This window comes from Sinohyriopsis cumingii, chromosome 14 (assembly GCF_028554795.1).
Source record: "Sinohyriopsis cumingii isolate HCF-2022 chromosome 14, ASM2855479v2, whole genome shotgun sequence".
Taxonomy (NCBI): domain Eukaryota; kingdom Metazoa; phylum Mollusca; class Bivalvia; order Unionida; family Unionidae; genus Sinohyriopsis; species Sinohyriopsis cumingii.
In genome coordinates this window covers 37,115,931-37,260,109 of record NC_142974.1, presented here as the reverse complement: position 1 = coordinate 37,260,109, position 144,179 = coordinate 37,115,931, and the positions used below count along the sequence as shown (strand labels likewise).

General features: G+C 34.8%; 2 protein-coding genes across 2 annotated transcripts; both read right to left on the bottom strand.

Moving 5' to 3' along the window:
• Window positions 1-31,618: 31,618 nt before the first annotated feature.
• LOC149783597 (uncharacterized) lies at window positions 31,619-58,817 on the bottom strand (the record flags this gene model as incomplete). The annotated part of the gene is made up of 9 exons (XM_089932870.1): window positions 31,619-31,720; window positions 34,206-34,266; window positions 36,097-36,245; window positions 38,318-38,544; window positions 41,601-41,897; window positions 46,537-46,737; window positions 50,543-50,653; window positions 53,022-53,328; window positions 58,404-58,817. Coding segments are annotated over 9 exons (1,869 nt in total), but the record flags the coding sequence as incomplete, so codon positions are not given.
• Window positions 58,818-86,414: 27,597 nt separating this feature from the next.
• On the bottom strand, window positions 86,415-132,036 carry LOC149783596 (uncharacterized). Its single transcript, XM_089931855.1, has 7 exons — window positions 131,470-132,036; window positions 128,262-128,571; window positions 125,371-125,481; window positions 118,227-118,418; window positions 114,505-114,783; window positions 106,942-107,168; window positions 86,415-99,473 (listed from the first exon to the last, which is right to left on the bottom strand). The coding sequence occupies exons 1-6, from the start codon at window positions 131,992-131,994 to the stop codon at window positions 106,945-106,947; spliced, it is 1,641 nt and encodes a 546-aa protein (XP_089787981.1). The 5' UTR covers window positions 131,995-132,036; the 3' UTR covers window positions 86,415-99,473; window positions 106,942-106,944.
• Between the last annotated feature and the right edge of the window lie 12,143 nt (window positions 132,037-144,179).

Below are 144,179 nucleotides of genomic sequence, written 5' to 3'. Positions count from 1 at the left end.
ATTTCGCATAATATTTGTCGAATAGTCTTCACCATATCTTAAATGGCCAGATGCGTAATGCAGATTTGAATGTTCATGCTCGAGGATTTGTGTCTCGGCCTCCTACGAAATATACGTCTTATTACAATGTGCTGCCGTCCTGAAAACACGTAACAAAAACTAGTGTTTAAAACGTTTGTAGATTCAGCAAAAGCCTTTGTAGTAGCATCCGAGTATTATATCATACATCAACGTAATCTGATCCGGCACCCACTTAGTTTGGCAAAAGGACTTCTGGCTTTATAGAAAATATGGTATTTAGTGCCATAGCCTTTTCCAATATTTTGTTCTTCCTTTATTTTCCCGATTCAAAATATATGAGTTGATTTTTATGGTGACAAAATAAAGAAGCACATTTGCTTTGGGGTTGTGGTCTTTGTGCTCATTTTATTATTTTTTTCTGCTATATCTTTTATTACACGAATTTGAACAAAGAATTTTGCAATATGTTTGAAGCTCGAGTTAATGAATCCATAGATATGCATCTCATTTATATATGATTTACATAGATTTTTGTACAAACAGCACATCTACCGGTACATTCGAATTAGGTCTACTTTAATTTTGTTCGCACGCACAGTAATGTCTATTCATTTACACAGTCCTCCCATCGTGTGAATATTACATGCCATTCATATTCAGCTCTATGTAGCAGACCAAGGTAAAAACAACTATTGCATAAAGACTCGTGTACATTTTAATATGTTGTTTTAATATGTTGAATCAATTGGAAATATTCTGTCAGTATGTTAGGAAAGGGATCCCACAGGTCCGAGGAAACTAAAGGAGTTTCCAGTCTTCAGGACAGTAAGGGACAAATCAGTAAAATTGTGCACCTTCAGTCCGTGAATATACAATATGGCTGAAAGCTCCAGGAAATGTTTGTATAAATCGATTACCTGTCCATCATTACCGGTGTATTCTTTTTTACAGTAATTCTGATTTGTGTTTCACCCAATTAATATATCGATTTTATTCGGGTTGGCTTGTAACACTACAACACTATCCTAAAATATCGAATGACACCTCGCGCGCGCCCATGTGTGTGTGTGTGTGTGTGTGTGTGTGTGGTCTTGAATGTTGCTACGAGATGACGGAAAACTATCCCCAACAAACACCTATAATATTCAGGAAGAAGAGGACGAACACAAATATTTTCGGTGAATAAGAGACCTCGGAAGCCTCTATCCCTTGTAATTAATCATATCAGCCATTAATACTAAACAAAGTTCAATGAGTTCGCAGTTTTTGATGTTATCAGTAACTGTCTTATTTTAGCAACGGAACTAAACACAGCTGAATGTATAATTGTAAGATAGATTCATTCACCATTCTTAACTAGGGTTCATTTCAGGTCATTTTTTAACAGGTTAGAACATTGTTTCTTGCAACTTTATACCAGACAAAGAATCAAAATAAATAATGTCAATTTAAAGTATATGAATGGTTAATAAATAAACAATATCAAAGACAAATACATGAAAAAGATGAAAACAAAGTATGCATAATCTGTATATCGTCTTGGATATTTTCTTAAAACAGTTTCAATGGCAGCAAGCAAACAAGCAAATGAGCACAAAACTTTATGTCAGAAATTATATCAAACCACCTCATACTTATAACATACATAGTGCGAAGAAAGTTGGATAGAGGTCAGAAAATGGCCCCTATTCTATATAATCAATTTCACCTGTTGACAGGTTTTCATTTCCCATATTAGGACTCATTCGTTTCGTAGTCTCTGCAGCATGACCTTTTTCTCACCCATACAACAGACAAATCTAGCTGTTTCGCCAACCTTACTTTTCTTATCTCAGTCAGGTTGTCTCAGTCAAATCGTCTCAGGCATAGTGTCCACGACCTAGGAACTACATTTAGTTACATGAAATCTTTGTTGCCTCATGCTGTGCCTGATGGTGTTGTTATAAATTCGAACAACACAACCACCACAGCAACATATACACAACAAAAATCAAATTCACTCATAAAGTAACCCAAGGTCTCTCCAAATTTTATAACACACCATACTGGTTGAGACACTGTACTTTATGGTTGTTATGTACAAGTTCCACGGCTCGTAGGTATTGTTTTGGGATGACTCTGCTCCAAAATAAGATTTTTCACTAGCATAAACACTGCCAAAGTTTCACATTATCAAATGAGTGTTCTGCTGACTATTATGGCAGATTTCTTACCTGGTCCATAATGTTATATTAGCCTTTTAAATCTATGAATGTGATAGTGTCCTTTTTAAAACAGATTTATTATGATCCAAAAATAGTTTTACTTTTAATTTAATTTTGGGTTCTTATTTATTTTTCTGAAAAATTATACCGCTATATAGTTTTATAGCATAAACTCCAGCCTGACTAATTTGTTTGAGAAAAGAAAAGACATTGGACTCTGCTTTTCAACATTCTGTACCTTAATTAGGCTTGGTATTCTGTGATTTGTACATTTAGTTTCAAAATACCGCTAAAAGAGGAATAAACCTGCATGCCATCTATTTTTTTGACCATCCAGAGATCCATATTCAACATCATTTTGGGGTTCAAAATTACTCGCAGGTATCTTTATTAACACTTTCTCATTTCATATAATCTGACAAAGTTCATAACTTTAAAAGTGACTGTCATCGTTACCATCATTTGCCGAAAAAACCGAAATCTGAAGATGAACTACATTGAGAATCAGCCGATTTGGTGTTCTAGGTAGACTGTAAACACGCACTTGTAAAATTTCCTTGATGCAAGGTTCAAACTACAGCAAAATGCTTGTACCGGGGCCCTACGTGCGAAATAAAATTTGATTGAGCCACCATTCATGTCAAGCCAAAAAAATATATGTACAACAAATATCCTACCAGTTAAATAGAAATTGTATCATCATACATACACAAATTTATATTTATATTTATATCGTGTGTGCTTATGTCTGACTGACCCGTAAACGGTTGAAGTTTGAGTGCGAGAAACGTGTATTGGGTGAAAGCGTATGTTGGGTGGAAAAACGATTGCGACCTAATGTTCACAGTCGATTTCTCTTTCTCTATTCTCCATCGGAATTGTTTTGTTTTGAAACTCACCCGCTAGCATTAAAGAAATAATGATCTCTGTCTCTAGTATGTAAGCCCCAAATGTTATAAACTGTAGCTTTCCATGTTAGGGGTCTAATTTTGCGTTAGTTTCGGTGAAATTAGGTTTATATTTTGTCTAATCTTGTCCTAAACAATTACATTGATAATTTGTTTTTTAATTAGCGTAAATATGCAGAATAAAAAGATTGTAAAAATATACGCTTCTCAAACGTTCAGTATCGAACATATGTTTCTAACAGCTACTCTATCCGTTAAAGTACAGTTAAGGAAGAGCAAAGATTGCGTCATCTCCATACCACTGTGTATTTCATAGTTTTGTGGATCAAGACAAGCTATAACGCCTGCTACTTCTTGTTTGTTGAAGAGTGCCGATTTTGTTTACAGAGTGGGACTCTAATGTATTAATTATTATATCTACCGACCATTTTGCATTTATCGTATTTGTACAAGTCCAAATATGAAGATGAAGTGCATAGAGTACACTGGACAACAAATTTTTACAAAAGTCATGTTACTGAAATAAAATTAGTCAATTCTTATCAATTTTTATGTGCTGAACACGAATATGACAGTCAAATTGCAAAATTGGCTCTAGTTTTTTTGTAATCTGCAAGAAATTAATGTTTACATAACGAAATGCATTCCAATAGTAAAAGGTCAACTGTAATAGCCTACCTATAAAAAATCAAGTCATTCACTACATCTTAGATTTCTTCGCCTGTCTCTTGTACGGGAGCATCTCTGAGGAGTGTCCAGCAGTAGTCAGCCAGCATTGTAGTGGACCATTTTCCCTGGTATCTTTGTTCCATTGTTGCGATATCTTGATGAAAACGTTCGCTGTGTTCATCACTAACAATACCACAGTTGCTAGGAAAGAAATCCAAATGGGAATGAAGGAAGTGAATCTTTAGAGACATATTGCAGCCAAGTTTCTTATACTTCATCAACATGTCTTCTACTAGTTCCTTATAGTTTTCTGCCCTAACATTTCCGAGGAAGTTTGTAGAAACTAGGCGAAAAGCATTCCATGCTTGTTTTGCGTCACCTTCCAACAAGTTGTTGAACCGGTCATCTTTGAAAAGCTCTCGAATCTGAGGACCCACAAAAACTCCCTCTTTAATCTTTGCTTCGCTGAGTCGAGGGAATTTTTCATGCAGGTATCGGAATGCTGGCAAAGTCCGGTCAATGGCTTTCACGAAGTTCTTCATCAAACCTAGTTTGATGTGAAGGGGTGGTAGCAAGATTTTCTGAGCCTCAGCCAGAGCTGGGTGTTGGATATTCTTCTCTCCAATGGCTACATTCTGCCTGTGAGTCCATTCCTTCCTCATGTAGTGCATTTCCCTTGCTCGGCTATCCCACTCGCATAAGAAACACATGTATTTTGTATATCCTTGCTGCAGTCCCATTAAAAGGGCAACTACCTTCAAATCACCACAGAGGTGCCAGCTGTACTTGTTATACTCAATGGAATTCAGTAGCTGCCTTAAGTTATCGTATGTCTCTTTCATGTGGACAGCATACGCTACTGGAATAGATGGAAGAATGTTTCCATTGTGCAAAAGCACAGCCTTGAGACTCAGTTTCGAAGAGTCCACAAATAGTCTCCATTCTTGTGGGTCATGAGTGATTTTTAAAGCATTCATGAGGCCCTCAATATCGGAACAGAATATCAGATTACTTTCCTTTCTGAAGAAAGGCTCCAATTGCTGGTGGCGCTTTCGATATGCAGTAATTGTGACATCTTCTTCTAGAAGATTCCATTGTTGGAGTCTTGATCCTAGCAATTCTGCCTTGTTCTTTGATAAGTCCAAATCACGAATCAGGTCATTTAGTTCTTCCTGTGTTATTCTGTGTGGGGTTGATGATGCACCACAGTGAAAATCTGGATCACTGCATGCTGATGGACCAGGAGAAGAACAGGTCGACTCACCTTTGTCTTCGTCAGATGAATCAAGAGAATATTCTGCTGGAGGTTCTGGAATAGGAAGTCCCTCACCATGTGGAACTGGTCTCAATGCAGATAGAATGTTTGGGTAGACTATTCTCGACTTCTTTCGCTTCGTTATTCCGCCGGAAAGAGGAGGAACCAAGCAGAAGTAACAGTCATTTAGGTGGTTGCTTGGCTCTCTCCACACCATTGGGACTGCAAACGGCATTGATGACCTTTTGCAATTCAACCACTGTGAAAGCTGTGTTGTACATGTAGCACAGCATATATGCGGAGCCCAAGGCTTGTCTTGGTCACCAACCTTGCATCCGAAGTAAAGATGATATGCCTTCTTCACTTGAGAATTGATACTTTTCTTCTGGTTGGCAAATGTCACTTCCCCACAAATATAGCAAAAATTGTCCGCGGTATTAACACACTTTCGAGGCATTACTGTTCTTTATTGTACGTAAATGGATAAAATAATAAGTTTTATGTAACAGTAGCTTGAACTGTCTCGCACAACGTCTAAAATATTTTAAATGCTGAACCTATCTGATTGGGCTTTATATAGTACACTGCTTACGTCAGCTTCAGCAGCCGCCTGGCATTAGTATAATAGGCCTACACATGTATAGTACACTGCTGACGTCAACTTACTTCAGCAGCCGCATGGCATTAGTATTGCATTGCATCAGAAAATGATGCAATCAACTGTGGATGATGTGAGCATGATGGTATTATGCAATGTTACATCATTATTCCGGATGTTGCTGCAGTCCTACTGGAGAAATTTACACAGTGAAACATAGAAAATGAGGTATATGAATATCTTCAAAACGAGAGCCAATACAAATTTTTCACGGTTATATTCGTGTTCGGCACACCAAAATACTACAGATTAGGGCCTTTTCAAGTCAGTAATGATTTCACTGTTGACCAGTGGTATCAGCCGATTTGGTGTTCTAGTTAGCCTGTATTTTAAACACGATCTGGTAAAATTTCCTTGATGAAAGGTTCTGGCTACGACAAAATGCGAGTTCCAGGGCCCTACGTGGGAAACAAATTTAATTCATGTCAAGCCAAAGATCCTAGATGTGTAAACAAATTACCTACCAGTGAAATTAAAATTGTATTGCTATACATACATATCTTACTGGCGACAACGAATATCATAGCAAATTGTTTATTGACATGTGTTCGTTGCCAGTGGAATCAAGATCAAACAAGGGCTTTTACAGCATAAAGTATATTAGCATAAATATGCAGAAATAAAAATAGTTTACAGATATATACGCTTTTCAAAGTTCAAACATCGAACATATATCTTGTTTGCATCTTCCCTATCTGGTAAAGTACAGTGAAGGTAGAGCAAAGATTGCGTTATCTTCATACCAATGTTTATTTCATATTTTTGTGAATCAAGGCAAGCTATAACGTCTGTTACTTTTCGTTCCTTGAAGAGTGTCGTTTTTGTTTACAGAGTGGTGCACTGATGAATTCATCATAATATCTACGGACCGTTTTGCATTTATCGTATTTGTTCAAATGCGGGTCACCCAACCAAGACAAAATCTGTTGAAAACTGCTGCCTGAGCAACGAGCAATAGAGTTTGTGCTTAATATGTATATATTCTTCATCTTCCAAATGTATGTTACTATTATAAAAGCGTCAGGAACAGGCACATATTACTCCTTACTCCCTATATATTTTGCGTTTACGATGTTGGTTGTGGCTACATATAGATTACTTGTATCATTTCTGTTATGGAAGAGGTGGACCCAGATGTATACAATTGATTAACACATGCAATGTGTACACAGTGTCCTTCATCACAAACAAATTTTGGGTAGCAAAACGCAGATTTCAGATAATTTCAGTACATTTAGTCAGTCTCTAATTGTTTCGAGCAGCAGTACGTACTGGCATAGGTATAAATGGGGAAAAACGCATGCAAAGGATAAATGTCAATAATTTAAACGATTGGCCATTCATACGAGATGCAGCAAATGAGACTTCATGGAATAAAAATAAAGATGTTTTTATCATTAGGATTATTTGGCACCTATTTCAAATGCTATATAAAACACTTTGACAAGGAAAATTATCGATTTGAATTTTTTCATACAGAATTATCCTGTTGATTCATTACTTTCCCCATTTCACTCACAAAGCATGTATATTCTCAAGCATATGCATGGTACAAAATCCAAAAGGAAGTTGTAACAACTTAAACACTCTTTAAAGCAGCATTTAACAAGGTCACGTGATATCCACGAACCTGAGACAGCAAACAGTACGCTAAAGTGGTCGCCAAGATCGAGTAAAGTGATACAATTATCAATAAAGTGCACTCAGCTTTATCCATTGGAAATAGACCACATGTTTGAATATAATCACATTATATTCTGATGCACATATCAACATTAATTGTTTATTATGCCCTCCTTTTGAATTAGATAAAAATATTGATACTAAATTGAGAACTAATATTTTTGTAATATTCACATTTAGTTCTTTTTATTTATTTATTGATCAAATTGTGGAAACAGTCATGTACGTGAGTTATACAATCTTTTCAATGGACGCATATAAATACTTACAAAAGTTTAACACAGATGTCGTTAAGTTATTTAAGTATGCATGCAGTATAAATTAAGAGAGTAAAGTTAAATAAAGACATACGGACAAGAGGGCAGATATACACAGCAAGTCCAATAGATCACAGTATTATCAAAACTACATATTTTTCTTCAGAACCGAACTTTTCGAATGCATGTATTGGCAGTTAAACTAAATATGCGTCAAACTTGATTTCTGATGAAATGTCTTCTGCACATTACGTGAGCCTGAATCTCGTTTACATTTTGCCGCCCATAGGTTAGTTGGGGCGAGCATTGCAATGGCGTATGGGTATTTCGTCTGTTTTTGTGTTGTTTTCTTTGTTGATCGGTTTGGTTTCAATTTTTCCTCCTTTCGTAATTGCTTAAGCGAAATAACTCCATCAATTATTAAGCTCATTCGATCGTACGTCCGTCCATAAACAAACCTGAAACCTCTACAGCGTCCTATATTTGTTGTTGTATTGATTACATTGTACAATTTGCGTCAGCATTAGGAAAGAAATAGAAAGCACACTGACCATTCATTTCCTACAGTTCAGTAACATGAAATAGACAATCAAATGACTAATGAAATTTCTTCGCATTTTTTGTTGCTTGATTGCACCCAAAGCAATGTAAAGCTTTAGAGAATCGTATATTTAGAGTAATTTTATGATTAATCAATTGTTACCACGTGTTACGAGTTATAGCCTATATTTTTGTCTAAAACAGGCATTCGAGCGGCGTGTTAGCAATCGGTTATTCTAATGAAACTTTACAAAAATGTGCGCTCAAGTTTCACCTTTACAAGATCGTAGATTCAGACATTGGCATATTTCATCTTTTAAATATTTTTGTCCCTCAAATTTCTTACAACCTAGCAAGTTGTAAACGCTGTAGTCTTTAACCATTCTTTGTTTTAAATTTAATGAACTTACCTGCCAAGCTACTTCTTAAAACAGTTCAAAATCACTTCGAGATTAGGATGCTGTTTTAAGTAATGGGTTACATAAAATACTCCGTCAGCAACGTTTTTTTTTTTTTTTTGATGATAACAATAAATATCGGGAAGATTCGTTTTAGGATGTCCGATCAGTGCGATTATCCGTACGTTCGTATCATTTTATTCAAAGATATGCCCTGCTTCGACCTAAAACATATCATTTAAATTTTGACTATTATAACTATTACACTTTTATTAATTCCAACCAAGTTGTTATGTGAAATTGCAATTGAGAAGCTCTTGGATACATTGCTAGATTAAATTGTATTTCGTCATATTTGAACGAGTTACTACATGTAAGTTTCTTAGCACACTCATATGATGCTAGCAGATTGCATTTCATCTAGGTAGTATCATTTAAATATATCGATAAAATACGGATTAATTACTAAATTAACGTTTAGAAGGAGATACCAATAAACTTATGCTGCTGAAAATTTCATTTCGACGGCAGTAAAAATAATGCAAGCATTCTCGCAAGTACTGAGTAAAATGTGAAATGTCAATGCATCCTAGTAGTTTGTAATTCGAATGTATGATTTTTATTTATGTATTTATTTTGTTTACTTTGTTGGGCTGTATCATTGTATCGTAATGGTATCGAACTTTGTTGTACTGTATTGTCTCATAAGTTATCAGGTTTTGTTTCCTCCAAGTCTTTTGCTTTTAGAAGACAAATTTTGCCGAGATACTTGTCTCCAATTATCACATGACCTGGACGGATCAACTGCTTATAACATCGAACCAAATCTTGAGTGTTTCATGTTTGCTTCCGTCTAAGTCGGTATCTTGAATCAAAGTAAAGTGTATGACATTGCATGCAAAACGGATGCTGGATATTTTAAGATAACGAAACTGTATGTCGCTTTTCACCGAATTTTAAGAGTAATTCTTACATGTCATGGGTCTCATAAGAAAGATAAGTCAAATATTAAATAATAACATCTTATCTCATTTGGTTTTCTTTTTGAGTGTCCTTTACCGCTTGCCAAACAAGAAGTCGATAGTTCGAAACGTGTGACATCCCAATCTTAAAAAAATAAACTTTTACTTCTTTTTTAATTTTTATCTTTAAATATGCCTTTGAACTCGCGAATATCAAGTTTTTAGAAATTTTAAAACATTTTTCTATTTGTATTATCAAAGTTTCCTAGGACGGGCAATTAAGCTAGTAAAGATATTACCGAAACTTACCATGACCCGTGGCAAGCGTTCTCTGATAAATGTCCCTTATACTTTCTAAGTCACACTTTTAAACCGATACACATCTTAAGGAAAGAGACAAAAAGGTCATTATATAAATAAAGAATCAAATAAAAATGTATACGTTATCTGCATAAGTTTAGTACAATTTATCAAACAGGAAGATATAAATAATATGTATAAACTTCTGTTAGGCCTTTTCATGTTGTATTTATTAAGTTCGTTCAGTTTAAGTATTCTTTACAAAACCCAACTTTAAGAGAACACTGACTATTTTTAAGTACAGGTCAGTCCTTCTACTCAGTTTCGAAAGCTGCTCGTGTACTATTTTGACAGTGAATTTTATTTGAGAGAAAAATAATAAAAAGGTGTGTATTTGTATTTCAAATCAATTCTATATATCACTTAAAACAGTGCTTCCCAAAATTATAAAATTTGTAAACTAGTATTGGAACATCTGTCTTATCGGCGTACCCCTTCTCCCAGTGCCGTAGTTTTTCTGTTTTAGCGCCAATTTTAGTGAGTTATTTCCTGCCACGTACCCCATGAAACCCTTTTGCGTACCGCAGGTGGTATGCGTACCACACTGTGGGAAACACTGCCTTGAAATATGCATTAATTTTGAGAACATAGGATGCATATTCACAGACAGTGGAAGAAAATACAATCTTAATACACGGTTCAATTTTAGCATAACAATATTTCATAAAAACGTGCAAATTTTAATTACCGTTAATATTATAAAATTTGTATGAAATTCTTTCTGTGAATCAGAGAGCAAGGCAACCTAAATAATGACAGCAAACATTACGGTGACACGGATTTTTTTCATCCTAATGCCACTGGCGAATTAATGACTACCCAGTGACAACGAACTGTCGCGTTAATGAAAGTTGCGTTGTAACACACATACGCACACGCATGCACATGCACACACAAACCTAAGCCTTTGAACAAGTCAAAACCAGGCTGAGTCATGTGAATTTATTGTGTTTTCCTTGCGCAACTGTTATCCATTCCTGTCTAGTTTTAAAGCCGGTATCGTGAAAATACCTAATGTTTGATTACTAACAATTTATACACATTTTATACATGAGAATCGAAATGCATAATCTATATCACTTGAGAGATAAGTACATTATAGTAAGGATACATGTAAAGGTATCGCGTGCAAGTAGTGTTGGTTTGCAAAAAGAGGGTCTACATGTGGTCAAATTACGACTAAACAAGTCTAAACCTCATTTCTTAAGTGCAGAGTAGACAACATTACTTATATCCAACCCCACGACAACTCCATGGAGTCGACGCTATTGTGTAAATTTGTCAGACAATGTTTCCGGACTTGTAACTGTCGTTCTGACCTCTTTGCCCTCTGAATGTATTCATTTACTACTAGGCAATGGCTTAGCCGGAGAAAAGGTTGCACTTAATCTACTTATAACTGACAAGACTTGCTTGGATCAAAAGGTTGATCCTATTGAAAATGAAATCCCTGATTTATATCCCGTTGTGCAATTACTAGAGCCATGTCAAACATACCTCTTGATAATGGCTTTTGACCAGGAAATTTCTCCTTTTCTGACACATTTATTAGTCAGGTTTATAATGAAGTCACTTGTGGACCTCTTTTCGATCAATAATAAGGTATTGATTACAGTGATCTTTTGTTACTACTCATTCTCTTTATTCGAATCAGGATGTCAAACAACACTCACTCATTGTCGAACAGCAACAAGATCCTTAGATCTCATGTTTGTTTCCGAGGACTATTAGAGGAACTGAAATCACGCAAGTAAGTGTTTGTTATTTTGTTACAAATATGATCATTATGACAAAACGGAGACCATTGAGGTACCCGCTGGTGACGAGTGGTCAGTGAGCTATAAAAGTGTTGTTCCTAAGTAGTATAAACAGGAAATTCTTTGTGTAACACATGCAATACCTTTGCTTGGTCATTTTGGGTTTATTAAGACTTATCACCAGATCATTTATCATTTCATGCGATTAAAAGTGATGTTTGTAAATGCTGTAGATATTGTCATACTTGACAAATCGTAGGAAACTCAGTCAAATGATACGTATGGCTTATCCACAACCTATTTCTGCCTTTGACAAACGATTTAGTATAACAATGGTAGATTGTGTTAGTCTCTTACCTAACACTAAGTTAAGCAATCAATACTTGTTGACCAGTATATGTGCGTCAACAAGATTGCCAGAGGCATTTACCTTGTGGAATATTAACACTAAAACCATATAAAAAGGCTTTCATAAAGGTTTCTATTCAATTTGCCGTACTCAAATCTGTTCAATCTGATCAAAAATCAAATTTTATGTAATGACTTTTCTAAAAGGTTATGCATGAATTAGGTATCCAACAATTTAAATATTCTGCCTATCACCCAGAAAACCAAGGAACTTTAGAAAAAAATTCATCAAATTTAGAAAGATATGATTTGGTCATTTTGCTTCCATACTTGGAAATATTGGGACGAAGGTGTTCATTTACAGTTGTTTCTTGGTAGCGAGCAATTCATGAATCATTAGAATTTAGCACTTTTGAACTAGTTTGGAACTACTGTCCGTGGGCCATTGATGTTAATTAAATCGAAACTTCTTTCAGCTGAAGAATCAGACATTAATATTCTCGTCTATGTTTCTTGGTTCAAATATACGTTTTTAAAGGCTTTTGGAGCAGCAAGAACTAATTGTTTTCTAGACTCAGTCACAAATTAAATTAGGTATGACCAAACAACAAGTGATATGAGAGTTCAGCCTGGTGATAGAGTTCTGGCTATCATGCCCATACCTCAGAATCCTCCTCGGGCTAGATAATATGGTTCTTATGCAGTTGAAAAGGAAGTAAGTGGCTTAAAGTATATAACTGACATTCATGGGAGGCGAAACCAAACACAACTTTGAAATTAAAGTACATTAAATGAAATATATTGATAGAGATAGTCCTGTTAAACATGCAGTCAATTTAATTGTACCTGCCCCACACATTGTGGATTTAATTGACGGAATGCAATCGGACTGTAGTGACTCTGGAGTAGTCAATCTTCAGAATTCAGAACCATTAATAAACTGAACCAAACAATTTCACATCCGTGGGAGGAAGACAAGAATGAACAAAAACAGCTATTACTTGAACATATGGAACTTATTTCCAGATGTTCCAAAACGAACAAATAAAATCTACCAAGACTTTGAATTTGTAGATTCCACAGCTGTAAAACAGAATTTGTACAAGAAGAACCCACTCAAGCAAACAGGAATGTTTGAAAAAAGTAATTCAGTATTTGCTGTAGAATGATTTCATAGAACCAAGAAATAGTGTTTGGAGTTCACCATCTATTATTGTGCCGAAACCCAAAAATACTTTCTGAATGTGCACAGACTTTAGAATTGTGAACAGATCAAAACAGACTAATCTCCATTGCCAAAAATCGATGAATGAATCGGCAAAATGAAAACGCAAAATATATCACCAAGTTTGACTTTTTGAAAGAATTCTGGCAAACTTCCCTCACGAAAAAGGCAAAGGAGTTTTCAGTATTCGTAACTCCAAAGTGAGAAAGTTTGGTATGTCAGATTCGCCTTATACTTTACAACGTTTAATAAACATTACATTAATCCTCGATAATTGTAACGCTTAACTCGATGGTGTCATCATCTACAACGACAACTGGCACCAGAGAAATTATTCCATAACTGAGAAGGAATGTTTGGCTTTAATATTGGCTTTGCAACACTTTGAAGTGTACGTTATTCCAGCTCCTTCTCCAATTATTGTACTGAGTGATCACATCCTCCTTAGTTTAATTGACATGAATAGAATAAAAGTCGGAGATTATAAAGGTAGAGTTTGATGTTGCAAGAATACAACATAGATATACGCCACGACAAGAGAAAAGACAATTTAATAGCAGATGAACATTCACGTGTATAGAAGTATTATATTGTTTCATCCATATTTTGTGTCATTCATACGATTTTATTTTATGTAACTTTTGTTACATGTATATTTGGCTAATAGTTAAAATAAACTTTATTGCATGAATATTCCTTATTCTTTATGGGAGAGGTAGGTGATATGTATATTTTATTTGTATTATGTATTGACTTTTTTTTAATAATTATATGTTATGTTTAGTTGTGTCTTGTACTTGGCCTTATCCAAAATCAAGTTCGTGTTGTACCTGACCAGTGACAGTGAATAAAGAGCATAGCTTATATTTCTCTGAGCATGGGATAAATATTAGGATCATTATCTTAATCTGAGTCAACGACATCGTTATCCCCACATAGATGGACCTGTTTTACGTTTATCACATTCTTTATTATGCTTTTATTCACAGTTCTTGTCATGTTTACAACTTTGAAAGTACAAGAATAGAAAAATCCATTAACTTGACAGTATTTTCAGAAAATTGTGACCCAGGTCAAGCAGAGGAGTATATAATCTTGTTTTCTTAAAGAATTGCTCATTTCGCCATAAATTCTGAGCAGAATCATTTGTATTGTTGTGTTCAGTTTTTTATTTGGGTGATGTTATTCATTTACATGCACATCAACACAGTGTTGGGTTTAATTTCGAATACCGCTGACATTTAGCTTATTCATCAGGATTTCTGGTAGGACTTTTGCACTGTTTTGGTACTTAATCCGCTATACTGCAAGTTCCTTTTAAATGTTCATTTAGCATTTCAGGGAAATATATTATTTGCTCAATTTTACAAAACTCGCTGCTTTCGCTTACTTAATTTAAGACCATGGTGTCGCAATAATGGTCAATATCACTTAAAAGGGGACTATTTCCAACAGCATTTAAAAATGTACAATTTGCACTAGTATTTAAAAGGGTAATATTTTAAATAGGATTTCAAATGGTATTATGTGCAAAAGCATTTAAAGGGGTACCATTTGCAATAGTGCTAACGGTTTAAAGTAATGTGTCAATGGTTCAAACATGTAATTAAAACTGTCATGATTACAAAAACTGAGACCTACCAAGACCTCAGAATGAAAAGAGACGGGTGACAGACAAAATGGCAGATGGCATGAGATAGATAGGTGCATGTGGAGAAATCGCAGCATTTTTTGCCGCAGCGTGAAACTAGACCTTTGCATTTTTATGTGGAAAAGGACTTCTAGGACAGACTGGCATTTAAGAAGAAAAATGGAACTTGTTATTTTGCACGGTAAGGAATAGATGATGTCTACAATCCATCTTAAGAATACAACTGCCACAAAATTTTGATGCAGAAAATAAAAACCATAAAATATAACAAGGCTTTATCTACTATGGACACGGTCGCTAGACACATAGCTGAAACATTAGTTACATCAGAAATGGATCGTGTCTTTTCTTTGAAAATATATGCAGAACTGTAATTAATAAATCCATATAACACTTTATTGCCAGCTATACCTGTATATGGGACCGAAACATACAGTGTTTAACTTTTTCGGCAATAAATAAGCTTTTCTTCTCCTTGTTTAACTCAAAAAATTGCCGATCTGCTTACTTGCATCAGCAGAACAAACGACCATCTCTGTTATTGTTGATAACTCAGTGTAGGATGATTGTGTAGTGTTCTATAAGACGTTTGTACTTGTATGGCATATTTTGCGAATCATCTGTTGTATGTAATACGTATTCAGCAAAACGTGACGTAGCATAATTCAAAACCACGCTTGTGAACCAATTTATAGTTGATGTTTCAAACTTAAAGAGTTCCAGCAATCCATTTGTTCCTGATATGAATCACGAGTTACACGAGATAACTTTACGAGTTCACAAACATTGACTTCTACTAAAACATTTATTATAATGCTATCAGGATATTTCCGACTCGGTACAATGAAAAGCTCTTAAAGGAAAATACATCCCGGCATTAGTTTCGTTTTATATTGACCCCGTAATAGGTTCACCATTGGGTTGGGGTCACCTTGCAATGTAACATAATCTAGAGACAATAAATGCAGTGTAGAAAGAATCAAATACGCACGTAATCATACATGTATGTCGTATGCAGTCTCTGGTTTTATGCACACTTTAGATGAACAAATACAAATATACAGCATCGAGGTGACATAGACTTGGTGATATTATAGTTTTTGTTTCTGTATACCATCAAATCAGACTCAGTTAAATATTGTTTTAATAGCTTTTAGCTTATAACACAAACACATTATACACTATAACGTGATGATATTGAACATACAATTGAATTATAACACATCTTAGTTCCTGCTTGAATAATAGTTACCTCTTTTTCAAAACTAATATAAATGCTTCTTTTATTTCTAATTTGATTGGAATATATTTTGCCAAATTATTGTAGTCTTTAAGAAAAACTTTTAATCCATCTAATCTATGCATATCCCCTTTCATTTTGCACATATAAATATAGTGTCTGGCTAGACGAAGACAAAAATAAAAAGTTTTTTTTTCACATCTTCCGTCTCTAATTCTTCCTCCTAATAAAACAGATTTTGCACTTGGCGCAATATGTTATGTTCATTTTATTCAGGAATCCAGTGGGACACATCATTATACAGCCTAATTATAACTTTACATTCCCAAAACACATTCAGTATTGTTTCTGGGTAATTTTTACTAATGGTACATTTATCAGTATCAGACACTTTTATTTTACACAGAAATATATTCATTGGTAAAATTGTATGAGTAGCACAAATATGAAAACATTGAGTTTCTTATCTTGTTATTGTAAATACTCTAGCATATAATGTTAGTCCTTATATCCATGTTCAAATTAAAATGTTCACTCCATTTTTTTTCACTATCTGTTTAACATTTTTTTCTAAAGTGATGTGTAATATTCTTTACATCCTTTATTGTTATAAGATATAATTTCTAAATAGATAGGGATAAATGGTCATACCGGTATCTCTATAACTAAATGTAACTTTTTACATGAGGACTTTGCACATTTAATTACACCTTGGAAGGCAAGCTATTTGGTGTTGAGACCATACTTAGCTCTAAAGCTATCAAAGTCAGCAACAGTTCCCTGATTAGTAAATATATTACTGATATAGATTACATTATGTTTAAATCATTTCCTATAGAAAATGGCTACCATGTTCACCATTATAAAGGCGGTCATCCATAAACTTGTTTATCGCTGTATCGTCTCCTGTTCAGCGTATATATGTCTCTATTAACAGTTCCCAATACAATAAAACAACACGCCATAATGTATTTTTGTCTGCTGGATTGTTCCATCATATTTCTCTCTCCTAAAAGAAGCATTTGTCAATTCATATCATCGCCGAGTCACTTTTAGTAGAAAAAAAAATTGAATCATGACCTCGCTTTTAGATTTACCAACTTTTGATTTCGGTATAAAGGTGAAAATTATTTCATTTAATTCCCTGATAAAATTGTAATGAATATCTGGTAACGAGATGAACAAATGATTAGGCTTTGGAATAGTTAAGGTTTTCAAAAATGTTATTTTACCAGGTGAGGGTGGCTTTTCCAAATTATTTAAACAATTTGTAATCATTTCTAATTTATTTTCAGAATTCATCTTTACTAACTTTATCCAAATCCAAGGAATATGTTTGCCAAATGATGCGAATTCAGACACCAACTGTGAACTTAACCTTTGATGAAGCGTTTCTGCGCTGTACATCTTTGCTCCTATCAGCTTTATGCAATACGCTTTTTTGTTTTGACTTCTTCAGCCTTGAATTGTTTTATGATGACATGCTTTGCTGTCAGGATGCATTTCCATCCTTTACTGTATTCGATAAATTATAGCTTGTCAACGATGTCTTCCAGCTTTTCAAGATTGCTTCTAGACTGTAAGGGTAGGTTGCCCAGTTAACATTTCATTCAATTTTGCGGTATTTTATTTTCTGTCACGATTAATTTGTTCCCACACCTGAATGATATTTGTGTAAATAATTATGCGTTTATTATCATAGTAAAGCCGTCTTCAAATTTTAAAAATCTTAGCCATTTAGAACAGCATACAACATCCAGAAAATACTTTGCATACTGTCTTCAGGCGTTAGGTCTCACTGGATTGTTTCGTATTTTAACACCTCCCTAATTTTTAAGGTAGAAGTCATGAACCTAATTATCATAAGCCTAGCATTATAAATTCACACAAAAGCTAAATCTGTAATGTGGTTTAAATATACGTTGAGTTAGGCTTGAAAATGGGTTGGCTTGTTTGGTGACTGCCTGTCACAGTTAGACTTGCACTGGAGATCAAATGCGTAACTTGGGCTGCAAATGAACAGCCGACTTGGCTTAGGTATTTACGTATGCCTGCTACAGAGGTAAATATCTAAAAATCAAGATGGTTGACGGGTGATGAAAAGTATGCTAATTTGTTATAGTACTAGTGAACTTTATTCATGCATAAGGCACATATTGATCCTTTTAGCAGCCTTTCACAGGACAATATCCAAAATAGCTCTTTACTGTCAAAAATGAATATAAAATTATGGGGTTGTTGGCAGTGTTGGTTCAGTATAAAAGACACCAGTTGTATCAGGATAGTTCTATGACTATTTGTAATAGAGGACAGAGAGGATGGATTAAAGCTATACCATCGCAGATGAATATGAAACCAAAGTTATTTCTTTTATTAGTGAATAGGACCATTCTACAAGATATAACCGTATGAAACCAGACAGTCCAGTTTTGCATACTCTTTATCTCGCATCCATTACACGAGAACATTTACGGATCAGCGGTGTTCTTTTAGAACAAAATACTGTCAAGTCCCTTGACCTCAGGAGAAATTAATTAGTCATGTTTGCGTATTTATATGCAAAACCTACCAACTGGATTAAAGCAGAGTCAGTTTTGTGTTGTTACTATCATGCATCTCACCAAAGATATCGTCCCTGGACTGCTTGCTAACTTTTGTGTATGTAAGATAAAAATAACTGGACAAATTGCATCTGCATGAGCTCATCAGACTAAAATATACGGCAAGAAGAGCGAACACAAAAACCGATAAATGATGCATTGTTGTCTCTTTGGTCACGTGTGCCATATGTTGAAGAAAGGAACTGCGCTACAGTATTAGAATCGTATTATACTTGTATTGCAAAGACACGAATACAATACATTTTAAAGGGACAATAGAATTTGAGGACATAACTGATCTTACGCAAATGAAACCCACAGGCAACACTATCTATATATAATAATTTGCCTGCAACGATTTTAAGAACTCCACGAAGAATAGAGGTAAAGTGCTTGACTGTTTTCTACTACGTTAATCCATATCGCGTGCAAATGCACAATTAAGGATATATAGAGTATAGACTCGTAATAATAATAATAATAATATATATATATATATATATATATATATATATATATATATATATATATATATATATATATATATATATATATATATGTATGTATGTATGTATGTATATCAAAAATAACATTGCTTTTGAAGTGTTGGTATAAAGCTATTTAATATAGCAATAATATTATCTAATTGTGATCCGCTGGCGCAATAAAACGCGTAGATAAACATTCACGCAACGGTGCTGTTGATTCTAGATCAATGACGAATTTCCACTCATTAATCAATATAGACGTTTAAAAATAACGATACAAAAGTATTATTATATTATTAACCCCGTTTTCTAAATGAATTTAATATGGTACACTACAACATTGCAATACTTTCTGATGTCCGTTTCACCATCCCTTCTCGTGCACGAGGGACTAAATACGCAGAAATCTGGAGTGAGAGAGAAGAAGAATTTGGGCTGGATGAAAACCTTGAAACTGGAATTACACAAACTACCCTACAAGAATATGGTTCATCGTAACAGTATGTATATAATTTTCTTTGGGATTTATCTACAGTGTTTATATAATCGACGATACGAAATTGCAATAACCTGTCGACAATAGATGGTAAATTCCTTGGTTATAAGGCACACATACTGTCATGTATTTAATGTTTTGTTGTTGTTGTTTTATTAAACATATTACAATGGTCTAAAAATCAACTATTATTAAGTAAATATGAAAATATCCAAAATAATGCTCCTCTCTCTCTCTCTCTCTCTCTCTCTCTTTCCGGACCATCGCAGCAAGATACAGGCGAAATTCCATGAAAAGTCGAGCGTGGAGGATTTTCGATTGTGTCATACGACGATGTCTGTGGACCTATGAATGATGGTAAAAGTTAAGTCAACCGACCAGAGAGACAGAGAGAGAGACAGACAGACAGACATACAAACACAGAGAGAGAGAATTTTATGGTCGGTAGTAATGTTAATTAAAGCAGAAGAATGACTTAAATCAACTCTAAATATATTAAATATTTTAATTACTTCTTGTTGGTTCGTTGTTTCGCTTTGTTTCTACGCCACTTATTTCCTTTCGCCGGCACGTGAATGGCTGATCCTTCAATATTTGTAATGCTCTACTTTCTTCTTGAAAACCATCTTTCATGTTTAAATCATAAATGTGTCTTAAACTGATTTAACCAATGTAAATCAAAATAGAAGCTCAAAAAAGAAAACAATCAACTTATCAATATGCAAAGGTGACTGTGAATAGCCACAAAAGGCGCAGAACTACATTTTGTTGTGGACATACTCGGCAGGAGTGTGAGGAGTTCATTCACTCGGTCAATACACACTTGCCTGTAGTCAATCTTAACTCCGTTCAAAAGGCAAATTTTTGTATTTGTATGTGGTACAAATAGAATATATGTATAGTTTTTAGGCTGTATCAATGATATACCACTCGTTTTATAAATATTTCATTAAAAGGAAACGAGGCTTGTCGAGTTTCCTTTTAATGAAAAAATGTATACATCTCGTGGTATATCATTCATACACACTATCATGATTTTGTACCAAGTCTTTTATTGAAACACAGTAGTATAATTCCAGGTTTGAATTCACTATAAATTCCAGTGAATGTCTCTGTCCAAGAAACGTATTTTTCATGAGCACTCTGTATTTCCACAGAAAAATTTACTGAATTAAATAATTTTGAATAAATAAATTCCAGCCCAAATGAACTTCTGGACACAACAATAACACAAACTGATTCTGCAAGATCTTAAAGCACGAATAACAGACTTTCAGAAAAACATCAGTTATAGGACAAACTAAATGCAAAACAAAACCTTAGACTAGTGTCAAAAGTTCATTATTCTAGAAAGAATTGAAAGTTTGTTACTATACAACACATAATGGACATCATGCAGTCCAAGTACAACTGCATAAAAAATACAGTGTCCTTGATTCAGCTTACCATAATGATTCTCACGCTAAGAGAAATGTTGTAAACCAAACTGTATCTTATTGTGGGCAAGGTAAGTCAATAGATACAATGTTTCATTGCTCACAGCATATAAGGAAATAAAAGAAAAACATTTAAAAAATAACAAGAAATGCAAATTATACATAACTATATATATATATATATATATATATATATATATATATATATATATATATATATATATATATCAGTTAATAGATATAGGGAGAGAAGGTGGGTCCATCTTGCAACAATGTAATTTAAAGTTGCTACAAGTCACCCACCTTCAAATCCATCTATCTACATAAACTGATAGTATTATTTTCACTTGTAATGAGCCGTGTGTTCATTGGATGATTTAATATAAGATCCTTCAGTGTATTTCAGACCACAGGTGCTCCACTTGAGCTTAATGTTGAAAAAAGCAATTACCTGAAGAGGAAAAATTCATACTAAGTGGCAAAATTACCTCAAATTATCCCCATGATCCATTTTAACATAGGTCTCTGTCTGTCTCTTTTACAGTAGCTGTATAAGGCTATTACATCATTTGCTACACATGGATATGCTCTTAGTACTTTGTTATGTAATGAAATCAAAATAACTGGTTCAGTTTTAGCACCTGCAGGAAAAGAAAAAAATTATATTTTCATGGATCCAATACATCTCTGCATTAATAATAATACAACTAAAGGGGACAACAATTCCAGGTGCACTTGTAGTTCAATGGATTAAGTTTGAATAGCTTTTTTCTTTTTAAAACATAGAAGACCAAACAAAAAACAGTCTTGGACACATTTAGTCCCAATTATATCTTAAATAAAGTTTCTATCATATAAGCTAGGAAAGAAAGGAAGGAAGGAAGGTGGAAGCAAAAAATGAACAGGTAAAAAAAATAAGGAATGAACGAAATGGTTACAGAATCACTGCATTTATGTATGGATATAAAGCTGAAGTAAATAGAAAACAAGAAATAAAGAGTTTAACAGAAACAACTTTATTGTCTATTTACATCTCAAAAATGATTTCAATATGTAAACAATGAAATGTCGACCAGGATTAACACTGGAAATGTCAAACTAAATGAGTATTTACGAAGAACATCTCAAAAACATCTCAAAAAAGATTTCAATATGTAAACAATGCAATGTCAACTAGGATTAAAAGTAGAATATAAAAATAATGAGTATTTATGACACAAGCTATGCCATACAACCAGTTTGTTTTCTTTCTTAATTACCCCATGTGAAGGGCATCAACCAAGTTTGGTAATTGTAGATGGAAAACTAAATGTACTCCAAATTACTAGCAGGTGTATAAAATTTACAGTTATAGAGTGTTTATCAGCAAATGTTATTCTCTTTTATTTTGTTGAAACAAAACTCTTACAGGTACAGCCACCAGTGATGATGTCGTTACATCAATAGCAGATGTTGCATCAACCTCCACAAGAACAACATCAGGGCTTGTAATGAATGAGAAATAACCAAGTAAAGATATTTATCTGGACTATCATGTGGAAATTTAATGGCAGCCTGAAAATAAAATTTTCAAATCCATTCATTAAATACAGAAACATTTCAATCATCATCCAGCACTCCAAGATTTCTGTATTCATTTTGTCTTCATCAGTGCACCTGCATTCCGTTTTTGTCTCATTTGTAAAATTAGCCATTCCAAGGTCTGTAGCTAGGTAGATTTCCAGTCTAATATCAATATATACCTGTGCACAGTAATTAAAACTTTATAGTATTATCCAAATACATATATATAAACATTACTGTCTAATCACGACATTTTAATTCTCATATGCTGCATTGATTTCTTGCCCATATTAAATTTAAAATATCTTTATATTAAAAATGAGATTCAAAGAACACGTAAACCTCTATAATGTAACTAATCAACAATTAGTTCAAATAAATGACTGTCTGAACTTTATTAGAAGTGTTTTAAAAAAACATAATATCAAAATGTTTACAGAAAGTCATATAATAATTTTATTTGTAGATGGTAAAAATTACGTCAGCACAGCTGAATTTCTTATAAATTATTTAAATAGTAGTTTAATGCAGATTAGAATATATATATATATATATATATATATTATATATATATATATATATATATATATATATATATATATATATATATATATATATATATGAATATTTGATGACAAAACATTTAAATAAAAATGACAAAATACTGCATATTCTCCTTGTTAATAAAAATAAAATTGACACATCATTTTAAGAATTTAAACCACTACATAACATGATTCCTTTAAACAATTTTTCTAAGTCAATAATTTTATATGCAGTACATCACATGATAAATTCTCAAGTTCAGATTGTCTGATTACACGCACATAATTAGCAGCAGCAGTTCAGGTGACAGAGCCTGGGCCATGTAATCCAAAGATCACAATTTGGATATTCATCTAGGCCAATCCAGGTCAGGTGACAGAGCATGGGCCATGTAATTCAAAGATCACAATTTGGATACTCATCCAGGCCAATCCAGGTCAGGTGACAGCATGGGCCATGTAATCCAAAGATCACAATTTGGATTCTCTTCCAGGCCAATCCAGGTCAGGTGACAGCCTGGGCCATGTAATCCAAAGATCACAATTTGGATACTCTTCCAGGCCAATCCAGGTCAGGTGACAGCCTGGGCCATGTAATCCAAAGATCACCATTTGGATATTCATCTAGGCCAATCCAGGTCAGGTGACAGAGCATAGGCCATGTAATCCAAAGATCACAATTAGGATACTCATCCAGGCCAATCCAGGTCAGGTGACAGAGCATGGGCCACATAATAAAAAGATCACAATTTGGATACTCATCCAGGCCAATCCAGGTCAGGTGACAGCATGGGCCATGTAATCCAAAGATCACAATTTGGATACTCTTCCAGACCAATCCAGGTCAGGTGACAGCCTGGGCCATGTAATCCAAAGATCACAATTAGGATACTCTTCCAGGCCAATCCAGGTCAGGTGACAGCCTGGGCCATGTAATCCAAAGATCACCATTTGGATATTCATCTAGGCCAATCCAGGTCAGGTGACAGAGCCTGGGCCATGTAATCCAAAGATCACAATTTGGATACTCATCTAGGCCAATCCAGGTCAGGTGACAGAGCATGGGCCATGTAATTCAAAGATCACAATTTGGATACTCATCCAAGCCAATCCAGGTCAGGTGACAGAGCATGGGCCACATAATAAAAAGATCACAATTTGGATACTCATCCAGGCCAATCCAGGTCAGGTGACAGCATGGGCCATGTAATCCAAAGATCACAATTTGGATACTCTTCCAGGCCAATCCAGGTCAGGTGACAGCCTGGGCCATGTAATCCAAAGATCACCATTTGGATATTCATCTAGGCCAATCCAGGTCAGGTGACAGAGCATGGGCCATGTAATCTAAAGATCACAATTTGGATACTCATCATCCAGGCCACTCCAGGTTAAGTGACAAAGCCTGGGCCATGTAATCCAAAGATCACCATTTGGATACTCATCTAGGCCAATCCAGGCGAGGTGACTGAGCCTGGGCCATGTAATCCAAAGATCACAATTTGGATACTCATCCAGGCCAATCCAGGCGAGGTGACTGAGCCTGGGCCATGTAATCCAAAGATCACAATTTGGATATTCATCCAGGCCAATCCAGGTCAGGTGACAAAGCCTGGGCCATGTAATCCAAAGATCACAATTTGGATACTCATCATCCAGGCCAATCCAGGTCAGGTGACACAGCCTGGGCCATGTAATCCAAAGATCACAATTTGGATACTCATCCAGGCCAATCCAGGTCAGGTGACTGAGCCTAGGCCATGTAATCCAAAGATCACAATTCATCCAGGACAACCCTTATAAGCTACCTGTGTGTCCTAGAGAAAAAAAGCACTTTGCTCATATTTCGTTAGAATGATAAAACCCGTAATGTATTCAAAGTTCCTTGGGAACTGTTCCCTTATATTGCCATCTGGTAGAGTACACCTTCAACTCAAGTGCTATATAGACCAAAAAAATATTTGATACCAAATTTAAATTATACTCTTAAAATTACCCCATAAACCAAACCTCAGTTGAAATGTGGAATTATAATTTATCTGCTAACTTGCTGCCATTCAGAAACAGGTTAGTTATGATTAACAGGTAATGTAGTGGTCAGATCTGTGAGACAAGGACCCATAAAATGTTCCAAGGGCACGTAAGGTTGAAAGAGCACTTGATGTACACCATCACAGATTAGGGTATAAATTAGGCTGATCTTAAGTCTTTGCATCATCCAAAAGAGCTGCTTTTATGATTAATTATATTAACAACTAATGCTTGTAGGCAAGCCATTTGAGAAATACTCTTTATGTGCTGATCATCTAATTGGTATTGATGCTTTTCATTTTGTATACATGACGTATAGAACAGTGTTCGCATTTTTTTTCTTCAATCAAATCTCGGGGCTTTGTTAATTATGCATGTGAACTCTGAAAGCAAATATCCACTGGATTTTTAAATTCTGGTCAGAGACAGTGCCAGCTACAATCAGGAAGTGCTTGCTTTCAAGTTGCCAGCTTCCCAATTAAAGATAACATTAGTAAGGACGACGATGAGGACAATATTCCGTTGGCAAGATAGTCTCATGAATTATGACTGGACACTGACCCCAAGTCCCTATATAATTTTGACAATGATGTTCCTGTTGAAGATAACTCTGAAGACTGGGAGACTGAATTTGTGGTTTTGTGAAACCTATTAGGCTGCTGATGATAGCGGTGAATATGATAATGACAATGAATGTTCTAAAACACCTGGCAGACATATGATATACCATTAAATTTCAGATCTTATAAAGAGATTACAAGACTTCATGATTGCTAAGGATGACAGTTATTTGACTATAACACAAGAAATGGAGTCATTAACACACGCTACATTTGCTAAAGAACACAGAAAAACATACAATTTTCCATACCTTCTTCAAGACAGACTCTTGAACTGTGAACAGTATGAATTATACAGAGTATTTAAACATGGTGGAATATCATTCATAATTCCAATGGACTTTTAGTAAAGTTAAAAAAGCACTGTATTTCATTCCTCAGAAATTTCATGTGATGAGGACTATTTTTCTATGCGGAGGGACTGTATTTCTTCATTTTCAGCAGCAACATACAATATTCAGCTATTTCTTAATTAAATGCATGTACAAGTATTTAAAAGAAATAATATTTTTAAAAAGCATGTTTTTTTTTGTGCACTTTTACATACAGATAGACATTGATCCTCTCATAAATGCATTTCTCTCTTTCGCTCTCTCTCTCTCTTTCTCATCACATAATTGCATAGAAAGAAACCTTTTATCATATTTGCTAAACCTCAGTAAACCAAAAAGATTGGGTCCCAAGGGTTTTTGGTTTTGTGGGGTTTCTTTGTATTATAAGAGAACACTTCTCTCAGAAAAAAAGACAATTATACCTCAATATAGGTGTCTTGAACTAATCCACATGACATGGGTCAACTCATAGTGCCATATGAGGAAAGAAGAAACTAAAATTATATTTAAAAAAAAAAAACAAAACAAATATGACCTGAAAAATGCTGCATGAAATTAATGCATGACATAAAATGTGATTAACATCAAAATACACAATATCCTATGCATACAAAATTTTTATCTTTATCACAGTATGGTTACCAATTTGAATTTAGTTTCATATTTTAAAAACATAACTACATATGTAAAACAAAACTCCAAATTCAACAAATATATTATAAACGGATAAATGATTCAGATGCATTGGGTCTTACAATATATATAAATACTACACAAATTTTAGAAATATAGTAGAAATGACCGAAGATTTGTAATAAGACAAATTGCAACATGAATGGCACAGTATATGCCCATGTTTATTAGTCCTCTATGCAGGCTCTAGTCTTACAGTGGAAATTACTTGCCAAATTGTCTCATTGACTCAGACCTTTGGACAATAAATGCAATCTTGAACCAAATTAAATGTACAGAAACCATTACTGTATTGGACTTACCTCTGACCTTTAGACACTAGAATATATTGGTTTCTCTATTAACTAAGTGCATGCCATCAACAAATTGTCAAAGAACTTACACTTTAACAAAAATTATTCTGCAAAACAAATTTTTCTTTGAACTACAATGACTCTGACTTAGACCTTTTAATATCAAAACATGCAATAGGCCTCTTCCATACCTTAAGTGTCAGCCCTCCTCAAACTTTAGTCATTTTTCTTCTCTCCATCACAGCATTTGTCATATTTTATCCCACAAATAAACTTCTTCCACACCCTACGTTCAAGCTACCCACAACATTTTGTCATTTATAAAAACATTATTGTACAGAATCCATTTCGCAATGATCTTGGCCTTTACTGTTTTGACCCCCAGATCAAAAGGCTTCTTCCTATCACCATGACCTTTGACCTTTTGACTCCAAAATCAATATTGCTTACCCTGATTACAAACCATCCACAAAGTCTAGTCAGTATAAATGGTAGAGAACTTAATTATGGTGCAGAAAACAAAAATGGCAGTATATGGATGGACTGACAGACAATCAAACATATAAACACTGTAGGATTTAATGACACATCAACACAATACTGGCTATATGATGCTGTTTACAAGTTTTTGAAAAATGTAAACAGGAAAAAATTACACAAAAAGTTATCAAAATTTAACCCTTCTAAATAAACATAAACTTGATGTACTACATGATAAAAGATGCAAGGTAAAGATGTTAAAATTCTGCAAAATGTATATACAATAAAAGACGGGTAAAACAATACATAACCCTTAAAATACAGGGTTTACATTTTTGTTATACAAACAGTATTCCCTTGAAAGTCAAAGATTTCATCTGACATTATATCATCATAAAGTGTGGATCAAAAACTTTTGTACCACTGAGTAAGGTAATACAGTCAATAAAAATATGTTCCACCAATAATGGACACTGGCCTATCCATCACCCTAATGACAATATGATAAGGCCATCAACAGGACAGAACACTTTTTCCACTCTGCTTTATCAGCCTATCTATTACCCTAATGACAATATGATAAGGCCATCAGGAGGACAGAATACGTTTTTCACACTGTTTTATCAGCCTATCCATTACCTTAATGACAATATGATAAGGCCATCAGGAGGACAGAATACGTTTTTCACACTGCTTTATCAGCCTATCCATTACGTTAATGACAATATGATAAGGCCATCAACAGGACAGAACACTTTTTCCACTCTGCTTTATCAGCCTATCTATTACCCTAATGACAATATGATAAGGCCATCAGGAGGACAGAATACGTTTTTCACACTGCTTTATCAGCCTATCCATTACCTTAATGACAATATGATAAGGCCATCAACAGGACAGAACACTTTTTCCACTCTGCTTTATCAGCCGATCTATTACCCTAATGACAATATGATAAGGCCATCAGGAGGACAGAATACGTTTTTCACACTGCTTTATCAGCCTATCCATTACCCTAATGACAATATGATAAGGCCATCAACAGGACAGAATACTTTTTCCACACTGTTTTATCAGCCTATCCATTATCCTAATATCAATGTTACTAGGGTATCAGCAGAACAGAATACCTTTCCAAGCATTATTAACAAAATCATGCTTCTATCAAATTTGGGATATTAACTGGCTGTAAAATTATCGGTTTTGCAACCCTTTCTACATACGTCAATACATGGCAACAACGGGAGGGTGATTTGATTCATCTTACCTGAATAAATGAAAAGCATGCAGGGTTCATAGCAACAGATGCCTTATTACTTTTCTTTTTTTCCCTTGGTCTTTGTCAAAAATTAAACTCTAATTAACAAAGTGGGTGAATTCATAAACTGGATTACAATCACATCTAGGAAGTTATCTACATGTTTTGCTATATAGTCCAAAAAAAGATAAATCTGATAATTTGAAAAGACTGTTACAAAATAAAGGCAAAATGCCACAACAGAAAGTTTCAGAAACAAAATCGGATGTCCTTTTTCCACTCGTGTTTGTAATAAACTATTTTATCTAGGACAAATTTTCCAAGTTTGAATATAAATTTTGTAAGATAACATGCTTAGCAATGAAAATAACAATGAATAGGTTTGGAGAACCAATATCTACAAATAGACACGTAAATTTAACAGTTGAACAACATAGTTATCAATCCAATTCATGATTTATATTAAAGGACAAAAAGATATTATCACACACACATATAATATATATATATATATATATATATATATATATATATATATATATATATATATATATATATAAAGAAATGCAATAATATCACATGTATAAATTAATTATATGTTCATAATACATAACATTAGATTACTGTACATGTCAGTACAAAAACTGAATGGTTACCATGAAGTAGATCTCTCTATGAAACACAGTTCAACCTTTTCTGAAAACAGGATTTATCCTTTTTAAAACTAATAACAAAGGACTTGAAGAATATAGTCCTTGAGATCTTCAACACTGTGCATTTGTTATTTTGTGTTTCACTGTAATATCAATCAACATATAATGAAGCAAACAGCTCATCAAATTTGGAATATTTGCTTTTTCACTGTGTGTCCTCCTACCACAGAGGTTAAATTAATGATCACTGTTATAATGTCACTGAAAAAGGTATTCATAATTTTCAGCATGCTCCAAGGAATATCAAGTTGTTCATAATATTCTTTTTCATAGGACACAACAAAAACTGCAAGTCCAAAACATAACATGACCAATTAAAGCAAGGTAAAGTAAGTTATGACATCTGGGAAATACCTTTATAGCCAAAGAATTTACAAAAAGCCATGCCTTCTCAGGGATATTATTGACCAAAAACTTATAAAATGAATGATGCTTTAAGATTGAATTTTTGTACCAGGCTGTCACAAACATGTGATACAACACTATAGATACAACTCTGCCAATGGTAGTATGGATGGACTGCAAAGCTTTGCTTTGTTAAATAGTGTAGTACTTTTTATGATGCCTCTTACGCGTCAAGTTACATCACTGCAGTAACAGATCTAAGAAACTAAGCTAAATCCAACTGTTACACAAATCAATGAAGCTTGAAAAATTGGCCACAGTGACTTTGCTTTGACTGAAGAGTGCAGTATATTTGATAAAGCATCTACAAACCAAGTCATATGACTCTGCAAGCAAAGAGATAAGAACCAGAGAAAATGAGTTGAAAATGATGGCTGACACAAAGTAACTGGTGGAAAATATAACTCACAGAGACCTAATTTTGACTGAAGATGGTAGTTCTCATATTAAAGCTTCATCCCATGTAACATGGCTCTGAAATCAACAGTGTCAAAAACTGAGCTACATGCAAACATAAATCAAGAAAAACGGAGCTTAAAGCAAGTACAAATATGAACATAACATGCAGGTTAGTGACCTAGTTTGCAAATCTGTGGCATCCATCATTAAACATCTGCATACCAAGTCATATGACTCTACAAGAAACAGTTTATGAGACAATGACCAGAACACAAACATTAACCAAGAGAAAGTGAGCTTAACATTTAGGTAGGCAGAAAAACACTGAAGATATTCACCATGACTAATCTTCACTGATGGATGTAATGCACATAATGAAACATTTATATGCCATTTCATGTGACTATAAGATATGGTTTGGAAAAAGAAAGAAATATCAACACCTAAATGCAAATGCTAATGTGAGCACTGACAGCATACAAATAGATAAGTCACAAAGATGGACAGATATCATCAATCCATTTGCCAAAGCTGTACTGAATTCTAATAAAAACCTGACCCCCTGAAATACAAAGGAATCTACATAAAGTGCTCTGGCTGTGGAAAGACTATTGTGTCACTTGACAACAAGTTTTGAAATACCATATATATATATATATATATATATATATATATATATATATATATATATATATATATATATGGGATAGAAATACATAAAAATCAATGACAAATTAAATATATTCACAGTGACTAATTTGCACTGATGGCTGTAATACTCTTGACAAAGCATTTACATACCATGTCAAATGACCCTACAAGATGTAGTGTGCTCAAAAATTAAAAATGACCTAAACAGCAATATCTAAAGGTGAACCCTAACCACAGTGCTGACATCATACAGAGACAGATGAACAGACATCAATAATACATAAGCCAAAACTTCTTTGCATTATGATCAAATACTGATACCCTGAAAAAGGAATCTACAAGTTCCATGACAGTAGAAAGACTACTGAGTCAATTGATAGGAGCTTATGTATAAATAACAGAACTAATAATTATTTCACATTGAATACAGTGTTTTCATAAAAAGATGTGAGAAAGCACTTGAATATTTCCTTTTGGTGTCATACTGACAAGTCTTCTAAACCTTCAATAAACATGGCCATAGTCAGCAAACTACTGATGCCCAAATTCTTCTGTAAACAATTGTAGAAAAACTCAGGGGCCTGAAATGGAAGAGAGAAATTATACAAGTTATTTGATAGCATTTTTTAATTAAAATATTTTCACTGTATAATAAATTTTGGTTTCCAATATTAATTCTGCTTTCAACTATCATTAGCATACATAGAGGCCAATCTATTCATATTTGCAAACTGATGACTGGGAAACGGCAATATTTCTCCTATGATAAGGCCTCAATGTCTACATTGTAAATTATTTTGTTTATGATAAGTGTTGAGTGCCTACACTGTAAACTATTTTTTTATGGTATGGCCTAGACACCTACACTGTAAACTATTTTTTTTATGATAAGGCCTGGACACCTACTATGTAAACTATTTTTTTCTATGATAAGGCCTGGACACCTACACTGTAAACTATTTTTTTTTATGATAAGACTTGGACACCTACACTGTGAACTATTTTTTTATGATAAGGCCTGGACGCCTACCCTGTAAACTATTTTTTCTATGATAAGACTTGGACACCTACTATGTAAACTTTTTTTTCTATGATAAGGCCTTGACACCAACACTGTAAACTATTTTTTCTATGATAAGGCCTAGACACCTACTCTGTAAACTATTTTCCTATGATAAGACTTGGACACCTACTATGTAAACTATTTGTTCTATGACAAGGCCTTGACACCTACACTGTAAACTATTTTTTCTATCATAAGGCCTGGATACCTACTCAATAAACTACTTTTTTATGATAAGACTTGGACATGTACTCTGTAAACTATTTTTTTTTATGATAAGACCCAAACACCTACTCTGTAAACTATTTTTTCTATGATAAGGCCTGGACACCTACTCTGTAAACTATATTTTCTATGATAAGGCCTGGACACCAACACAGTAAACTATTTTTTCTATGATAAGGCCTGGACACCTACTCTGTAAACTATTTTTTCTATCATAAGGCCTGGACACCTACTCTGTAAACTATTGTTTTTATGATAAGGCCTGGACACCTACTCTGCAAACTAATTTTTTTATGATAAGGCCTGGACACCTACACTGTAAACTTTTTTCTATTACAAGACTTGGACACCTACTCTGTAAACTATTTTTTCTATGATAAGGCCTGGACAACTAATATGTAAACTATTTTTTCTATGATAAGGCCTGGACACCTACACTGTAAACTATTTTTTCTATGATAAGGCCTAAACACCTACTCTGTAAACTATTTTTTCTATGATAAGACTTAGACACCTACTATGTAAACTATTTTTTCTATGATAAGGCCTTGACACCTATATTGTAAACTATTTTTTCTATGATAAGGCCTGGACACCTACTCTGTAAACTATTTATTCTATGATAAGGCCTGGACACCTACTCTGTAAACTATTGTTTTTATGATAAGGCCTGGACACCTACTCTGCAAACTAATTTTTCTATGATAAGGCCTGGACACCTACTCTGCAAACTAATTTTTTTATGATAGGGCCTGGACACCTGCACTGTAAACTGTTTTTTCTATGATAAGACTTGGACACCTGCTATGTAAACTATTTTTTCTATGATAAGGCCTTGACACCTACATTGTAAACTATTTTTTCTATGATAAGGCCTGGACACCTACTCTGTAAACTATTGTTTCTATGATAAGGCCTGGACACCTACTCTGTAAACTATTGTTTCTATGATAAGGCCTGGACACCTACTCTGTAAACTATTGTTTTTATGATAAGGCCTGGACACCTACTCTGCAAACTAATTTTTTATGATAAGGCCTGGACACCTACACTGTAAACTGTTTTTTCTATGATAAGACTTGGACACCTACTATGTAAACTATTTTTTCTATGATAAGACCTTGACATCTACATTGTAAACTATTTTTTCTATGATAAGGCCTGGACACCTACTCTGTAAAATATTATTTCTATGATACGTTTAAAGTGTCTTTGGAAATCCTTTAAGTTAGACTGGTCCTTCATGAACTCTACTAAATCCAGTATGAAATCCTTATCTGGATCAAACACAAACAAGCCAATATTTGAAATTGATTGCAACAATCATATTTTTGTAATCTTTGCTATTATTCTAAATGTGCATAATGTAAGAGTCATTTCAGCAAGGCTCACAGTCAAATTGTAAGGGGTTCAGGTCTTAATAGTAGGGCATGAGAATCTGAACTGAAATGGAATGGCTTTGCAATGTTGCATAAATATTTTATGGAATAAAAGTATCCAGAGCTAAACTTTTCATAAAGTAAATTTTCTACCTACTGTATACACTCATGTAAAAGTCAGATCCAACTGGTTACAGCACAGACCATGATCTTCCATGATATAATGAGCTGGCTGTCTTGGGTCGATGAAATTTGTTAGGAGTAATAGACCCTGATCTGGTGGTGCATTATGCAACAGCAGATCAGAGTCAATTTTGTTTACAAATGGACCTGACTTACACAAGAATTACATGGTAGTTTTTCAATGTTATTGAATTCACAATTGAGCGGTCTTCATACCTCTAATCTCATTGTGACCAAAAGTGCAAGCTCTCTACCTGTCAATTTCTCAAAGTTTTTTCTGAAATGAAAATGAATTATTGATTAATTTTCAGGCATAAATGCAATACAAAATTAATGCATTGTAATTTCTCATTACCACAATTATTCATTCAAAAGAAGATGCTGAATGGATCTAATCTTGATAATGGATCCAAGAGGGCTAATCTAGATAACATCGTCTTAAATGTAATATAGTGTCCCAGTAATCAGCATTAAGATTTGCCTTATTTGATGGAGGATCTGCATCATCTCTATGCATTTCAAATGGCATGATTCCGAAAAACTCTGCATATACATGTGTTCTGTAATTTTCATAATTATCTTTTTTGTATCAATGCATGATGTGACATTATTATTATCTATTCTGTGATTTTGACTTTCATAGAATTTTAATGATGCAAGTTAAAAGAAAATGTTTCTCTTTAAAATCGTGGCAAAAAATGTCTGAGAGCTTGCAATATGCAAGGCAGGATAAAATATCTCAAGGCAAATTTATCTGACCGGACCATGAATCATCAACAAATCCATGAACATAGCAAGGGTCTTATAGAGCTCCCCCTTTATATCGCTGATCTTGAAGGCCATAAAAGTGACCCACATTATAAGTGAGGAAGCCTAATAACACGGGATGTTTCAACATGATAAGGGAGTAATAGTTACCATGAAGACACCAAAATAGGGTATATAACCATGTAGAAAAACATCATACCATAAATTCACTATTTTTTGTGGGATACCAATTTTTATGGATATCGCTGTAGGTAGAAACCAAGAAATTAAAGATGGAGTAATGGAAAGAGCAATGGAAACAACAGAAGCTATTTCCCAAAGCATGAAATTAAGTACAAATTATATTTCATAAAACTGTTAAAACTGACACCCATAAAATTAAAAGAATTGAAAGTACTTTGTCATAGGCAAAATGTAAAACTTGAAAAATGAAATTAAATAAATCAAGCAAGAATAAAAGACAACTTGACTACTAATTGATAACCATACCTGAATTATCAGACCAACATCAGCAGTATACTGAGGGATTTAATAATGAGGCACATTTTACATGCATATACAATTTATTTACATTCAATTTGGAAGGTTATGTTTTTCAATTCATTAGCTGACGTGTAATGGAACCCATTGCCATATCCAACTTATAACAAGCTTGTGTTTTTGTATTGTATGTTTATTACAGTTTTTTAGCACACTAGTTGCCAGTATATTTGGTGAAACAAGAAACTAGAATAGCCTCACGATGAACAACCAGCCCACAGAAAGCCACTTGCAAGGTTTCTCACATATTTTTCTTGTCCAAACCAAGACTTGAATCCATGCCGACAGGTATCATGTCAGTGATATGTAAAGGCAAGTGCTCCAGACCACTCAGTCACTGGGGGCCCAAATCATTACAAAAGCAGCTGCATGTTAAGGGGATTTATAGTTAGAAACTATTGTACTAGCATGTAAATTTACTCATGTTAATAGGTTGCATTTTCCTGTCCATTTGATTGCATTTAACGGGATCCATGACCTAGCCTAAATAATGAGAGACATTAGTAAACTGTTGGGCTTTACACTTGAAGGGTGTGCAATTTACTTACTAGGTTGGAAGGTTGTATCTTTCAATCCATTTGTCGACATTTAATGAGATCTTTAACTGAACCTGAACTATGTGATGCACTAATATAATAATGGGTTTCAAAGTGAGGGACCATTGTACTTACTTTGGAAGGAAGTTTTTTAATTCACTTCTTGACATTTAATGGGATCTATAACCAGACCAAAATTGTAACAGTATACTGGTGGACTTTAAAGTGAGGGACCACTGTAGACGGGTCTACAATTCACTTACTTTGGAAGGCTGTGTTTTTCAATCCATTTGTTGACATCATTAGGAGTCCATTTCCGTACTACAGCCACAGGTGCAGGATGACCAGAGTAGACTGGTTTACTTGTTGTTACTGCTACAGGCACACCATCCACTGTGTCCATGGTCTCCTCCTGTGTATGCATGTATTTGATCACATGACTACTGTGTTATACAGCTTAACTTAACATTAGTTTTATATTAAATCATTACAAAAACAATACCCATGTACAAAGCATTGAATGTCAGTCATTTCACTACAATGTATTATGGTTTCAAGAAACAAAATCAGGTGGTCATTGTTTGTCATGTGATAAAATAATCTTAAATTAATTTTGTGCCAACTTCAAATTAAACAAATCCAAGAGTTTTTCAGTTAAAAGTAGAAATTATTCATCCCACATCATGAACTTCACTTGAAATTTTTGTGAAGAAGCAAAGATTTTCAAGATGACTGCCATTGAGACCATAATGGAGGTCAGATTAGCAACATTTGTATCTAGGTCCATCTAGTTATTTTAAGAAGTCTTAAAGAGAAATCCTTTCATTGATATGACCATCCATGTAGGAAAAGTACCAATAACAAGATCTTCAAAGTTTCCATTGCAGCAGTCATATTGGGCATCAGTTTGGCCAGTTTGCATTGAGGACTAACTAGACATCATAAGTACTTTAGTGAAAACCTCTTGTTCAAAAGACCAGGGAAAGTAGTAATAAAAATTTCAACATGGCTGCCATGGTGGCTATATTGGATTTCAGACTGGCACCATTTTCATTTAGGATGAACTAGATATCATAAGAAGTCTTTCTGAAAAACCCGTGTTGGTATGATGATCAAATAAGGAGAAGCAGCCATAACATTTTTTCAAGATGGTCATTGTTGTGGCCATATTGGTTGTCTGAGCATGACCATTTTTCATTTAGGACCAACTTGACCATGGGATAAATTTGTCTGTAAAGTTTGATGACAATCCTCCAAGTAGTTTAGGAGTAAGAGCAATAAAAGACTTATACTAATATATATACTGATGAAAGACCATTCCATCAGTGCTTCTAGTCTATGACCAGTAGAGTTAAAACTTTGCCAGAATTTTCTTAAAGTGGAGGAAGGTTTTACAAAGCTAAAAACAGAACTGATTTACAATGTAATCAAACGTGCTTATTACATGTAACGACGAGAGAGAGAGAGATTATGCACCATAACGTTTCATCCAAATCATCCTTAACTTACATTGGTAACTTCAAAATGCATTGATAACTACTTACAAAAGTTTGAAAAAACAATTTTATTCAGCTCTTGTTGTTGTAGGATTTAACGCCATTTTTCAGCACATGATAGGTTATACATGGTGGTCATTATTAAGCTCTTCATTTCAAGTAAGTATGTAAACTGCTACTTATCAAATCATATTCTATTTAACAAAAATCTGTGTTATAAATTGCATTATCAACCTGCTAGCAGTCTGATTGTCTTATGTTCTAACTATCCATTGTCAAATCTTGTCAAAATTTACATGTGTGAATTTAAATGACATTTAGACATTTAATAGACAGAAAGTCAGAGGAGTGAGCATTACAGGAATAACATTTGTAACAATGTTAGAATTAATAGGAACAGTTCAAGATAAACAGAATATAATAGAGATTAATATTTCAAATGAAGTAATAAAAAGGATACATTTTTAAAGCCATTAAAAAAAGGCCACATTATTATAATCAATGCAATTAGCAATGGATTTTACAGCCCTGACAAAAATGTGGTTTAGCCATTTAGGGCCAAAAGGTATGAACAAGAAAAATTCCAGTTAGATAAAGCTTTAATAAAGAATAGGCACATAAAACTGAAGGCTATTTATTGCATAGTAAATACAATCATACCTATTGATGATACCTATTTCACAGCTAAGTTTGCAAAACGAGAGGCATTTCTGTTTAACTAAAAAAGATGATTGATGATTCTTGCTGAATATAATATTGACTACAGGACATTTGCTGGATATTATATTGACTATAGGACTTTTGATGGACATAATATTGAATGCAGATATTTTGATGGACTGAATACTGACTGCAAGATTCGTGATGGATCCCATATACAGTGAGGGACTAGTATACTTTACTATATATATATATATATATATATATATATATATATATATATATATATATATATATATATATATATAGTTTTCAATTTTCTACTCACATATTGGCTTTTAATGGGTACAACTTTAGGTTCTACATCTTCATTTCCATAGCAGATAGATATCTCACGAATCAGCTCTTTAATCTTCGCTTCAAAAGGATATTTTCCACTGAACTCATAAAAAAGCTTTGCTCCAATAAGGAAGCCTAGCCATCCATCTGGTTGGTAACCTCTTTCCATCTTCAGAGGAACAATTTTCTTTCTCAGCTGAAATGCATACTCTGCTTCTGTAAAAAAAAGGGTGTCCTTTAGTGTAGCAGTTAATGCATCCATACAACGACACACTCGTTAATTCCCAATTCATAGATAACCAACTCCACCAAATGTTGCAGTATATACTAACAACTGAATTTACATTAAATGGAAGATTTTGCTTTAATAAAGTCTCATATTTATACAATAAGATTACAAACATTTAAGTACACCTTACTACACTGTGAAATCATGCCTAATCTTAGCTCTGTTGCTGGAGAATACATATAATTGATTTTACTATTCATAACATTACCACATCCAGTAATTTAGGGTGAGAGAGGTAATCAACAAGCTAACATATACAATCCTCTCTTGGAGTGGGGCCAAGTTAGAAGTTACACCTGCTGAGAGAAGTACAACTAGATGCATATAATTTCACTGGAATAGTACTACACTGAATTACACTTAACAACACCCTCAACCAGTATGAGTGAAATATAGTTAATACACAGTGTTTACTGTATTCCTAATGACAGGTCAAGCCATCTCTACTCTGGCAATTCATCAAATGAAGTACAATGGCGTCTATCCAACAAACATCTCACTTTGAGAACAGAGCTTTAAAATACTTGGTGAAACTGGGGCAGGGCATATATCACTTCCTTAGTGCAACATTAAGCTGTTCAAATCTGTTTTGTTCAATCCAAATAAGGACAATCTCTTATTACAATGCTGTCCATGGAAGATGTGAAGTACTATTTTATAGGGAGACCACCTTATAATGAAGTACATTATCAAACTAACTTTAGTATTGCATAATAAATTCAACCTATCACCATAGCTGTCTTTAATTAGGGAATGTGTTATAATGAATGGCACTGCAGTGAGGAATGCAGTATAGTTTAGTCTTTATTTTCCATCATCCATTTATCTGAATTTCATTGTCCACTCAGTTTATAAAGCTACTTTTAAGATCAATAATAAGTGTAAATCAGAATAGGCGAGGCAGGAGGCAGTTCTAGGATCAGTGGCATAGCAAATGCCCAAACAACCCTTGCAACTGTGGTGGGGGAGAGCAAGTGCCAGTCAAAACAAAATTCCCTAAAACAACTTTTCTTATTAGAGATCAAATTTTATTGTGGGGGGGCTGACCATAATTTCTTGATACACCACTGCCTAGGCCATTGCTTAAAAATCATTTAGTTTTCTTCAGTTATAGTGACTTAGACATTTGGCCTTTTGAAACCCCAATCATAGGCTTCTTCCTTATTACAACTGTATACCATCCACAGAGTTTGGCCCTGGTCTATTTTGTAAAACCAACATTTTATTGTGAAAATCATTTTTCTTATGTCACAGTGATCCTGACCTTTGATCTTTTGACCTCCAAAATTAATAGGCTTCTGCCTTTGTTAAAGTGTAGGTCATTCACATAGTTTGGTTCAGACAATGTTAATGTGGGGAAACCATTTCTAATCTTTATGTCACAGTGACCATCAACAAGTAATTTTTGAACCTAATTAGAGTTCTTCCTTAGCACAAAAGCAAGCCATCCATAAAGTCTGGTTACTGTAGATGATTGAGAACTTAAGTTATTCTGCAGAAGCCATTTTTCTTCTGTCAGTTATAGTGACCTTGACTACTGAATTTAATATTAATTGGGAATTAGCTGTGACCTATAACAAATAATGTAATTGAAATTTCAAAAATAAAAGCCACAATAAAACAGAATTATTCACCTTATCAGATATTATATGAGGTAACATATAAAAGGTATGTGTTTTTATAACAAGTAATCACTTGCATATGCCATGAAATTGATTACTTTCAGAGTAAATAGATAAAGTTAAGCTCTATTAATGAATATACCTGCTTATAACTCAGGTCCAACTGTGCACAAAGACCCCAGTATAACTCAGGTCCAACAATGCACACAGACCCCAATATAGCTCAGTTCCAACTGTGCACACAGACCCCAATATAGCTCAGGTCCACTGCACACAGACCCCAATATAGCTCAGGTCCAACTGTGCACCCAGACCCCAATATAAATCAGGTCCAACTGTGCACATAGACCCCAATATAGCTCACTTCCAACTGTGCGCACAGACCCCAATATAACACAGGTCCAACTGTGCACACAGACCCCAATATAACACAGGTCCAACTGTGTGCACAGACCCCAATATAGCACAGGTCCAACTGTGCACACAGACCCCAATATAACACAGGTCCAACTGTGCGCACAGACCCCAATATAACACAGGTCCAACTGTGCACACAGACCCCAATATAACACAGGTCCAACTGTGCACACAGACCCCAATATAGCACAGGTCCAACTGTGCACACAGACCCCAATATAACACAGGTCCAACTGTGCACACAGACCCCAATATAACACAGGTCCAACTGTGCGCACAGACCCCAATATAACACAGGTCCAACTGTGCGCACAGACCCCAATATAACACAGGTCCAACTGTGCACACAGACCCCAAATATAATTCACATCCAACTGTAAAAAATACAGACCCCAAAATAATGCAAACAAAATAGACATCAATATAATTTAGGTCCAACTGTAAACACAGATGCAATCTGTCTTTGCATAATTTGACAGCAGATGATGGTCTATGTAGCTTGTTGTACGTACTACTCCTAATGAACTGCATACACCCATATCTTCTGGTGCATAATTTGACGGTAGTTCTGGGTCTATGCAGTTTGCAGTTGGATCAGCAACTGCATATGAATATATTATTATATGAATCTAAGGACTGGACTGATCCAGGATTTTTCACCAGATCATTGGCAAGTCTAGGCCGTAAAATATGAAACCTCAATACAAACATCATTCAAATATTTGACAACATCTGAAGGACTTTCCTGATATGTACCATTTATACCCATATGCAAATCAGTAGAAGTATGTATGGTAGCCTTCTTTCTTGCCTATGACCTAAAACGAAAGCAAACAAAACCTCAAGACAGAAAGCTGGACTCACACTGTTTTGAGTTTAACTGTATATTAGCCAACATTAACAATGTAAAACTACTTCACTGTTTATTTTTTTATAAAGTTTACCTGCTCTACAGTTTGGACTGTCCTTGTATTTATGTGACATACATATAAGAATAACATATGCATGTTCTACAGCCTCAGCCATGGCCTGAAGTGTTGAGCCACCCATGTTGTCAATATCCATCCACACAGAAAAACCATGTTCTTTAAGAGAGTCTCTTATCTGTACCAACTCCTTCTGATGGCTCCAGTTGTAACTGATCATGATGTGGCCTTTCCCATCTTTTACAGGTGTTCCAGAGCTCTCACTTGATTTCTTGGCTGCAGTTTTGGGTCTGTTCTTTTGTTCAAAGGAGCTCACTAAATGGATACAATTTTTAGGATAGAAATCTTTAAAATGAGAAACATGATCATGGAACATGAATGTCCCACTGTATTTCGTGGAAACTGACGAAAAGTAAAGCTTAACTGGATGGATGGAAAGATGGAAGGATAGACAAATTTATGATAATCCACATTTTTGGTGAGATGCAACAACATCCCACAGGTGAAGCCGTTTTTGCTACTGAAACATTTTAAGAATCCCAATTTACAATATTGTCATGTTCAAAAGTAACAATTCTAACTTTGAAAATCTATCAATCAATCTGTATCATTGTTTCAGCATGGAGGTGAGCCTTTACTGGTGCCAATTGTGTCAACCTAGAAAAAATATAAATTGAAATTGTCCACATCTGATGTTTTACCCAATTAATGATGAAAATGTATAATTATTCTTTTAACATTTAACCTTTCTGTGAAGTTTGAGGATTTGTCCCCAACAGTCATATGAATTTTTTTAATCAGCTTATGAACTAAGGTTCGCAATAAGATTTATAACATTGAGTGTACCATGAATATCACATCACATAATTGCTCCATGAATTTAGTCGCTTTAACAGATAAATGAGACTTTTATACAGAAACCTTTTTTCTTCTTTCAATTTAAATTTACCTTAACAATTGTCTCTGTGACCAAGAAATCAATACATTTCTTCATCAGTACAAGCCATTCATGAAGTCTAGTTGATTTATGTCATGCAGAAGTAATATTATTGTGCAGAATTCTTTTTGTATGTTCCCAGTCAGTGATCTTGTTCTCTGGAATCCAAAATTAATTGAGTTCTTCCTAACAACAAATGCAAGCCATCCACAAAGTTCCATAAACAAAGATTATGAATAACTCAAGTTATTGTGATTAAATCAGTATTTTCTTTCTTTCAGTTACATTTAACTTTAATTTTTTATCTTTAAACACTGAAATCAATGTATTTGTCCTTACAAAACATGCAAACTATCCATAGAATGTAATAAGTGTAAATGGTGGAGAAGGTGAGTTACTTTGCAAAAACCATTTTCAACTTTCAGCCACAACGACCTTCATCTTCAAGCTTTTGAACCCAAAATCAAAAGGATTATTCCTTACACCTAGTGCAAGCTATTCACAACGCTTGGTAACTAATGATGATGCAGAACTCAAGTTACTTTGCATAAACCATTGTTATTCTTTCACTCACAGTGATCTTCATGTATAGGTTTGATTTATAGGTTCCTTTATTACTGCACTTGCAAACTACCTACAAAGTTATATAACTGTAGATGGCTGAGAACTTTAGTTAAAATATGGACACAAACTTGGCAGGCACTTAAAGTGAATCTAACAGACTCTAATGCTTATAATGACTTTATCCAGGTGGCATGAAGAGATGTGGTAATTGTTACCTTCCCAGACTGTACCAGGAAAAAGTAAATTAGTATTAAATTTAACCTAATTCGACATTCTGGCTTTATCCTAAAGTCCATCATATTCATAAGATGATAAACCCACCAAGCAATCACCCCATTTGTCGAAAATTTGAAACTGTATTTTCTATGGATAGTTTTACAAGACAATAAGTCTAGTACTATCTTTGGACAAATTTATTGGGATAACATTTTGGGCTTATGATGGCAGAAATACTAAGGATTGTCCACCTAGTCTTCACATGGGAAAATACTGTATGCAACCCCACCACCACCACAGTCTTATCATGGAAGAAATTCTGTTTGTTGGCAACTGGCCTTGTGATAGGACAAATGGTGTAGGCTGGTCCTTGCCTCTGGTATTATCATAAACAAATACTCCAGGCTGGCCCACTTGTCTTATTATGGGAGAAATACCCTAGTCTGACCCAATGGTCTCCAAATGGAAGAAATACAGAAGGTTGTCCCTGACCTTATCATGGGAGAAATAAAGTAAACTAGCCCCCTTACTTTACCATGAGTTGTATACCATAAACTCACTCCTTGGTTTTATGATTGGAAAATTATTTTAGGTTGATCCTTCGGTTTTTTATAGTAGAAATACTGTATGCTGATCCCCTGGTTTTACTGCTGGAGAAATATTATAAGCTAGCCCATCAGTTTTGCCAAAGCAGAATACTGTAGGCTCTCTGCTGGTCATCTGTGAGAAATACTACAGGTTGTAATCTTATTCTTTCATGCAAGAAACACTTTTAGCTGGCCCCTAGTATAATGCTGGAAGAAATAATGTTGGCTTTGTTTGAGGACCCTGGATATAGTTTTCATTTCATACACAGAAAGATTTATGATCATGCAACAATCATGAATGGTATTTCAAAATAATCCATAACAACTATAGCAAATTTTTTTTTGATGAATGCCAATAAGTATAAGTACTTTTGTCAGTTTTATCCTTTTGATCTAAAAATATGAACTTTAAATTTAATATAGAATCTGAGTTTGAGAAGATATTTATAATAAAACTGGTAATACGGTAATAAATTATTTGCACACTGAATGAAAAAATTTGGTTAATTAAAATAGCATTATTAAAAATTAGCCAATCATTTATTCTATAAATACTGTAAGCTGGCCCACTGTCTTATCATGGGAGAAATACCATATCATGGCCCAAGGTCTTATTAAGGGAAAATATTGAAGGCTGACCAAAAAAGACTTACTGATGGGAGAAATATTGTAGGCTGGCCTCTTTTGTTATGTCATGTGCAAAATACCTTTCACTGACATCCTGTCTAACTATGTGAGAAATACTGTACAATAGCACTCTGATCTTATTTTAAATACTGTAACAAGGCACACTTAAGTTATCATGGGAGAAATAATGTAGGCTGGCCCCCTGGTCTTATCACAAGAGAGATACAGTAGAATACCTTCAAGTGTTATCATAATGGGAGAGATACTATAGGCTGGAACCAAGTCCTATATCATAGGCTAGCCCCTAGGACTTGTCATGTCCCCTATTCTTATCACGAAAGAAATACTGTCTGCTGGCCCCATGGTCTTATCATATGAGAAATACCATATGCTGGTCCTATAATCTAATGATGCAAGAAATACTGGTCCCATGGTTATATCATGGGAGAAATAGTGATGGTTGGTCCCATTCTCAAATCATAGGAGAAATACCATTGGCTGGTGCCTTGGTCTTATTGTAGGTGAAATACTTAAGGCTTTGTTTAAGGATCCTGGATGCAGTTTTCAGTTCATCCACAAAAGAATCCATGATAATGCAAGACTGGTGCTTTATACAGAAGTTTTAACAACAATAAATAATTCGGTTTTGTATGAAGGCCACTGATTATTACTCTTTCTTCCTCTTTTTATCAAATAAATGTTGATTCTAAATTCCATACAGAATCTGACTTCAAAAAGTTATTTATAATACTACATGCATAAACTTATGTCAAATAATCAGTACCATTAAGAATTACCAATCAGCTAGTATTATTATTGGATTATATAGTTTGACCAGTTCAGTGTTTGCTGGTGATTACATCATTCTCCAGAAATTAATAATATGTAACCTGCAGATTGTATAAATATAATTATGTATCTAACATCATAGCCATAGATTACGGACTGAATCTGAATGAACACTGTATACATATGCATACAATGAATGTATATATACTGTATACTCATATACAAGTCAGGTGGAACTGTAAAGGACATTGATCTGCCTTCACATAATGCACTACCAGATCAAGGTATATGTTGACTGTTTTACTGATTAATTCTAAGATGCATAGAACCAGTTATTCATAATGAATCATGTAAAGTTACACTTTGATCAGACTTGTATCAGAGTGTTACACTTGGATCAGACTTGTACCACAGTGTTACACTTTGATCAGACTTGTATCAGAGTGTTACACTTGGATCAGACTTGTATCAGAGTGTTACACTTAGATCAGACTTGTATCAGAGTGTTACACTTGGATCAGACTTCTATCAGAGTGATACACTTGGATCAGACTTGTATCACAGTGTTACACTTGGATCAGACTTGTATCACAGTGTTACACTTGGATCAGACTTGTATCACAGTGTTACACTTGGATCAGACTTCTATCAGACTGTTACACTTGCATCATACTTGTATCAGAGTGTTACACTTGGATCAGACTTGTATCAGAGTGTTACACTTGGATCAGACTTGTATCAGAGTGTTACACGTGGATCAGACTTGTATCAAAGTATCTAAAAAATTCATGCACAGAATGATGAATGGGTCAATTTCAGTTTTCTTATTATAATATACTTAACAATGATTCATTTATATTAGTTTTATTTTTATAATGTGTTTAATAATGATTAATTTATGTTAGATTTTTATAACTGTAATATATTTAATGTATGTGGTTTCTTATTATTATAATATACTTAACACTGATCAATGTATGTAAGTTTTTTTTATTCAATATGATACTATACTTTACAATAATTAGTTTATGTCACTTTTTTGTAACATTCTTTGGTTTCCTTGTCTGTCCCTTTGCATTTGTCATGTCATCATAGCTTTCATTATATCACCAATTTAAAATGACTTTATGCCTGGGGTGGCTCAAAACTCAATACTATACAGTAAATGGACACATGTAATAATGCACAATGGCAAACCTATTAAATACTGAAAATATGAAACATATATATATACCTATGTGTTTATACTTGTCGTTCTTTTGAAGCTCCTCTCGAAGAATCCAAAATGTTCCATCAACAGCCTTTCTGACTTCCTTATCTGAGGATTTTCTTTTGAATTCCACCAGCAAGTCAATGATATTCAACTCTGGATCATCTAAAATCTTTCTGTGGTTTTCTTTTTCAAAAGCCAGAACCCAAATAGCTCCTACTGATTCTGTGTTGTAAAAGAAAATAACATTATCTATTTATGTATCTCTCTCTCTCTCTCTCTCTCTCTCTATCCTACATGAAATTTCACTATCATGCAAGTTTAACCAATTAATATACATGTATATGCATTATTACTTCATAAGGTGGTATCGCTAGAACATTGTATACTCTGACTCCCTCCAGGACAGCATTTTGAATGTGGGAGGTTGTGGGTTTGAACCATGGCCAAGTCATACAAAAAAACTTATAAAAATTATACTAACAGCTGCCTTGCTTGGAGCTCAGCATTAAGAGGTTAGTATTAGGGCTGGTCAGTCTGGTGTCAGAATAATGTGACTGAGTGAGACATCAGGCTACATTTCTGCGTCATGATGATTTAGTGCAAGACATCACTACAAACTAACCGTCACACTGCAGACATTGTAGAGATATGACTGAAAAATTGTTAAAGCCAAGTTAAAAATTGAAAACATACACACACACCCCAGGAGAGGATTATAATAAAGGAGTATTGTATATGTATTATTACTTCATTATAAGGTGATCTCACTATAAGGCTGCATGCTCCATACCTCCCATAGACAGACTTATAACAAGGGAGTAACACATCTGTATTATTACTTCATTATAAGGTGATCTCACTATAAGACTGCATGCTCCATACCTCCAATAGACAGACTTATAACACGGGAGTAACACATATGTAGTATGTACTTCATAATAAGGTGATCTCACTATAAGGGAGCTTGCTCCATACCTCCCATCGACAGACTTATAACAAGGGAGTAACACATATGTATTATGAACTTCATTATAAGGTGATCTCACTATAAGGCTGCATCATCTCCATATCTCCCAGAGACAGACTTATAACAACAGAGTAACACATATGTATTATGTACTTCATTATAAGGTGATCTCACTATAAGGCTGCATGCTCCATACCTCCCATAGACATACTTCTAACAAGGGAGTAACACATCTGTATTATTACTTCATTATAAGGTGATCTCACTATAAGACTGCATCATCTCCAGACCTCCCAGAGACAGACTTATAACAAGGGAGTAACACATATGTATTATGTACTTCATTATAAGGTGATCTCACTATAAGGCTGCATGCTCCATACCTCCCATAGACAGACTTTTAACAAGGGAGTAACACAAACGTATTATGTACTTCATGATAAGCTAGTCCTGTCATAAGGTGATATATGGTTTTAACCTTCATTTCCTTCTGATGAGAGTTGATATTAATAGAAACTTAGCCATATCTGCATTTATGGAAGTAGGACTGAAAATAATTTTACTGAACCACATTTCCATAAATAAGATCATGTCCGCATTTTCCTGAATTCATATGTGTCCATTAAATGAGATTTATAGCATATGACATGTATTAGACTGGTCACTTTAAAAAGACTAAGCAAGACTGGTCACGTGTAAAGATTGCCAATTCATGTGCGAGTTGGCAAAAGCTCCCTCAAACAGTGGTTATGCTGTACTCAGATTGCATATACTGAATGCTTTAATGTGTAAAATGTTTAACAATCACAAAATTTTGAAGTGTTGATAACATTTTACCACAGTATGATTCTGAAGGTTGTAAATAGGCAACCAGCTGACCATTTTCACTCACCAATAATAGTTGCAAATGCAACAAATTTAATTACAATTTGGGAGTGCTGTTTCCAATATATTTTCCTGCCCAAGTGACAATTTTCTTGCCCTGGGAATCAAATTAGTGAGTGTTTCAAAGACCTGATATCTATAATCAACATTTAAGTTTTAGTCATGGATTGTACATTGGCAAGGTGGTACTTCACAGAAAGGTAAATGGCTTATCCCCCATGTCTACAAAGATAAAGCAAAGTATAAGAATGTACCCATGTGTAGCAACCCAAAGTCAAAGTGCCTACCCCAATCACTAGACAGGGTCTATTCTAGTACTTTGAAATTTAAATAAGAAATAACCACCACCCCCACTAAAAAACAAAGTCATATGGACAATGTTCTCTTGCAATTACCAGGGCCCAGCAATGGGGAATGAATTGCCCACTGAACTTAGACACAAATATACAGTGATCTCATTTAAGAGTGCTCTTAAAACTCACTTATTTTGACTGCAAGAACAAACTTAAAGACCTAACAATGTTCCCTACCTTAAATATTTTCAGCATGTTTTTTTATGTTTTTTTAATTTCCTGGTGTTTGTTTTTTTTTGGTAATACTATCATTATATGTGTTGTTTTTTATGTTATAGTTGTTGTCTAATGTTGTAAAGTGCTTAGAGCTTCTAAAAATTAGGTGCTATCCAAAGTCCTCATTATTGTTATTATTATTATTATTGAAGAGCTCTTCCTTGTTATATTTTATGCTGTGACTGAAGAACCTCTTCATGTTATGTTTTATGGTGTTCCAATGAGCCACCCCTCCAACCCCTCCATGTTATGTTTCATGGTACAACCCTATGAAATAGATAGATTAGTGTCATGTATATCTACAGTTATGCTTTTATCTATGATAGTAGGTTGCAAATTAAGCTAATTATGATTTGTAAACAAATGCTCAGATGGCAAACTTTTGCCCAAGGTTTATGGGTTGTACTTTAAGAAAACGTTTGCAAACATGGTGACATAGCCTTTTGCCCTTAGTAAGTTATGGAAGCAAACTTCCTGGTCACCTTATTGTGTCTTAGGTTTTTACACTGCATTCTGATAAACAAAATTATTCATTCCTATTTTATCATCTGTCTTTGCAGAATCACCTTTTGATGTGTTCAGATCTGGTAATTTGAGAGGAATTATTGAGTCAAATTATTCAATGGAATTACAAAGTACTCATTGACATTTTTGAACTAGCACATTATATTTATGATTATTTTGAATGCATTCAAAAAGACTCTGGACTACATCACAGTGAAACTTCAAGACTCTCAGTACATCAGCACATTCAAGATAGAAATTCATTCAAAACACTCTATACTTGACTATTTAATTCACAATACTGTAAGTTCCTCTTAAATTTTCATCTAATAACTTATAGAATAAAGTATTTGTCACTTTTACCAAGCTTGATTGCTTTGCTCTTTCTATTACTTAGATAAAGTCCGTAAAGTCATAATATTAGAATCCTTAACATTTTATCGTCAAATACAAAATGTTATCAGATGCACAAAATGTATGATCTCCCTTTGAATGGTATCAACATCTTTAGGAAATATGGAGTTAACAAGGAGCTTTCTCAGTGTTTAAAAATGCACATCAACTAATATCAGTGTAAAAATAGGGGAAAAATTATTTTCTTAAGCAAACTGCCTGAATCCAGTTATGACAGTACTGTCAATATTTGTATACAGTTCTAATATAAATGCAAACATTGACCTCAATCTGCCACAGTGACTGCACAATGTGCTAGCAGATCAGGGTCTATGTTGCTTGTACACTACTGACAAATGACAAAATGTGAAGACCCAGATTGTTAGCACATTATGCAACAGCAAGCCTGCATCAATGCAGCCCAGGTTTCAACTTATATGACTGTGAGGATATAAGTATAGCAAAGTCCAAAATTTTTTTAAATGTCACTTAATTTTATATTTTATACATTTAATTTTAACTGTAATCAAGGATTAGCCAGTAAAAAATGATACCCTCTATCATATGGCTATAAAATGAACAAAATACCACCATAGTTTATGAATTTCCATTAACAGAATCACAATATACTGTCCTTCATGCTTGAAGGTACACCAACAATAAGGACATATTGTAACTGATAGCATCATTACAGATGAATGGATTTTACCTCTTTGCTCTTCCACATTTCCACTTTTGGCCAGTTCAACTAGGTGAGGCAGACAACCCTTCTGAACAAGAAGTTTCTTGTTTGCATCATTTCTGGCCAAGCAGCGCACAGCTGTACAAAAAAGAAATCCAAATAAATGTCAGCATTTTGTCTGACCTGCATCTATAAACATGTGGGGAGTAATTTTAATAAACTTTGTTAAACCGGAAAGATACTTTTTTTTAAATGTCTGCATTTTTTTCTTGAACACATCTGCAGTCACTGCATTGATCATTTAACTGGTCATATGACTAGTTATGAAGGCTTTGTCTGAAATGGACTATTAGGCACTGTACATGACATGGTGTTTGACCCTACTAACACCAGACTGGGGTGTCTACCTAAGGTGTGTCCATGGGCAAGGAACTTTAGTCCAACTGCTTCAGCACAATATAAATTTCATGTGCTGATGTGCTTTAAACAGTGAAATAAATTAAACAGGGTTTTGCAAATCATGTGCCTAGTGTCACTGTAGAGGCTACTATAATTACTGAACATTAATATTAAGATTCCAAGTAGCCCTGTGGGCAACTGCATGTCTGTAAATGATATAATGGCCTATTTCATATTTTTTATACATGACTTAAAAAATTATTTCACAATGGTACAAAATACATTTTAATTATTCATGGAAAAAATAAAGCCTTGAAGCACAGTTTACTATGTCTTCACTGGGCACCTAAACTGATCCTTTAAAGGAATCCTGTCACACAAGGTCTGATTTATGAGTGTCTGTGCATGTATCTGCTTATTGATGCTAATTATTAACTTTCATTATTAAAAATGTTCTCATCAAGATTATTAAAATGCTAATTGTTCAAAAGAATATTTAATGTAGGTAAATAAAAAATACAAATAGATGATTATGTCAATCTGAAGTCTCATGATTTAAAGTGTCTCAGTTAAATATACAACATTGCAGAATTTGGGTAAATGGCCACATTTGGTTTGTGAAACTCCTCAAAACTAGGACCTTAGTAAACCCAGAAATTCCACAAGATCAAAATTGACATGTTTCCTTCTTTAAGATCATCATGTATCTTTGGTAAATTGAAACCATTCTATTGCATATACCAAAACAAATTTTGATCCTAAATTTCAATTTTATCCTTAAACAAAACTCACTTCAAACATGGAAATGTATTTAGCTACTTAATTCCTGTCACATTCTAGACCAGACTGTTCAGTTAGCTATCGCTGTGGACCAATAAATCTGTCCCTGTAAAGATTTTATATTCTGATGGTCATTACATAAATACTGTTATGGAGACAGATTTATGTCTAGAAATACTGCAGTTGGCTTATTGTAGAAAATGTCCCTGGGGAATTTGATGTACAAACAATATTAAATAGTCTGCTGATATTAGGCTAATCTTATGTCTCTGCACCATATAAAAGCCAGTACCGGTAAATTATAAATAACTAATTGCTTGTTGATAAGCCATTTAAGAAAGATTGTGTTTATCTGCTAATTATCTAATTGTGATCGATACTATTTATTTGAATAAATGGCCTATGATGTGATTGTGTTGCAAAAACATTTACAACATAAACTGTTATGTTCATGCTTTTTTAAAAACAATGTACACAACAATCGATGAATTTCATAAATACTGGTATTTTCATGTCTGATTATGAAATAATCATTTATGGGCACAGGAATTTATGGTGATTGTAATCAAACTCCATTCTACATATTTCTTTCTCTTGCTCTCTTTCTATATGGACCCCCTGGCTCTCTCTCTCTCTCTCTCCCAGACAAATATATGTACATGTATGTGCATACACACACACACACAAATGCCTTATTTTGTGAAAATAACACAGATGGTTACAGCACAAAATGCTGGAAAAATCTCAATGTTACGAATAACTTTATCTGTCTAAATGTGTTTTTCTATTTGCTATCATATGCCACCTTTACACATGGTCATATTTGTTAGAAAGATTAACAAATGGTCCTCCAGAAATGGTTCTCTATTAAATTAACACTATCCAGATATCCACAAAGTGTGTACAGTAGTGTATCTAATAATAGCCAAGGCCTACAGTTGAATACAAGTCATATTCAGATTGAAAAATTCCATGCTGCAGCCTTTTCCTGGTAAATGAAATATTCAAACGTGTATTTTTCTAAGAACAAATGGCCACCGCTTGGGAAATTTAAGTGTCAACTTAGCCCTTGACAACTTACTGTTAAACTATAACTATCCACTAAGAAACAGTAAACTATAAAACTGACATCTTATAATAAACCCCAACCACAATAATAAGTACATGCCCTACTTTAAGAAATTTCAGCAAATTCTGATTTGTCAAGGCTTGATTTTTGTTTTATTCATGAGACCAACCCTGCTTTTCTCAAAATGTATCTGGGTGGCAACCTGGAATAATCACATGAGCAGTACGCTTTGAAGACAATAACTAAAATGCAACTTACTCATTGCACATTCTTGTGCCGACCACCCCAAATTCCTGTGATGAGGGTCTTTAACTGCCAATCCCAGTGTTTTCAACAAAAATTCTAAAACATCAGGCTTGTCCTGCAGAATCGCACTCTCTTTCTCATCAATGATGTTTGCTAGAGTTGACAATGCTGACAAACGGTAGATTTCTTTCTTTGCATCAAGAAAAGAACTGAAAACAGGCACAATTTCAAGACTGCGTAGGCGGGGAATGTTTTGGTCCACCATGGAAGTATTGTGATATATGGATAAACACCATTTCATGACATTCTCATCATCTGGCTGAAATATTGATGAATGGAATTACCCAAAGTATGGATACAATGCAGAGGTGAAATGATTAATTGTTAAATTGATATGTCAATAATGTTTTCCATATTGATACCCATATTAATACAAGAGGTGAAGAATCAATACAAAATTAGACTTACCCTCAATGGCGTAGCGAGGGGAGGGCAGATGGGGCATTCGCCCCGGGCGCCGGTGGCTGGGGGGCGCCAAAGGGGCGCCCAAAGCGGCCCAAAGTATCAACGATGGATTTGTTGGATTATATATTGAACCCATTAGTGAAACTGGAATGCACACTTATTTTAAGTAACACAATACAAACGATGCTGTTTTGGCCAACGTCTGCTATATAGCTGTTGACTGGATTACAGTCGTGCGGGCGGTCTACTGGTTAAACGATTTAATTGAACACATACCGCGTATCTAGTCCGTGGTATATAGGCCATCAAATACAGTCTGAAAAACAAAGATGGCAAGATGTCTTGAAATGAGTGCTTACTTGCATAATGTTCTTAGCATCTCAAAACTTGGCATTGCGCGGTCATGAGGAAAATCTAAATGATGACAAAGCATTAAATGTTGGGAACTTTCTAGCTCTGCTCAAAGTCATTGCACAGTACGATCCTCTTTTGGCAAGCCACCTACAACATGCCAGAGAAAATCCAAGATCTGTTTCATATCTATCACCGGAAATCCAAAATGAATTTATATGTCTTAGAGCTTCTACTCTCAGAAAAAAGTTACTGAGTGATATCAAAAGGAATAAATATTATGGAATTCTAATTGATTCAACACCTGATCTAGGACATCGGGAACAGTTGTCGGAGGTCATACGATTTGTTGATGTTGATTTTGTGACGAAGAAAGTAGTCATCAAAGAGTCATTCCTGGGTTATATTGAAATACATGCCAAAGATGCGGCCACCCTTGAAAAAGTCATGGTGGAACAACTTGAATCTGACAATTTACCTCTTGCTGATTGTAGATCTCAATGCTATGATAATGCATCTGTGATGAGTGGGCATATATCAGGCCTTCAACAAAGGATTTGTGCCAGAAATCCACGAGCATTGTTCGTCAATTGTGACAATCATAGTTTAAACTTGGCTGGAGTTCACTCAGCCAAACATGAACCTCTTGTCATTACATTTTTTGATACGATCGAGACCATTTATAATTTTTTCTCTGGTTCAACTCTTCGATGGGAACAATTAAAGAATGCAGTTTCTATCACAGTTAAACGTGAATGTGAAACTCGATGGAGTTCAAGATCAGAAGCTGTTAAAGCAATTTATGAAGGACTCGATGAACTAGTGGAGCTGCTTGAAAAGCTATCTGATGATGAGAGCCAGACCAACGATACGAGAACTGATGCAGAGATTTTACTGCGAAACATGCTAAGCTTTAACTTCATAACTTTACTCCACTTTTGGCAGTACTTTCTCGGAAAAATTGAACGTGTTCAGAAAAGGCTACAGGATCCCACCATGAACTTCAAAGATGCAGCATTAGATATTGAATCACTGGAAAATAAATTTAAGAAAAATCGAGAAGACCTGTGCAGAGATGCTATTGAGAATGCCAAGAAAAGGTGTGCAGAATGGGGGATCGAAGTTGAAAGACGAATCCGACGAAGGCGAAGAATGCCGGGAGAATTGGCACAAGGCTCGGGTCTTTCAGCAGAGGAAGAGCTTGTGCGTGTCATGAAATCTGTTTTAGATCGTTTCCAACAAGAAGCAACAACCCGATTCACTAGGTTGAACGATCTGAATTCAAAATTTGGATTTCTGCTCGACACACAAACTCTTCTTAGGAGTGACGATTTGGATGTCCAGCATGTCCTCCATCAAAAATGCTTAGATTTTGGAAACTTTTATGCCACTGATGTTGACGGGGAAGAACTGTGCACTGAGATTTGCGATTGTAAGATGCTGCTGGATGCTAACAGAGATACTTTACCATTGTCTCCTTTGGATCTTCTTTCTTTTATTGTGTCATATGGTGACAATGTTTTTCCAAATTTACGCATTGCCTTGCAAATTCTCCTAACAATTTCTGTGTCAATAGCAAGCTGCGAACGCTCCTTCAGCAAGTTGAAACTGATCCTGTCATACTTGCGAGCGTCGATGGGACAAGACCATTTGTGCAACCTAGCACTGCTCAGTGTAGAGAGAGAGACACTAGAAACAATTGACTTTGATGATGTTATTGATCAGTTTTCAGCAGTGAAGGCCAGGAAAATAAATCTTTCATAAAACGCTACTTGTAATGTAATGTATATTTGCAATCTCCGATTGACATACTTAACTATTTGGATATTATTTTTTCTAAGCAGGCTAATATTGTTTTATAGCCTATGCTATACTTTTGCTAGCGATTAAATGTAATAATTTAATAATTATATTATGACTGATAATGATTATGTTTACTTTCTGCACACACACCCATTACTGTCAGCAGAAGAAAAACTATTAACAATACCACCTGCCTTCTGCAAAATGTTAAACAAGGGAACTAAGTCACATGGTTTGAAATCTGTCAATCCTCATCAACTCCATGCAAATTATTTTATCCCATCAGAATATTCAACCCCTAACAAAATATATCAACATAAAGAAGACAGTGCTGATTCATTCCCCTTGTGAGATATAGGCATGTTACTGATTCATTCCCCATGTGAGATATAGGTATGTTACTGATTTATTCCCCATGTGAGATATAGGTATCTTACTGATTCATTCCCCATGTGAGATATAGGTACCTTACTGATTCATTCCCCATGTGAGATTTAGGTATCTTACTGATCATTTAATAACTAACTTTACTTGGATCACATATGAATGCTATACTTCCAGTGCATCATACAGTAAAATGCAACATTTAGTTCCGACTTTTGGTTATTGCTTTTTCTGGTGCAGAGTAAACAATAACCACAAACCAAAACTGAAACTTGTCTACTGTTTGGCAATATATTACAAACTGTATAAGTGATGATTTATAGTTGCCACCTTGCTAGTTTGTAGAAAGGCAGTGGCTGTTGTCCATAATTTCCTTTTTCAATTACAGAGGTGAACGCTTTTGGCTGCAGCAGTTGTTTTGCATCTGCAGGAAGTACAGTGAGATGGGTTTGGTTGTCATTCATCTCCACTCCTACATACAGAGTTGTTTTTGGCGGTTTTCCTGGCATGAGGAAACTGGACTATTTCTAATGTTTTTAAGATAACATCGTAATGCCTTATAGCTTTAAGTGAAAATATGAAATTGGTAATAAGATGTTTTTAAAGTAATCATGCAGTGCAAAACAAATGGTGTAGTTCCATGAGGAGTCTGATCAATCCAGTAATAGTCTAAAAGGTTGAATTAAAATTACTGACAACAGGTAACATGTTTGGAAGTATTGTATTTTCTTCTTTTACCTTGTCAGTGATGAGAATAGCATATGAAAAGATGATGAATTTGCTTGTAATCTGCATCCTAGAAATACAACCAATCTGTCAACATGTACAAAACAGCACCACTCTACCAACAGCAGATGTTATCATTAGATGAAACCACCAAGTTGATACATGACTGTGTATCAATAATGTATCATACATGTATCATATTCTGTGTAATGTGAATCATATATATATGTATGCAGTAGAGGGTATCATTTCACCCTGAATATAATGTCATATACCAGCCATTATCAGATTTCAGTGAGAAATTGTAACATATAATCAACCTCAAACATCTGAATTAATTTGTTCATTATGAACATTTCAAACAGGAAACATTTGAAATAGTAAGCATCCTTCACATCAATGGCAGCGACAAAATCATTTTTCTGGATGATATATAACTCATGACATATGACTCATCCAGGAAAATGATTTCATCACTTCCATTGATATGAAGATGCTTATTTTAGTACATTGCATTCCAATATATACAGTTTATAAGAAATTTATGATTTTGAATTTTATTAAAAACATAGCTTTAACAATTTTTCAGTTACATTGCCATGATGTCTGCAGTGTGACACTTTATAGTGATGTCTAGCACTGAGGCATCATGACGCAGATATGTAGCATGATGTCCCACCCAGTCACATTATCCAGACACCAGGCCAACCAGTCCTAACACTAGTCTCTTAATACTGAGCACATAGTGAGGCGGCTGTTAATACCATTTATATAAGTCTTTGGTATGACCGGGGTTTGAACCCACAACCTTCTGCATCTGAGACAGTGCTCTAACCACTAGGCCACCAGAGCAGTCAAGAAATGTCTAAAGTTTATCAAGAATATGCAAGTTTTTCAATTTTTTTGTTTATCCCTTGGGGTTTTTCTTCTCCAAGAGTGTTCATCAAGATCCTTAAACCTATTTGTACATAGTTTTGACAGCAGTGCATTAGGTGTTCCTACTATATTGATGGACTGCTTGGGTGGCCTAGTGGTTAGAGTGTCCACCTCGGATGCAAGAGGTCGTGGGTTTAAACCCCAGCCAAGTCATACCAAAGACATACAAAAATGGTACTAACAACTGCCTCGCTAGGCGCTCAGCAATAAGAGGTTAGTGTTAGGACTGTATAGTTGTGTTCCCCCAAATTATATTACAGTAGTCAAGAGGCAGATGTAAAAAGTAAATCTGTAATGTAATGGAATGAAGGCACTGATTTTCTTTATGAGCCAAAAATAAGAGTTTGTTTTCTCTGAAATATAATTCATATGATGAGATCATTGCAAGTTATTACCTACTAATATTCCAAGAATTCTATCTAAACACTTCATTTTCATGTCAATGGAAGCAAAAGTCTTGTTGAAAAATACATGAGAGAAAAGAGCAAGGTTGCAAACTGACATGCTGCATGTGAGAGAATAACATGCAATGTACAAATGCTCAGACGTTTGCTTTTACTTAACTAAAGTACCCTCACAAATGCTTGGATAAGGGGACTGTTTCCAAAAAGTAGACAATTTTTCATATTACTTTTATACAACTGCAGAAACAAGATGCAAGTTAAATTTGTATTTTTACCACTAAAACATACTGAGTATTTTACTAATAATATACAACTGACAAGTTACCTGTGCCTTTCCTTGCATATGTGCAGGAAGAATTGTTGAGAGAATTCCTTTTATTGTCTCCAGAAAGTTTGGCTCACCTGCAATGTCATATGTGACTTCAGGAGTACAGTCAGAATAGTTCAGTAAAGTAAGTAAAGATTTTGATAATCCATCTAACTGGTGAGTATCTGTTTTCCCCTCTTCATTTCTGTAGCCCCTCTTCCAACCATCCATTATCACTTTACACATAACACTAGTAGATTTTGACTCTGAAAGCCGCTGCCCTGCCTCACATCGATATTTCTGAATGACATCATATGGCAAAGGGCCTATATTCTTAATGGAAAAATATGATGATGAGAAAATTCTAAGACTCTTCAATAAATCTCCATTCCAACTCCCATCCTCTGTACGTAAACCTGTAATCTGCTTGACTGAATGAATCGCATCATTTAGAGCTTTAAATATGTTCTCTTTCCTGATTTTAATTTCCTCTTCTGTTAATACCTTCTCTCCATCAACAATGTCTTCCTTCTTATCAGGCTGCGACTTTTTCTCGTTTTCCATACCTGGTGGTACTACTATTTTCTGTGGTGCAGAATTTGAGCTTGTTGCTTTATGATGTGCCTCTACTGATGAAGAGCTACCCATAGCAATAATGGTAACCACGTCATTTAGTTACGGTCAAAATTGTATCTGTAAATAAAATATCTGAATTATGAATGAATTAAGGTGAATGGTTTCATTCTTAGCACTCCAACTTTTGTCCTAATGATTACATATATGTATTTCCAGGTGCTGAAAGATCTCTAAATATCCACTCACTCAGGAAAAACAAGTATTAAAAATATTCACTCGCTCATATACTGGTTCATATATGTATCCGTGAGAAGAAATACAATGACAATCATATTGATGTTTTACTTAATTTTGAAAAAATACAGGAATTCATAAAATAAATATTTTACAAACTGATTATTCATAATAAGAGGAAAAACTTGAGTGACGTACAGCATGCACATTGTCAATGTCTTACACAGAAAAATGAGCACTGGGCGGCAAAGTGGCCAAAGGCTATTGTCTTTGTCCACATGAGTTTGAGTCTCAGCTTGACCAACATAATTATTTAAGAAAGCTTGTCATTAGCTTCCTATGACTTGATGTTCGTCCCAGAGCAGTGCTCAAAAAAATCTAAAAGCCTGACACCCGGGAACCCTCTAATTTGAGATCGGACCCCTCTAATAATAAGTGAATTGCCTACTGGGTATGTACAACAAAATATCTTATTTTTCTAATATGCTCTCTCCGCGCGGTGCGTGAATGTCAGCATCTTATCTACTAAACTAATCAAGATTTTGGTTTAAAGAAACAAAACAAAAACCCCAAAAAGCCGAGAACAAAAAACGCCGGTACCGCAGTATATGCGCAAATTGCGTTCGCCTATCTGACCACGCAGGCAGATATGCGACGGTATTATTAAATATTACTATTGTTACCTTATTATCATGCAATCTATGTCAGCTAAAGGATGGAAGAACGCCCTGTACCAATCTGAAGCTTTACACGTGACTTGTTAAAATAAATGTGGACGATAACTTGCAATCTGTTTGCGCTCCTCTACTAGGATACGGTGTAAACATTCGTCGGGTAGATGGTTACTATACAATATTGCTATTGAAAATACAGATTCCCAATTATCGGAGAACCAGTCATGTAAGGTGCGCACTTGCGACAAAATTAATTTACCTCCCTTATAGCGTACTTTTCGTTAAGGTATCACGGTACCAATTTTTGTCCATAGACCTTAACTGATTCGGCCCCGATTCCGTCTGTAGGCGTAATGAGGCTCTACCCTACTTCCGAGCTCTGCAGCATCAAGGTCATTTAAGATACACTAACATGGGTGGTATTTAAAAAAAAAACAGATATAACTCTCAATTAAATATACACAAAAATGCATACATACACATATTGAGACTCAATAACTGTCCCCCACCACTTTTTAAAGTTAATTGTGAATATCTAGCCTGATCTCTTTGATTTTAGCTTTGCCGTTACCTCTCCCCACCCCTGAAAAATTCCTGCCTGCAGATACCCAATCATGTATTGATTTACCATTATCTGCATTCAAACTGCTCAATCAGAGACAGAAATAGAAAGAGAGATGGGGAAGGGAGGGTGGGAGCACAGATATACACATGCAACACATACGCAAAGAAGAAAGCTACAAACTATGAAACTCAGAACCGACCAATTATTTGTTTGAAGGAGTGAATATGATTTTCTTTCAAGTTCAGACCCAAAATAAAAGTTCACCCCACCCACCGAAATTAAATTGCGGGTCCCTTTTGTTACATCATGATAACAGCAAAATGGCAAGGAAACAAAAGTAATTTAATTAGGTTACTGAACAATTCTAATATGAAGCGGCTACAGATATTAGCAAGCAAGATGAAAGAATGAAAACGTCACAATACAAATAAGAAGCAAGATATCAACCTGTAGCAATCACCCTTTCAAGTAGTGGGGTTGTTTTGTGTTTTTATTCATTATGGCTGTTACCATGTCTGACTGAAGTTCAGCAACTTGCCTGTTGAAAAGCAGCTATACCTTTGATACCATACCTTGCTGTCCGGCCCCTTGGTATGATTGGGAAGTGGCAAGAACTATTCTTCACTCTACTCAGTCACAAATGAAATTAGGTTATGATAGAAATAATCAGGAAAGGAGTTTTCAGTACAGTGATAAAGATTTGACCCTCTTGACCATGCCTTAAAATCTAGGTCAAGTTAAATTGTATGGTCCTTATACAATCGAAATAAGTAAATGACCTAAATTATATAATTAACACTCATTTGAAGCGGAAACATGAGAAACAACTAAACTATGTTCAAGGAGTGTGTTGATAGAGATACTACAGTTTATTATTCAATCAATTTAATTGTGCCTACCCTACACATATAGAATATAGACGATGACATTCAATCTGAATGTAGTTACTTTAGTTAACATATCTACGGAATCAAGAACTGTTAAACGATCTGGACCAGAAAGTTTTACAGCTACAACAAATAGAAAAGAGTAACTAAAACAACTGCCATATTATGATGAGCGCTTGTTTTTGAAGTACCAAGATGAACAAATAAAATGTATCACGACGTTGATATTGTAGATTCTACACCTGTAAAATAGCATGCCAAGATTAGATGATCTTAATAACAAAGTGGAAATGCTAAATATGTAACCAAGTTTGGCTTTTTAAATTGATTTTAGCAAATTCCACTCACGCAAAGAGTAAAAGAAGTTTAGCATTTCCAGGTCAATATAAGAAAAAAGTGATACCATTTGGAAGGAACAATTTTCCAGCAACATTCCTTCGTCTATTGAACATGTTAGTATCTGGTCTAAATAATTGTGACGCGTACATCGATGACCTCATCATTGTAAAGATGTCTGGAAAGATCATTTGGAAACCATTCAGGAATTCTTCGATTTGCTCGGTGTTGAAAATCTGATTGCTAATTTAGATAACAGTGAATTTTGTAGTGCTTTGTGTCACATTTTTAGGACATATTGTGGGGCAAGGTCAAGTTAGTAAAAAAGTACCATCGGAGATTTTTGTTCAAATGTTCCATAATTGACGAACCTCTGACAAATGTGTTCCGCAAGAAATCCAAGTTTGATTGGTCTGACAAATGTCAGGAATCAGTTGACAAATTAAAAGTCATACTTAAAGTTGTGCTTGTTCTTTCAGCACCAAATTTCAGCAAACCGTTTAAAATGCATATTGATGCAATGGTGGCCGGACAAAATGGTAGCGGAAAAAATGGTATGGACAAAATGTTAAGTGGACATAATGGTATTGGACACATTGGTATGGATAAAATGGTGCGGACAAAATGGCACGGACAAAATGGGTATGGGACAAAATGGTACTAGGATTAAATGGCATAGAGAAAATGACATAAATGTTACAGACAAAATGGTATTGGACAAAACCGGATAAAATGGAACACATATTAGAATTTCGCTTGCTAATGAAAATAATAATTACCTAAAATCATAATAAAATTTCCTATTATGCACATATTAAAATATCCACGCATCCATAAAATAACTGAAAAAGATACCAATACAAATGATTTTTTTTTTATTAAATTCGTGTAACTTCGGAAATGTTAATTGCATTTTATAAAAACAAAAAAACTCAAGTGAAACTGCTAATAACTTATGCATAATCTACAAAATGCAGCGATACCAAATAGTAATTCAATGCAATTTTAATGACTGAAAAAATTCGCAATAATTTTGAATCAACAAAATCAGTCTTCCATGACCTAAAAGCAATTTATGTCAATACACCTGTGCATTAAACCCATACATAAACTAATGGACAATGGTTATTCATATCATCTGAGATAGAGTTTATGTTGGTCTCATTTTTAAATCAGACAACTAAAAACATTTTCCGAACTGCGCATTGAACCTAAAATATAGCCAGTCTGGCGTCGGACAAAGCTGACAGTTTAGAGTAGAATAAACTAAATTGTGGACTGAGTTATAACAGTATTGTACGGCATAAATAGCTTATCGATCAAAGTATCAAAGTGAACTACGCGCTAACGTCTGGGGTGCATTAATTTTTGTAGTTTGAATCTAAAACTGAAAACAGTTGCATACCACTTTAAGAGGACTTTATTGTCTTGATTATTTAATTATTAAAGTTGTTAAATTTTGTCATCGTGTTAGAATATGTTACTTCTCAAAAAGGGACTCGCAAACTTGTATTTCAAGGTTATTTATTTACCAACAACACCGATGGCAGTGATGGCAATGAGCTCTGGCCTTGTGAAAGAAGAACATGCAAGGAATGAATTCATACACAAGTGAATGTAATCGTTCTTAAAGTTGAAGTTCATAATCATACGGTAACTCATGGGCATGTCGAGGTTGAAACAGATCGTGCCAACATGAAAAGGAAAGCCGAAAAAACCGAAGAAGCAACACGATTGATTGTTCACACTGAACTGCTGAGTGTTGCAGTTGCAACCGCTCATCTACTTATAAAACGATCAATCGTATCACGAGATGTACGAAGGCATCGTCAAATGGCTGGACCGAATGATCAACAAGACATTATGGTTTATTCTCAGACACAAAGCAACCGCCCATTCATCCGTGTCAATAGAGACAACATGATATTTTTTTCAGCAGACGATGATATGGATTTCCTTTATAGATATTCTAACTTTGATTTTCTGTCCGTAATGTTAATACATCCTGATAAGAAAGAAGTTTAACCCTCATACCGATAACAGAGGTCACTCATCCTTACTATGAAAAACAATGTACGTAAAAAGGATATGCATACCTGATACATATGTAACCAAGCGCAATATTGGACCATTCAATGCTTTGTGATTTGTCTATCTAGTGTTAACTGCAGAGAATGAATGCCGTACACGTCTATATGAAATGGAAAATTTAACTGAAAACCATCAACAGTATCACCACAAACGTCTGCAGTGTTGGTGCTCTATGCATCAATTCCTTAATATTATTACATAATATAAGAATTGTATTGAAACTAATGTTTTTGGTTGATATTTACTACTTAAAGTAGCAGCAGAGGGGGCGAACAGACCACTTGTCTGAAACCTAATTTGCTTAAAATATAAGCTTCTTCTGAAATAAAAAGAAATAAGGTCACTGCGTACCTGACCGAGAGTTGTGTTTACATACCGCGGGTCCCCGCCCCCTCTGCTGCTATCAATAAAAAATTATTATATTAATAAATGCCACCAGCCAAGGAATCACCACCATATAAATTTTGATGAATATTTCTCAACACGTTCTCGCTGTCGTCTCTCCTCATCTGTTTCATCTTCATCTGTTTCATCTTCATCTTTATTTGTTTTATGTTTCAAATAATACTCCATTTCTGATGGTGGTTTTTCTATTTTTGGATTTATGTTCTTTCTGTGTTATAATATATCATTAAACTTCGATATCGATCTCCAGCGCAATTTGCACAAATCTGATATAATCCTCTAACGCCGTTGTTACAACCAACACAACTTCGTGGACCAGCATGAGGGTTTTTCTTTAAAATATAATTGTGTTTTTTGCAATATTTTCCACGGCATCTTTTATCACATTTATTAGTGGTTCCTTGACTCAGCCACGCACAGTTATTCATTATATTAATGATATCTTTTTAATTAAATTTAATTTTATCGTCACCCCTTCTGCTGCTATCCAAAAATTTTATCAAGTCCAATACGATATCTTGTTCTAGGTTCATGTAAATTTATTGTTATAAACCCGTGCTGGGTTGATTGTGCATGTGAAAAGAAATTTCTGAATTTAATTATATCCATGTCACCGCTATACCAAGTTTGATGAATATTTCGCAACGTATTCGTATCAACTCCATTAAACATAACTAAAATATTACAGTTATCTCTGATCACTTTTGGTATTTGTGTGTATCGCTGAGTAACATAAATCACATCAGTGTTTTTATGTCTGTCGCGTGAAAAAATTCTGGCAGGGTTTGATTGTTTGTCCAGCATCACATCATCGTATACAACTAAATTATTAATAAATCCATCTAAAACATCAACGCTCGGCGCTTCATCGATATAGGTTATAAACTCTATAACATCCTTATCTTCGTCCAGCAATCTTGCGTTTTCACTGAAATCTTTAAGCACATCATAACATCGTTGATCATCAACTGATGGTGCTACTAAATACAATTTATCCCACTTTAACCATCTCATTATCAGATTAAGTAATAATTGCGTCTTACCCGATCCAGATGGACCTATTATTGTCATTCTGATCGAATTTGGCAACGCAGGATGGTGTTTAACTGGCTCTTGTTTTCGTGTCGCTGAGAAATCAATTATATCCATATATAAATAATATGAATCTATATTGTTTACGTTGCAAAGTTAAGACTCCAACTAATGATCTATCTACGGTTACAACAAAAAATGCGAGAATAGCATACGGTGGAAGATGTGCAGTATGTAACAGAAAAAAGTTTTCGTTTTTACCCATGAAAGATGGCGGTGATATTGCTAAATTAATGTCAAAGTTCCCAGGAACTCCATGGGCTAAATATCCTGGAGAAAAACATCTACCAGGATATAAATATTGTGGTCCTGGTACTCGACTTGATATCAGGTTTGACAATCAGGATCAACCAAAACCAGGTGAGTATCCCATAAATGATATTGATAAAGCATGTCACGTTCATGATATCGCTTATAAAAGTAAAGATCTACACATAGGCATATTGCAGATGTGAAATAAAAATAAAAATAAAAATATCAGAGAATCATTAGCTAATTGGTTAGTAAAATCTGCGATGAAAGGTAAACTCGTATTAGGGGCTGGTAATATATAATGGAATCAATTTATTATAGTCCAGGGGGATATTGGAGGGGTAAATCAGCAATTAGTAAACTCGCTGATGCAGCAAAAGTCAAGCAATCTACTGCTAAAAATTGGTTATCTCGACAAGGAATATGGCAAATGTACCTACCATCACCAAAACGAATTTAGTACGCGTATTTCGATGTTAGTGTTCGTAATGAAGTTTATCAAGCAGATATTCTGTTTTTACCGCATGATACGATTAAAGTACGTAGACGTCAAATGACATACAAATACGCGTTAACTGTCATTGACGTTGCAAGTAGATATAAAGAGGCAGAACCGTTAACGACTAAAACAGCAACTGAAGTAGTCGATGCGTTTAAACGAATTTATCAACGAGGACCTCTACGATGGCCAAATGTATTACAGGTTGATCCTTGCAAAGAATTTCTTGGTCCAGTATCATCGTTGATGAAACAATATAATGTCAAAATCAGACGAGGACACACTGCAATTCACCGTGATCAGGCAGTTGTTGAACGATTTAATCGAACACTTGCTGAGCGGTTATTTGGATATCAATACGCGAAGGAATTCATTCAAGATAAAAGATCTGGCGAATGGGTTGCAAGATTGCCAAGTGTGATAGCTGCTTTAAATAATGAAATAACTCGAACGACCAATATGAAACCTATTAATGCAATTACCAAAAAAAAAATACAACGACGTGATTTTTCAACACAGCCAATATTAGGTAATGTGACCGTAAGATATTTATATCAACCAGGTGAACTTGAAGGTGGTAAAAAAGAGCGACTGATCCTATTTGGAGTATTACGACACACAAGATATCTAACGTAACAAGATCCACTGGCAGAGCAGCAATCTATAGACTAGATTCAACTGCTCCTCAACGTGGATTTGTGCGTGAACAACTACAAATAATTCCCGAGGACATTCAATTACCACCCAAATTTCTTAACTAGCACCCCTGCGTCGATTACACTCAAGACAGGTCAACATCGTGTTTTCTCGTGTATGGCCAAGATGGTTATCTTTCCTATATGCGGTAAATTGTCTTGGATCATTTTTCAGATACCGCCATAACATTACACAATTACAACTTGCACAGTGATTATTCTGCTGCTGTTTCAGCGTATTAATAAATTCAATGTCAAGATCAAAGTCGCGTTTATTTTTTTTATCACATTGTTTATAACCAGCTAATTTTTTTCTTATTATGTCACCGTCAACATCATCATCATTGATCACTGACTCGTTCATGATAATCCTTCGTAGTTGAGATATTCTTCTAACTCTAGATACTGCGAGATAAACTAAGTTTGACCACTCGATACGATCATCGACGATCCAAACAACTGTATCACAGATAGTTAATCCTTGAGATGAATGAATCGTCATCGCGTATCCTAGCGTCCACGGAGATTTATTTGTTTTTAGCGCATCTTCAACAACATTGATATCAACTGCAACAATATCATTCAACACTAAATTCTGTTTATCGGTCTGTCCTGGTATATCAACGTCAATATTTTGCCGCCGCGTATCTGCTGGTCGATAACATAACGGAACTGGCAACGTTGGAAACTTTTCTCGTTGTAACTGAAACAACCGCTGCTGAAGTATGTCTCTGACTATCTTTCTACTTGCAACTATCAGATCGTTTGGTCGCCATGTTTGTAGAAAGTCCTTCATGGGTGTTTCTGAAATCACCTCGCGCATTACTTCACATTGAATTTTATTCGACTGTAGTCTGATTAATTTTTTAAACTCCCTTAATTCTGGATCAAGTGCTCTATGATCATCAGTCACTTCTTCAGCGTAGTCAACAAAATCTTTCAACCAATCATGTGGAGATGGTCCAACAAAAGGTGGTGGTTGACCGTGATCGCCACACATTATCACAGCAGTATTTCTTGCTAATAACCAATCAAGAAACGTTTTTAATGTTTCTAACGGCATCGTGCATATTTCATCCCAAATGATGATCCGAGGGATATATTTCTCACCCATCCTCGAAGTCCATGCGTCACCCTTCCATCGAAAGAATCTGTGATAAGTACACGATTGTACCACTCGTTGTTTCATCTCTCGCGCGAGTCTATGTGTAGGAGTTAAAACGATCATATTGGAATTCTGAAATAATTCGATTGCTCGAGTCGTCTTACCAGACCCTCCCGGCCCGTTCAGATAAACCGTTTTATTTCTGGTCATTGGATCGTACACCGATGGTGCAGAAGAATTTTTCAGTGTTTGATATTTTTTACAATAAAAATCTTTGATCGTAACATCAGCGGATTCGGAATAATCGATTATGTTTTCTTTTTTTATTCTCCACGAACCCCACTGTGCATAAGTATCGATATGTAGTTGTTCTAACAGTCCTAAATATTTTTTATTGATATAAAACGAGTCCGTGGCAACTCTGACAGCAAACTTAGATACTTTATTCATCATCGATAATAGATTTATCGAAACGTATGAGAGCATCGATGATCTTAAATGAGCATACTGAGGTGACTCACCGTCCATGTAACTCACGATTGTGCCTAGTTTAATTCCATTTGACAAGAAAGCTATTTCTCGACTCATAAACGTGTTTTTCTTCGTTGTATCAGCGATTATAAAATCTAACTCAGCATCGTCCATGATCAATCTTGCACAATGTCGTTTATGATCGTATGATCCTCCTTGAGTGAACTTGCCAATTATTTTTCTGCTAAGATCTTTCGTAATTTTATTCTCGTAATCTGTTTTATCCGGATTTTCATCATCAGAATACTGTTTTTGCTGTGGTAACCAAACTTCGGTTTGTTTCCGATATGATATAATTGCTTCACTTACAATCAACCGTGTTAACATCGCACAATCAAGCATATACCGTAAGAGTACTATTGGTGCCCACATTTTTTCTGAAAAATGTTTTCCAAACCAAACATAACAAATTGGATGAAGTCCCATAGCAAACTCAAATGACTCGATACGAGGGAATCCAGTCAGATCAAAGTCAGGTAATGGTCCATTTATTGATACTCGTGTCATTTCATGCGTCGGATGACCGAATCGCTCAAAGTACACAGAACAATCTCCGTACCCGAGAAAACTTCCCGGATAACACGCGACCATATCAACGGAAATAACATCTTTATAATTATATATAGTATTCCATAATCCACCGCGTCCGTATTCGACACAACTGGATACTATGTCATCAAGAAAATCAAATCTAGTTGGCTTCCACGAATGTTTCTTTCTGGCAAAATGAGCCGCAACTGACGGAACAGTAAAACAGTTGCTCAATAGTTCGTCAGTATCATCAGTATATTGCAGTGCAAGATTTTTCATTTTTTCGTGGAGAGAACCTTCTCTATAAACAACGCCATTAGGTCGTACAAACTGATCAAATTTTCCTTCCTCGTATGAACTCTGAAATAACCATACTGACACAGGATCGTCTTTACTTATTTCGTTAATAAGATCAAACATGCCTCCCCCAGAATTCTCTGGGGGGTAAATTTTAACAGTTGGATTTCGTGGAAACACTGTTACTGCGCTAGTCCATGCGTGCGCATTATGATCAATAATTTCGATCGAAGCACCTTTTGATTTATATTTTGATTCAAACAATATTTCTCCTGTTATTGTCGCTACGGTTATTGGAAACTTTAGTTTTTTTCCCCAGTTCAGCCACATCTTTGATTGACGCCCCGGTATCTTTAACCATTTCTCCCCACTCGTTTATTATTTTACGTCTTTTATCCGTTAAATCGTTTCCACGAGTCGAAACTGTAAAATGTTCTATTACTCGTTCAGCCACACAGTTTATTTTTGAAAATTTCATTGGCGCTAGTTTATCAACGTTAGGTTTTTCATTTATCACATAGATTCCATAAATAACTGCTGTTACAGGATACGCTCGCTCATAATACGGTTTGTCAATGCCAGTCAGTAGACCTGGTTTAGAATCTTTACTTAGTACGACAGTTTTTTCACCCTTGTGTACAGGATCATATTTGTCACGGATAATCCAATCACCTGTTTCTGTTAGCACGACAAATTTTATTCTGAAAAGATATTTACGATTATCAACGTAGTTAATGATAGTTGCTGCTCGTTCCTCATTCATCGTAGCGTCGATGACATCGTCGCGTATAATCTTGAACGTTGACCATACATGAGATGCACCATCTATGTGAAATTCTTTCTTGGCGCCGTGAATTTTATTAATCAAACTTTTATTTTTCGGATCAACCAGATCTCGCATCGGTAGGTCGGGAGATATTCTGTCGAGATTAAATTTATCTGCGCCCCAGGGCTTGATTTGGGACTATCTATCGAACTCGCTCATATTATATTTCAAACAAGTATTTAAATGAAAAATATTATATATAATGTCTCAATGCAAATGGTTGATGATCGGTTCATTGACTCGCTGTAATAAATCCTGTAAAAACGAATTCTGCGGACAGCATTCACAATCTGTTCGTAATGGTAGTTTAGGACCAATACCGTGCCTGCGATGTGGTATTGGAGTGCGAGGAAAAACACAATTATGTGCTCGCTGTGGTGGTAAGCGATACAGAGAACTTAAAAGATATTATGATAAAAAAAAATAAAGACAGTGACAGAACTATAAAATCCGTAGAGGACTATCTAACTAAGTTTTCAGGCAAATTATGATTTAAACAAATACATTTATATATAAATGGAGCAAAATATGAATGAGTTTGTGAAGCATCCTATCATCAAGAATTACGAATCAAATCGTTATGGTATTATCAGAAACTGTCGGTTGAAAAGACCAGTTGGTGCTGTTAATAATACCGGTTATTTAATTTTTACTGCTGATCGAAAGAAAAAATATCTTTGTCATCGTTTCGTATTCGAATGTTTCTTTGGGGTGATTAAAGATGGTTTTGTGATTGATCATATTGATGGAATCAAACTTGATAACAATTTATCCAATCTGAGAGTTGTCACGCAAAGTCAGAATTGCAGATTTGGAAACACGGGTTGTAATAATAAAACTGCCAAAGCAGTTTTATCTATAAATTTAGAGAGGGGTGAAGAGAGAATATTTCAGTCAATGAACCCGGCTGGAAAATATTTTTATATTGTGAGGTTTTCAATATATTCTGTCGAGGAAAATATAACCAGATCAGCTCTCTCTAAAAAATATGATCAAAGAATTATCTTCCAATATATATAAATCGCGAAAGGAGCGCCGTGATAGGCGGGAAGAAGAAATTGCGAAGTTGAAAGCGCAGTTGAAATTATTGCAACTAATTTATGTTGTAATGACCGGGTTCTGGCGTGAATGTTGAATGAGTAACCTCCGAATCCCAATCTTCCGTCGATGGTACAACCGTCGCTGTTAAATCTTCTGCCGGTACAACCTTTTTTTCTGTCACTGTTAGTTTATTCAGTATTAATTTCGCGTATTCCAGGTGAAGTGAGGATCTGTTAATTTCGCCAGCAACACAATCAACAATAAATACTTTTTCTTTTTGTGTTATTGCGGCCCAGTCAGCGTAGATTATTTCTTCATCCATATATAAGTAATTATTTTATATTTAAATCGTAAAATTATACCCGTAATTGAATTGATACTACTTACCTGAAGAAGTGGGATAACTCAGTTGAGCATTTCATGTAAATGAGTTACTTCCCTTTGGCCGTGTAAGCGGAAGTTTGCTGTAATACATCTATTTGCGATGTATTCATGTATGTTAATTTCAATGCACATGAGAGTTATTTGGATGTAAACCGCACTTATTTAATTTTGATTTGTCTATCAGTGACTGTATTTAGTACAAACAATATATTTACCGATGTCTGCAGTGTGGCGGTTTGGTTCACTCGTGTTAATAACAAGTGGCCGTCTGCAGTGTTGGCAGTTAGCCAGAACGTTCTTCCGGTATATATGTTATCCCGAAAAATAACTAACTTTTTAAATCTGACTGATACGTTTTACCTGTATTCAGAACTGAGAAATTTCACAGGAATACTTCCCGATTTTTATCTCAGAGTGTATTTAGCACAAACAATATATTTATTATTGGTTTTTTCCTAGTTCGCTACGATGTCTACAGTTGGCAGTTTCCGGTACATATGTTATCACGAAAAATAACTAACTTTTTAAATCTGACTTATACGTTTTATCTGTGTGCAGAACAGAAAAATTGGTTATACTTGTTTATATATTAAGTTTGCAGAGATAGAAATTTCTTCAGTGATGGTTAGCTATATAATAACTTTTAAAACATATATAATCAGATTAGGAACCATGGCGCAAGTGATAACGCAGCTGACTCTCATTCCGGGGGTCTGCGGTTCGAATCTCCTGTCGGGCTATATTGCCGACGGTACCGATTAGTAGGGTTTTTCCTATATAAAAGTGGGGGCGGCAGCAGCCCATGTACATCTCACACTACGAAACCGTAGTATGACCGCGTTTTAGCAGCCCCGCGATTTTCTCCTGGGGGGTGTACATGGCGCATAGACAATCTTCTGTTAGAAAAATTCTCCGGAGATATGTCTATGACGCCCCCAAAATAAACAGTAGCGTGGATGTATAAGCTCTACGTCACATGGGTGCCCACGAAAAACATTCAGAAAGAATGCTGGCTAAAAGAAACGATCATGGGATGCCGAGAAAAGACGATAACAAAGGTCTCATGGGACAAAAGTCTTAACCGACAACGTCTCGGGACAAAAGTCTCGAACAAAGGATCCCATGGAGACACACAGGCCAGTGCAGGAATACCCATGAATGATAACCGCTCATCATGCTACTGTTTATTTTTGTTAAAATGTATTTATACTGATATATATATATTTTATTTATTCTGATATATTTTATTTATTCTGAAATATTTATAGTTTATTTATTCTGAAATATATAATTTTATTCTGAAATATTTTATACACGTTCACACCACAAGTACCAATTTGATCGATTTGAGTACCAACCATCCCATCAAAACAAACAAACTGATTGATTTACATGATTTTAAGTACCAACCATCCCATCAGAATTAACAAACTGATTGATTTATTACCCCATCAGAATTAACAAACTGATTGATTTACATGATTTTAAGTATCATTTACCCCATCATTTCTGAATAAATAAAATATTTCAGATTATAATAATTATTTCAGAATAAATAAAATATTTCTGAAAATCGTTAAGATTTCACATACAGATTCACTATCAATTCTTCTCCACTCAGGTCAATTAAGTGTCCAAGGTGGTCAGTTAGTTTAAAATTTATTCGTGTTAGTGTATTATTATGACACCGCAGATAAACAGGATTGGTTGGTACTTGCACAATCAAATCTCCAGGGGGTACTTGTGGTGTGAACGTGTATAAAATGTATCCTTGTTGAACCTGATTTGATTTTCCAAGATCTATGCTATAGCTATCATCGATGACATCACAAACGAGATTAACTGCGATTGTCGATGTTATATTAACAATTCCTGGTGATACATCTCTGCCGCCGCCGTGTATATCATTGTTATATCTGAAAACAGTTGCTGGCGGGGCTATTTTTCTCCACGATTCGATGATTTTAGGAAAGTTCTCATTGATAAGATCGTTGAGTGATTTTTTTAGTTCGTCGATTTTAAATTCTGGTATTACAAATGTTGGTAATTGTTGTTCAGTTATTTTGTAATGATTGAGAAACCATTCTCTAGCGTTATAATTATCAATAATTTTATCACCGTGGCGAATCATATTCCAAATGATAGTTTTATTGGCGTATCTAAAATCTGATATAACCTGATTTAGATGTTTTATCGTCTCAACGATTTGCTGTTTCACATCATCGCTGTAGCTATCAGAAAAGAAATTTCGCAGTTTGTTGATTGATTGTTTAAATTCAAATTTAACAGGTTCGAAATATGATTTAATAAATCCTTCATCAACGAGTGGATTTACTCTAACATCTTCGATAGTACGCACATCATTTATTATTCGAGGAAGACTTTCACCATCAGGAGCAGAAAAATGAAGGCTAATTCCAGTCCACCTGTATGGGTATTTGCCTCGGTATTTGGGAGTTACCATAAATTTCTTTTCATCTGTAATAAAATGAACCCGACGTGGTTCTGGTGGTCCATGATATTCTGGCGGGATTTCAGGCCAACCTAGTACTGATCTTATCGATGATTGATAAATATCAACGGCATAATCAGGTGAATGTATCTCAATCGTAGAAGATAGCGTTGGTTCATGAACGTCAATTGATATTTTTGCTTCTTTTCCCGTTATTGATTTCATTCTACGTTGAAATTCTTCATTGATCTCAGTAATTTCATAACTACCAGTTGGTATTCCAACAACAATCCAGTCAGGTGTTCCATCATCTTTATTTTTATTAGCAAATACGAGCGAATTATTTGCCGGTGTTCCATTAAATGATTTTGATCTGATATTTGGCCAACTGTAATACACTCGCAATTGTGCTAGTGCAATTTCTTTTACTGGGATTGCAGTTGGAAAACTGACATTAAATTCAGGATTAATCGAACTTACCGAGATCATCGTGGTCTTGTGCGGAGTTGTGTTTGTCACGATCTGCTGAAGTAGATCCAGTGATGTCATTATTAATATTTACATCTTTAATACCAGCACAGTTGTATACGCTAGTCATCGTTGCGAACTCGCCATCAGATATAATTCCATCATTAAAACCCGTCGATAACAACGAAGATAACTTCGAGTATGCTACCGTCGCCGTGTGCAACTTTATTATGTAATCGGATAATTTTTTATTCGTGCAGGTATTTATCTTTTTTGTAATGATATTTAACACACCTGCAATTGATGTTGTAGCTGAAATACAGATTGTTACGGCTACTGGCGACATCATTGTTATCGTTGATAATAATAGGCCTGTGAACACAACATCAGCGGATAGTGAATAAACGATTACGTCAAAGACAACTAGTCGTCGTCGATATTTCTTTATTTTTATCGTATATTGTTCGACTCGATTTTTTAAGTTCGCTTGCCATTCACGTGCTTGATTATACCTGTACACGCCTGACGTGTTCATTATATTTTATGCAGTAAATAATTGAGGTGATGCTGCGGTTAATTTCTTATCAGCTGCTTCCAGGATAAATACTTCTTCGTTTCCGCTATTTAATATGATAGACACAACTCCAGAAAACCTGTCGGTGGAATGACGCCATGGGTACGTTGTAAAAATCTCGAATTTTGCAGCACTGAACACAGACAGCCTGTACACGCCAGTGACCGTTGCGGTATATTTGATAGTTTTATTTTGCTGTGACCATGTTGCAAATCCAGATGACACCGTGTATACGATATTGGTAATATGCCAGTGAGTTATTCCGGCTGAAATTTTAATCAGACTAATTTTGTTAACGATATCAGGAATTCCACGCACGACATCTTCTAATGTTTTTTTAGTTGCGTCTAGGTTACTTTTGATATCAACGAGTTTTATGTCAACGGCGTGCGGAGTGCCGAAGAATTTATCTATGGATTCATCGGTTTTTTGAAAATTTTGTCGAAATCTTCCAAAAGCGCTCACGTGCACATCATACTCTGCCCGCAACGTGGAGAATTTACTATCTACGGTGCTGTGCTCGGCTTGCAACGTGGATAATTTACCGTCAACGGTATTGTAGTTGACGTCGACGTATTTTTTGTCGCGGCATCTTGGTCGGATGTTGGATCTCTTAACACTACTATTTTGTTTCCGTTCACGCTGAGTTCACCTGTCATTGTGTCGCCTGTGCTTCTTACACGATTAGCAACGCTTTTTGTAATTTCATCTCTGATGGTTTTAAATGATATACTTGAATCCCTGATTCTACCGCCGTCAGTAAACACAGGAATGTTATCCGTGACCGCACCGAGTACTCGTCGAATTATATCATTCCATTTGATATTGCTAGTTTTTAGTTTTCCGTATCGGTCCTGAAAAAGAACAACCTCATCTGGGTCAATTCCAGCCATGTTCATAATATCAGCGAGTTCATCTTTAGTCGCGTACTTCGACAGATCAATGTCGGATTTTTTTTCTTTCTGGTAGAAGAAGATCTTCCGTAAATATCAACCATTATAATAAGACCTGTTGTTTAAAACGAAGCGGTTACTTGTATAATCATGCACGACTTTATGTGGCGGTTTGGATGACTTTGATATAACGCCGAGTACATTAATTACTTCACTGCCGCATATTGGCGGATCCGTCATTGTTTGTGTTCGTAGCGTTGAATACCAAACCGCTGCGTGAAGTGGTGCGACATACTTGATAAACTCACGAGGTGGAGCTAACCCGTACGAATCAAAATAAACGATTCCACGTGGAACAATTGCATATGCGGTCCAATGAGTACCAGGTCCAGAACGTTCATCGAGATTAATAATACCTGTTTCAATGCTGTTTGGTCGGTCTGGTAATTGATCTCGCATAAAAACACCTCTGAAGTTTTTTATTTTTAGTTGTTTGGCGGAATCAAGTAAATCAAAATTTGATGCTGAAATTAACGAAGAGATCCTGGAAGCCTCAGACCTCTTCCCCAACGAGACCCCGGTAATCTTAATCCGGTTCCTCTTTTTTTAATCCTTGCCCTGTTGCTTTCTTTAGAGCCATTCCAGCAGCTGTTCCAACAGTACCTAATGCGGCTGCTTTTGCAACGGCAGGTACCGCTGCGGAAATTAATGCTGGAATAGCCGCGAGAAGTGGAAAAATACCGCCTGTTTTAATTGAATCTTTAACCGCACCCGCAGAGAGATTAAGTTTGACGCCTGTCTTTGATTGTTTAGCGCTGTTGAAATGTTTATGTTGACGTTCTGATAATGATAATTTATTTTGACCGCCCGTGATCTGATCTCGCTTTAGTGATAATTTCATACCGCAGGTTTTTGCTGAATTTGATTGAAGGTTTTTAATCTGACCAGGAGTCAGACTAACACTAACGTGATGATATGGCATTTTATGATAATACTTGTGTTTAATAACGTGATTAAAGATTTTCCACTGGTGCATCAATAACCCTCAGTCGTCCACTACCACCTTCAAGTAACATCGTTTTGTCACTGAGTATAACAGCGATTGCTCTGTAGGCGCCGCGAATAAGGGGTGGACCAGGTATATCAGGAGGAAGGTTTCCAACACGAGCTCGAAAGTGTATGTCAACGACGGATTGTTTAGATAAATCAAGATGCTCCAGCGAAAAGTAATAAATCGGATACAGGTTTGTAAAATCTAATTGTGATATTTGCAGCCCAGTATCCACATTTTGATCACGTCCCATAAATGACATCAAACGATGAAATGCACGCGCTACGTGATTTTGACCAAAATTTAACAATATATCTTCAGCTGGCTCTTGATGTCCATTTATCCGCTAGGAAACTTCATCAACTCCGAGTTTATTAAATATCATATGTGAACGTAGTATATTGCCGATCCGGTTGTTATCCTGAAGAGCAATAAAAATATGACGCAGCGCAGACACACCTTGCTGTGATGCTATATTCCATGTAAATAAACCAATAATAGAACTTTGAGTAGCATCTGTGGTTACTGTTAACCATGATAGCAATGATTTACCACCTTGATCCGTAAAAGAGAGTAATTTTTGTTCTTCAGTAATAGATGGAATCATTACTGGCATCCACAATGAATTCTTCGTTATATTTACTTTACCAGCATCAGCAGCACCAGTACCTCGCCAGATTGCATCATTATCATCAGTTTTTCTTACGAGTACAACTGTGTGTTTAGCTCCAAAGATGATCTTTCTAACATTTCTGCAAAATCCAAAGATGTTAGACAATGGAATTGCGCACGAAAAATTCTTACTATTTCCTGATAAAGATGCTTGACGTGCCGCAAAACCTAAGTTGAAACTAGTATTATCACCACGTATAATATCAAATTCAGCAGGTGGTCTCGCTGCAAAAACTGTATCTCGTTCAACAACCGATTGAGGATCAACTGCAGTAGCTCGTGGTGTTAGTATTTTAGCATACCTGATATGATCGGCTTTGTCGGTGATATCTTTAGCAAACATCATTGTTGGACCGGCTGATCTTGTGTAATCATCAGAATATCTCGCTAGACCAATTATTGTTGTAGCAACATCAACATCATTCTGAATCGATTCAATATTTCTTCCATCAATCATGTATGTGGCGCTACTAAACAATGCCATAATCCCATTATTGACAAAACCGACTCGCAAATTGCCACCGTAGTTAGTATCATCCGCCTTTACAAGTTCACCTTCTACTTCAACAAATGCCTCAGTGGGCAAGAAATATCTACTTGTATCCTGAACCTGTAATTCGATTCTCCCACGCTGATTTGGTTGTCTTGCGTCATAGAAATAAAATTGATAATCACGTACTGATTCATCTTTGAGGACCGGTGCATCCATGTCAAATGCTGGGTCAGACATACGCTTGAACATTTTATTATAATTACTAATTTTCCAAATGGTGATCTAAAGACCACTTCCCGCTATTACGTTTGCTGTTATATTTCTTTCTGCTTCTTCAGATAATTCCGCTAGTTTTTGATTTGCGTCTTGATTTATTACTTTACTGACATTTGCGGGCATAACTTCAGTGCTGGCCAGTTTTATTGGTTGCTGCTGTTTTCTTCGTACTAATCGAGCAAGTCTGTCCTTGACAGTCGAGAACGCTTTACTGGCAAGATTACCAATAGCGCCAGGAATTTTATCATGAACAGCCTCAATAGCCTTCATCCCTAATTGTTTTGTAATCGGTATTGCTTTTGGAGCCATTCTTCTAAATAAACCCTGAACAACATCACCAAGTCCATCTCCTTAAATTGTTTTGTGATTTGGCAGTCGTGAGTTTACTACCCTGACCATGATCGGTCTACGTTGAGCAGTGTGTATAATCATTTTTATATACTAATTAATTAATTGTTTAGTCGCTGTAATAATCATCGGCAATTTCATCAATAAAAGAACGATAAATACTGCGATCCATAATACCGCCTTGAAATAATCTTCGACAAATATCAGATATTTCATTGATTATTTCTGAAGAATTGTTTCCTGCACGTTTTCCTCCAATTAGTATTTCTAGTCGTTCTACGTCAGAAAGAATACTGTTAGGACAGGCAATAAGACCACTCCCCAAACCGCTTCCAGTAGCGCCAGGAGGATCATCGTCAGGATCTTTTTCATTACCTGGTGAAGACAGCGATTTTCTTCTTTGTTTAGCTCTTTCATATTTGAGATCTTCATCCTCCATTTGTTTTCTTAATTCTTCTCTCTCTTTATCTTTCTGTATCCTTATTGCTCTTGCTTTTTCTTGTCGCTCTTTAAGACTTTCAGATTCTGACGTCAATATTTGCTGAGTTTGAGAAAGCTGATAGGAAGGCTCTTGCGATGGAGAAGGTTGTTCTCGTTGCCGCAGTCGAGAACGTTGCTCTTTATTAAGTCTTTTTACTTCTTCATCAAGTATATCGAATTTGTTGTTATTACGTTTTACTCGTTTTATGTTGTATATACGATATACCCATTTCTTAAAATTATTATCGTTCACTTTTTCATGACCGGGTTTTAATATTTTAGATTTATTTTGCATACCAAGGAGTATTTTTGCCGGTAAATCATCTTTTTTAGAATTTATAATATATTCGACAAAGTCTTCATTAAATTTTTCAATGAGATTAATATTCTCTCTTATTGGTTCATATGCAAGTTCTCTTTTTCTCACGTCGGCGACTTCAGTACGAATTGTATCAACATATTCAGGTATTTCTTCGTGTGCAAGTTGAGCTGCAGCTATTTCCCTGGCTATGACAGGTGGAAGATCTCGTAAAAGTTTTTTTGTTTGTTTAGTTCTTTTTGCTATTTTTCAGTTACTTGAAAAAGACCTTCCTCTTCCTTTCCACCTTCCTTATCTACTTCCTCCTTAGTTTTTTCCCTTGATTGCGGTTAAAACCTTTCCAGTAACCGCAGTGACGGGTTTAAATAACTTTTCAGTGTCTTCTTCGTACTCAACTTGTGCTTCTTGCTGCGCTTGTAGATTTTTTCTGAATGAATCTCTAACAGGAAGAAATTTTTTGATTGCTTCTAATCGTTCTCGAGCTATCCTTGCAGTATGAGATTCCTTGGCTGGTGGCATTTATTAATATAATAATTTTTAATTGATAGCAGCAGAGGGGGGCGGGGACCTCCGGTATGTAAACACAACTCTCGGTCAGATACGTAATGACCTTATTTTTTTTATTTGAGAAGAAGCTTATATTTTAAGCAAATTAGGTTTCAGACAAGTGGTCTGTTCGCCCCCTCTGCTGCTAAAGTAATATTATATTCAACTTCACAACAAGTAAATAATAAATACACTTAAGTTACTTTTGGAATGCCATATACATGTAACACTAATTGATTAATTAAATCTTTGTATCCTTTTAGTAAAATGCATGTTACTCTTATTCAAAGAGCACTGCCTGTACCTTTTCGCGAAAATGCACTATTTGCAACACTGTATATTAAAAATGATTTATTAAATGCTAAGTAAATGATTTACTACATAAAATAGTTTCGTTTGATAAAAAGAAATATTGATTGAAGTAGTGGGTATAATGTGCGAAAAGGACCGATGTTTTTCAAAATAGTTTTAACCGATGTTTCTATGTCACAAATGATAATATTTTATGTAGTTACTCATTTTTCATATATATCTTTATGTGTCTGATTGTGGTAAATATCTCACATTCAAGATGGTTAAGGGGTGATTATAAGCATGCCAATTTGTTATAATACCAGTAAACTTTAAACATGCATCCATACTGATTGTTTGAACCGCCTTGTGACAGGAAAATATTCAAAATAGCTCATTACTGTCAAGAATGATCGTTAAAAAGAATTGTTGGTTCCGTCCTAAAAATATATCAGTTGAACAGAGGCTCGTTATAAATAAAATTGAGATTATGCATTGACTGATAGATGACTGGAGTCCAATTTGCAACAATATACCTGTTATATTGTTATAAGTTGGACCAAGCGCTCTATCCATTGATGGACATTACTAATTTTCTTTGTAACAATCCCCTGTGATCAGCTGTACAAAGAAATAACAAGAATACCCCCAATTAAATGAAAAGCATGCTTGCCACAACATTCATCTGTTAGTTTTACTCTTGTACCTTTATTATAGAAAATATTCTCAACTTTCTGCAATTTGTTTTAGCTGACAATGAAAATTAACAAAAACAACTGTCCAGAGACTTTATATGAAATGGGCTTTTTGTATCGAATGCTTCTGTTATAAAGTCATCTTATTGTAAAGGTACATAGCGTGACTTACAGGAATGGTTCTCGCTCTTCTGTCATAATCTGCTATGCAATGGACAGTGAAATGCCCAAACCTCAGCAAACCAGTGATATCATAAATGGCCATATTGTTGTATAAGTATAATGAATCACCACGTTTTGATTTCATGGTCACTCAATACAAACACAAGAATATTAGGTAATTAGTAGAGTGGAGTGTGCAGAGTTGGATTCCAAACCTATAACATTCTCATTGCATGTTTGGCTCTCTCCATTCTGCCATCATACTCTTCATTTCGTATAAAACAAACCCAAGTGTACATACAATGATTGGCAAATCATTCGGAATATTTAGGACTTGTCCCTAACATTTTCAGAGGTCGCCGTGGAGATTTACGTTGTTGTTGTTGTGGGGTTTAACGCCATTTTGCAGCACATGATAGGCTATACATTGCGGCCAGTATTAATGGTGGAGGAAGAACCAGAGAAAACCCCGGAAAGAACCACCGACCCACGGGAAGCTACTGGCAAGCTTTCTCACATACCCACATTGGCTGAATCTTAGACTCGAACCGCCGCAGACAGAGGTGAAATGGCAGTGATCCGTAACGAAGAGCGCTTTAGATCACTCAGCCACTCGGGGCCCCCGTCGTTGAGATAGTCTTTAAAAATTTAATATACAGCCATCGTGCGAATAGACAAAGAAATCCTTTTAATGATATCTTTTACAATATTCACAGTAAACATTCTTTTGGCACTTTTTTAAAATTAAAGACCCAATGTTATTTTATGCTGAAATTGGCTTTTCTGTTCTTACATATTGTTATGGAGGAATGTTTTATGAAAATTCAATTTTAAAAATAAATTGATGTTTTCTATGTTCCATTTACATCTGTAATTCTAAAGCGTTTCTGTGTATTTTTGGAAAGGCATGAAATATCATTTGCTTGAGCCAATCACAAGTTGAAAAGATATGTTAATGTTAAGACAAATAGTGCATACTCGTTACAGTGTTCTTATGCATGTATAGATTGGGCTGAATTTGTAATTTAGTTCACAACTATTGCCACTTTAAAATTTGGATAGTTTTGATCAATTTTCCTTATAATGTATGTAACTTAGAATAAAATCAATGTCCACAAAAATAACTTTCTTTTAATATTTATATAATTCTACTTAATTTTACAAGTCTTTCTTCATATTGCACATGGTTTCCACAAATATTTAGGAGTTTAGGTGGCGAAGTGGTTAGCGTGCAGACTGTGCGACTACAAGGGTGCAAGTTTGAATCCTACCCTTGGACCAGCCTGGGTTAAATACCGTGGTTTGTCCTTGGGCAGTTCATTGAAACCAGTTGTTTTTACATTAAATGAAATACATGTGTTTTTCTACCGTAAAGCAAAATATCAAACCATATCACTATACTTTTAGAAATCGCAGCATTAAAATTTGGATATTCAAAATTTGCTACATTATCTTAATGGTTCTGACCATTATTTTGAGCTAGTTTACAAAGTGCATGAATGAGCAAGTATGGGGAAATGATACCAGAGACTCATTACTGGATGATGTTTTTTTCTCTGTACGCAGCTATTCACAGTCTCGATGGCAGACACATTTCTATACATCCTGACGGTAAGAAAAAACTTGAGAGAAAAAACAAAATCAAAAGAAATAAACAAAAAAGCAAGGATAATATAAACTGAATGATTTATGTCAACCTTCAGACAAACAAGCAATATAAGAGTATGTTTTCTTTGTTGTTGCGATGGGTATTACCGTGTTGCTTACATTTCAAAGTGAATATGTTGTGTGCTGAAGGCACAAATTGCATCATCCTTTGATCAGCGCAATATAAAACAAGGTATGATAAATACATTATTCATATCACACAAGAAAATATATCACAGAAAGAATATATATATATATATATATATATATATATATATATATATATATATATATATATATATATATATATATATGATTTGTACAAATCAAATAGTATGTAACTGAAAGATTTCCACATCATATCTGACCTATGCACCGCAGCAATTATGATTTTAATAATATATTTCTAAAAAAAATTATAAATAAGATTGATTTTGTTTGTTTTCCTTCCTCTGATTCTTTTAGAGCCTATTGTTTTTTTTTTATCGCTGAATCTGAAATCATGACTGATTTATACAGGTAACTATAAGCTTAATATCAAGTTATTCAATATTGCTTTAATGACACAAAAAGTACTCGGAAAATTAAGTTGTACATTTATTGCTAGGCAAATTCGACATGCTTAATTACCAGCATTGTAATTGTAAATGTTGAAATGGTTTGATCCATCAAACAAATTACAGTCATGTTGCAGACACTGGAGCATTTAATTGATTAAATTTGTATCATAATGAACTAAATAAGCCGTCTCATCCATTTGAAGGTAGTCATAATAAAGTTGACCATGGCAATGAGTTTACCGAGGCACAAAAGAAACTTTCAAGCAAGCAAATGAATGAACGTGATATAAACAATGTCCACAACAAACGTTAGACACTTGGTATTGAAAATACCATTCTGATAATTTAAACAGTCGTTGTTGTTGTAGGGTTTAATGCCATTTTTCAGCACACGATAGGCTATACATGGTAGCCAGTATTAATGGTGGAGGAAGAACCTGGAAATTCCCCAGAAAGAATCACCGACCGACAAGAAGCTACTGGCAAGCTTTCTCACATACCCACATTGGCCAAATCTGAGACTTCAACCTACGCAGACAGAGGTGAGATGGCAGAGATCCGTAACGGAGAGCGCTTTAGACCACTCGGGGCCCCTAATTTAAAGTTATTTAGAAGAAATGTTCATAACTATTCACAAAACAAATGGTTCAGGTTATGACACTTGATCTCAAGAATCTATACAAATAGTTAGAAATTATATCAAGGCCATGGACCATCACGTCTCCCTCAGAGACGTTCCATTTTATAAGCCAGTTCTCCCTCAGAGACGTTCCATTTTATAAGCCAGTTCTCCCTCAGAGACATTCCATTTTATAAGCCAGTTCTCCCTCAGTGACCCTCTATTTTATAAGCCAGTTCAAACATTAAAATCAAAATCTGCAACTGAAGAAGATGGGATTCGATAGAAAACCAAAAAGCTGTAAAGCCATTCAGATGAGTAAGTCTTATTTCCAATTGCAAAATGGGCTGCCACACCGTGCTGCTTTGCAATTTTCCCATTTGACTTTTATGAGACAGTGGGGTTTCTTTTAGTATCAAAATAAATCCTGTAGGTCATGTCAATAGCTCGGGTCTGTCCAACAAAGAGCATGCAGGTACACAATATTAACAAAAAATTGCTGTATTTTTGCTGTTAATAACAATGACAATAAATATACTTACCTTTATGCATCTTGAATTTCCTCAAAATGTATTGGTAAATGATGCTAATCAGAATTACACAGGTAACACACTGCAAGATAGTACTTTAATTTCGACCACATTTCCAAACAAAATCACATCCTCCTTACTGAACACCAAATGAAATGAATGCGATATTCCCATGCAATCAATATTTAATCCTCTTTATTTTTGGATAATTTTAAATTCAAAGACATTTTCCCACATTATGATTAAAAGCAGTATTACTCAGAAAAAAATTGGTTTGAGGTATGACTTTGATATACACTTGCAAATTTTAAGAAATCCTCTCTGATACAAAATATTCAGTCAAACAATAACCTTTGACCCTATTATCCCTTTTCTTTTCAGTTATCTGCATCCAGATTAATGACTCAATATTTCCAGTTCCAAATATCATGTAAGGTTTCAGTTAAAGTTTGAACTTTTTGCATGTGCATTAAAGTTAAGCATACTATCTTAAATAGATTGTTCATGGACTGAAATGATGTGCATTCTCTCTTTTAATATAAAATGGAGTGATTGATTTAAAAAGACAATAACACCTGAAAACATAGGGAATTTTGTTCTTGCTGTTCTTGGTTCAAGTATGTTACCAAACATTTACCACTGAATTGATCATATTTAACATTATTTTTTTTAATTACTTTTCCTCCATCTGCTCATAACATATCTGAGTTTCTAACACCCATGTTGTGTCTGCATTTCATTATTAATTAGGGTTCACTTTATTCTGACAATGTATTGGATATCTCTGTTGAGAATCTTATATTTAAGTGTTTTAAATACAGCAATATGAATGTTTACTTAAACAAATATTTTGAAAATTTCTAAACAATTCTGATGCTTGTGAATGCCTGTGATAACATATACATCTACATATATGTAGGTAGCTAGATAGGAAAGAAATAAAGAGATATGGACTGATAGATGATGTGGGTAGTTAGGTGAGGAGACTGACATGTCTTGATAAAGTGATATCTCATTATAATGAGGTGGATAAAAGCAATGCAATATACCATATTACTGTGAGAATGCCTTATAATGGAGTACATGATACTTATAATTTTATTACCACTTAATGCAGTCAGCACATCTGAAAAATTACTGGCATGCAAGATTTAAGATTTTGCATCCTGTAACATTTAAGATTTACATTCAGTACAAATGAAAGCTTGATGGAATGTGTTTAGATGTTTGCATAGTCCAAACTTTGTATTGGATTGATGTAAGGCACTGATTCAGTTTTGTGATGTACAGCATGGTCACTTCATGTACCATATGATGATACATTCGAATCACAATGAAGCACACAGACCTTTTACATGGTGCTAGTAATTTTAATTGAGGAAGTGATGTATTATCCACCTTATCTTGCACTATGTAGTAAGAATAAGTCCTACTGCAACAAGAGGAGATAATTAACAGTAAATGCAAATAATACAGTTGCATTTGAAATTAGTTTCAAGTGGATATTTACTACATGTAGATATTGTCTTAGTACTTTATGATGTAATGAGACCAAAACAAAATAACTGGCTCAGCTTTAGCACCAGCAGGAAAATAGACTGTACCTATTTTTGTGATCCAATACAGATCTGCATTAGGAATAATAAAATTCAGGGGGCAACAATTATATGTGCACTTGTAGTTACAGGGATTAAGTTAGAACAACTTTAAAAAACTAAACAAACATTTTTTTTAAAAAACATATCCTGGACACATTTAGTTCCAATTATGTTTTAAATAATTTTTCCAAACAAATTTGTGGAAAGAAAGAAACGAAGGAAGGAAGAAGCCAGAAATGAACAGGAAAAATAAAGAAATGAATCAAATGGATACATATAAATCACTGTATTTATGTCAAGAGATACCACTCAAGCAAAAAGCAAACAAGAAATAAAGAGTTTAATAGACATCACTTTATTTTCTATTGAAAGAAGACATCTCTACAAAGATTTTAATATGTAAATAATGAAATGTCAATCAGTATTAACACTGGAAATGTCAAACTAAATGTGTATTTATGACACAAGGTGATAGCCCTACAAAGATTTTAATATGTAAACATGAATCATCGACCAGGATTAACAGTAGAATATAAAAATAAGGAGTATTTATGACACAAGCTATGCCATATAGCTAGCATTTTGTTCTTCCTTACCCCATGTACAAGACATCCACAAATTATGGTAACTGTAGACAATGATGAGCTCAATCTGCACCAAATTATTGCAGGCACATAAAATTTGCAGTTACACGTCCATAGTCAAGTATCACTTACGAAAGACACGTATAGATAATCAAATCTAATTATCTTTACATTCTGTACAAATAAACCTCATACAGGTACAGGTCCCAGTGACAATGTCATTACATCAATGGCAGTCATTGCATCTCCCTCCTCAAGAATAATGTCAAGGCTTGTAATGAGTGAGAAAATAACAGAGTAAAGAGACTGATCCAGGACTGGCATGTGTAAATTTAGTGGCTGAATGAAAATTAAAGATTTTCAAATATACTGAGGATAATGCATCTAAACTCTATTCCAGTTTTATCGATCATTCATTATCCTGGATTTGCAATCGCAGATTTGTGTTCATCATATTTGCATTAATTCACATGTATTCTGTTTTTGTCTCACTTGTAAAATTAGCTATTCCAAGGTCTGTAGCAAGATAGCTTTCCAGTTCTATATCAATATATACTTCTGCACAGTAATTAAAACTTTATACTAATTTCCAAATACAGATTTATAAACATTACTGTTTCATCCCATGATAATATTTTAATTCATGATTGCTGGTTTCGTTTCTCACTACAGTTTAAATTTACAGTGTGTCTTTATATAAAAATGATTTTAAAAAATGCAAACCTCTATAAAAGCACTAATCTACAAATATTCCATAAAGTAAGGATTGTTTGAACTTTGTTATAAGTATTAAAAACTCATAATCTCAAATTGCTTTGAGTGTATAACTCGTGTTTCAATCACTTTTTCATGGATGGTTAAAAAATTATGATGTATTAACATAAATGAATTATCATAGAAACAAATTATTTTTTATCGTAATTGAATACTGATCAGAAAAAATATATATAATGTGTACTTCTTATTGTTTTCTTTACTGTAAAAAATGTATAGTTCTGAGCAAATTGGTTCAAATGTTATAAACAAATTCCAAGCTGTGTATGTGATTAACACAAGGTTAATGTAGTCTTTAGATTCTTAATCAAAACATTGGAAATATAAAATAAAAAACAAGATTCTTCAACACGGATGAATTGTAGATAACAAACATTTCAAATAAAACAATTAAAAAAATGTTATCGATTTTGATTTTTACCCATGTTACCCTGGTCAGTTGACAGATCATGGGTCATATAATCAAATGATCACAATTTTGATTCTCATCCATGCCAACCCTGGTCAGCTGGCAGATCATGGGCCATATAATCCAAGGATCACACTTTTGATTTTTATCCATGCCAACCCTGGTCAGTTGACAGATCATGGGCCATATAATCCAAGGATCACACTTTTGATTTTTATCCATGCCAACCCTGGTCAGTTGACACATCATGGTCCTTATAATCCAAGGAGCACAATTTTGATTTTTATCCATGCCAACCCTCGTCAGTTAACAGATCATGGGCAATATAATCCAAGGATCACAATTTTTATTCTCGTCCATGCCAACCCTGGTCAGTTGACAGATCATGGGCCATATAATCCAAGGATCACAATTTTGATTCTCATCCATGCCAACCCTGGTTAGTTGACAGATCATGGGTCATATAATCAAATGATCACAATTTTGATTTTTATCCATGCCAACCCTGGTCAGTTGACAGATCATGGGCCATATAATCCAAGGATCACACTTTTGATTTTTATCCATGCCAACCCTGGTCAGTTGACACATCATGGTCCTTATAATCCAAGGAGCACAATTTTGATTTTTATCCATGCCAACCCTCGTCAGTTAACAGATCATGGGCAATATAATCCAAGGATCACAATTTTTATTCTCGTCCATGCCAACCCTGGTCAGTTGACAGATCATGGGCCATATAATCCAAGGATCACAATTTTGATTCTCATCCATGCCAACCCTGGTCAGTTGACAGATCATGGGCCATATAATCCAAGGATCACAATTTTGATTCTCGTCCATGCCAACCCTGGTTAGTTGACAGATCATGGGTCATATAATCAAATGATCACAATTTTGATTTTTATCCATGCCAACCCTGGTCAGTTGACAGATCATGGGCCATATAATCCAAGGATCACAATTTTGATCCTCGTCCATGCCAACCCTGGTTAGTTGACAGATCATGGGTCATATAATCAAATGATCACAATTTTGATTTTTATCCATGCCAACCCTAGTCAGTTGACACATCATGGTCCTTATAATCCAAGGAGCACAATTTTGATTTTTATCCATGCCAACCCTCGTCAGTTAACAGATCATGGGCAATATAATCCAAGGATCACAATTTTTATTCTTCTCCTTGCCAACCCTGGTCAATTGACAGATCATGGGCCATATAATCCAAGGATCACAATTTTGATTCTCATCCATGCCAACCCTGGTCAGTTGACAGATCATGGGCCATATAATCCAAGGATCACAATTTTTATTCTTGTCCATGCCAACCCTGGTCAGTTGACAGATCATGGGCCATATAATCCAAGGATCACAATTTTGATTCTCATCCATGCCAATCCTGGTCAGTTGACAGATCATGGGCCATATAATCCAAGGATCACAATTTTGATTCTCGTCCATGCCAACCCTGGTCAGTTGACAGATCATGGGCCATATAATCAAATGATCACAATTTTGATTTTTATCCATATCAATCCTGGTCAGATGCCCCTGTGTGTCCTTAAGAAGGGCACTTAGCTCCCATTTCATAAGTATGATATAGTCAGTAATGTGTAACAGTGCTATTAAAATCAGATTAATAAAACAAAACAAAGACAGTTTATGCATTTCTAATTGAAAAAAAATGTTATACGTGATAAAGCAATTATACAAATTTAAGTGGATGATCATACCACATGGTAATGTTAAGTGATCTCATTGGATGTGCTAAATCTAACAGCCTTCTCCTTTGGGAACTGCTCTCTTACAGTGCCATCTAGTAGAAAATAGTGCCCTCACTTTCATCATATAGACCATAAAACACTAGAAGTGAGCAGTTCTCTCAGGAACAGACAATAACAGAACATTAGTGTGTAAAATTAATCCATGTGCTATAATCTCAAAGTCCTATTAGAGGAAAGAATAAAATATAAAATTATATTTAAAACAAAAACTAATGTGATAATCAAAATGCAGCATGATTTAATACTACAAACAAACTGTGATTAATACAACAAAAAATATTCTGCATATACAAAAATATATCTTAATAAATATATCTTAATCACAGGCGTGTTCTCTATAAAGGGTTAAAAACGCAATTTTTACAACTATTTTCCTGTCTTAAAAACCAACTTATATTATTATTACATGTAATAAGGTTGGCAAAATTCCTTTTTTTTACAGAACATTGGATGAAAAAGAGGATGAGGAATATGTTAATTAATGTTCATTAGAAGTAACAACTAGAGTTAAGTTTCGTATTTTAAGGACATTAGTCACAAAATATGAAAAACAAAACTTCAAACTCTAAATTTAATGTTGTTGTTGTCGTTGTGGGGTTTAATGCCATTTTTCAGCACATGATAGGCTATGCATGGTGGCCAGTATTAATGGTGGAGGAAGAACCTGGGGAAGAACCACCGACCCACGAGAAGTTACTGGAAAGCTTTCTCACATACCCACACTGGCCGAATCCTAGACTCAAACCCACGCAGACAGAGGTGAGATGGCAGTGAACTGTAACGGAGAGCACTTTAGACCATTCATCTAAATTCAATGTGTTTGACAGTCCTCTACATAGGCACTAGAAGCCATTATTGACACTTAAATTTACTGGTCAATCAGTCTTATTGACTCAGACCTTGGGCAAGGTATGTGGTCTTGAACCTAATGTACAGAAACCAATATTGTATGAGATTTACCTCTGACCTTAGACCCAAGAACCCATTGGCTTCTTTATTACCCTGGGTGCAAGCCATCCACACAATTTGGTCAAATACTTTCTTTAAAATAAACATTATTCTGCGAAACCCATTTTTCACTGAGCTACAATGACCATGACTTGGACTTTTTGACACCAAAAAATGCAATAAGCCTCTTCCATATCTAAGTACAAGTCATCCACAAAGTCGGGTGATTGTGTACTGGATCAAGCACATGCAGTCAAGATCATCTTTTACTAATGATCTGTATAACCAGAGCAAGTCCTACCAGTATAATCCCCAATTTATGCTTGCCCCAACTTGTACTAAGCCCTGGGCTTTTCAACATTTGTCCCTGATATATCTAACATATAGAAGGAATGTTATTTTATGCCTAAAAAAAATTAGCATGAAAGTTTTGGTCAGCTCAATAACAAAAAGGCCATTAACATATAGAAGGAATGTTATTTTATGCTTAAACAAAAAAAAAACAAAAAGGCCATTAAAAAAAAAAAAACTATTTCTGAACTGTATTCAAAGTGTGCCTGATGTACAGTAGTAAGCATGTTCTTGGAACTATTGATAATGAAAAAAATCATCTACTTATAATTTGTCAATGCCAGAACTATGACCTACCACCATGCGTTAATCTTTACTGAAAATATTGACAATGTTCTGTCAACAGGTACACATATCTCCTGAGGCTAATTTTCAGAAAGGGTGTAAATATATGTTCATTCTTCTCTGATGGATGCTAAAGTCCAACTATATGGTCGATTGTGATCCTCTGGCACACAAATCTATACTGACTGCCATATAATAGTTTACTGGATTCAAGACAATAGATGAGTTTGTCATTGGTCGATGGTTTTGAAAATACAGGTTATTAATGATGGGACAAAAGTTGGAAGGATCTGTATCATCATTTTTCAGATTAGATACTTGTATCACTGTTGCTTCTTGCCATTACAGTTTACTTGAATTTTGGGGCCCTGAGTGGCCGAGTGGTCTAAAGCGCTCACAGTTATGGATCACTGCCATCTCACCTCTGTCTGCATGGGTTCGAGTCTCAGGTTCGGCCAATGTGGGTATGTAAGAAAGCTTGCCGGTGGTTCTTTCTGGGGTTTTCCTGGGTTCTTCCTCCACTATTAATACTAAATGCCATGTATAGCCTATCTTGTGCTGAAAAATGGCGTTAAACCCTATAACAACAATTACTCAAATTTTAATGAACATATTTAGTAGAGTATTGAGAGCTGTGTCAGGCAAGTGTTTCATAAGTTGATAGTGGATATCGTCCAGTCCTCCTGAAGTGTCATTAGCTTGATAAGAAGAGACTAATCTATGCAAAATCAATCCATAGTCAAGTATCACTTACGAAAGACACGTATAGTTAGAGTACGACTGTCCAGTGTGTTCCAGATCTGCTTGCCCCAACTTGTACTAAATCCTGAACTTTTCAACAGTTGTCCCTGATATATCTAATATGCAGAAAGAAATTTTATTTTACAGTAAAGTTTAAATTTTGGTCTACTCCACAATAGGAATGAAAGAACCATCAAATAATAGTTGTGAGTCATCATCAATTTGGTGTAATTGAGAGAAGAATGTACAATTTTAGATTTAGAAAATTTGAACCTGTTTCCTTTGCACAATGTCTGATCTGTATTCAAACATATTCTAGTTGATGTTCACTAGTATGCACAATCTTGGGTCTACTGCAAATCAAAATGTCATCTACATGCAATAGATCAGTGCTTGGATTATGACATATCGCCATGTTGCTAATTTTTGTATTGAAGAGAGTGACTGACAATGTGCTACCCATAGGTACACACATATCCTATGACAGCTGTCAAACAAGGGTCCAAATATATGTTCTTTCTTCAAGAAAACTTATCCAACTAGATTAACCAATTGAACTCCTCCTGCACATGAATATATACCGAATGCATGATATCATTGGATTCAATATACCAGCTGAGTATATCATTTGTCATTTGGTCCAAGGTTTGAAAATACAGTTTATTAGTAATATGGGACAATAGTTGGAAGGGACTATATGGTTCTTTTCCAGTTTAGGTATTCATATCACTATTACGTCTGGCTATTACAATGGAAACTTGTGTAACGGCTGAGCTAGGTCCTGATAATACTATCTTGGAGTATCGCACCAGGGATGAGTATGCTTCTTATCAGCTGACTAAGGAGGGGGAGAATGGAGTAAACTTGAACTCTTGATTTCTTTTCAACCATAACACAAGATGATTCATTTATTAAGAAACAGCGAATAAAGTCAGTTCATAACCATGACAGTCTTGTTGTTTTTGTACTAAGCCAAAATACTATCATTGTTTGGAGGTACAGTATGGTATATGATAATTTCATGCAACTTGTCAGGGTACACATTAGTACCATACTATTAGTTCATTATATTATTTCTTCTGATGAATAAAAATTATATTAGAGTTACCATATGTGGATTTAGTTGCAATAAAGTTTACTACAGAAGATAAACTATGACTTGATTGTAATTGTGAAATGTAAAAATCTGCAAGGAAAACAATTGCTTGACTTTACAGTTTAACTATAGCGTAATACTTATTTGAAGTGAATTGGTATAGATGGAAGTAAATTGGTTGTCAAGTCAGTGAGGTAAACACTCACAATGACTTAGACAACTAATACATTATAAAATAGAAACATAACTTATGTTTTATAGATTGCTAGAATAATCAAGTACTGTTGAATTGAATTTAGAATGTCAAGTCGGTGAGGAAAACACTCACAATGACTTAGACATTTTATTTCCCTAAGAACTTTGTTGGACCTATAATTTAAGAAAAAGGAATTGTATATTTGTAATATAGAGAGACTTCTCTGTATGTCTTTGGCTTCATAAAACTAATTAAATAAAGAAAATAAATAAATAAATAAAAGTATTGGTCTGTGAGGACAACACTCACTTGACCATATACATGTAATTGAGTTTCAAATAATAAATGATATAACAATATCTAGTTTGCTTGTAAAATAAATTAGAAATGACTAGAATGCTTATAATTTGGAAGAGAGAAAGGAATTCAAAATATTAAAAAATAACTTTAAAAAAAATTGATTTGTACTTAAATAAACTTTATAAAAATATTTACTGTCTAAAGTATTGCCTAAAGTTACATAGCTATATCAAACTAAACAAAACAAAAAAATAAAAATAAATAAAACAATAACTGTGATGTACCTAGTTTGATGGCTGCTAGCTGACTAAACTCTCTCAAACAGCCCACAAAGCCTCATATACTCCTGACAAAACCCACAACCAACAAAGCACACAAAATCCACAATGCCCACAAAACCCACACTTCATGCAAAACCCACGAAACCCACAATTTTTGTTGGAATATTCAAACCAGCATGCGCTAGTACTGAATGTGTATATTTAGTTAATTTTCACAATGATTATTTATATAAATTACCAGATGGAAATTTAACACATTACTACATTGCAATTTAATTGCCCTAAGTAAAAAAAGAAAAGAAAAAAATCAGTTTTGTATTTTGCGGCACATCTCGTGTTAGTCTGTCACTCATAGCAATGGTTTGGAAACCATGTTATGCACTCTTACAATATTGCCGAGGTAGACCGCATGACAGGGTAGTCAAATTTATATGTAGTAAAAAAATAAAGAAGAGGAAAAACAAACTTAAATGCGATGAAATGAAACATCATTGACTATAAACACATTGATTATGTACTGTACAGTCTTAAGCGGTTAACTAGAAATAGTCATTAATCGAATTATCAAGGATGCCAGCCATCGGCATGATACTCCCTATTTTCACAAAAACATGTAGACCTTACCAGCTAACTATTAATCGACAAGTAAACAAACAAAGGATCCTAGAAAATAGTAATGTCAACTCATTTGTGCAATTCACTGCTAATGCACTGATTTATAATTTTTTTAAAAATCCAGACTGAATTGGGTGGCTTGTATGAATAGTGTTTACCATATACATGCATGCATAACTCATTCCCTAAATGCAGGTTATTACACTTGGCAGTTTTCCCAAATTTTAGTGAACATGTGTAGTAGGGTATTGAGAGCTGCTTCAGATGCTGATAGCAGATTTCACCTGGTGCTGCTGTAGTGTAATTAGCTTGAAAAGAAGAGACTTGTATTTCTCTGAAAGTGAATGGTTTACTGTAATCTTCAGCATTAGCAGATTTTAAAGATAAAACTTTTCATCAGCTTTTTACATGGTGAATATTTTGAGAAACCTCTTGTAATGCATTTTTTAAGGATAACTTAGCCAATGCAGTTTAAGATTTCTGGTAAAGTCATAACCACTTCAAAAGCTTCCCCTAAGTGTTTGATCATTCTGATTTTTGGGGTACATTGTTTTCAGCATTTTGATAAATAGGAATATAAGATGTGCTACAATATTAATTTGCAAATGACATGTTTCCCAACTGATTTAATTTCCATCTCTGCCCAAGACATTATAACATAGTCAATTCCAACTTATGGCAAATACATGGATAACGAAAAAAATGACTTTGGACAGATATAAAGCTAATATGCGTTGCAAATAGAACTAAAGTAATCCTACCGAGATTTAACAATACATGAAGCCTCTGGTTCCTACTGTCTTTTCACTTAAAATATCTTTTACTGCAATATACACCACTCCCTCGATAACTCGCAAACCCGCTTATAACGCAGTGTCAGGCGTGGATCCCATTTTTTAAACCCGAAAATACCCCCCCCCCCAATTTATCCCTATTTGTTGAACTTGAAGAAAATCGCGATCAAAATTGGTAATGGAAACTTTGATGTATCGCTCGTTTTATCACTGAAAATGGTAGACAGAACCTGGAAATTTTAATCACACAAAGAAATATCAAATTTAAAAATAACTCATACAATTTTTTTACATTTTCTTTCCAAACGACATTCCTAGTACACCGTAATTAACAATATGTAAGGAAATTTCGATCAATGAAAATGTCACTTACGCCGAGTAGAGGCAGTACTTTAATAAATAAATACAAATTAAATAATTTTTTTATCAATTGAAATTTGTGTTCTAGTTCCATCTTTTAGTTCCTTTTAAGTGTAATCGTCATAAGTGTAATGTGTCCTCTTGTAATTAAACGGAAAATGCATCAATCTACTGTAACAGCTATGTCCACCAGCATTTCTCTGAGAACCTAATTAAGTGCCGATATTTGTTGTATTGTTGCACTGAATTAAAAGCTGGCCTCCTTTATATTATCAAGCTGATTATGTTTTTTGAATAAAAAAAAGAGGTGGAATAAAAGAAAAGTTAAAAGGCACAAAAATCGGACTACCTTTAAATCTAGCGGTCTCGGTTGTACGTCAGGTGAACTCACTTCATTTGAGTTTCAAAGTAGACATGTCACGAAGTAAATATCACGTGTTTTTGAAAGAAAAAGGAAACTAATTTGGTGGTGTATCAACAGTTAGTCTAGTTCCCAAATTGTGGACTACCAATTTGGCAAGATACTATTAAATACCACTACGGGAACCAGAGTCATCAAGAAAACAAAAAGCAGTGATGTAATACACAGATTTTTTGCACACATGTGATGTTTTTCAAACCAGGTGGAACGATCTTTCATATGTTGGATATTTTGAGAAGAAAAAAAAATGTTATTGAAACAGAATAATGAACAACTTCATTAGAAAAAGCGCATTATTAAAAATTATTATTGACATGATTGTAAAATGAGGAATCAGTCATTAAACTGCCCAGTTCCCTAATACCGCGCCCCCCCCCCAAGTTTTCTCGATGTCAAAGCGATTTTTTTTCAATTTTTGGAGGTCCCTCTGTAACTCACACCTCAATTATAGTGCGGTCTATGTTTGTGGACCCTGTTGTGCATGAGTTATCGAGGGAGAGGTGTATTATAATTTGTAAACTATAAATTTGTTTAGAAATTGTATATTTGGAATAAAATGTGCACCAAAAGTAACTTTTCTTAGCTGAAAAAGTATAACAAGAATTAAAAGAAAAGAATTCTGCATTGAAATTTCAAGTCAATATGAAATATGTTTCACGTTATTATAAAATATGTATCAAGTCAATGTAAGATATGTAACAAGTCAATATATAATATGAAGCAAGTCAATGTAAAATATGTAACAAGTCAATATACAATATGTACCAAGTCAAAATAAAATATATTTCAAGTCAATATAAAATATGTATCAAGTCAATATAAAATATGTAAAAAGTCAATATCAAATATGTAAAAAGTCAATATAAAATATATTTCAAGTCAATATAAAATATGTATCAAATCAATATAAAATATGTAAAAGGTCAATATACATTATGTACCATGTCAATATAAAATATATTTCAAGTCAATATAAAATATATTTCAAGTCAATATAAAATATGTATCAAGACAATATAAAATTTATTTCAAGTCAATATAAAATATGTATCAAATCAATATAAAATATGTTTGCACACAAGAAGAATAACATGCTGCTACCCTGGTGGATGGGTGGGTTCAAACCAACTGCATCTGCAAGTGTCTGAATTTATATGTGAAGTGTGCACATGTGTTGGCAAAATTTAGTTTAGAATCAAATGAATAAAATGAGAGTTGTTCATACTTTTATAAGTAATATAATAAAAAGATTTTGGAGACTGCTTGAACTTTTGCCTGAATTAATAAACAAGGACAAAGAGTCACCTCCCCTTAGAAAGTCCAACTACCACTGCAAAATTGCTGCTATGATGTGACAAACATGGACAAGCAGGCAGGATCTGCAGCAACAGATGCCTTGCTATGTTTTTTTCTTTTTTATGATAATTGTTAACAATTAAACCCTATATAATAATGTGAGAAATTCATAAACTGGATTAGAATCTCATCCATGAAATTAGTTTTAAATGGCCACCACAGAAAGCTTTAAAATATCTACTTTTTTTCTAAATTGCATTTGTATTTTATCTAGTAAAAGGTTTTTAAAGTTTGAATATAAAGTTTGAAAGACAACATGTTTAAGAAAGAAAATTGCAATGAATGGTTTTAGAAAATGAATAATTATATAACGGCATGTAAGTTAAATAGTTGAGCAGCATAGTCATCAATTAAATTCCTGATATGTAGTAATGGAGAAAAAGGCAATATCAAAAGTATGTACTATATACAAAACATAGCATTAGGTTACTGTTAAATGACTACACAAATTGAATGGTTAACATAATGTAGCTCTCTGCATAATAAACACACTTTAATCTCATAAAATAAAGGATCTGTCTTTGATAATACCAATAAAAAGGAAGATATTCTAAAGCTTGAAGTCTTAAAAAATATGCATTTGTTATTCCATGTTCCACTAAAGTATCAGTCAACATTTAATGAAGTAAACAGTTAAAACATTTTTAAAAATTGCCATTTCTTGAAAACCTAGTACAACTTTCTTCCTAATACCATGCACAAGCAATACAAACTGTGTGTCCTCCTACCGCAGATATGAAAATAATAATCAATAAATGTCACTTAAAAATATATCTGTCATTCTGGGTATGCTCCAAGTTGTTCATGATATCCTTTATTAAAGCACATTCCAAAGATCACAAGTCCAAAATATAACAGTGTTCTGAAAGCATTAATGATGCATCCAAACAAAGTACAATAAATCATGACTTCTGGAAAATATGTTTTAGCACAAGAATTTACAAAACGCCTTTTTGGGGACATAATTGATCAATAATAATACAAATAAAAATCAACAATGCATTAATAATTAACTTTTGGACCAACAAAGAAATTTTGATACCACAAATGGCTCTCAGCATTAATGACTTTGACCGGAGTATCATAAACATGCATTCATTATGCAAATATATACAACAGATACAACAATACAACACAGCCAATGATATAATGGATGGATTACAAAAACACTGATTTGTTTAAATGGTGTAGAAGATCTTATCATCATATTATGAAGTTATATCACTGCATTAGCTCCATCTAGTAAACTAAGCTAAATGCAAATGTTAACACATATCAATAAAGCAAAAAAATAGGCCTCTGTGACATTGTTTAGACTGAATACTGCAGTACATTTCATAAAGCATCTACATAGCAAATTACAGGACTTTGCAGGCAACAAAGTCTGAGAAACTGTGTTAAATACAAAAGTAACTGTGCCAGGAAATATAACACACAGTGACCTAATTTTGCTTGAGGTATGTAGCTCTTATTCAAGTGATACTCATGAAATAATTGCATACCAAGTCATTTGACTCCACAAGAAATAGTCTCTGAGACAATGACCTAAAAACAAACATTACCCACGAGAAAGTGAGCAAGGTATAAAACCATGAACACTGAAATATATTCAGTGACTAATTTTCACTGATGGCTGTAATACTCTTGAGGAAACATTTTCATGCCATGTCAAGCCAATCTATAAGATATAGTGTTATATAAAAGGACAAAAATGGGAACCTCTCAATGTAAACTCTGGCCTGAGTGTTGACACCATAAAACAGATAGACAGATGGACATATATCATTAGTCATTAGACAAAACTGCTTTGCTTTGTGATCAAAAAGTGATACCCTGAAATCGAGAGAATCTAAATCAAGTGATGTGACTGTAGAAAGATTACTGTAATCACTTGAATATGAGTATTAAAATGTGACCAAAAAATACTGCTACTAATTATTTTACATCCAATGAAATAAAACGTGAGAAAACAACAGACTGTTTGCTTTTGGTATCCTATAGACAAGTGTTCTAGAACTGCAATAAACATGGCCATAGTCAGCAAACTATTGATGACCAAATTCTTTGGCAAACAACGGGGCAAGAATTCAGGGGCCTGAAATGGAAGATTTAAAAACTAGAAAGATATTTTAACAATTATTATAATAATATTTTTGAACTCAAACATTTTCATTGTGTAAGCTACATAGCTGCCAAGCTTCCAGGCTAGCAATTAGTGAAAACAGGGATACAAATTAGTGAATTTGGACATGAATTAGTGAAAAATACCATGACAATCACTCCATCTACTATGACCATCAATACTACACTATATCAAGATTGCAATATAAAACTAAAACACTACATATATGCAGAAATATATCTGCATTTCTATATATTATAGTATTTATAAACTTCACTTGTTCCTGTGGTTATTTATCAAGACATGATACTGTGGCAGACTTGAACTTCCTCAACTGCTTGATCGTAAAATTTGTTTTCTAAACAATTCAGACTTCTTGCCTGCTGGTTGATCTTGGTGACTAAAATTGCTGACAAATTTTCTGCAATTAAGGAGGCCCTAAAGTCTGTCTTAATTTTCCTCACTAGAGAAAATACTCTTTCGCTGTCACTGTTGCTGAGAGGAATGCACAGGAGCTGCAGCACTTTTGGTTCTTCGAGTTCAGGAACATTTGTCGGAACAAATGTTTAGCATGGTCTCCAGCTGATAAAGTAAATTGTGTTCAACAAGAAAACTCACAAATAATGCTTCAGCATTGGTAGCTTGCAGGTCTTCCGCCGATGGCTTAAAATATTCCAGAGCTGAAATCTGCGAATTCTTAATCTTCCCACTTTCTACGTGTTTTTTTGCAACCGACATGCTTCCTCACATCATCTCTGCCACCATGCCCAATACTACAATTTGTGGCACAATGTGTGCAAAAAGCATGATTTATATCAATGTTTAATGGCAGAATGCACACCCAATTTTTGATTAATTCCAAATTAAACTTCATTTTTTGAGCAATACATTTCTTTTTCCTTGGTGGTGAAGACATTTTCAAGATCTTGCATACGATGCCAAACCGTAATTCAAATAAGTGTTGGTGACACATATGCAGAGCAAAATTGACAAGGCATGGGTGCCATCATTGTACACTTTTTTCTCACTAATGCAACAGATAAATCTAAGTATTTTTCTAACTTTAGTTTTTTTTTATCTCATTCTGGTTGTCTCAATCAGATCATCTCAGTCATGGTTTTCCATTTGCTAGGAACTACTTTTAAAAAGAAGAAACCCCTTGTATCTTCTGCTGTGCTTGACGGTGTTATAATAAAATCAAATAACAACAACAGATATATAACAAAAAGAAAGTCATAAAGCAACCTAAGGTCTCTCCAACTTTGATAGCATACCTTACAAAACATTTTCAGAGAGACACCCAAACACATGGACAGGATGTTGAGCTATTTGGTATTATGCTAGAAACTATAGTTTGTTCTACACAGCATGGTGAATTTGTCCTATTTGTAACTCAGTTCTTCTTCATGGCAGCATAATTAAATAAAGATAAAAGTATTTACTTCATTTTAAATCTTTTGTGTGAAATGAATTAGGTACTTTTAGCTACATTTACTGATGCTGACCTGAAAATTTACCAAGCTACAGATAGGATAAAGCTTGCGATGCTGAGTGGAATGAACTATGACAAAACACTCTTCCAGACACACAGACAATACACACTATGGGCTATAAAAATACAAACTCTCAAGAGCAAAAAGCAAAGATGACAATAACCAGAAATGTTTTATGTCAAACTGGTTTCTTCATATTTTTCTAACATCCCCAATCAGTCCCAGTTGAACCAACCATAATAATGCAATTGCAAATGAAAACTTCTGGACTTACCATTCAAAGTGGTTCATTTACCAGTCCACAAGCTATTCCACAAGAAATTTCCATGTAGTGTATCAATGCACTAGAAATAGCAACACTTGCCATATTTCCAGTAAAGAAAATATAATTTCCAAGAAAGTCAATACACACTTTTAAGAACTGAACCTGGTTTAGTATTGTATTGTAGCATTGCCTAACATAGAATATTTTCCAAAACTCATGAAACTTAAAAGTTATCCACAATTAGTTATGAATCGTTATTTGCATATAACATCCACTGACTAAATGTGATAATACAGTAATAATATCTAATGCTGTTATTTTTTTATTTTCTCATGCATTTAACTTGTGTACATAGAGTCAACAGATCAATCAACTGCAGTTAGTAAGATTTTCATATTAATGTGTGGTATTTACACAAATATAGCAAATGACATATTTTTTTGATCTTTTTTCCCTTTATATACAGTGAGAAGTAATAACAGTAGCTGACTAGTACCGTAGTGGTTAATATTATTGCAAAAATACAGTGTTTTTTATTATTTGGTAACAAGTGAGAAAAATAATCTATATCAGTGTTTTCACCAACACAAGGAAATCACAGTTGTGGGGTATATTATTTGTCTCCCTACCAGGTTCTGCAGACAAGCAATGTAAACTTATGACTGGGATTTCTTTGTCTTCATGCAAACCCCAATATAGATTATATTATTCTATAATAAGGCCTGGGTTCCTGCATCAAAAACTGTTTGGAAAAAGCAGGTGTGATAATCATGCATGTCAGCTTTAAATTGGTAAAATTGGTAAAAGGTAGAGAATAGAGAATCATGACTTTTCATGGGAAATAAAGAACAAGAGCTTTTCAAACTAAATGCTTGGCATGGTAGATACACAGAAACAGTATTACAAAATCTAGAGTTAGCGTTGTTTCTACCCATATTCTTTTCAAGTTTGTGTTCCTTTCAGAGAGGCTTTGGTGGTGGCATTGGTAAAAAAAATCAACACATTATAAAGGTTACATTGTGCTGAGACAACGAAAGTACTTTGCTGTGGGATACATCATAGCAGTGAACATAGGGGCCAACACCAAGATTCAAACCCACACTCTTCTTGCACATAAAGCAACTATTGTTCTCAATGACCATAGTCAATTATTTTTGCATCCTTTAAGCTGTTACACCGGTCAACCCTAAAAAAACTTTCTCAGCAAGACAGTCAATATTAGTCCACAAATTAGACCAGTTTTTAGTTAGGTACACTTAAATCTTACTTACTCCAGCACAGTTTAGGAAACTGCAATTCCAAATCCCATAATGCTGAAAGCCTTACTTGTTCTCCCAACTTGACATAATCTTTGGGTGTATTTTTAATCTTAAGTGGTAATGTCTATCATCCTTCCCACCATGAAACATATTCAAATATACATGTGATGTCCAATAAATGTATTTGTTGCCTTTCCTGGTTTTACCCTCAAGAATATGAAAGTTCTTTTATGCTTATGAGCAGATTGTTTAAACTTTTTAAAAGGCTTTTTGTTTTATCATTTGTAACTGCTTTTAGATGCCATTTTTAGAAAATGCTAACTATTCAAAGGCTTCAGAATGCATGATAAATGTTGAGTTTAAAACATCTGAGGTAATCCTGTAAAGGTAGACTGGTTCCTTGATGTACTCCTGTCTCCAATATGAAATACAGATCTGGATCACACAAGATGACAGAGCCACACCATTTTCCTTTACAACCAAGTAGATGTCATAAAAGCCTTTTAGTGAAACCCCATGTTGATATGACTATTGATTCGCAAAAAGTACCAACTAATATGACTATTGATTCGCAAGATGTACCAACACAAAAATTTCCAGATGCCCACTGTTGTGGCCATATTGCATGTCAAAGCATCACCATAACAAACTTGTACTAATGGATAGACAGAAAAAAGAAAATGCCATAAGTTCTTCTGGACTATGACCATTACAACTAAAAATTAACCAAATTTTTTTAAGGTGAAGGAACATTTTGATACCATCAAGCATATGATTACAACTGAAGTATGATAACAATACATTATGGCAATATGTACTGTTAAAGCATGTGGATAATAAGACATATAAATAGCAGTAAACTATACATATAATTATAATAATAATAATAATAATAATAATAAAATAACATTAATAATAATAACTACAAATGGCATTCATTTGCAACCTAAGTTGTAGTCCTCCTCCTAAAACATCATACCAAATATAATCACCCTTCAGGTGATGTAGAGGGAATTCTGGTTACAAAGAAGGACTTCATATTACCAATGAAATATAACCTCTGCTAGAAAGCTGCATCTGGTTTCAGAAAGCTTTCCTATTATCTACCCATCCATCTTAAGCATCATGCCAAATATGATCACCCTTCCACAATCCACATAAGTGGAATTCAGGTTACAAGGATAACATAAATAGACAGATGGATGGATGGACAAGAAATGAACAAAGACACAAATATACATTATCTGTCATAGCTCATCCTTAAAGTAGCAAGTATAATACTGACTACAGGACTTCTGCTGAATCCTATATACAATGAGTGACTAGTGTACCATATGAACTCGCTTATAAGCCAAGTCAAACAAGAAACAACAAAGATCCTGATCTGCTGTAGCATAGTGCAGATCAAGACTATGTTGTTTGTTCTGATTACTTCTAACAAAATGCACAGATCTAGATCTGCTGGTATATTATACAACAGCAGATCTGCATCTGTGCAGTATAAAATTTTATTATATGCTCATTGTTTCTCCGTTAGCTTTACATTGTTGGAATCGTTCAGTATCTTACGATACTGCACACCTTCATATTGCATTCACGTGCATAAATGAACTACTTTTTATTGTAAACAAACAATGGATGCAGACATAAGCACTTTTGATTTGTAAATAAATCATGTACACTCGCATAGTAGGCACTTTATGTTTTGGTTATTAAATTTGTTTCTGAATGAAGTAAGGCAGATGTTTCATGGACTACCACAAACCAGCTGCTTTGGCACATTCCATGCTAACTTTTTTGATACAATCTTTTGGATTAGGCTAGCTATACAGTAGATGCCAGAAAGAGTCCTTATAAATAGCATACAAGTGAGAAGGCATAAACTGTCTTCTTTAGCTGGTACACCACTCCCTCGATAACTCGTGCCCTGATAACTCACAAACCCGCTTATAACGCAGTATCAGGCATGGATTCCATTTTGTAAACCCAAAATACCCAAAAAATTATCCCTTTTGTTGAACTTGAAAAAACGTGCGATCAAAATTGGTAATGTAAGCTTTGATGTATCGCTCGTTTTATTGTTGAAAAGAGTAGATAGGACCTGGAAATTTTAATCAACACTACAAAATATCAATTTTAAAATAACTCATACAATTGTTTACATTTTCTTTCCAAACAACATTCCTAGTACACTGCAATTAACGATATGTAAGGAATTTTCGATCAATGAAAATGTCACTTACGCCGAGCAGTACATTACTTTAATAAATAAATACAAATTAAATAATTATTTTATCAAATGAAATTTGTGTTCTAGTTCCATCTTTTAGTTCCTTTTAAGTGTAATCGTCATAAGTGCAATGTGTCCTTTTGTAATTAAACGTAAAATGCGTCAATCTATTGTAACAGCCATGTCCACGAGCGTTTCTCTGAGAACCTAATTAAGTGCTGACCGTGTTTTGATAACTGACTTGCAGAAGTATTTGTTGTATTGTTGCACTAAATTAAAAGCTGGCTTCCTTTATATTATCATGTTAATTATGTCTTTTGAATAAAAAGAAAAGGAGGTGGAATAAAAGAAAAGTTAAAAGACAGAAACATCAGACTAACTTAAAATCTAGCAGCCTCGGTTGTATGTCGAGTGAACTCACTTCATTTGATCAATCGGACACTGTAATAAATGTTATTGTGTATGTAACAGAAACTACCTTAAATCAACTGACTCTTTCATAACTATGATCAAAGATAACAAGGCAGCAAAGTGAAAAGAATACTTCATAAAATAAAGAGCTGGATTTCACAGATATGAACCATTGTGGGCAAGCAAGTTTCAGAGAATTCTTGAACTGGCATTTAGAGATATCCTCAGGAATGATAACAACTTTCATTATTACTTCCAATGAAATCACGACATTAACATTGTACTAACTGAACAAAAAAAAATTGAGTTTTGACGTAGACGTGTCACGAAATAAATGTTGCAAGTTTTTGAAGATAAAAAAGAAATCTTGTTTGGTGGTGTATCAACAGTTAGTCTAGTTCCCAAGATGTGGACTACCGATTTGGCAAGATACTATTAAATACCACTATGGGAACCAGACTCATCAAAAAAACAAAAGACAGTAACGTAATACACAGATTTTTCACGTACACGCGATGGTTGTTCAAACCAGTTGGAATGATCTTTCATATGTTGGATATTTTGAGGGGGAAAAAATGTTATTTAAACAGAATAACGAACAACTTCATTAGAAAAAGCGCACCATTAAAAATTACTATCAACGTGATTGTAAAATGAGGACTCAGTCATTAAAAATCCCAGTTCCCTAATGCCCTGCCCCCCCCCCAGTTTTCTCGATGTCAAAGAGATTTTTTTTAATTTTTGGAGGTTCCTTGGTAACTCGCACCTCACTTATAGTGCAGTCTATGTTTGTGGACCCCGTTGTGTGTGAGTTATCGAGGGATAGGTGTAATATGAATGGCAAAAAATATATTTAGTTTTACATCCTGAATTTCCTCAAAATGTACTTTCTTAGTTCTGCAAATCCGAATTACATGAGCCATATCATAGGTTCTCAATCTGGATTACACATTTTGAAACTGTATTGTAATTTCGAATATAAGTGCAATTATATTCTCATTACTGAACTCAAAATGAAAACAGCATTAAATTCTAAAGCATCTTTTTTATAATTGCAATTGAAAGACTTCATATTTTTCCCACATTATGATTTCAAACATTCAATGACAGAAACAGAAACCATTTGCAGATGTCAACTTGCTTCTCCCTCGCTTCTTCAATCAGATGTATTTCATGTGGAATTGTCACATATAAATACAGTCCATAATCATTAAATTTTGTGCAATTAAAAAAAATACAAAAATTTATTCCAGATCAAATGAAAGTTGTTGCAATGCGCATTCATTCACAATATGACTCCAAATTTCAATTTTAACCAGACATGCCAGTTCTTTTGTAAGTTATGTCGAGTGCACGACTAAGTTCAAATTTATCTGGACGGAGTTATATGCCCAGTAATAATGTTGTTGTTGTGTAATGACGAATCTGCGCTTGTGTATTTAGTTTGAAATATGGAATAGATTCAGTTACTTTGTTTCTTGTAGTGCTTTTTGCTAATACAATTAAGCATTAGGTAGAATAAGAAAATGTGCATATAATAAAAAGGTTATGGCATTTGTATGGGAAAATATGAACTTGTTTTGTTGGATGGATATACTGCAATCCCAAGGTCGTGCAGTATTTACGTCCCAAAAACTTGTTCACATTTTCCCATACAAATGCAGTAACATTTAAGTACTTGGCATATATGTAAGTACAAACACTACTTTACTAAATATAACTGCAATAAAATCTTGTATCAAGGGAAGAATAGAAGAATCATAGTTTTCAATTTTCTACTTACACGTTAGCTTTTAATGGGTACAACTTTTGGTTTTGCATCTTCATCTCCATAGCAGATAGCAATCTCACGAATGAGCCCTGCAATCTTCTCTTCAAAAGGATACTTTCCACTGAAGTCAAAAAAAAGTTTTGCTCCAATAAAGAAGCCTAGCCATCCATCTGGTTGGTAACCTTTTTCCATCTTCAGAGGAACAATTTTCTTTTTCAGTTGAAATGCATATTCTGCCTCTGCAAAAAAGGGTGTCCTTTAGTAGTTAATGCATAGATACAACGTCACTGTCGTTAATTCCCAATTCATGGATAAGCACTCCATGAAATGTTTCAGTATACACTAACAATTGAATTTACTTTAAATGGAAGGTTTTACTATAATAAAGTTTCATATTTATACAGTATGGTATTAACCATTTTCCACTTTTTTCTGAAGTAAGAAAAATAGTCTTGATCCAGCCAAGAAGCCTAGCCATACATTTGAGTTGTAACCACTTTCCATCTTCATAGGAACAATTTCCTTTCCCATGTAAATGCATACTCTGCCTCTGTAAAAAAGCATGCCCAGTGTAGCAGTTAATGCATGCATACAACATTACAGTCCTTAATATCCAACTGACGGATAGTCAACTCCATCAAATGCTCCAGAGTATACTAACAATTCAATTTACTTTCAACTGAAGTCTTCAAAATTATGAAAGTTCATATTTATATAATATACACATAAATTGTAACTGATCAATTTCCACTTATGTCTGTGTAGTGAATATTTATGTACACCTCACTATACTGTGAAATCATGCCTAAGCTACGCTATGTAGCTGGGTAATAAACTTCACTGATTTTACTACCCCTGATGCACCACCTGAATTGGGTCCTTCAGGTATATGGAGAGAAACTACAAACTGATTGGCACAATCTATTCTTGGAGTGGAGTTCAGTATGAAACTGCATCACTTGGATGAGAAAGTAATACAATTTCCTCGGCAGTTGAAATGTGAGGACAAGTGGTTTTCCTGAACACTGTTGATCCCCATTTGGTGCCTTGCTTATCCCCCACACAGCAAATGGATGCTAAAAATTCCCCATTTTTCATTGACTATGATCAATATTTGTGAAATTAAAAGTTTTTTCCTGATCAAGAACAAATCTATTCTTTCTTAATCTTTTTCTAATTTTCTGGTAGCAATGAAACCCTGCATAATGCAAGTTTTATCAAAATGGGATAAGAAATATGGCTTCCAGGTGGGTAACATCTAATTCAATCAGATCCAAGATCAATTCATCAGCATGCATGGATCTAGCTCATATGTGATCTAAATGATATTAAGGCATACCTTCCAAGTTTGACTGATTTCACATCTGAAATATGACATTCAAAGTGGAAACAACATTAGCCAATCAGTTACATGCATGGACCTTGCTCATCCCAATGTCTGAGATTTTGATAATATAAAAATCAAATTCTTTGTTTTATGAACATCACATCAGAAATTTGGATTCCTGAGTTGTAGCAAGCAGTTGTTGATAGATAAATGCAATCAGACAATGCACTACAGACAACAAGCCCATACCTTGATATATTTAGGTATCCCAAATATGTATTTTAAATGCAAATGTTCTGAGGGACCATGCCAAGAAAGAAAACAGACTCAAAATTTTGTTTATCATTTATGATTCAGTGATTTTTGCTTGTGGCAAGCAGCATTTGTCAGATATGTTTTCTTCCATTCATTCCTCATTCATTCCCAGGTTATTCTGCAATCACCCAAGTGTTCATTCTGAATTAGTTTTCTGGTCATTTACCATTTGTTCATCATTTTAATTCTGTTATAATCTTGTACTTAAAAGGTACTTCCTAAGGTACTTAAAAATTACCTGGCCCCATTTTCATCAAAATTCAAAAACCTTTTCCTCAAACTGAGATTTTACATCATACTTCAATATTTACAAGTTTGGGGTAATTTTCTGACTGGATAGTGGAGTACTGCGACATATGTCAGGAGGACAGTAATATGACATAAGTCATCATTGTGAACTAAGTCAAATGGATGAATTGTGACATAGAGTTACAATATTGTTGTGAAGATATATAAAAATAATGATAGAATTAAACTATTCACATTTCCTAGCATTGTTCTTGTTTTAATATCATTATGTAGATGTATTTAATGTTGTGTTTAGATTTAATTTGAGAGGAATCATTTATTTTAATTTATTGTAATCTCAAAATGCTAATATGACTGTTTGGACTAAAGCAACATTCTGGGATTCTTGTGAATATATTCAAAGTTTTTCCAGACAATTCCATCGTGATAGATTTAAGACTGTTGGCACTTCAGCACAGTCAAGGATAGTGGTACATCAGCACACTCAGGACTTGAAATTCATTTGGAACACTGTTCTTTTGGACTTATAATAAAACTTTAATTATTATTTTCAATTTAATTCACAACAGTGCAAGTTGCTCTTAAAAGTTAAATTTATAACTTAGATAATAAAATTAGTTGTTAAATTTTACAAAATTTGTTGGTTTCACTTCTTCCTGTTAATAAGTTTAAGAATGTATTCATGACAATAGAAAGGACACAATATCATCTTTAATTTAAAATTCAACATATGGAAATCTTTCTTATTCTAGAACAAAGAGTTATGAAATTCCTCAAGTTTCAAGAAATCCTTAAAACTCCCTCAGAGATAAAATGTCTCCTTTAAGAAAAATTAGAATATTTATGAGCCTGTATTTTTAACCCCTAAGTCTGCTGAATGTTCTGTGAAAATGATAATAGTTACCAAATAAGCAATAAGAAATATATTAAAATATATGCTTGAGAAGAATTTTTTAAAACTACTTAGTGAAATTGGGGAATAGGCATATATCACTTCTTAGGAAATGGACACTTCCTAAGTGCAAACAATTTTCTTTCTTTAAATTTGTTAAATCAAAGAACAAAAATCCCTAATTACTACACTTCCATTTGAACCACTGAATTTATTGCCTTATAGTGAGACCACCTTTTAATGAAGTACATAACACAATACTGATTATAACACTGTATTGAGCTCACCTTATAATAAAGTACATTATATTGTACATATAATTTTAGTATTACATAATACAACAGGATCCCTGTCCATACCTGTCTTTTATTAGGAAATGTGTTATCATGAAGAGCACCACATTGGGAATTTTTTCCATTTATATGACTCTCACAGTGAACTCTGTTTATTAAGCTGCTGTTTAGATCAATAATAAGGGTAATTTATTATAGGCAAGGCAGTTCTAGGGTCAGTGGCATAGAAACCACACAAGCAACCTCTGCAACTGTGGTGTGGGAGGGGCAGTGCCAGTGATGGACAAAATTCCCATAAAACAATTTTTCTTACTGAAGAGGGGGTCCTAGAATTAAGAGGCAACAGGGAGGCAGAATGTCTTCCTACACCACTGTCAAAGCCATATAAGATGCAAATCTATGCTAACAAGAATACCATGAAAGGTACATTAAATGCCCAACACAATGTTTAATAATCCTCAGATTTTCTTCAGTCACAGTGACCTTGACATCTGACCTTTTGAAACCACAATCAATTTGGACATTTTCAATGCAGAATGATTTGAGTTCTTTTTTACCCCAAAAGCAAGCCATCCACAAAGTCTGGTTACTGAAGATGCTGGAGCAATGGAGTTTATTTTGCCAAAGCCATTTCTAATTCTCTCAGTAACAGTGTCCTTGACCTCTGATCTTAATATATCAATTGAGAATTAGCTATGACCTTGAGTAAATAATGTTAACTGCAATTTAAAAATTAGAATTCACACAATCAAATATTATTCTTCACTATAAAAAGTGGTATATGTGGGACCACATAAAGTGAGGTGCTTTTGTAAAGAACAATCACTGTGGTTTACTTGGAGTGAATAGATAAAGCTAAACAAATTATTGAATATACTTGCTATTAATTGAGGTCCTACCAAAAACAAAATAGATCCCAATATAACTCAGGTCCAACTACAATCAACATACACCCCGGCATAATTCAGGTCCAATTACAAACAAACATAGACCCCTATATAATTCAGGTATAAATGAAATCAACATACACCCCGGCATAATTCAGGTCCAATTAAAAAGAAACATCGAATCAATATAATTCATGTCCGACTACAAACAATAAAGACCCAATATAATTCATGTCCAACTACAAACAACACAGACCCAACATAATTCAGGTCCAACTACAAAGAAACATAGACCCAATATAATTCAGGTCCAACTACAAACAATATAGGCCCCAATATAATCAGGGTCCAGCTAAATAACACAGACCTAAGTATAATTAATCAACATAGATGACAATATAACTCAGGTCCAACTACAAACAACAGAGATGCCAGGATAACTCAGATCAAAATACAAACAACATCGACCCCAGTATAAGTCAGGTTGAATAACAAACAACATAGACCCCAATAAAATTCCTGTCCAATTACAAACAAAATAGACACCAATACAACTCATGTCTAAATACAAACAACATAGATCACAATACAGTTCAAATGCAACTACAAACAACACAGACCCCAATATAATTCAGGTCAAAGTGCAAACAACATACACTCCAATATAATTCAGGTCAAACTACAAACAACATGGACCCCACTATAATTCAGGTCCAAATACAAACAACATACACTCCAATATAATTCAGGTCCAAAAAAAATCAATACAGACCCCAACATAATTCAGGTCAAACTACAAACAACAGAGACCACAATAGAATTAAAGTGCAATTCAGGTCCAACTGCAAACAACAAAGACCCCAATATAATTCAGGCCTAACTAAAAACAACACAGACCCCAATATAATTTAGGTTCAACTGCAAAGAACACATACCCCAGTATAATTCAGGTCCAAGTGCAAACAATATAGAAAACAGTATAATTCAGGCCCAAGGGCAAACAATATAGACTCCATTATAATTCAGCTCCAACTGCAAACAATATAGACCGCAATACAATTCCTGTCCAACTAGAAACAAAATAGACCCCAATACAACTCATGTCTAAATACAAACAACATAGATCACAAAACAATTCAAAATCAACTACAAACAACATAGACTCCCAGAGTTCTCGCTAGGATTTCAAAACTAGTAGTCCAGGACTCCCATTTTGGTAAAAATAGGAGTCCCACCATCAAAAGTTGCAATACCTTCTTAACTACAGAATCAACACAGACGTGAGTGTATCAATTATTAGATGGAGAGGTTTTCGTAATGTAATCATTCACTCATTTTAATATAGCTTCATTACAACAGTCCACTGACAGGATTGCAAATGTATGGTTTGTTTATTTGTCTACGTCCTTGTAGTAATTTTAGGCAATGGTTAAATAGTATCTGATTTGCTGTTTTTTCCCCGTATTTTTGCAAATACATGTCAAGTCGAAAAAACAGCTTGGACCTGAAAGCGCATCTCGCGACTTCCACAACATAGCATTGTCCCATATGTTTCTGACCTACATAATTTGCATTTTAAGGTTAAATCTTTAATAAAATAATACCTTGGCTTTGCTTTCAATGATTTGTATATTTTTCTAAAAATATTTTCCCACCGGGCCTCCAGTCAAAGCCTTTGAACTTGCCGCCCAGCTATTGCATCATGTTCTTTTTGATGCACTCTTATAATGGCAACATGTATGTACATCAAGTGTTCTTTCAGTCATTGAATTCAATCATTGTAAATATCAGCACAGCTAATTGATCAACACATTTTCCCACAAAGCAGGTGCCTGAAGCAGGACTGGCAAGTCTTTGAATTTTGCCGCACACCTATTACATGCGTATGGAGGATACCCGCCTCAGTGATTTTCTGCATCCCAGATCAAAAATTGGCATCCAAATACTCATAATTAAGGTTTTTCCAAGATCTCTGACTCCAGTATAATTCAGGTCAAACTACAAACAACACAGACCACAATATAATTCAAGTGGAACTACAAACAACATAGACTCCAATATAATCCAGGTCCAACTACAGACAACACAGACCCCAATATAATTCAGGTTCAATTGCAAACAACACAGACCCCAGTATAATTCAGGTTCAACTACAAACAACACAGACCCCAGTATAATTCAGGTCCAACTACAAACAACACAGACCCCAATATAATTAAGGTCAAACTACAAACAACACAGACCACAATATAATTAAGGTCAAACTACAAACAACACATACCCCAATATAATTCAGGTTCAACTACAAACAACACAGACCCCAATAAAAGTTAGGCCCAACTGCAAACAAAATAGACCCCAATATAAGTCAGGCCCAACTACAAAGAACACAGATGCCAGTATAATTCAGGTCCAAGTGCATACAATATATAAAACAGTATTATTCAGGCTCAAGGAAAAACAAAATAGACTCCATTATAATTCAGCTCCAACTGCAAACAACACAGACCCCAAAATAACTCGGGTCCAACTGCAAACAACACAGACCACAATACAATTCAGGTCGGGGCCCTGAGTGGTCTAAAGCGCTCTCCGTTACAGATCACTGCCATCTTACCTCTGTCTGTGTGGGTTGGAGTCTAGGATTCGGCCAATGTGGGTATTTGAGGAAGCTTTCCAGTAGCTTCTCGTGGGGCGATGGTTCTTCCCGGGGTTTTCCCAGGTTCTTCGTCCACCATTAATACTGGCCGCCATACATAGCCTATTGTGTGCTGAAAAATGGCGTTAAACCCCACAACAACAACAACAATTCAGGTTCAACTGGAAACAACATAGACCCCAATAAAATTCAGGTCAAACTACAAACAACATTGACACAAATATATTTCACGTGAACTAGAAACAACATATACCCCAATATAATTTAGGTCAAACTACAAACAACACTGACACAAATATATTTCACGTCGAACTAGAAACAACATATACCCCAGTATAACTAAGGACCAACAACAAACAACATACACTGCAATAAAATTCAGGTCCAACTACAAACAACATAGACCCTGATATGATTTAAGTCCTTTTACAAACAACATAGACACCAATATAATTCAGGTCCAATTACAAACAACATAGACCCCAATATAATTCAGGTCCAACTACAAACAACATAGACCCCAATATAATTCAGGTCCAATTGTAAACAATACAGACCCCAATCTATGACTGTATAATGTGACTGGGTCTAAGCAGTTTGCAGTGGGATCCAAAATTGTCCATGGGTCTGATTACTGGATTGATAAGAGTTTTAGTAACTGGATTGATCATCATCATCATCATCATCAAAAAACAATGACACCACCATTCAAAAATCATTCAAATACACAGCATCATTTGAAGGAGTTCCGACATCCATACATACCATCTGTAATGAGATACAAGTCATATCCAATTGCACTTGGACTGGACTTATAAACAAGTTCATATGGTGTCCTTTTCTTGTCTGTGACCTAAAATGAAATGTGGACTCAGTGTTTTGAGTTTAACTATACATGAGTCTAGATTATCAATGTAAACCTACTACACTGTACTATGTTTTTAAATATTTACCTGCTCTACAGTTTGGACTGTCCTTGTATTTATGTGACATACATATAAGAATAACATCTGCATGTTCTACAGCCTCAGCCATGGCCTGCATTGTTGAGCCACTCATATTGTCAATATCCATCCACACAGCATAACCATGTTCTTTAAGAATGTCTCTTATCTTTACTAACTCCTTCTGATAGCTCCAGTCGTAACTGATCATGATGTGGCCTCTTCCATCTTTTACAGGTGTTCCAGGGCTCTCTTTTGCAGGATCCTTCTTTTGTTCAAGAGAACTCTCTAAATGAATAAAATGTTGAGCATGAGTGTGAAATCCTTTAAAATGAGATGTGTTCATTGAACATGAATGCCTTTACCATATCTATAATGAGCCTAAAAGTAAAACTTAACTGGATGGGTGGACAGATGGAGGGAGAAGAATAAATTTCATGCCTCAAGCACATTTTTAGTAAGGTGTAATAACATCCAACAAATACAGAAATTTGTCTGATGACAAGTTTCAATGATCCTTTTGAACGATACTGTTGTGTTCACAGGCAATGCATCTGACTCTGAATATATATCAATCTATCTGTACCATAGTCTCAGCTTGGAGGTGAACCTTTACCAAACTGGTGTTAATTTTGTCTATCTGGAAAAATGATCCATTGAGATTGTCCAAATCTAATGCTGTACTGAATTAATGAGGTAAATTTATATTCTATGAACATTTAACCTTTCTGTGAAGTTTGACAGTTTGTCCTCAAGAGTCATGTGCATTTTTGAGTCAAATTAAGGTTACCAATGAGGATTTATTACCATGAGAGTACCATGATTATCACATCATATAACTGCTACACGAGTTTAGTCACTTTGACAGAGAAATGAAACTTTCATGCAGAAATCTGTTTTCTACTTTCAGTTTAATTTACCTGGAGATTTGTCCCTGAGACACAGAAATCAACAAGTTTCTTTAGTCACCTTGAGTACAAGCCACTCATAAAGTTGATGTAAGTCATGCATAAGTAATATTATTGTGCAGAAACCATTTTTGGTATTCCCAGTAAGTGACACTGACTTTTGGACCATTAGAATCCAAAATTAATGGAGTTCATCCCAAGAGCAAATGCAAGCAATCAACAAAGTCCATAATCAAAGATGATGAACTCAAACTAAAGTGAATAAATCAATCATTTTCCTTCATTTACATTGGCATTTGACCTTTGGATGCTGAAATCGTTATATGTTTTCTATACAACACATGCAAACTATCCACAAAATTTGATAACTGTAACTGGTGGAGAACTTGGTTTACTGTGCAAAACCATTTTCAAGTCTGCAGCACACTGATCTTCATCTTTAAGCTTTTGAAGCAAAAATCAAAAAGGTTCTTCCTCGCACAAAATGCAAGTTATCCACAAAGCTTGGTGAAAAATGATGGATAACCCATGTCAGTGTACATAAGACATTATTAATCTTTCAGTCACAGTGATGCTGACCTTTGAACCCTGAAATCTATAGATTGCTTTATTACTGCATGGGCAAACAATCCAGTGTTTGGTAACTGTAGAGGGCAGAGAATACTAGTTAATATATGGACACAAACTCGGCAGGCACTTAAAGAGTTATGAACAGTGAATCTAATAGACTCTAATGCTTATATTGACTTTATCCAGGTGGCATGGGCAGATGTGGTAATTTTTACCTTCCCAGACTGCACCAGCAACAAGCAAATTATTATTAAATTTAACAAAATTCTACATTCTGGCTTTATCCAAAACTCCAACACATGCATCTGATAATAAAGTAATACCCATACAATGACTTTCAAGGTCTTGAACTGAGGTGTTCATTATTTCTCAATGACTTTTAATGACTCTCTGTGTGTGTGTGTGTGTGTGATTTGAATTTTTACAGTAGCTTTAACAATTTTTCAGTCATATCACTACAATGTCTGCAGTGTGACAGTTTACAGTGATGTCTAGCTCTCGGGCATCTTTGCTATGACTCGGCCGGGATCAAACCCACGACCTCCCACATCTGAGGCAGATGTTCTAACCACTAGGCCACTGTGTGGACCCTGGATATTCATTGTTACCAGTAGCATGTGGCTGTATAGTTGTTGTTTACATGTACTTAAATTGGCCTAGATTCTGGACTGCATAAAAAGCCATTGTCTTGCTGAGGTACTAAGAGGATGAGGCTATTCATAGGGAAATAAAAACATGTGAACAAAATAAGAATCTTCACAAATATCTTTGTGAGATGTCCCACCTTATCCTGATGGCCAGGTATCTTATTTCAAAGGATTGTTAATTTAATTTGCATTTTATGCTGCCATTGGTAGCCATCGTAAACCTTTTTTCCCTGCAAAATGGAAACTTTAACAGTACAATAAACATGTTGCAATGACTTTGGAAAATGTGACCATTGATTAAATTCCATTGCTTTTATTCAAGTTCAGTGCTGACTTCCTTTGTTGAAGGGTGCATTTTTTTTATTGAAGATTGTTGCTGGCTTGCTTTGATGAAGGGTGAATGAGTTATTGAAGATGCCACGAAAAAGCCAACTTTGGACGACCGAATAAAAATGCCTCTTTGTACTGCAGCAGCAATATCAAATAATTGTAGAAAACATTATGGGTCAGATCGGGCAGCTTGTCTATAAGGATTTGTTCCATTTATAACCTAGGACATCTGTCAACATATTTTTTTATCTCGATGCCGACATAAACATGAGAAATCTGGTAGTTTTATTCTTAAATAAAGCTGATCTATTTGTTGTGGTTCTTTCTTTTTCTCTCTCTTTCTTAACCTCTTGATGAATAGCTCCAAAATTAGCAGAACTTGCCAACTCAACACAATCTGTGAAAGATTGTTTTAAGGCATGCCAGAGATTTCAAGGTGATTAGGTGGTAATTGGTAATAATATCACTTGTGGGATTTTGACAGCTGTATTTGAAAATAAAAGACGGCCACCTAGTTTTGTAAAATGTGCACTAGATTACGGAAAATTTAGCACCCATAATCAATGTTTATCAATGTATTATGCCAATGAATTTACTCATCTATACTGATTTTTTGTTGCCTTGTTTAAGGAGAAAAAGCAGGGTGCATGGTTTCTAAACAAAGCCATAAATGTCTCACCTGCCTAAAGTAGTTTTATGTGTAATGATGTCTACACTGAGAACCAATCATATTTTCATTATATGAATTAAGTCAATTAAAAAAGAAACAATTATAAATAGCTATCCTATATATTACGTCTTAATAACCAACCAACCATGGAAATATTATACGATAAAGTAAAAGGAAATACCTACTGCTATCAAAAGTTTTTTAACTTTATATACTGGATACTGTGACTATCATTGTGAAATCTAACATTGTTAATACTGATAATAATTTTGATGGATCTTCTTAGATTGTATCCAGAAACATAAGTTCTAAAAAAAACTAAAGTATATCAACGTCCAAAACTTACAAGGCACTTAAATATTATTTTTCCCCACAAACCTGTGGTGTCTACCAACAAAGAGCATCCTAAAATATACTGTAGTTAGGGTATGTCACAAATTTAAAATGACCTTTATGCCTAGTATGGCTCAAAACTCAACATCAGACAGTAAATTAAATAGATATATGTCATAATGCACAAAGAAGGCAAACTTATATATATATATATATATATATATATATATATATATATATATATATATATATATATATATATATATATAATACCTGTGTGTTTATCCTTTTTCTTTCGAAGCTCCTCTCGAAGACACCACAATGTTCCATCAGCAGCCTTTCTGAGCTGGTTATCTGAGGAATTTTCTTTTATTTCTTGCAGCAAGTCAATAATCTCAGTATCATCCAGGATACTACTGAGGTTTTCTTTTTCAAAAGCCAGAACATGAATGGCTCTAACTGCCTCTGTGTCATAAAATAAAAAAGCATCATCCATCCAACATGCAACTTTACTAGCTAAAATGTTTCAACAGTTAGCATATTTGTAAATGTATATTTTATTTCTACTTAAGGTGGTCTCACTATAATGTTGCATATTCTGTAACTCACATGGATAAAACATGGTACTAACAGCTGCCTCGCTAGGTGCTTATGAGGTTAGTGATAGGACTGGTTGGCCTGGTGTCAGGACAATCTGACTGGGTGAGACATCATGCTAAATGTCTGTGGCATGATGACTCAGTGTTAGATGTCACTAAAAACTGCCATACTGCACACATCGTAGCAATATAACTGACAACTTTGTAAAGCTACGTGAAAAATCCAAATCACACACACAAAAACACTTAACTCCCATGGACAGACTTATAACATAGGAATGCCATATATGTATTATGTACTTCATTATTAGGTAGTACTGCCATGAGGTGATGTATGGCTTTAACCTTCATTTTCTTCTGATGAGAGTTTATATTAATAGAACCTTAGACATCTGCATTTATGGAAATAGGACTGAAAATAATTTTACTTCCAAATTTCCACATTTTTTTCCATGTTCAAATTTCTCCAAAAACATATGCATATGTACATTAATGGCACAAAGCATGTATTCGACTGGTCCTTGTTCACATTTTCCCAAATACAAAGACATACACCACTCCCTCGATAACTCACGCCCTGATAACTTGCAAACCCACTTATAACGCGGGGTCAAGCGTGGCTCCCATTTTTTAAACCAGAAAATACCCTAAAAATTTATCTCTATTTGTTGAACTTGAAGAAAATCATGATAAAAATTGGTAGCAGAAACACTGATGTATTGCTTGTTTTATCATTGAAAACGGTAGATAGGACCTGAAAATTGTAATCAACACTTTGAAATATCAAGTTTAAAAATAGGTCATACAATTTTTTTACATTTTCTTTCCCAATGACATTCTGCAATTAATGACATGTAAGGAAATTTTGATCAATGAAAATGTCACTTACGCCGAGTGGATTCAGTACTTTAATAAATAAATACAAATTAAATAATTCTTTTATCAATTGAAATTTGTGTTCTAGTTCTACATTTTAGTTCCTTTTAAGTGTGATCATCATAAATGAAATGTGTCCTCTTGCAATTAAATGTAAAATGCATCAATCTACCATAACAGCTATGTCCATGAGCATTTCTCTGAGAACCTAATTAAGTGCCAAAAGTGTTTTTATAACTGACTTCCAGAAGTATTTGTTGTATTGTTGCACTGAATTAAAAGCTGGCCTCCTTTGTATTATCACATTAATTATGTCTTTTGATTCAAATAAAGGAGGTGGAATAAAAGAAAAGATAAAAGGCACAACAATCCTATAAACTTAAAATCTAGCAGCCCTGGTCGTATGTCGGGTGAACTCACTTCATTTGATCAGTCGAATACTTATAAATGTCATTGTGTATGTAACATAAGCTACCTTAAATTAACCGACTCTTTCATAACTGTGATCAAAGATAACAAGGCAGCCAAGCGAAATGAATACTTCATAAAAAAGAGCTTGATTTCACAGATATGGACCATTGTGAGAAATCGAGTTTCAGAGAATTGTTGAACTTGCACTTAGAGATATCCTCAAGGAAAATAAGAAGTTTTCATTATTACTTGCAATGAAATGACGACATCAATATTGTAGTAATTAAACAATACAAAAATTTAGTCTCGACAAAGACAATTGTCTTGATGTTGATGTTGTAGGGTTTAACGCCATTTTTCAACACACGATAGGCTATACATGGCGGCCAGTATTAATGGTGGAGGAAGAACCCAGGAAAGCCCTGGAAAGAACCACCAACCCATGAGAAGCTACTGGCAAGCTTTCTTACATACCCACATTGACCGAATCCAAGACTCGAACCGATGCAGACAGAGGTGAGACGGCAGTGATCCGTAATGGAGAGCGTTTTAGACAACTTGTGGACCCTGACGATTGTCTCATGAAATAAATGTTGAATGTTTTTAAAAAAAAAGGAATTTTGTTTGGTGGTGTATCAACAGTTAGTCTAGTTCCCTGCTCTGTAGACTCCTGATTTGGCAGGATAATATTAAACACCAATATGGGAACCAGAATCATCAAGAAAGAAAAAAAAGCAGTGACGTAATACACAGATTTTTTCGTGTACACATGATGGTTGTTGAAACCAGTTGGAACGATCTTTCATATGTTGGACATTTTGAAAATAAATGTTATTTAAACAGAATAATGAACAACTTCATTAAAAAAAGCGCATCATTAAAAATTATTATCAACATGATTGTAAAATGAGGATTCAGTCAATAAACAGCCCAGTTCCCTAATGCCACTCCCCCCCCCCAGTTTTCTTGATGTCAAAGCAATTTTTTTTCAATTTTTGGAGGTCCCTCGGTAACTCATGCCTTGTTTATAGTGCAGTCTATGCTTGTGGACCCCTTGTGCAAGAGTTATCGAGGGAGAGGTGTATGTACATTAATAGCACAAATCATGTGTTACACTGGTCCATGTTCATATTTTCCCAAACACATAGGCTTATGTACATTAACAGCACCAATCATGTTTTAGACTGGTCCATATTCATATTTTCCCAAACACATAGGCTTATGTACATTAATAGCACAAATCATGTGTTAGACTGGTCCATGTTCATATTTTCCCAAACAAATAGGTTTATGTACATTAATAGCACACATCATGTGTTAGACTGGTCCATGTTCTTATTTTCCCAAACACATAGGCTTATGTACATTAATAGCATAAATCATGAGTTAGACTGGTCCATGTTCATATTTTCCCAAACACATAGGCTTATGTACATTAATAGCACAAATCATGTGTTAGACTGGTCACTTTAAAAAGGTAGTAATTTGGACTGGTCACATATTATAAAGATGGCAAATTAATGTGGGACATTAAAGTGCATTTGCCAAACTCTATGAGTATAAAATGTTTTTTTAACTTAGGCAAGGCAGTTCATCACTAAAAAAAGTTAAATAACTGATTACCTCTTAACCCCCAAGTCTTCAAAAGCATAATGCAAAGTATAAACTTTACCCAGAGCGGCAACCAAAAAGTTTGAGTGTGTCTCCCAGGCACTAGACAGGGTCCATTCTAGAACTTCTAAATTGGAAATATCATCCACCTCCAAATTTTGGGGAAAATAAATTAAGAGGGGGTCTAAATATAGGGGAGATTAAATTAAGTAAATAATGGTAGAGTTTGCCAACATGTTACATAGTTCACTTACTGGCTTTAATTTCTGAACAAATTAATTCAGGTCCCACTATGGTGTGTCACTGAAGAACCCCTCCATTTTATGTTTTATGGTACAACCTTGAGAAAGGGATACATTAGTATTACAGTAAAACCTGTCATGAGCGACCTCTGCTATGAGTGACCACCTGTCACTTCCGACCACAATCGTAATGCACGGATCAATTTTACTATATAAACGCTGTTATGAACGACCACCTGCTGAATGCGACCAGCAACTGCGATTTCTTGGCAAAATATGCATTTTGATACTGCTATGAACGACCGCATCATCAAAGAAAAACAAACAGATTGACACCACTGACCTTAATTTAATCCTTTGTAAACACTAGAGCTCGGGATAAATATGCAAACAAAGTGCACATTAAATAACACTATAATTGAACAACCATATATCGACATAAACACCTCTAACCATCATTTAATCATTTGTAACAAAGACTGCATAAATAGTAAAGATTGCTCTAATAAAGTATTTAAAAAGAATTTGTCTTGCTACAGTACCAGTTTTGTGAAATTTACAACTCCAGCGTACAGTGTCCTTTGTAAACTGCAGTAAACCAGACTAAAGTACATGTCACTAACCGCCATTGTAGTGCCAAAGTCATGTGAATAGCCAGTAAGAGTAACATCAAAGGGAGTAATGATGGATATACGCAGTCAATTTAGAGGTTTGTATTTTTTCTTTATCTTTATGAAAACTCACAAAACGTCGGTAGTCCTTATGTCCCAGTGAGAAATCGTTTGAAAGGGCTTCAGTGTAGGTTTGAGTACATCGTTTGTCTTTCCAGCTAATCCATAATGCCTGTAGGGTGAATGAGCTCATTGTCTTTAATGCTAGTATATGAGAATCATTTCCAGATTTTTTTGAAATTATTTTTTATTTCTTTTGTTAGTGTTTCACCAAGCCACCATCTGTTTACCTGGGTGCAGATGGTCGCAACCTTTGTTTATCGAGCTAAAATGCTGTTGATTTAAACTTCATCTCAGAATAAATGTATTGTTTCTTGATAAGTTAATTATGTCTTTTGGTTTCATTCATTGGTACATAATATATATTTATTCCACATTTCCCCAAAACCTGATCAAAACCGATAGTTTTTATAACGTTAACACTAATAACAATGGCAGAACCTCCGCTGAAAGAAGAAAAATTTTAACACTGGAAGAAAGGATTATTGTCATTGAAAGAAATGAAAATGGGTAGACCGCTCGCAAAATAGCAGTCAGCTTAAGTGTCAGTAAAACGCACATTCAAAATGTAATCAAAGACAAGAAGTCCATTAGAAACGAATGGCAGAAAGGTGTACAAGCACACAGGAAATATGCTACGGCACGACGGACAGTTTATGGAGATCTGAACGAGCGAGTATGGAAGGGTTTTGTGTTGCAAGGAGTAAAAACATACCAGTAAGTGAAAAGTTGATTCAGGAAATGGCAATAATTGAGAAACATGTTCAGACCAAACAGCTGAGCAAAACATGTCAACAAAGAAATATACTGAATCTCTTAAAAAACAAGTGAATAAGTATATAGAATAAGATATATACATCACATCTAACTGTTCATTTTTTGTACATATTAATGTGATGTTGAAATATAAATTTTATTCTTGCTGTTTGATAGATGTATATCTTCATTATATAAAGATATTTTGAGAGGAATGCATGCAATATTTAACAAGTTTTATGAATAAAGGATATGATACATGTACAGTGAGTATGGGTATTATTTATTTTTCAACAATGCTAACTATTGACCCTGAAAACCAGTCCATTTTCACACACCTCTTATGAGAGACCACCTGTCTTGAGAGACCGCTTTTGGTTGGCAGAAGGGGCGGTCTCTCATAACAGGTTTTACTGTATTTATGATACATTATATAAATATTATGATCTTCTGAGAGAGTGACAGATGTAAGGCAAAGTTGCTTACATCTGCAACTTGCACAATGGAGAGAATGTTGGCATACCTCTGTTACTTTCATGTACTGTGGCTGAACTTTCTTTGGATATTGTGCTTGTGGAAACTGTACATACGAGTGATCTAAGCACGCAACTAACCCATATCACATCCATCAATCATACACCAGAATAAGGAAATTAAAAATTCTCAGAATAATACCCTATCCAAAATATGAAAATTTAGAATGCCACCTGTATCAATATTGTAATCTTAATTTTTATCCATGATTGTAGGTTGTAGTGTGCAAGCTAATGGTCATTTGCAAACAAATGCTCAAGTAGCTAACTTTTGTCCATGGTTGTGGGTTAAACTTTAAGAAAATATTTGCATACATATTGACACAGCCTTTTGACCTTAGAAAGTTCTTGAAGTGAACTTATAACCCACATCTCGATCATCTTGTTGAGTCTTAAGTTCTCATGTAAGGTTCAGATGAAAAAAGGATTAGTCATTCCTGTTTAAATATCAGTCTTTGGAATCACTTTTAGTTGTGCTTATATATAATTTGAGAAGAACTGCTATACAAATTATTCATTGAAATTTCAAAGTGCTCATTGACATTTTTGACTAAAACACTATTTTGAGATTACTCTGAATTCATACAAAAGACATTCTTGATTATATCAATGTGATACATCATGACTGTTAGTAAACAAGCACATTCAAGATTGGAATTCATTCCGAACACTCTATACTTTTGAACTGGTGAAATAACATTTAGGATTATTTGGGATTTAATTCATAATAATAATAATAATAATATTAATAATATTAATAATAATGACTAAATAAAACACCTAACATTTAGAAGAACTAGAATATGCAATAACAAACAAAATTACAAAACAAAATCGAACGATGACAAAAATTAAGAAGGTAAACATTATTAAGCCCTTAGGTCTGTTTTTGTATTTAAATTAGGTGAGTTTTAGGAGCACCCTTCAATGAGATCACAGTGTCCTGTAAGTTCCTCTTAAATTTTCATTCTATAACTTAGAGAATTCAATTATTTGTTGATTTTACAAAACTTATTGCCTTCGCCTTGTCTGTTACTTAGTTCTTTAACATTTTATTGTCAAATACAAAATTTATAATGTCATTTTGTTATTTTCAACTAGTGGAAATATGGAGTCTGCAAGGAATTTTCTCATACACTGTTTGAAACTAAATAAACCTAATATTACTTTTAAAATGAGAAAAAAATTATATTCCTCATGCAAACTGCAATGACAGTACCATAAATATCTGTATACAAGTCAGGTTCGTATGGAAACAACATAGACCCTGATCTTCCACTCCACAATGAGCTGGCAAGTCAGGGTCTATGTTGTTTTACTACTGATAACAGCGAATGTGGGTCAATGCAGTTACATTTAACTTACATTTGAGGATACAAACTATGTATACAATTTGGCAAAAATTATTCATAAAAGTCACTGTATCTGATATACCATACATCTGACCTTTGACTCCAAACATGGGGAAGCCAGAAAAATTCTACCCACTAGCATCTGATTACATCATGCCATATTTTATGAATTTCCACGAAGAATTTAGGAGATGAGGTAATGGACAGATGAATAGAATCACAAAATACAGTCCTTCATGTTAAGGTACACCAACAATAAGGACATATTGTAACTGCTGGCATCATTAAAGATCAAATGGATTTTACCTCTTTGCTCTTCCATGTTTCCAACTTTGACCAGTTTAAATAGGTGAGGCAGACAACCCTTCTCAACAAGAAGTTTCTTGTTTGCATCATTTCTGGCCAGTCTGCGCACAGCTAGAAAGTAAAGACCAAATAATTATATCTGCATTTTTTAGACCTGCATCTATCAACATATGAGGAATAATTTTATTAAAATGTTAAGACAAATAAATACTTATAAAAAAAGTCTGCATTTATTTTCTTGAACACTTTGTCTGCAGTCAATGCAATTATTATATAACTGGTCATATGCCTAATAAAGAAGGCCTAGTTTGAATTACACTATTAGGCATTGTACCCAACATGGTGGTTGACTCTAATCACACCAGACTGGGATGTCCACCCATGGTTTTCCTGAGCAAGGCATTTTAATCAACTGCTTTGGCATAATACAAAATTTCATGTGTTGATGTGCCTTTAAAAATGGAACAAATTAAACAGGGTCTTACAAATCATGCACCTTGAGTCCATGTAGAGGCAACTATAACTATGGATCTGAGTGACCATTATGATGCTGATTCAAGTAGCCCTGTGGGCAACTGTATGTCTGTAAACAATATAATGGCTTATTTAACTTTTTTCAAAAACATCACTTAAAAAATAAATTAATATTTCTCATTGGCGAGAAATACATTTTACTTATTTATGACAAGAAACAAGTAAAGTCTTCAAGCATAATTTAATATGAAAATATCTTAAATGGGCAATTAAATTAAAGCTTTATGGGAATCCAGACACATAATGTTGATTTATTAATGCCAGTGCACTTATTCATGCTAATTTTTAATTTTCATCATTAAAAATATTCTCATTAAGATTGCTCAACCACATGCTGGTCAAAAAATATTTTTAGTGTCTCTGTTAATAATGCAATATGGGAGGATTTGGGTTCATGGCATGATTTGGCAAGCATATATATGTATGTATGCATATATATATATATATATATATATATATATATATATATATATATATATATAGTAAAACCCTTTAAACTAAGACCTCATTAAACCCCAAAATCCCTCAAGATAAAAATTGCGGGACACATGTTCCCTTCTTTGAGATCATCCTTCATCTTCAGCAAATTGAAACCATCCTACTGCACATACCAAAACAAATTTGATCCCAAATTTCAATTTTACCCTTAAAACAAAATAATAAAAAAAGCAAAAATTCACTTCAAACATGGAAATGTACTTAGCTGCTTAATTCCTGTCACATTCTAGACCAGACTATTTAGTTAGATATCACTGTGGACCAATAAATCTGTGTGTGGCCAGGTCCTTTATTTGTTTAAGTGGTTATCAATGTCTATGGGGTGATTGATCTCAGTATTATATAGCCTGGATTGAGCAAATATAATGTGAAAGTAATGGATGGAATATATGGACAAGGAATAGAACAACAAGAGCCCCAATATACAGAACATAAGTTAATTAATTTGATGAACTTAATAAAACTGTACAAGACCAATTGTAGGATGCACCTCTATCAGAAATAAATTAATTCAAAATGCTATTAGCAGTTCTGTTTAACTAGATATGGCAGATTTCATTAAGAATCAAATGAGCATTCCAAACTTAACTGCTGGCATGTCTACATAGCCTGATCTGGTTGCTGGACACTCTCCAGACTCAATGTAGCTTCTCAGTTGGAATCAATTTGAACAGCAATATGTTCCCTCTGGTCTTCGCTCCTCATAGCTTCTTTAATCCTGCATGGATCCTTTCTATCTATTGAGTAAACTCTACTATGCAACATGCTAACACTGAAGATATTTCCTCTGCTTCGAGATTAGCTCTGTTCCCACCATAGTAGAGCCATCTTTTTCATACTGGTCAAGTGTCTCTCAAAGGCTTCCAATGGCCCATCCCTTGGACAACCTTTACCAGATTTTACACATACTACCATCAAAGCCAAGACATTGCCTTCCATAAAAACTTTGACTAGTTTTACAATGTAAGTCATTTATAAAACATGAAATTTTGCCTGAGAAACCCACCCCTGATGATTAACTTGTCCAATTGGAACTCTATCTAACTGCCATTATTAATACAGAGTTAGGAAATTTTATACTTTCTCCCGCTCCATCAATATACTGATCTCTGCAAAGTTTCTACTTATGATAAATATTTCTGCTACATTCAACCTTGGTATCTTAATAAGCACAACCCACTATTCACTCCCCTAACATAGTTATCTAACTGAACCTTGTTAATAATCAACAATGTTCCTAACAGAGGTATTCCAATAATAGTATCCTCAAACATGCCATGGATGTCTGGTTTAAAATCACATACATCAACTTAAAATGGATATGTATTTCCATTGCAATGACATCTACAAAATCCACACTGATATGCGCTGCAATGACACCTTTGAAATCCACACTGATATTCAGTTTTCATAACTGTTTTTATATTCTAATGGTATTCATATAAAAAAATGTATGGATTACAGATTTATTGGTCTACAAATATGATATTGCAGTTGGTTTATTGCAGAGAAAATGTCCTGGGGCATTATATGTTATGTGTAGATAGATTATTACTATTCATTGGTATAAATGGTTCATGATCTGACAGCATAGCAAAAAAATTACAAAATAAATTGTTACATTCATGTTGTTTTATAAACAATGTACACAACAGTGATTTTCATAAATACTTGTATTTTCAGTTCTAAATATAAAATAATCAACTATGGGCACAGGAATTTATACTAACTGATCAAACTAAAGTCTACCCAACTCTTTTCTTGCTCTCTTTTTCTCTCTCATACACTCATCTTCACTGCAATCTGGATAATCATAATGAGCAGTAGGCATTGTAAACAATAACTAAAATGTAACGTACTTCCTGCACATTCTTCTGCCGACCACCCCAAATGTCTGTGATCAGGGGCTGTAACTGCCAAACCCAGCTTTTTTGACAAAAATTCGATAATATTAGAATTGTCCTTCAGAATCTCAGTACTCTCTTTCTCATCAATGATGTTTGCTAGAGTTGCCAATGCTGACAACTGGTAGATTTCGACCTTAGCATCCAGAAAGGAACTGAAAACAGGCACAATATCAAGTCTGCGTAGGCGAGGAATGTTGTAATCCACTATGGATGTATTGTAATAAATGGTTAAACACCATTTCATGACCTTCTCTTCTTCTTCCTGAAAAGATTAAAGTTCTCCTTGTCAACTCACTCAAACTTTCTGTGTTTTTAAATTAAAAAAATTGGAATGTTCCTCTTAAAATAATAATTAAGAATACAAAGACCTACAAGCAGAACTTAAAGATCAGACTTCCAATGTAATGTCTGGGATATTAAAAAGTTGTCAGATTTAAAAACTTTGAGTATAGCTGTAATTTCTGCAATACAGATTGAAGATTTGTCCAGACAACAGCTCAAGATGTTATCATGGCATGTTGTGACGGCTCCTCCAAGTTTGTTTCTATCTTTCAAATGATTGCTATATAGAGACATATGGCTACGATAGGATGTTCTGTTCTTACCAAATTTACTCTGAAAAAATAGCATATTTGTTGAGGGCTTTTTTAATTTCCAAATGTTACATATTACTTTAGGTGGTTTTGATAAAGAATGGTGGTGATTTGGAAATAAAGAATACTGACTTTTGCTTACAAAAGTAAACTTAAATGCACAAGACAGATTCAAACTTCACCTATTATTTGATCCAAGTTGATTGTAAATAATCCAATATGGCATTTTTCCACAATAATTATGTCTGTAAACTATTGTTTTGTCATAAACATGATGTGCCTGACCATTCTTATAACATTACCATCTGTTCACAACGTAGTAAACTGGAAAAGCTAGATTTGATAAGACTATGCCACGCTCTCCTTGCAAGAAATCTTTAAAACAGCAAAGTGGATATCAACAAAGAAGCTTTATTAAGTTTCATCTGAGGGATAATTCATTACAGTAATACGGGGTTTGCAAAGGCAGTTATTACTTGCAATAAATAATTTGGACCTTCTTTGTCTTCATCCTTTAATGAAGCATATGACACGGAAGGAATTTATAATAAGTAACAGTATAAAGACTATCAGCAGGATTTAAGGATGTGGAGTCCTAGACTCTTCACTCATGGAACTCATGAGTCCACAGCCTATTTCTGAGAGTCTCTGGCATAAATTTGGGACTCCTTCAGTTTCAAAATGGATGGAAAAGAAAATAAAAAGCAAATTCTCATTATCTTAATTATATCAGGATTGAATTCTTAGCCATTTATGCTATCACATTACAAAGTAAATACTATTCAGTAGATAGAATAAGTTTAAATATTATACAAGGAAAAAAAAGAATTTTCACCATGAAGACAATACTAAAAAAAAATAAACCACAACAATAAATTATTTCCAGTTAGTTTCAATCTCATGAATGATTAATGAGAATGCTGTGTAGTTTTGTCTGTAATTAAAATAGCATATCCCTTGCTGCTAAAGAAACTTACATCATGTACACAAGTAAACAAATGCATTACACTGTACCATACATGACATAAATGTGAATTGCCAACTTCAAATTAAAGAAAAGATGGAATGAATAAAAATACCCTGTAGCACATGTGCAAGAACACATCTAATGCAGAATAAACATGTTCATTAGTAAACAGTGTTAAATGCTGAATGTGTTGACCCTAATTAAATAAAGTGAGATATAATGTAGGCTTTATTCTCCGGCACATGTATGCTACGTACATACACTGGTTTGAGACTTCAGATTTAAACTGCTCTCAAGATGAATTCACACACACTTTATGTACACATCTTCAAATACCACCAATCAAATGGAACTGTCACCAAATACCACCAATCAAATGGAACTGTCACTAAATACCACCAATCAAATGGAACTGTCACTAAATACCACCAATCAAATGGAACTGTCACTTTTTCTTCCTTCTATTGATTCACTTTCATCTTAAGTTTGTTACCCAAAAAATTAAAACTGATTTTGCAGACTCAGTTTTGTGAGTCAACATACTTTTGTGCACTCTAAAAAGTTTATACGCATACTGTAGTGCCCTGCATAACTTACATGTACTTTATTAGTTAATATTATAGGGTATAGATGATTTGACAAAACTGTCCAAAACCTGACACTGAGAAAGCTTTAATTACATCAATGATAAATATCTGAATTGTCACCAATATTTAATTTAAACACTGTTACAATTACAACAATATATATATTGTTTATTTTCCAATCAAATGCAATGCTTAAATATGTACAGTGCAGAACATAGTTTCTCTGAAGTATGTTGGAGGGGCAGTCCCTACTGTAAGATAATTGCAATGAACTGCCAATTAGTCGCAAAAGCTTCTTGTCTATTTACTTAAGTCTAGCCTTTAGTTTTTGTGTAGGCTGGTCATGGCTGAACAGATTATGAAAAAGCAGTGCATCCTGGGAATAAATGAATCACATCATGGGGACACACCATAGGGAGAAATGGTGCAAACTTTGAGAATTTCTTCCATATTTCACCCAGGTTCCTGATAGTCCTATGTATTATTTGTTCCAATGTTAGAGGTTAATAGAATAATGTAACCAATTCTGAATATATTTTCCTTTTTGATGACTGTCTGCAGTTTTGTTGTCCATCTTTAAAGATGCTATGTATAAATATACGGCCAAAGGCTTTATAGAAAATAACTGTCCCCTCATCCAAGCATTTGTGAAGAATGAGGGGTGCCGTCAGTATAAACTCAGAGGCTGAGCATGTAATACATCCACCTTTCCTTGTTTTACCACAAAATGTTTCTCCTCTCTCTTTATTTTGTAGACAACAAAACTATGAAACAGATGGTTCAAGTGTTCAGTTAATAATCATGTAACTGTAAAAATATTTACCTTTTCATTGAAGAGCACCTGTTTCCTCCAGTGACATAATGAAAAATGCTCAGATGCAGGGAAAGCTTTCAAAAATTAGAAAAAATTTCAAATTACAATTATGTAGCTTCAGAAACAAAATGCAAGTAAAATGTGAACTTTACCAATTAAAATATAATGAGTATTTTACAATATACAACTGACAAGTTACCTTTGCCTTTCCTTCCGTATGTGTAGGAAGAATTGTTGACAGAATTCCTTTTATGGTCTCCAGAAAATTTGGTTCCCCTGCAATGTCGTATGTGACTTCAGGAGTACAGTCAGAATAGTTCATTAAAGTAAGCAAAGATTGTGTTATTACTTCAAACTGGTGAGTACCCGTTTTTCCCTCTTTATCTATATAGCCCATCTTCAAACATTCCATTATCACTTTACAGATAACACTAATAGATTTTGACTCTGAGAGCTGCTGCCCAGCCTCACATCGATATTTCCGAATGACATCATATGTCAAAGGGCCTATTTCCTTAATGGAATCATATGTTTTAAAGAAAACACTAAGACTCTTCAATAGATCTTTATTCCATTCTCCATTCTTTGTTCGTAAATTTCGAATCCGTTTGATTTTATCAATGGCTTCATTTAAATCTTTAAATATCTTCTCTTTCCTGATCTTAATTTGCTCTACATTTGAAATTCCCTCTACTCTCACATCTACTGATACAGATGTTCCCATGGCAATGATGAAAACCACGTCATCAAATTATGGCAAAAACAGCATCTATAAAAAAGAAACATGAATTATAAATGCATTAAGGTGAACGGTTTTCTTCTTATTACTCAAATTTTTATTGTTATTGTAGGTTTAACATAATTTCTCAGTACAAGATAGGCTAGATATGGTGGCCAATATAGCTGGTGGAGGATGAACCTGATAAACCCCAGTAAGAACCATCTATCCAGAATGTAGCAATCATTTATGACCCATTCTATTGATGTAATTAATGGTATGCTAAATTAAATCAATGAAATTATACATCTAATTTTATATTAATACATTACAAAATAACTATAATAACACATGCATAAATCTTATGTTAACAATGAGGGTAAAAAGAAATAAAACAAATAGAAGAGCAATATTCCAAGAAAACATTATACCTGCATTTAGAAAGTATGCTGTTGTTGTTGGTTTTTAACAGCACTTTAAAAAACATTATGGACTGTATCATAGAGGGGAAATGAGAGTTAAGTGCTTTTTTCAAGGACACACCGAGTCAACTTACCTGGATTGGCCTGAACAGGTATCATCAGTTAACCTTGAAATAGCATGTCTATAAAAGATGAGCAAGTAACACCATCAGCCATTAACAAATATGAAGAGGATGGAATTAGCACAGGAAAGTCTTTGTATGAAAAACAAAAAACAAAAACTCTCCATAGAAGAGCATGTGCCTTTTGACAAACACAATAAGAAAGATGTCTGAAAGAGTCAAAGGTCACTGATCCAGAGGATTTAAAAAATGCAGCTTTTCATCTGTAAACAGCTGACTGCTGCAAAGAAAGAGTGGTGTTTAACAACAACGGACGTAAGGTGAAATACAAAACTTGACAGACTCTTAATGACTGTAAATACATGTATGTAACTACTCCTGTAATTTTACATTTTCTGCTACAGACAAAGATTTGGTGTCTTAATACTGATCATGTGTAAATACCCTGTTGCAGCCCCCAAACCACAAATACATGAACATCATTTGCAAAGGAATGCAATGATCTCATTTTGCATGGCAGCAGCCATTACTATGTACCACTGGAGTCATTGTTTACTGCAAATTGGGCATCACAAGATTGGTGATAAATAAACAAGACATCTTTCATTAGCAGGTAAATTACTGCTCTTATTTTTGACTAATTTCCCATTTAGTATCATCCTGTCCCCTGTTTTGATGAGGTGTCATAGACACCGAATGACAAGAGAACACTTTGTTCAGTGATGATGGGATCAAAATATTTTGAAAGTCTACAGTTGTTCCTCCTTGGCAACTGGCTTTGAAAATTTGGTTGCCCAGAAGGTTTTCCTGGTTGACTGACAAATTTCTGCAGTTAACACCCAAAATTGCAATAATGAACATTTGTCACCAACTCTTGTCAAATATACTTGTAAGTCACTATAAGTCCTAATGGAAAGTGTCACGAAAATTTACAAACCACATTTAATCCATTTGGGGTCAACAAATTAAGATAATCTAACAATTTACTTTTTTTGAAGGTGTCTGGTTGTTCATCAGTACCTGGCCACTCCTTGACCAGACTTTACATTATTAAAGTTCACTGCATAATGGTTGTCAGCATGAGATGGTTGCAATGCATGGGTGAATCTTGAACAGCTCCACTCAACATTCAGTGAATTTGGTGTAAAAACTGGTGTTAAATATGCTATTAACCAATGCCATAATTAATACTGTGGATTTATGAAATATTGACTCTGAAATTTTATGTGCATGTTTTCAGTTAAAAAGAATTTTGGAGACCTGTTCAAGACAAAGGATTTTAGGTATTCCAAGATGGCTACCCAAGCGGATTAAAGGAACCTTTCAACTACTGAGGAATATTAACATATGTGCCACCATTTTCAGACACTATAATAAAGAGTACCGTCCCTACTGTGGAGAAAGTGGGCATTTGACACAGGTATGACATCATGGAAAACAGACTGAGTGCTTCAGATGCCATAAGTTTGGACACAAAGACTCTGTGAATCAATGTATTATACATACTGGGTAGTTGCAGAGGAGAATGCCAATGCTTCATTGATAACAAATCTAAATTAATGTCATCTGATTTAATCTGGAAATTTATTTTAATATAGAGCAAAGAACAATAGGCACATATATTATCTTGAACTGCAGTGTTTTTATTAACTTATTTGCCCATCACAAACATTAAGTCCCCTGATACCATAGCTGCACTCCAGTATAGAAACTTTCTGACAAGGATCGAGTCGTATGGTTGTATACATATCAAAAAAGGTATGATGGAATATACCATTTTACATTTGACATGCAAGAATTACTAAAATAATTAATGTTTCATATTTTGTCTTTCTTATATTGGCATGATCAATATTTGTTGTTTGTTTTTCTGTTATTGGTTTGTTTTTGGTTTTATTTCTAAATGCTGTTCCTGCATGATGCATGAATGTCACTGAAATGTTGCACTTATTTACTAAACTATAATACAAGTCACGTGGGTCATGTATGCACATTTACTAATTTTAAATTAAATTTAAATCGTTCTTTCAAAATTTAACACTAATTTTTTGTAACCAAATTCTATTCAATCCTGATTATTCAATGCTCTGCACCTTAAGTGTCACCAAGAAACTTCCAGACGAAAATTAACTATTGCTATGGACTTGAACAATGGTGGCCATGTACTAAACTTGGGTCAAAATAAGAATGCATCAAGTGGCACCATCGCAATCAAGGGTAGTATGAATTTGTTTATCAATACGCATAGCTTTCATTGTGACATCACAGTGTGTGACATTCAATCCAGATTGCACTGGATCAGATCTCTAGGTTCATTTCGTCCAAAAATGTCTACATACATGAACACTGATTTTGCTGTATTCACTTCTCTCGCCTAAATAATGACCTCCCAAGGAATATGGATGTGTATGAATTCAAATGAAGTAAATAAGTTCGATCAGGATGATGTCACTCGCTCAGTATAGCTCTGACAACTCAGACTGTTTCTGATCTTATGATAAAATAGTAATCTATCCATTGATTTAGCTCTCCGTTTAGTTTTTGTTGAAAAATATTTTTATTTTTTTTAAAAAAAAGAGATAAACGACGTTCTCACCACCCAGCCTTCGATTAACACAAACTATCCATTCCATGTGAAAACACTCGATTCCTAACTTGATTCACCCAGCAGTCAAGTGTTCGCCACATGTCAATTGTAGGTTATAGCCTTGTTTTGGACATGTCATCAGTCATCTCTAATAATTTGAATCAGTACTTACGAATTCTTATAAATCTTACTACTGGCATTGGCATGCTACCCAATTCATTATAGTAAAAGCGTTTGGTGTATATTTTTTAAATGCCAGTAATACATTGGCAGAATGAGAATGACGTATGTAGAACTTCAGTGTCAACTGCTTTGTACAAACCCAAGACTTCCTACCCATAAATAAAATTTGGTGCTAGTATCAAATATTTGGAATGGAGGTTTTGTCGCCAGTTTACGAAACCAGTTACGTCTAGTCTTCAGACTGTAAAGTGACATTGTCGAAGTTGTGATAGCATTTTTTGGCATGTACGGTACCATGAATTTTTAGAAGAGAATACACAGCCAATGTAACGGCAATAACAACAACACTGTAGTAATAGTAGTAGTAGTAGTAGTAGTAGTTTGTTATAAAGTTTTAGTCGCATTATTATTATTAAACATGTAACAATAATGTTTAAAGTTCTGCAAATCTTCGGCATATCTTACATACACGCTATGTAGGTCACCTAGAATAATGGCGGTTGTTTTCACATTCGGCTGTCGTTACTATGCACTGAAAATGCCCGGATACGGGGAGAAAAAGAGTTATTATATACTTTTGAGAGAGTGACGTATGTAAGGTGAAGCTGTTTGCATTTAAAACATGCACAGTGGAGATAATGGTAGCATACCTCTATGCTACGTTAATGTAATGTGGATGATATTTCTTTGGATATTGTACTTTTGGAAATTGTACATGATTTATGCATACTGCTAACTAAAATGACTGCTCCCTTGTGCTAAAAAAAATCAGCCTGAATTAGTCTAAAGGACACTGTCCATAGCAGCTGTTAAAATGGGAAAATGAATTTTGCCAGACTAGACAATACCAGCTTCTGAAAGTGCAATGAATGAATTACCAAATATATAAAATGTAAAAAAAAGTTAACGCTCTTTTTTATACAATTTACCTCTGAAGTTCAGGAAGTGAAACTGACCAAGTAGAGCTAGCACTTGTTTTTGAAAGATGCACATCTGGAGTAAGGCCAAGCTGTACACTCTATAACCCATATTACACCCATCAATCATACATTAAAAAATAAAGGGAATTAAAGGTTCTTTGAATTACACATAAGATATACAAGGTCTTTTTTAAATAGCCAGTATAACCAGTGAGGAAAGCTGGAGAAATTCTTTTTCTTTAAAATCCTAATGCAAAATACGAAACTGTAGAGCGCCATCAAAATCCCTACCACCCCACCCCACCCTCCCAAAAAAAAAAAAAAAAAAAAAAAAGTGTAAGCACAGGGGCTCGTATACTTGCTTACAATTTACCTGTGAGAAATGTGCGATATAATTACTACTTATTATATAGTACATGTATGAATGGTAAATTGTAAGCAACGATACGAGCCCCTGTTGCGTTCTCCTGGTACTAATATTACATGTAGTACCCCTACTCTTACCTCGTGGACGGGGTACTAATATAAGCATATACATGTCAATGGAGCAAGCTGGATGTGAATCACACCCAGTGCTCTTTTTAGCCTAATATCAACAATCTGAAAATACTCTTTGCATATAATGCAATCAATTTGAGTAGTCCTCTTATTTAACACCGGAAGTATCGCAAATCATTGTAGAAATAGTTGTAAAATCTCGTTTACCTTTTTTATCCGATATTTTCGTTTAGATCGTCCGCCATATTAGTTCAAATAATGATTACCTCTGTTCTCAGCCTCGTTTGTTTGTGTGCCATATAAGGAAACTGAGGCCTTATTTGGAAACGTAAACAAATCTTAATTAAAATATGGCGCGATTTGAGTCAGAAATTCTGCGCATTAAAAGTAAATACGGTTTATCGGCAACTTCGAAATTCCACCAATAAGCCATTATTCGCCACTTGATTGATAATAGCAAAGCATAAAATAACCAAATATGGTCCGAGCTCATGCGACAACCGGTGAAAAGAGCTAGATCTATCATGTTTGCGACTCTACGATACATCACTTTTTTAATTACAGGACAGTGGTAGATGCCAAAGTAAGTTTTTACTTACCATGAACTCGATTCAACTTAAGGAATCCTGTTCCACGGAAGAATTAGACATTGTCTTCTTTGTTGCATATCGTATACAAGCGACTGTATTTTCAAAATAGGTAAACTATGTGGCACACACGTCAGCGCTGAAACATCATTGGCTCAAAATGTTATACTTATTGTCAAATGTGCTCAGACTTGGCAGCAAAAATTACCGACAATCGCACGTTTCGGAGCCCGTCACTTCAGTTTGGTACAACACAGAAAATTCGATGATGGCTTGATAAATAGAAACATATCTTAAGAGTAAAACAAGCCATATAGCGTGGTCGTGTGCCTTTAAAGACGGGGAAAATAGCAGAAGCAAAGCGAGGGTCATGGGTAGAAGTGAGTATTTGGAAGTTTCGTAAGTAGTGTAGTGGGATTCTCTCTTACGTAGTATGATGTAGCGGGTCCTATGTCAGAACGGGTCATGTGGGTAATCTAAGGTATTTTTGTCACTGTATTAATTTTTCCCTTCAGATTTTTTTTTTTTTTTATCAACATCATGCTAGCGTCGAGCACCTGTGGTTGATATTTGAACAGTGGGCCTCTGTTTACTGACTTGAATTGTCAGAAAGGCTACGGAGTGTTCACTTGTCCTGATAAGTGCTTGCTTCATTCTGTCCTTCTGCTACTTGTTCTGCATTGTCTTGGCAGCTACACATGAATTTTTAACACCGCCTACTTGCTCACTTGTGCTATCCCACATTAATAATAGGGTTGTTCGCTTTAGACCTGCTGTCAGACTCCAGATACCGACAAGAGCCTTAATTAGGGCTTTAATGGCCCGTGGTGCTGGAGTCGGAATTACAGCATTGGCTGGCAATCGGGTTTATTATACCTCGCTTTGCATTGCTGTATAAAATCTCTCCATCGCTGACGTGCTGTATAGTTCGAGTTCCAGGTAACTGTTGGTACGACTTACTTACTTATCTTAGGATTAGAGTCATATTCCCCCATTCGGGTTCGTTCGACTCATAAATGCCCACGTTATGGGTTACTTGATTCATCACACCGGAGAGAATTAGAGATACACTCTGGTGTGCATTATTGTGTGTATCTCCCACTACTTTTTCAATGTCCCGTCGATGCAAGGGAGGAAAGGTCGCGAAAAAGCAAACACGTTCCACCTGAAGACGCCCGTACCCAAGGTCGAAATTTTGTTCCCAGTTGGTCGAAGGAATACAATTGCTGTCTTGCCGAAATTAGGAATGATGGAGGTTATGTAGTAGAAGAGAAAGTTGTATTCGTTATAGGAAATGTGCAAGTACGCTGGTACGACTGTATTATATTCTGTTCTTTAATTTACGTCGTTTTCGCCAACAATTCACCTGCGACGGGATTTTATGCCCACAGAGTGGTCTTCTTAATTAATCGTGTGTGGGTAATCGGAACCACACTCCATACGCGTTGATGCAAACGAAGTATGCTGTCCAATTGTATCCGATTCCGAGGCTAGTACGCCCCATGGGACACAGCAGATGAGGGGGAATTGAACCTGATATATACTCATCTTAATGCAGTCTGTATATTATGAAGACCCTGGGTGGGGATTAAAACCAAACTCGAAACGCCACCCAGGTTCCGTTCGTACACGTTCATAGGAGCAACTCTTTACAAGGCGAGTAGGAATCGGCCCACACACTCGTCTTTGGATGTCCGAGCAGGGAAAGGAGGAAAAGGACTCGGTTGGAAGACACAAACGTCGACCGGTATGTTTCTCAAAAGCCTAGAGTGCTTAAGTCATAGTCAACCCAAATGCACCTATTTGGTAGTCATCACCATAGTAATTAAAGTCATGGATTATTTTTATGAATTTTCCTACTTTATATAGTTTGAGAATTGGTGCACCAAGTGTACATCCAATTCTGAAAAAAAAAATCGGTCAGGTCAAAATGACCAAATGAATTTTATTCAGCCTAGTTAGGATTTCTGGTTTTGAATTTTGAACGGCTAATAAAGGATCGTGTCTGTTTATGAGCATTATCTAATTGGGATTTCAAGCCAAACTGAAATCACTTAATAAGAGGCAATCTGTTCTTTAGCCTTTAGAAGTGCTGAGGTTAGACCTCATACAGAAGCAAAAGTGCTTGTAGGTTGTCGAGCGATGTAAACTTCTTCCTGGTGCGTCCATCTGCTCCCTTTGGTAGCGCGAGGTAGGCAACCACCCTTTCCGGTATCATCTTGAGTTTACTGCTCTTCAAATTGTGTACTTTTATCAGCTCGTTAGACATGATGATTGTTAATCGCGCCGGGGTCATGCAGTACTTTTTATTTAACGTGAATAAGTTGTCACGTGTCTGCATGAAATAGTTTTGTTTAGGCTTGCTCAGATTCTCTTTCCAGTAGTTTTTCCTCCACATTTCTAACAATATGCGCAGATCATCTAAGTATCCAGGAGTTATCGAAGAAAGTGCTCACATCTCACTCCTTAACCTGTTCGAAGATGTAATTAGCCAGATCGGCTATCTATTCTACCGATAATTTACTGCGAGCTTTACTTGCTTGGTCTAGTTTCTCCTTTTCTTCTTCTAAACGGTTTGATGGAATAGACAAAGGTGCATGTCTTTTCTTACCTTGTTGTCATGTTGTTGTGACAGATGTATTGGTACTGTGGTTGTCACTTGAGTTACTGTTGCTGTAAATGATGTTGCTGTTGTAGATTTTGCTTGATGTCTTGTTTAATTGTTTCCATAGGTATGGTTGCTGTAATTTTAATTGTTGTTATAAGTATACTCCTCGAAGTTGTAGCATAGTACGACTTACGTTAAAGTATAGTATATTTTGCCCCATGAGCATTTGCGACTAGTTTATTCTCAGAGTCGGTGAGATATTTAATTGATCGTGAGGAAAGAAAAGAGAGCCCCATCCCTCGCGAGTTTATGTACACAGAGTGTGCTTTTTAATTGTATCGGGCTTTTCAAGCAATAAAGCCCCACGCGACAACGATGCTTTTAAAATGAGTGGGATTCGAACCATACACACACTTATTCGTACGGTCTGTATCGCAGTAAGAGGCTCGAAGGGGTTATCACCCTCTCCTTTCGAACGTCCCCTGGTTTCGTATATACATGCTCATTAATGCACCTGTTTATTTGACGAGTGGGAACCGGCCAGCACACACACTCGTCTATGATTTCCGACTGGATAGGGTTGGAAAATGACTCGGATGGGTAACACAATCGCCAGTCGGTACGTTACCTTTTTGGTGTATGCCACCTTTGTAATTAGAGTCATCTAATATTGTTGTAAATTATCCTAAGTTGATAATTAGTAATTTCGAATTTCGTGTACGAAGTGTGCATTTCAAGTTCTAATGAAACTTCCACCAACAAACGGGAGGTCCTAGTGACCTGTTTGCGTTTACGTTAGGTATTTTAGATAGCTGGATCAGTGGATTTGTTGTCACATAGAGTTAATTTGGTATTTCCGAAGATAGCAACCCTGCCAATATGGAAGATCCACGACTATATATAATAAAAGGCTTTTTAAGGCAATGCAAAGGAAAACCTGTCTGTCTAGATCTGGTGAGGTATATTGTTTCGTTGCTCGATATATTGGTTTCCCAGAATCAACCAGGTCAGCAAATACAGGTTCCACTTGGGCATCGAAAGTTCGCAGGGCTCTAAACTCCGTATGCCCCAACCAGTCTGACGCATATTAGTGATGCCAGTGCAACAGGAGTGTACGACTGACGAATACCCTAAAAAGATTCTTTTCACATGCAAACATATAAAGGAAAGAAATGTTTAAAAACACAAAACTCAATGAAATGACCAATTTACAAAATACACTATCATACAAGCATAGGAAGTAAATAGTCTTATTTATGTTTCTTCTCCTCTGCCAATTGTTTTTTTTTTTTCTTTTCTTCTTCCTCACGCAAAGAGAGTATTAACTATTTAGTTGTTTCGTACCTGCTCATGTCCTTCTTGAAAGCTCTTGGGATATATGTTCATATCCTTCACTTGACCTAATTCTGTACATACCCCATGTTCACTAAAGCATCGTTCAACCTGCTATTAATACTGCAGTTTTCCATTCATCTCGTTTGCTTAACAACGGATAGTCGGATTGTCTATCTATTCTTTAATTTGCGTCGCTTTCACCAACTAGGCATGTGCGGCGAGTTTATGACCACAGAGTGGGCTTCTTAATTGATCCTGCAGAGGAATCGAAGCCACACACCACACGCGATTACGCATAAGAATTATGCTGTTCAATTGTGTCCGAAGCAGTCTTTCCTAAGGAGGTTTCTGGACTAAAACCTTATTTTGTATTAGACGACAACATAATTCTTCCACCCTCCATGCCCCCTCAAGTTAGTCTAATCTATTTTGTTGACGCGACAGCGTCTATTTCATAATCGTTTGCTCGTCGAGAACATGTTATTGAATCGTCACCGTCGCCAAATAAAATAGAGTTTGATCCTGAAACACACCTTATACAAGACTACTCATGTATTTCACACACAATTTTACTTTGCAATTACTAGCGTTTTGTTATATATGATATTTCACAAAATCTTGCTAAAGATTCACTGTAGCAGCCAATCTAAAAAATCTGCTTTGCTAAAATCAACATCACATTTGTTTCCAATGCGAATGTATTAGTGCCGTCAGAACAATATCGTTTATCATCGAAATTACAAACGCCAGATTTTATTATAACATCCGTTTCAATTTTATGACAATTTGATTTTATTGCAGTCATTTCTATATGACCACTAAAACCGTCTAACGCCGACTTATAATTACCAAATCCTATTACCTTACTGACCACATTTCTTTTTATTCCCTTGGCTCGTTTCTTTACCTTAATATCAGATAAGTTTAAGCAATCTAATTTGTTACGTTTTCCAATGAATTCCATTATAATTTTCATTCAAATTTCATCTTTAAACTTTCCTATTACTTTTTTTTTGTCATCGCAGTAATATCCGCTATTTGTTGGATAATTAGAAAGATGAAACAGTTCTCGGTTATCATAAAATTCTTTGTAAACATTATCAGATTCATTCTTGTACATCAACGAATAAGTATTTGCCAATAGCAATTTTGCTTCAGGCCACATGACCTTAACAAAATAATAATGAAACTGGTACATTAACGTCTTTAATATCTCAAGCACTGCCATACCGACATAAACTGGTTTATTCAACTTCAAGTTTCTTCTTCTCTTATGTATCAAGACAAGATTTTCATTAAAAATTTTCATACTAACAAAATTGTTAGATGATATAAGTTTATTACGACGGTTAGCGTTATTGAAGATCTCAGTATTGACTCTCTTTCCTATATTTTCCATGGTCTTTCCGAAAACGCTATTGTTCATAAGCTTGAAGAAGTTTTTCTGTGGTTGCAGCTGCTCTTGGTCTAGTATTAGAGTCGATATAATCTTTCATCATATTTTGCTCCACTGATACCATGTACTAGTTTTCTGTCAAATCGTTCTCGGATATTATCTCGTTTCATCTCTCGTAGTTTGTCAAGCATGACCCGATCGTAACCTATTTTGTCTTCGACGTGATCACTCTAACACATATCATGCCGTATCGCAATTGCATCAACTGCGTTATAAGGTTCTTGTCACGGCAACAGAATATCGTTTTTATCGAGTTGCTGATCACGTTGATTCCATGGTCCGGTATATATATGTCCTGGAAATGCCCAACCTCCCTTTGGTTTTGGTAATTTGCCAGTAATTTTATGTATATCCAATCCTGATCCGATGACAGTTCTATGACTGTAAGGATGGCAACAAACAAATATCTTATTTTGCTCAAGGCACATATCTTTGTTTTTCGCAATTACATTTAATTTATTTTTAGTCGCTTTCTAAAATAACTGTATCGTCGGACCTTATTGGTGCAGTTTGCATTGCACAACCACCAGTGATTCCATCACCGGATTTATCTTGTTTAAAGAACATATTCTTTCTCTTACCACAAACAACACAGACACGTTTCAGCATTTTTTCTGTTTTTGCTTGTTATTTCTATTGTTTCATCTATGTGATGTTTTAGTTCTGCATATGAGACACTATGGTGTCATTTTTATACTTGATGTCCGGCAAAATTAATGCTAGATCGTTTACGATCCAAGTACTGCTTTACAATCATTGCTGATACTAGGAAACGGGTTAAATTTCAGAATAAACTTTAAGAAGTTAACTGGTTTACCAAATGACTTTGACATCTGCAAGATAAACATAACGCAATAATAACCACAAGCTGAAGTTCCAACTGGCTGAAGTTGATTAGAGTTATAGTTTTTTTATTTTTTATTTTCTTTCAAAGATGTACAGCTTGATAACATCACTCGGAGGTAGATCAAACGAATGGAAGTAGATGTTGTTCTAAAGAGCTACCCAGTGAGTTCCAGATCCGTCATTGACATCTTGGATATTGATAACACAGCTTTTTGATTTGCTTCTAATGATCCATTTGCTAGTTCATCTTTGGAAAATACTTCGATAAATCCTCTTACATCTTTAAGTTGTCAGCAATTTCAAAATTACTTAACGCGGACGATTTCATCTTTCGATTTTCTGAACTCATCGTCTGGTTCCCGGTATCATCAGTTCTCGGCCCCGACTTCCACGAGTTCGTCTACGTATCGGGTATCCCTGCATTGGTCGTGCTTGCACGCCGCGTCCTGCTACTAGCAGGTTTGGTAATAGACTTCTAGACATCCATGCTAGCAGCGGTCCTATAAATCAGCCCCTGACCGCGTTATGGTTCGTTCTTGTGGTTCTTCTTTTTTTCTTCTCATAGGAGTCTTTCGTGCTGGTGCTGTCGGCATTGTTTATAATTATTGATCAGAAAAAAATGAACTA

Excerpts from the sequence above, each read along its gene's own strand:
- LOC149783596 (XM_089931855.1), bottom strand. The coding sequence starts at position 131,994 with ATGGGAACATCTGTATCAGTAGATGTGAGAGTAGAGGGAATTTCAAAT. Across the intron at positions 128,572-131,469 it reads ATACGGAAGGAAAGGCAAAG|GAAGAAGAAGAGAAGGTCAT; the intron begins GTAACTTGTCAG and ends TAATCTTTTCAG. Across the intron at positions 125,482-128,261 it reads GGCAGAAGAATGTGCAGGAA|CTGTGCGCAGACTGGCCAGA; the intron begins GTACGTTACATT and ends TTTACTTTCTAG.